This window comes from Ranitomeya imitator, chromosome 2 (assembly GCF_032444005.1).
Source record: "Ranitomeya imitator isolate aRanImi1 chromosome 2, aRanImi1.pri, whole genome shotgun sequence".
Taxonomy (NCBI): Eukaryota; Metazoa; Chordata; class Amphibia; order Anura; family Dendrobatidae; genus Ranitomeya; species Ranitomeya imitator.
In genome coordinates, this window is record NC_091283.1 from 631341945 (window position 1) to 631486123 (window position 144179).

The window sequence follows — 144179 nt, forward strand, 5'->3', positions numbered from 1 at the left end:
TCGACCGCTGCCTTTATTTCAACTGTCATCAGACTATGCGACTGAGGAGCAGAGAAGTCACGATAAGTGAAGTTTAATAATAGGACTGTTGTGTTGTTCCATAATTCAACTGTTGATTAACCGTTTACCTCTCTGCGAGGCGTTCAGTATTGTTATAAATGAAACCGCACTGTTGTTAACTCTTGCTCTGCATTCCCTGCTTCACTACATCCTTACACCTGCTTACCACAGCATCGCCACATTTCTGCCACCGCCATCATGAGGAAGGGACCCTGCTCCATGCAACGCACTCTGCTCTGCCTCACCGCCGAAACCGGACCCACAGCATCGCACCGCTGGGATACCCCAGGACTTCAACACTGCCCCACTTCTGCCTCTGCCGGCTTCCTGAGGAAGGGACCATGCCTCCTCTGACCCCGCTCTACCACCGCTGGCCCTCACGTAAGATACCTCAAATTTGGACGATAAAATACACTCCCATCTTATACAAATTTTTTTTGCTATTATCCACCCCAAAATTTGGGCTTTGTCTTATGGTCTGTTGCATCTTATTAAAGCAAAAGAGGGGAGAAGCCAGCGCTGCCTAAGGGTAAAACGCAATACATAATGTGCAAATGCACATATTAATTTCTAACTGTATTTTCAAAATGAGACATTTAGCAAACAATTGATCAATTCTTTGAGCCACCCCACCACTTCATGGCATTCTCATAATGGCGCAGTCCTACTCTACGTTTTTTATATTCGCTGTGCCATAAAGGCCTCCTAAATGAACTAAAAGCAAGACCACATTAAATGCAAGCTGTACCTGGAGCATTACTGAGTCACTCCCATGGCGCCAGAGGGGCAAGCGAGGATAAAGGTTGACCAGGTCCAGGCATAGACATTTCAGGTCCAACCTCCACACTGCCCATCCAGCACCACAGATAAAGAGTGAGACAGGCTGAGACACAGGTGCACAATTAAACAAAGCCTAGGGCAGGGCAGGGCTGCTGTGTGTGTGTACAGCAGCCTATCAGCCACAGAAACACAGAAAGAATGGCGCACGTAACCTGGCGCGGCGCACGGCAACCGTGGTGGTCAGCCACGTACCAATATCAAAGCAAAAGATGGGAGAAGCCAGCGCTGCCTAAGGTTAAGACGCAATACATAAAGTGCAAATGCACATATTAATTTCTAACTGTATTTTCAAAATGAGACATTTAGCAAACAATTGATCAATTCTTTGAGCCACCCCACCACTTCACGGCATTCTCATAATGGGGCAGTCCTACTCTACGTTTTTTATATTCGCTGTGCCATAAAGGCCTCCTAAATTAACTAAAAGCAAGACCACTAATCTTATTCAGTTTTTTTTTAACACAACTTTGCATTGGGACTTTTTTCTCCCGTCATGTCAGTCTCTTTATCCTTCTAACCTTATTTGCTAAATTACTGCCATTATCTGTAGTTCAACAAATACTTAATTAAATTTTGTTCTCATCCTTTTCCCACCCAACCTACAAAAATGTATGTGAAATATTAACTTAAACAAAAAACTAAATTTTGTGTGTTTTTATTAATATGGAAATGTTATGGAAAATTTGAGAACTTGACCAAAAGCAAAACATGGAGATGTGCTGACATCTGTACTAAATTTCTACCGAACGTCAGAACTAGAGGAGCACGTGAGAATGAACACCACAAAGATGACCAGATAAGTTGTAGTAAAATAAACCATCACATACACTTAGATAAATATATATAATTTATTTGTCAGAAAGTGTTTACAGAAGATGAAGTAATGATCGTTGAGAGGATTCTCTTTACACAGGTCAAAGGTCTATTTCAACATTCCCAATGAGCAAAGCCAACAGAAGCAAAAGGCTTAGACCACCTCTATCTCCTCCTGCATTCAACCTTTCGTCACCAATATTTTCTCCCTCTTCCTCTATCCTACCTTCCCACTGATTGATATTCTCACTTGGGCCGGCTTGACCTCTATAGAAAGAGGACGGTTTAGGTGGGAAGGATAATCCTGACAGATTTCCTGTTGGGATAGGGTTATGAGAGCTACAGAACCGTAGATCCCGCTCCTCAAGAGAGCGCAGGTCTCTTCCTCGAAAAGCTGGTGGGGATGAACAGGTCACTGGGGAGCTCGAGATTCCTGGGGAAGATCGAAACCAACCCCACAGTGATCGGCAGCTGCAGTCACAATGCCATGGGTTTCCATTCAAACGCAAAAACTGCAAAGAGGGTAGAGCGCGCAAACAATCTCCGGAGAGGGACGGCAGGCTGTTATTGAAGAGGAAGAGAATGGTTAGGCTGCTCAAGCCACTAAAAGCTGCAGGGGAGATAGTCACAAGACGGTTACTATGGAGCAACAGACGATCCAGGCTTGAGAGACCAAAAAAAGTACTGGCTGGGAGGGACTGCAACTGGTTTCCATACAAAAACAACTGGGTGAGGTTTGACAGGTCACGAAATAAGCCATCCTAAAGAGAGAGAAACAATGCGAGGATTAGTATCTGGAAAGTCTTTCGAAGCTATGGTGGAAATTAATAAGCTCAACTGAAAAATAGAAAAGGAATAACAGGTGGTGGAAGGAGTATTGTAGGAGTATATCACACTGGTAAAGTAAGCAGTTTATATATAGTGTATGACAGCATCAGTGCCATACTTAAAGATATATGCGAATGTTTAATTGACAGTCTGCAGTACATATAGGATCTGTCTCCTGCGTTCACGGACCAGCGAAGCAGCTGGCAGTGTGATTACTCAAATGCAAGCACTTAAAGGAACACTTGAGGAAAATCGAATTCATGGAGAATGACTAAAGGAGTGATGCTCTTTATACCTGTGTGATACTCCCTCTCAATGTTATGCCTGGTGCAGACCCTGCAGGGGTGGAGCATGACACAGATTCACAAAACATTGCCCCCGTAGGTCCTTCACTAGGTAAATTACAGTTTATCAGTTTTTCCTGGCGTGTTCCTTTAAAACATCCCTAAAATAAACATTTTTGGGCTTTATTGTACAGAATATTACTCTTTAATGGAAATCGATGCCACAACAGTTCACAATATTTAATACAATATTAGAACATATGTTAAAAGAGCACCTGTCATTTTAATTTTATAAATCAATAGGATGCATGAAAACAATCAATTTTGCAATAAATCTTATCAGAGAAACCTCGTGGACTCATCCTGCAATATCAATCCATGGGTAAAATTTGTATTTACTGAAGACAGATTATCACATTACCGATATAGGAGCTAGTAGTTGGTGCTTTTAAAATTGTATGGGGAGGAGAAGGGAGGAGCTAGTGTTAGGCAGATGTCATAGAACTTTATGAGCACCAACTGTCATCTCCTATCTCATTTTTAGCAATGTAATACTGGTAAAACAGTTTCAATAAAAAACGTTCCCAAAGCAGAACCAGTTCAATCCAGCAGCCTGCAAGGCCCATAGCAAATACCATCTCCATAATTGTGACTATATATCACTGTCCATACGGCTAAATTCACACGAGTGGATACAAAAATCATCTGATTTTCAACCAGAAAAACACGATTTTCATCCATATTGCCATCTGCATGTCCTTTTTTATCATCCGTATGGCATCTGTGTGACATCTGTTGTTATACATTAATAACTAAAAAATTATACAAAGCCAAATACAGTTTCCTTTGTTAATAATTACATTTTATCTGTTAAAAGTGGATGCCATACAAATGTCGTCCATACAGTATCAGTTTCTTTTTGCTTTCCCAGTGAAAAATATCCAAAAGTGGATCAGCAATTTCTTTTCACAGTCTGGGTATAAAATCGTTCATGTGAATGTAGCCATTCAACATTAGTCTGTGTGAGGTCTGTGTGCTGTCTATGTGCTGTGTGCTGACTGTGTGCGGTCTGCATGAGGTCTGTGTGCTGTCTGTCTGCTGACTGTGTGCTGTCCGTGTGCTGAATGTGTGAGGTCTGTGTGCTGTCTGTATGCGGTCTTTGTGCCGTCTGTGTGCAGTCTGTATGCTGTCTTTTTGAGGTCTATGTGCTGTCTTGTGTGCTGTCTGTGCGAGGTCTATGTGCTATCTGTGTGAGGTCTATGTGCTGACTGTGTGCCGTCTCTGTGAGGTCTGTGTGCTGTCTGTATGCTGACTGTGTGAGGTCTGTGTGCTGTCTCTGCTGTGTGCTGTCTCTGTGTGGTCTGTGTACTGACTGCTCAGGGCCGGCGTCAGTACCCGGGCAAGTGCCGGGGCCCTGGCGAGACAGGGGGCCCATTCAGGGCCGGCGTTAGGGGCAGGCAGCTGTCTAGGACCCCCGCTCCCCAAGGGGCCCTCAGCTAGCGGCACATCACGCAGCCACTATGGGGCCTCTGTGAGGCAGGGGAGGCCCGCCTGTCGCCAGCACCAACTCCCCCGCTACCGCATTAAACTATACCGGCGTCTGCCGGTAAAGTTCAAAGCAAATGATTGAGGAGAGACGCTCCCTCTCCCATCATTCCCCACTCTACCTCTGACACTGCCGCTGCGGGTGCGCGATGACGTCATCGCGCACTCGCTGTATGTCAGGCAGTGCAGCAGCAGCCGCCGAGACCAGAGCTGGGAGCAGCGCAGGCACATTGAAAGGTGAGGAGTTTTTATTTGTAACTATAACAGTGAGTACTGGACTATGGGGCCATTCTTGGGGGGAGGGCGGCTGTGCTGTATACTATATGTCTGTGCTATATACTACATGGCTGTGTTCTATACTACGTGGGCTGTGCTATATACTATATGGGCTGTTATATGCTACGTTGGCTGTGCTATATACTACATGGCTGTTCTATATACTACATGGGCCGTGTTATATGCTATGTGGCTGTGTGCTATATACTATATGGGCTGTTATATGCTACGTGGGCTGTGCTATATACTACATGGCTGTTCTATATACTACTTGGCCCGTGTTATATACTACGTGGGCCGTGTTATGTGCTACGTGGGCTGTTATATGCTACGTGGGCTGTGCTATATACTACATGGCTGTTCTATATACTATGTGGGCTGTGTTATATAATACTATATGGGCTGTTATATGCTCTGTGGCCTGTCCTTTATACTACGTGGCTGTGTTATATGCTACGTGGGCTGTTATATATTACATGGCTGTGTTATATGCTACGTGGCTGTGTTATATACTACGTGGGCTATGTTATATAATACATGGCTGTGTTATATGCGATCATGAATTGTGGTATATGTTAAAGGGGGGATCCACTGAGACTCTTTCGCCCGGGGCCCTCAAAAACCTGGAGCCGGCCCTGACTCTGCTGACTGTGTGAGGTCTGTGTGCTGACTGTGTGAGGTCTGTGTGCTGTCTGAGGTCTGTATGCTGTCTATGTGCTGACTGTGTGAGGTCTGTGTGCTGACTGTGTGAGGTATGTGTGAGGTCTGTGTGAGTTCTGTCTTTTGTACGGACAGCAGTCAGACTAAAAATACGTTCATGTGAACGTAACCTGTAAGTGACAAATAATATGCCTCACCTGATATTAGGCTTCATTTTTCACATACGTGTTCAATACATGATTTTTACAGATAGAACATGTTTCTAATTGGTCTATGAAGCTGATCGCATGTCCATGTTTTTGTGCGTACAGTGTGCAAAAAATCACAGTGACTTACAGTACAGTCCAAAAGTTTGGAAACACCTTCTCATTTAAGATTTTTCTGTATGTTCATGACTATGGAAATTGTACATTCACACTGAAGGCATCAAAACTATGAATTAACACATGTGCAATTATATACTTAACAAAAAAGTGTGAAACAACTAAAAATATGTCTTATATTCTAGGTTCTTCAAAGTAGCCACCTTTTGCTTTGATGACTGCCTCTTCTACACATTCCCAAAGTTGGCGCATACTGGTTGACTTTTTTTCGTTAGGAAGTTATAAAGGTTAAAAAGTTTAAAAGTTTTCTTTTTTTACAACAAATTTTTTCTAATTTTCACAACAAAATTTGCAAAACCATTTTTTAGGGACGACCTCACATTTGAAGTGACTTTAAGAGGCCTATATGACAGAAAATACCAAAAAGTGACACAATTCTAAAAACTGCACCCCTCACGGTACTGAAAACCACATTCAAGAAGTTTATTAACCCTTCAGGTGCTTCACATGAATTTTTGGAGTGTCGAAGGAAAAAATAATCATTTACTTTTCTTTCACAAAAAATTTCCTTTAGACCCTATTTCTTTTACTTTCGGACAACAGGAGAAAATGGACCATACAATTTGTTGTGCAATTTAATTATCCTGAGCATACTGATAAAGCTAGTAATTTTATATTTTACTCCAAAAAAAGGTAGGCAGTGTTTACAGAGGTATTAAAAGGTATTGTAAAGAAGAAAAGTCACGTATGTACAATACAATTACAAATAAAATGGGATTAAGGTTGAAAAACACTTACATTTCATTATGTCATATCATCTTATGGCTGACTGTGTGCTGTGGGGAAGGCCGAGCATATATCCAGATGCATCACCCCTGTGTAGCAGCTAGACCCCAGACAAAGACACGTGAAGACTGCTGCTTCACTCAGTTATTTCCTAGCCTAAAACCCAGGCACTCCCCCTGTGGTGACCTCACTTAGAGGCTGAAACCTCCCCTATACTTAGAGTTATGTTAAATATTTTTATGCCTAGCTCGCTGTATGAATCTCGTATACGGAAGATACAATGATCACGATGTGCCCCACATCAGGGGGATTCTTTTAAGTGTAAAAACGGTGTAATTACATGACCTGCTTACAGAGAAACCCACCCTTTGCACTCATTGGGTTTAGCTTTTAGCGATTTCAGGGAGTTATAGATCCCTCGATGGATATCCGGAATATATAATTCTTATATCTCTGGCCCTGGTCGGTGTCAATAGACATACCCTTAAAAGAACAATAGAATCTCATGCTTTCTGTACCAGTTCTATCCAGTACCAGTTGGGAGGGGGGAATGAGGCGTGTAGGGAGACCTGCTTGTAGCTCAAAGCCATAAAAATTCATCAGCGGAGTTGGCAGCTAGTCTTACATTACCACCATATAGCAGGGCGGAAGGGGAAAGAGTGGCTTAGAATTACACACACAGGCACAGAAAAGAAGGGGAGGGTCGAATCTGCAGTGGGTGTCTGTCCTCTGCTCTTGGATGTAACAGAGCTCAGTGTGCGTGATAATACACAATCAAATACCTCATGTTCCTGACACCCTGTATTTCCATTAACAGATGACCAACCTGAGTGGGGACTTGCTTTTTTTGTGGATAAGGTTGAAGCTTTTATTGGGAACATTTTACATACCATTTATGATCACATTATAAATGTGCCTCTCCACTTTTCCTCCAGACTTTGGGTCCGTGATCTCCAAATATAATGCTAAATTTTCTTTCATCTCTATATAATCTATGAGTTTCACTTTTTGTATTGAAGAACTGAAATAAATTAACTTTTTTGATGATATTCTAATTTAGTGAGAAGCACATGTGTGTGTGTGTGTGTGTGTGTGTGTATATATATATTGCAAGATTGCTCTCACAGAGTGTATTGGGGGACACTCGCTTGGCACGGGATTCAAGGACATGCGCACGTTTTTTTCAAACAAAACAGTCTATTCGGTTTATTAAGGTATCATAAACTACATCATGAGCAGTCCATTTACACACTGAACCAGGACATCACATCAAGTTTCAGAACCTTACTCTGTGGTAACTAAACACGCTGGTCCACCTTTGACCAGTTGCTGTGGGTTACCACACAGTTCATATTACAAGCACCAACAGTTTGTTTAGGTACCTGACGGGAGCTCCTGCTCCACCCGCTGACTCCTTGTTTGTCTGGTCTTTTGGGAAACTGCCTTACGGGGATCACCAACTTGCCTGGTCGGCACACATTAGTCAGTCCAGACCCACCGAAGGACTGTAGCTTCCCCACACAGTAGCTGTCACTGGCTCTGCAGATCCCTGTCCTCACCTAGTGCTGTTCAGGGATCCGGTCCTACTCCCAGGACCTCCCAACACCCAGGTTACTAAGGATCACACAGGTGGCCTGTCCAGGTACTATTCAGGATGTCCATCCCCGGCCGGGACCGTCCAATACCCGGTCTTCCAACACAGGCTCACACATGTCATTCAGAGCGACCATACACAGGCACATGTGTGTTGTGAATTCTGTTGTCGGGCTCCCTCCTGTGGTCATGAATGGTACTTCGGCTGGTTCTGTCCATGGACTTTCTCTGGTGGCTGTGGGTGTTTCTGAGTTTCCTCCCACAGGTGACGAGGTTAATTCGTTAGCTGGCTGCTCTATTTAACTCCACTTAGATCTTTGCTCCATGCCACCTGTCAATGTTCCAGTATTGGTCTAGTTCACTCCTGGATCGTTCTTGTGACCTGTCTTCCCAGCTGAAGCTAAGTGACTGCTTGTTTTTCTCTGGTTTGCTATTTTTCTGTCCAGCTTGCTATTTTGATTTTTGTCTTGCTTGCTGGAAGCTCTGGGACGCAGAGGGAGCGCCTCCGCACCGTGAGTCGGTGCGGAGGGTCTTTTTGCGCCCTCTGCGTGGTCTTTTTGTAGGTTTTTGTGCTGACCGCAAAGCTACCTTTCCTATCCTCAGTCTGTTTAGTAAGTCGGGCCTCACTTTGCTTAATCTATTTCATCTCTGTGTTTGTATTTTCATCTTTACTCACAGTCATTATATGTGGGGGGCTGCCTTTTCCTTTGGGGAATTTCTCTGAGGCAAGGTAGGCTTTATTTTTCTATCTTCAGGGCTAGCTAGTTCCTTAGGCTGTGCCGAGTTGCATAGGGAGCGTTAGGCGCAATCCACGGCTATTTCTAGTGTGGTTGATAGGATTAGGGATTGCGGTCAGCAGAGTTCCCACGTCCCAGAGCTCGTCCTATATTATCAGTAACTATCTGGTCATTCCGTGTGCTCTTAACCACCAGGTCCATTATTGTCCTGACCACTAGGTCATAACAGTACAGGTGGCCCAAAGTACTAATGCATCTCAATAGAGGGATAAGAGAAGTTCTGAGACCATTTTTTTTTCTTTGCAGTGTGTTCTGTCTCTCTTTTCCCCTTTACATCTGGGTGGTTCAGAACACAGGTATAGACATGGACATTCAAGGTCTGTCCTCTTTGATGGATAATCTCACTATAAGTGTACAAAACATTCAAGATTTTGTGGTTCAGAATCCGATGTCAGAGCCTAGGATTCCAATTCCTGATTTGTTTTTTGGTGATAGATCTAAGTTCTTGAATTTCAAAAATAATTGTAAATTGTTTCTTGCCTTGAAACCTCGCTCCTCAGGTGACCCTGTTCAACAAGTAAAGATCATTATTTCTTTGTTACGTGGTGACCCTCAAGACTGGGCATTTTCCCTTGCGCCAGGAGATCCGGCATTGTGTGATGTTGATGCGTTTTTCCTGGCGCTTGGATTGCTTTATGACGAACCTAATTCAGTGGATCAGGCAGAGAAAATCTTGCTGGCTCTGTGTCAGGGTCAGGATGAAGCGGAGATATATTGTCAGAAGTTTAGAAAGTGGTCTGTGCTCACTCAGTGGAATGAATGTGCCCTGGCAGCAATCTTCAGAAAGGGTCTCTCTGAAGCCCTTAAGGATGTCATGGTGGGATTTCCCATGCCTGCTGGTCTGAATGAGTCTATGTCTTTGGCCATTCAGATCGATCGACGCTTGCGTGAGCGTAAAGCTGTGCACCATTTGGCGGTACTATCTGAGCATGGGCCTGAGCCTATGCAATGTGATAGGACTTTGACCAGAGCTGAACGGCAAGAACACAGACGTCGGAATGGGCTATGTTTTTACTGTGGTGATTCCACTCATGCTATCTCCGATTGTCCTAGGCGCACTAAGCGGTTCGCTAGGTCTGACACCATTGGTATGGTACAGTCTAAATTTCTATTGTCCGTTACTCTGATTTGCTCTTTGTCATCCTATTCTGTTATGGCATTTGTGGATTCAGGCGCTGCCCTGAATTTGATGGACTTGGAGTATGCTAGGCGCTGTGGTTTTTTCTTGGAGCCCTTGCAGTATCCTATTCCATTGAGAGGAATTGATGCTACGCCTTTGGCCAAGAATAAGCCTCAGTACTGGACCCAATTGTCCATGTGCATGGCTCCTGCACATCAGGAGGATATCCGCTTTCTGGTGTTGCATAATCTGCATGATGTGGTCGTTTTGGGGTTGCCATGGCTACAGGTTCATAATCCAGTATTGGACTGGAAATCTATGTCTGTGTCCAGCTGGGGTTGCCAGGGGGTACATGGTGATGTTCCATTTTTGTCTATTTCGTCTTCCACTCCTTCTGAAGTTCCAGAGTTTTTGTCGGATTATCGGGATGTATTTGATGAGCCCAAAGCCAGTGCCCTACCTCCTCATAGGGATTGCGATTGTGCAATTAATTTGATTCCTGGTAGTAAGTTTCCTAAGGGCCGATTGTTCAATTTATCTGTGCCAGAACACGCCGCTATGCGGGGTTATATAAAGGAATCCTTGGAGAAAGGCCATATTCGGCCGTCGTCATCACCGTTAGGAGCAGGGTTCTTTTTTGTGGCCAAGAAGGATGGTTCTTTGAGACCTTGTATTGATTACCGCCTTCTCAATAAAATTACAGTCAAATTTCAGTATCCTTTGCCGTTGCTGTCTGATTTGTTTGCTTGTATTAAAGGGGCTAGTTGGTTCACCAAGATAGATCTTCGAGGGGCGTATAATCTTGTGCGTATTAAACAAGGCGATGAATGGAAAACAGCATTTAATACGCCCGAGGGCCATTTTGAGTACCTGGTTATGCCATTCGGGCTTTCCAATGCTCCATCAGTTTTTCAGTCCTTTATGCATGACATCTTCCGAGAGTACCTGGATAAATTCCTGATTGTGTATTTGGATGATATTTTGGTCTTTTCGGATGATTGGGAGTCTCATGTGAAGCAGGTCAGAATGGTGTTCCAGGTCCTTCGTGCAAATTCCTTGTTTGTGAAGGGGTCAAAGTGTCTCTTTGGAGTTCAGAAGGTTTCATTTTTGGGGTTAATTTTTTCCCCTTCTACTATCGAGATGGACCCTGTTAAAGTCCAAGCCATTTACGATTGGACCCAGCCTACATCTGTGAAGAGCCTGCAAAAGTTCCTGGGCTTTGCTAATTTTTATCGTCGCTTCATCGCTAATTTTTCTAGTGTTGCTAAACCGTTGACTGATTTGACCAAGAAGGGTGCTGATGTGGTCAATTGGTCTTCTGCAGCTGTAGAGGCTTTTCAGGAGTTGAAGCGTCGTTTTTCTTCTGCCCCTGTGTTGTGCCAGCCAGATGTTTCGCTCCCGTTTCAGGTTGAGGTTGATGCTTCTGAGATTGGAGCAGGGGCTGTTTTGTCGCAAAGAAGTTCTGATGGCTCGGTGATGAAGCCATGTGCTTTCTTTTCTAGAAAGTTTTTGCCTGCTGAGCGCAATTATGATGTTGGCAATCGAGAGTTGTTGGCCATGAAGTGGGCATTCGAGGAGTGGCGTCATTGGCTTGAAGGAGCCAAGCATCGCGTGGTGGTCTTGACAGATCACAAGAATTTGACTTATCTTGAGTCTGCCAAACGGTTGAATCCGAGACAGGCTCGATGGTCGTTATTTTTCTCCCGTTTTGATTTTGTGGTTTCGTACCTTCCGGGCTCTAAGAATGTGAAGGCTGATGCCCTGTCAAGGAGTTTTGTGCCTGACTCTCCGGGTGCTCCTGAGCCGGCGGGTATTCTCAAAGAGGGGGTAATTTTGTCTGCCATCTCCCCTGATTTGCGGCGGGTGCTGCAAAAATTTCAGGCTGATAGACCTGACCGTTGCCCAGCGGAGAAACTGTTTGTCCCTGATAGATGGACTAGTTGAGTTATCTCTGAGATTCATTGTTCAGTGTTGGCTGGGCATCCTGGAATCTTTGGTACCAGAGATTTGGTGGCTAGATCCTTTTGGTGGCCGTCTTTGTCACGGGATGTGCGTTCTTTTGTGCAGTCCTGTGGGACTTGTGCTCGGGCTAAGCCCTGCTGTTCTCGTGCCAGTGGGTTGCTTTTGCCCTTGCCGGTCCCGAAGAGGCCCTGGACGCATATTTCTATGGATTTTATTTCGGATCTCCCCGTCTCTCAAAAGATGTCGGTCATTTGGGTGGTTTGTGATCGCTTTTCTAAGATGGTCCATTTGGTACCTTTGTCTAAATTGCCTTCCTCCTCTGATTTGGTGCCATTATTTTTCCAGCATGTGGTTCGTTTACATGGTATCCCGGAGAACATCGTTTCTGACAGAGGTTCCCAGTTTGTTTCGAGGTTTTGGCGATCTTTTTGTGCTAGGATGGGCATTGATTTGTCTTTTTCCTCGGCTTTCCATCCTCAGACAAATGGCCAAACCGAACGAACTAATCAGACTTTGGAAACATATCTGAGATGCTTTGTTTCCGCTGATCAGGATGATTGGGTGTCCTTTTTGCCGTTGGCTGAGTTCGCCCTTAATAATCGGGCCAGCTCGGCTACTTTGGTTTCGCCGTTTTTCTGCAATTCTGGTTTCCATCCGCGTTTCTCTTCAGGGCAGGTTGAGTCTTCAGACTGTCCTGGTGTAGATACTGTGGTGGATAGGTTGCAGCAGATTTGGACTCATGTGGTGGACAATTTAACATTGTCCCAGGAGAAGGCTCAACGTTTCGCTAACCGCCGGCGCTGTGTGGGTCCCCGACTTCGTGTTGGGGATTTGGTTTGGTTGTCGTCTCGTTATGTTCCTATGAAGGTTTCCTCTCCTAAGTTTAAGCCTCGTTTCATTGGTCCGTATAAGATTTCTGAGGTTATCAATCCTGTGTCATTTTGTTTGGCCCTTCCTGCTTCTTTTGCCATCCATAATGTGTTCCATAGGTCGTTATTGCAGAGATACGTGGCGCCTGTGGTTCCATCCGTTGATCCTCGTGCCCCGGTGTTGGTTGAGGGGGAGTTGGAGTATGTGGTGGAGAAGATTTTGGATTCTCATATTTCGAGACGGAAACTCCAGTACCTGGTCAAGTGGAAGGGTTATGGTCAGGAAGATAATTCCTGGGTTTTTGCCTCTGATGTTCATGCTGCCGATCTGGTTCGTGCCTTTCATTTGGCTCATCCTGGTCGGCCTGGGGGCTCTGGTGAGGGTTCGGTGACCCCTCCTCAAGGGGGGGGGGGTACTGTTGTGAATTCTGTTGTCGGGCTCCCTCCTGTGGTCATGAATGGTACTTCGGATGGTTCTGTCCATGGACTTTCTCTGGTGGCTGTGGGTGTTTCTGAGTTTCCTCCCACAGGTGACGGGGTTAATTCGTTAGCTGGCTGCTCTATTTAACTCCACTTAGATCTTTGCTCCATGCCACCTGTCAATGTTCCAGTATTGGTCTAGTTCACTCCTGGATCGTTCTTGTGACCTGTCTTCCCAGCTGAAGCTAAGTGACTGCTTGTTTTTCTCTGGTTTGCTATTTTTCTGTCCAGCTTGCTATTTTGATTTTTGTCTTGCTTGCTGGAAGCTCTGGGACGCAGAGGGAGCGCCTCCGCACCGTGAGTCGGTGCGGAGGGTCTTTTTGCGCCCTTTGCGTGGTCTTTTTGTAGGTTTTTGTGCTGACCGCAAAGCTACCTTTCCTATCCTCAGTCTGTTTAGTAAGTCGGGCCTCACTTTGCTTAATCTATTTCATCTCTGTGTTTGTATTTTCATCTTTACTCACAGTCATTATATGTGGGGGGCTGCCTTTTCCTTTGGGGAATTTCTCTGAGACAAGGTAGGCTTTATTTTTCTATCTTCAGGGCTAGCTAGTTCCTTAGGCTGTGCCGAGTTGCATAGGGAGCGTTAGGCGCAATCCACGGCTATTTCTAGTGTGGTTGATAGGATTAGGGATTGCGGTCAGCAGAGTTCCCACGTCCCAGAGCTCGTCCTATATTATCAGTAACTATCTGGTCATTCCGTGTGCTCTTAACCACCAGGTCCATTATTGTCCTGACCACTAGGTCATAACACATGTGACCCACACCCTGGTCACATTATATACCTTGAACCACTCCCCTGGGTGGGAGTGTGGGTGTGTGGCTAGTTTGTCCCACCCATCTCACAAAACTAGCCCTGCCAAACCTCCCATGACTATTATACAACATGCATCATACTTGTGGGACTATAGGTCCCAGAACACCACATCACTTCAGGCTGGCAGCGCAGAGTCTTCTCCTCTGCGATACACATATCGTCCATTCATCACAATGCCGGACTTTGTCTTATGACCACAGCCATGCATGCAACTGCCATGCACTCTCATGGCCTCAATACACCTCTGTGTGCATACTGGGCAGACCATGCAGCGCCACCTACCTGTTACATGGGTCACTGCATCACATACCCCTCCCTCTGTTCAAACTTGTGGGGTTGAACATTTGTCTTAACCCAGGGGCCTCGAGACCGGGTACCCAAGTCACCTTGGCCTACTAGTCGAGAGGGCCCTCTCAGTCGGGTTTGGGCATCACGGTCAATCTGGCATCGCAATCCCCTTGCACCCATATGACCTGTCTGGACTGACACTTTGTCAACACGTCCGCTACCGGGTCTTCCCGCTAAGTCACTCAGCCCTGAGCTATCTGAGGAGACACTGCATCTTTCACCCAACGGGGTACTCCCACCCCTTTGTTTGTCCATATTTTGGGTGCAAAATGGCCGCCATTTTCCACCAAATGGGCGCAGCAGTCCTGTAATGCGCCGTCCTTCAACCCTTAACTGCTCCATTTCCTTCAGATATACCATGCGATATTCCAGCAGAGTCTGCATTTTGCTAAGACTCTCCACTGTTCCTACAATGAAGAAGGGAACTATACCCTTTTCCCGGGGTAACTGGTCTTCGTGAACACCAGGTATTCTCAACCTCACCACTCCAGATTTGTCCACCATCTCTTGCATGGCTTGACCGCTCCTTTCAATGACCTTCTTCACTATAAAGACGGGTACCTGTATTACCCCTTCCTGCAGACTCCAAGCTTTCCTCATAAGCTCCAGCCACCTAGCAGCATCTTCATTCCTCAATTGGGCCATCCACTTTGTGCGCACATATCTCAAGTGCATGTCACTCAGGGTGGCTACTCTCTTCGCTATGACCTCAGTTGTGGACAGTATCACTAAAGGTACCATCACACATAACGATATCGTTAATGATATCGTTGCTTTTTGTGACGTAGCAACGATATCGTTACCGAAATCGTTATGCGTGACAGCGACCAACGATCAGGCCCCTGCTGGGAGATCGTTGGTCGCTGGGGAATGATCAGAACTTTATTTTGGTCGCTGATCTCCCGCTGACATCGCTGAATCGGCGTGTGTAACCAGGGTAAATATCGGGTTACTAAGCGCAGGGCCACTGACTGTGAGCGGCGCACCAACCGGCCATAAAGCAGAGCGGTGACGTCACCGCTGTGCTCTGCTTTACGGCCGGCGCTCACAGTCAGTGCGGGAAGCTGAAGGCGAGGGACGTGACCAGACACCGGAATGTAAGTATGTAGTGCTTTTTTTTTTACATTTACAATGGTAACCAGGGTAAACATCGGGCAGCCCTGCGCTTAGTAACCCGATGTTTACCCTGGTTACCCGGGGACTTCGGCATCGTTGGTCGCTGGAGAGCTGTCTGTGTGACAGCTCTCCAGCGACCAAACAGGGATGCTGCAGCGATCGGCATCGTTGTCTATATCGCTGCAGCTTCGCTTAATGTGACGTGTTATGATCCGGTGACCTTGGAGCAGCATGAAAACTTTCACTGGAGTAGGTGGTAACTATACTGACCACAAATCCTGATCTTAACATTGCAACTAGAAGTAGCCGTGGGGTGTACCTAACAAGCCTTAGACACCTCGTCACAGCCGGAGGACTAAATACCCCTAAAGATGGAAATAGGAATACTATCTTGCCTCAGAGCAGAACCCCAAAGGATAGGCAGCCCCCCACAAATATTGGCTGTGAGTAGGAGAGGAAAGACACACACAGTCAGAAAACAGGATTTAGCACAAGAGGCCGCTCTAGCTAAAATAGGAAAGGATAGGATAGAGTTCTGTGCGGTCAGTATTAAAACCCTTCCAAAAATATCCACAGATTATAAAAAAATTCCTCCATCTAACTAAAAACGTGGAACGTATTATCTGCAACTCCAGAGACTACTAAACTCAGAGCAGGAATACAATCAAAAACAAGCACACAGCTTGTGTGCCATAGAAAAAGAAACAGACACTTATCTTTGCTGAATTGGCAGCTAAGCAGGAGAAGCCAGACAGAGATCAAATCCTTCCCAAGAAACATTGACAACTGGCAAGGACTAATGAGTCCTGCAAACCTAAATACTCCAGTCAGAACTGCAATCAGTAGATACACCTGTCCAGGACTGCAGCCCAGAGACAACTGCATTACCACCTACAACCACCTGAGGGAGCCCAAAAGCAGAATTCACAACAGTACCCCCCCCTTGAGGAGGGGTCACCGAACCCTCACCAGAGCCCCCAGGCCGATCAGGATGAGCCAGATGAATGGCACGAACCAAATCAGCGGCATAGACATCAGAGGCAAAAACCCAAGAATTATCCTCCTGGCCATAGCCCTTCCATTTGACAAGGTACTGAAGCTTCCGCCTCGAAAAACGGGAATCCAAAATCTTCTCAACAACATATTCCAACTCCCCATCAACCAACACAGGGGCCGGAGGATCAACAGAGGGAACAACGGGCTCCACATATTTTCGCAATAAAGATCTATGGAAGACATTATGGATAGCAAAAAAAGCCGGAAGCGCCAGTCGAAAAGACACCGGATTTTATAATCTCAGAAATCCTATAAGGACCAATAAATCGAGGCTTAAACTTAGGAAAAGAAACCTTTATAGGAACATGACGGGAAGACAACCAGACCAGATCCCCGACCCGAAGCCGGGAACCAACACACCGACGACGGTTAGCAAAACGTTGAGCCTCCTCCTGAGACAACACCAAATTGTCCACCATATGAGCCCAAATCTGCTGCAACCTGTCAACCACAGAATCCACACCAGGACAGTCAGAAGGCTCAACCTGCCCAGAAGAAAAACGAGGATGAAAACCAAAATTACAAAAGAAAGGCGAAACCAAAGTAGCCGAACTAGCCTGATTATTAAGGGCAAACTCGGCCAATGGCAAGAAAGCCACCCAATCATCCTGATCAGCAGACACAAAGCATCTCAAATAAGTCTCCAAAGTCTGATTAGTTCGCTCGGTCTGACCATTTGTCTGAGGATGAAACGCAGAAGAAAAAGACAAATCAATGCCCAGCCTAGCACAAAAGGCCCGCCAAAATCTAGAAACAAACTGGGAACCTCTGTCGGACACAATATTCTCCGGAATACCATGCAAACGGACCACATGCTGAAAAAACAACGGAACCAAATCCGAAGAGGAAGGCAATTTAGGCAAAGGCACCAAATGAACCATCTTAGAGAACCGGTCACAAACAACCCAGATAACCGACATCCTCTGGGAAACCGGAAGATCGGAAATAAAATCCATAGAAATATGCGTCCAGGGCCTCTCAGGGACCGGCAATGGCAAAAGCAACCCACTAGCATGGGAACAACAAGGCTTGGCCCGCGCACAAGTCCCACAGGACTGCACAAAAGAACGCACATCACGCGACAAAGAAGGCCACCAAAAGGACCTACCAACCAAGTCTCTAGTACCAAAAATGCCAGGATGACCAGCCAACACGGAACAGTGAACCTCAGAAATCACTCTACTAGTCCATCTGTCAGGAACAAACCGTTTCCCCACAGGACAGCGGTCAGGTTTGTCAGCCTGAAATTCCTGAAGAACCCGTCGTAAATCAGGGAAAATGGCAGAAAGGACCACCCCTTCTTTCAGAATACCGACCGGTTCTAAGACCTCAGGAGAATCAGGCGAAAAACTCCTAGAGAGGGCATCAGCCTTAATGTTCTTAGAACCCGGAAGGTACGAGACCACGAAATCAAAACGGTAAAAAAACAAGGACCATCAAGCCTGTCTAGGATTCAGCCGTTTGGCAGACTCGAGGTAAATCAAATTCTTATGATCGGTCAAGACCACAATACGGTGCTTAGCTCCCCCAAGCCAATGTCGCCACTCCTCAAACGCCCACTTCATAGCCAACAACTCCCGATTGCCGACATCGTAATTGCATTCAGCAGGCGAAAACTTACGGGAAAAGAAGGCACACGGTTTCATTAAGGAACCAACAGGATCCCTCTGAGACAAAACGGCCCCTGCCCCAATCTCAGAAGCGTCAACCTCAACCTGAAACGGAAGAGAAACATCCGGTTGGCGCAACACCGGAGCAGAAGTAAATCGACGTTTAAGCTCCTGAAAGGCAGAGACAGCCGCAGAGGACCAATTCGCCACATCAGCGCCTTTCTTCGTCAAATCAATCAAGGGTTTAAGCACGCTGGAAAAATTAGCAATGAAACGGTGATAAAAATGTGCAAAACCCAAAAATTTCTGAAGGCTCTTCACGGATGTGGGCTGAATCCAATCATGAATGGCCTGAACCTTAACCGGATCCATCTCTATAGTCGAGGGAGAAAAAATAAAGCCCAAAAAAGAAACCTTCTGCACCCCAAAGAGACACTTAGACCCTTTCACAAACAGGGCATTGTCATGAAGGATCTGAAATACCATCCTGACCTGTTCCACATGAGACTCCCAATCATCGAAAAAAATCAAAATATCGTCCAAATATACAATCAAGAACTTATCAATATAAGTCTGGAAAATATCATGCATGAAGGACTGAAAAACAGATGGAGCATTAGTGAGCCCGAATGGCATCACAAGGTATTCAAAATGGCCTTCGGGCGTGTTAAACGCAGTTTTCCATTCATCACCCTGCTTAATACGAACAAGATTATATGCCCCCCGAAGGTCAATCTTCGTAAACCAACTAGCTCCCTTAATCCTAGGAAACAAATCGGTAAGCAAAGGTAAAGGGTATTGAAACTTGACCGTGATTTTATTCAAGAGGCGATAATCAATACAGGGTCTCAAGGAACCATCTTTTTTAGCAACAAAAAAGAACCCCGGTCCCAATGATGAAGAAGATGGCCAAATATGCCCTTTCTCCAAAGACTCCTTAATATAGCTCCGCATGGCGGTATGTTCAGGCACAGAGAGGTTGAAAAGTCGACCCTTAGGAAACTTACAGCCTGGAATCAAGTCAATAGCACAATCGCAGTCCCTGCGCGGTGGAAGGAAACTGAACTTGGGCTCATCAAATACATCCTGAAAATCAGACAAAAACTCTGGAATTTCAGAAGAGGAAGAAGAGGAGATTGACATCAAAGGAACATCATTATGAACCCCCTGACAACCCCAACTAGTCACAGACATGGACTTCCAATCCAACACAGGATTACCTGCAACCACGGAAAACCCAGCACGATAATATCATGCAAATTATGCAACACCAGAAATCGACAATCTTCCTGATGGGCTGGCGCCATGCGCATGGTCACCTGTGTCCAAAACTGGGGCTTATTTTTAGCCAAGGGTGTAGCATCAATGCCCCTTAAAGGAATAAGGTTCTGCAAAGGCTGCAAGGGAAAACCACAACGCCTGGCAAACTCAAAGTCCATTAAGTTCAAGGCGGCGCCTGAATCCACAAACGCCATGACAGAAAATGATGACAGTGAGCAGATCAAGGACACAGATAACAGAAATTTATGTTGTACAGTACTGATGGTAAATGAGCTAGCGATCCTCTGTGTCCGCTTAGGGCAGACTGAAATGACATGAGAAGCGTCACCACAATAATAACACAACCTATTCTGACGTCTGAATCCTTGTCGTTCCGTTTTAGACAGAATCCTATCACACTGCATTTGCTCAGGAGTCTGCTCTGAGAACAACGCCACAGCGTGCACAGTTCTGCGCTCCTGCAAGCGCCGGTCAATCTGAATGGCCAGAGACATAGAATCACTCAGACCGGAAGGCATGGGAAACCCCACCATAACATCTTTAATGGATTCAGAAAGACCCTTTCTGAAAATTGCCGCCAAAGCATCATTATTCCATTTAGTAAACACCGACCATTTCCTGAATTTCTGACAATACAATTCTGCCGCCTCTTGACCCTGAGACAGGGCCAACAAGGTCTTCTCAGCTTGATCCACAGAATCAGGTTCATCATATAATAATCCTAAAGCCTGAAAAAAGGAGTCTACATTAAGCAAAGCCGGATTCCCAGATTCCAGGGAAAACGCCCAATCCTGCGCGTCGCCACGCAGCAGGGAGATGACGATTTTAACCTGCTGAATGGAATCACCAGAGGATCGAGGTCTCAGAGCAAAAAATAGTTTACAGTTGTTTTTAAAACGCAAAAATTTGGATCTGTCTCCAAAAAACAAATCAGGAGTAGGAATCTTTGGCTCTAAAACAGGAGTTTGAACAATATAATCAGAAATACCCTGTACCCTAGCAGCAAGCTGGTCTACACGAGAAACTAATTCCTGAACATCCATGCTTGCACAAGGCTCCTCAGCCACCCAGAGATAAAGAGGGAAGAGAAGATAAAGCAGACTGAAGAAAAAAAAATGGCTCAACACCTTTCTTCCCTTCTTCTGAGATGCATTTAATTCATTATTGGCCAGTTGTACTGTTATGATCCAGTGACCTTGGAGCAGCATGAAAACTTTCAATGGAGTAGGTGGTAACTATACTGACCACAAATCCTGATCTTAACACCGCAACTAGAAGTAGCCGTGGGGTGTACCTAACAAGCCCTAGACACCTCGTCACAGCCGGAGGACTAAATACCCCTAAAGATGGAAATAGGAATACTATCTTGCCTCAGAGCAGAACCCCAAAGGATAGGCAGCAGCCCACAAATATTGGCTGTGAGTAGGAGAGGAAAGACACACACAGTCAGAAAACAGGATTTAGCATGAGGCTGTTCTAGCTAAAATAGGAAAGGATAGGATAGAGTTCTGTGCGGTCAGTATTAAAACCCTTCCAAAAATATCCACAGCAGATTATACAAAAATTCCTCCATCTAACTAAAGACGTGGAACGTATATCTGCAACTCCAGAGACTACTAAACTCAGAGCAGGAATACAATCAAAAGCAAGCACACAGCTTGTGTGCCATAGAAAAAGAAACAGACACTTATCTTTGCTGAATTGGCAGCTAAGCAGGAGAAGCCAGACAGAGATCAAATCCTTCCCAAGAAACATTGACAACTGGAAAGGACTAATGAGTCCTGCAAACCTAAATACTCCAGTCAGAACTGTAATCAGTAGATACACCTGTCCAGGACTGCAGCCCAGAGACAACTGCATTACCACCTACAACCTCCGGAGGGAGCCTAAAAGCAGAATTCACAACAGTGACGGTACCTTAACTGACTTGTTTACGGGGTCCAGTTCACCTTACAGGCCCCCACAGCTCTCTTAAACCCTTCATGCATAGACTCCCTGGCACATGCCTCTCTCAGGTCTTCAGGTACATCTATCATGCAGTTGAACAAGGAAGTCTCCTTCTCTTCTGCTGTCAGACACTGATCTTGCTCCGCTTCCAGAGCTAACTTCTTCTGAATGTCACCAGCTTTCAAATGTTTGGCCAGTATAGACACCTGCTGCTCCATCTTCTCCCAGGCTGCTTTATTCATTGACTGGCTTTCTGCCAGGCCATCTCTGAGCCCCGCCACCTCTTTCTCTAAGGCCCCCACACGGCGCTCAGCAGCCTGTTTCCGTAGCTCCTCTTGCTTCAACCAGGTATCCACTTCAGGCCCCACTCCTTTGGTGGCCTCCTCCCCATCTTCACAAGGTGCAACTGGTACCACCTCTTTCCCTTTATGTCTCCGGCGACCAAAGGATTTGCCCTTCTTTTGGGGCTCTTCTTTACTGTGCTCCCCTACTTCCTCAGTGTCACAGTCACCCTGGTATTCTGTGTCATACCCCACAGTATGGCGACCCCCCCAAGTCACACTCTAACTGGGTGTCAGCTCCACTCTGTTTAACCACCACATCCTTATCTACCAGATCATTACCAGTCACATTGTCGCACACTTCAGGGGACATCAGGTCAGTAAGTTCGGCAAACGCACCTTTTCCTCTGGTCACCCTTATACCTGACCCATCAGTGTTGGGAGGTGTTTCTGCCAACGTCATGTCACTAAGTTGGGCCGGCTCACCATTTTCTTTGGTCATGCCCAGCTTAGGTCTGTCAACTCTAGGGGGCACATTCACAACATTACTACCTCCTATACACATAATTTCCACAAACACTTCACTCTTTTCCCACCAGTCCCACAATGCTTCCAAATCTTGTCCTATTACCATAGTACATGGCAAGTTCGGAACTACAGCCACCTCATGGTACGTGGAAACATCAGCTGCGACAATGTAGAGAGTGGCTACCTGAAGACCTTTAGTGTCCCCACCCATGCCACTTACGTTCGCCTTTGTCCCAGGTGATGCAGAACTTCCTGGAAGGGTCCTCAGCAAAGACGCTTCCCTCTCCGGGTCTAACAACCCCCGCACACGCTCTCCATCCAGCCAAAAAGGACACAGTCGTGACTCGTCACTGATCACCACCCCTTTTTTTGATTCCGCCCCCTTTTGGGCAAGTGCTCCATTTTTTTACACCACCCCTGTCCGGGTTACAGCCCCTTTTGGGATTCCACCCCTTTTTGGGCTACTACCCCTGTTCGGGTTGCCGCTCCTTTTTGGGACTCCACCCTCTTTTTGGCAACCTTCCCCGTTTGGGTCCCCGCCCACTTTAAGGGACACCCTCTTCCCTGGGGTACACCCCGTGGATTTCCCCATGGCACTCAGGCCCCAGTTCGCACAGTACACCACTTAGTCTCTGGGCTTGTACTGGCCCTTTAAGAGTCTGCACGACCTGAGAGGAAAAAAAATTGCTTTTTTAAATTTTTTTTCTCACTTCACCAGCTCCCGCTGGTATGGCCACAGCTCTCGCTGCAGTCACATACAACCGGCACCTCCGGCTGCCAACCACAAGCCACTGCCACTGCAGCTCCGCCTGTTGTGGAACATCTTGCTGCAACTGCAGCTATGCTCCACAAGGCTCTGCACGGCTCTACCGCAACTTCATGGACCCGCCGATCCACAGCAAGCCGCTTGTCACCTTCGTGGACCCGCCGATCCACAGCAAGATGCTTGTCAGCTTCGTAACCCCGCCGAGTAATAGCCAGATGCAATCTTCGTGGCCCCGCCGACCAACAGCAATTAACACTGAACGTGCCACCTGGAACGTTGCCCGCATCCTCCACCATATGTAAGATTGCACTTACTAACGGGTAGGGGATTACTCGCTTGTCACGGGATTCAAGGACACGGACACGTTTTTTTCAAACAAAACAGTCTATTCGGTTTATTAAGGTATCATAAACCACATCATGAGCAGTCCATTTACACACTGACCCAGGACATCACATCAAGTTTCAGAACCTTAGTCTGTGGTAACTAAACACGCTGGTCCACCTTTGACCAGTTGCCGTGGGTTACCACACAGTTCACATTACAAGCACCAACAGTTTGTTTAGGTACCTGATGGGAGCTCCTGCTCCACCCGCTGACTCCTTGTCAGTCCGGTCTTTTGGGAAACTGCCTTACAAGGATCACCAACTTGCCTGGTCGGCACACATTAGTCAGTCCAGACCCACCGAAGGACTGTAGCTTCCCCACACAGTAGCTGTCACTGGCTCTGCTGATCCCTGTCCTCACCTAGTGCTGTTCAGGGATCCGGTCCTACTCCCAGGACCTCCCAACACCCAGGTTACTCAGGATCACACAGGTGGCCTGTCCGGGTACTATTCAGGACGTCCATCCCTGGACAGGACCGTCCAATACCCAGGCCACCAGTAGCAAAGCCCCACCATGTGCTCTTCAGGAAACCTCCTCCCAGGTCTTCCAACACAGGCTCACACAGGTCACTCAGAGCGACCATACACAGGCACATGTGACCCACACCCTGGTCACATTATATACCTTGAACCACTCCCCTGGGTGGGAGTGTGGGTGTGTGGCTAGTTTGTCCCGCCCATCTCACATAACTAGCCCTGCCAAACCTCCCATGACTATTATACAACATGCATCATACTTGTGGGACTATAGGTCCCAGAACACCACATCACTTCAGGTTGGCAGCTCAGAGTCTTCTCCTCTGCGACACACATATCGTCCATTCATCACAATGCCGGACTCTGTCTTATGACTACAGCCATGCATGCAACTGCCATGCACTCTCATGGTCTCAATACACCTCTGTGTGCACACTGGGGAGACCATGCAGCGCCCCTACCTGTTACATGGGTAGAAAGTGCTTGAGAAAGTCTCAGTGTGAGCCAAAACGTCGCACAGAGATGTGGGTTTGAATAAACTACACGTTTCCACCTTGAAAAGGATTTGGAGTGCTGCCTTCTTTTTTCTATCTGGTATACAATTTGGGTGGATGAGTGGACCATTCTACCCAGGAGGCCAGGCACCCACCGGTGAGCATTGTGCTGTTCCAATTTTTTTTGTATATATATATATATATATATATATATATATATATATATATATATATATATATATATATATATATATATATATATATATATATATATATATACACATATATATACACAGTATGCAATTTATATTGCGGTTTCGTGCTGACTAAATGTACCTGGCTTCTCTCAATGCACTTCCATTGAGAGAAGTCGTGCACGTCGTGACAGCTTGCACACCACATGTTGTCACTATTTTGCAATCTACAGTCTCATAGAATGACTGCAGATTTTTGTGTTAAGCCTGCGCCCGACGTCATTACATTATATTAAATATACAGGTGCTTCTCACTAAATCAGAATATCATCAAAAAGTTAATTTATTTCAGTTCTTCAATACAAAAAGTTAAACTCATATATTACATAGAGTAATTACAAACAGAGTGATCTATTTAAAGTGTTTATTTATGTTAATGTTGATGATTATGGCTTACAGTAAATTAGAATACTTTATAACACCAGCTTGAAAAATGACTTTAAAATCCGAACTGTTGGCCTACAGAAATGTATGTTCAGTAAATGCACGCAATGCTTGGTCGGGGCTCCTTTTGCATGAATTACTGCATCAATGCGGCGTGGCATGGAGGCAATCAGCCTGTGGGAATGTTGAGGTGTTATGGAAGCCCAGGTTGCATTGATAGCAGCCTTCAGTTCGTCTGCATTGTTGGGTCTGGTTTCTCTCATCTTCCTCTTGACAAGAATCTATGGGGTTAAGGTCAGGCAAGTTTGCTGGCCAATCAAGCACACTGATACCAACCAGGTATTGGTACTTTTGGCAGTGTGGACAGGTGCCAAGTCCTGCTGGAGAATGAAATTTTAATCTTCAAAAAGCTTGTCAGCAGAGGGAAGCATGAAGTGCTCTAAAATTTTTTGGTAGATGGCTGTGCTGACTTTGGTTTTGATAAAACATAGTGAACCTACACCAGCAAATGACATGACTCCCCAAACCATCACTAACTGTAGAAACTTCACACTATACCGCAGGCAGCTTGGATTGTGTACCTCTCCTCTCTTCCTCCAGACTCTGCGACCTTGATTTCCAAATGAAATGCAAAATTTACTTTCATCTGAAAACAACACCCTGGACCACTGAGCAACAGTCTTTTTCTCCTTGGCCCAGGTAAGACGCTTCTGGTGTTGTCTAGTGGACATGAGTGGCTTGACACCAGAAATGCGACACTTGTAGCCCATGAACTGGATAGATGTGTGTGGTGGCTCTTGATGCAATGACTCCAGCAGCAGTCCACTACTTGTAAATCTCCCCCAAATTTTGAATGGCCTTTTCTTAACAATCTTTTCAAGGCTGCGGTTACCTCGGTTGCTTGTGTTGCTTTTTCTACTACACTTTTTCCTTCCAGAAAGACTGCCGACTTAACAGATGTCCAGAAGGCAGTCATTAAAAAAGAAGGAAAGATGCGCACTGTAGCTTGGGAGGTGCTGACTGAACGTGAAAATATTCCACTGACCGTAATCCAGAGGATAAACAGTCGCACTCAGAGTCTCATATAATTTGCAAAAAAAGGATTTATTTCAATCACCAGATAAAGAAAACTGCTTACCTTATGGAATAGTTTGCATTTCTCTACTGCGGTGAAGCAATTTTCTTTATCTGGTGATTGAAATAAATCCTGTTTTTGCAAATTATATGAGACTCTGAGTGCGACTGTTTATCCTCTGGATTACAGAAGGCAATCATTGACACACTCCACAAGGAGAATAAGCCACAAAAGGTCATTGGTAAAGAAGCTGGCTGTTCACAGAGTGCTGTATCCAAGCATATTAATGGAAAGTTGAGTGAAAGGAAAAAGTGTGGTAGGAAAAGGTGCACAAGCAACCGGGATAACCGCAGCCTTGAAAAGGATTGTTAAGAAAAGGCCATTCAAAAATTTGGGGGAGATTCACAAGGAGTGGACTGCTGCTGAAGTCATTGCTTCAAGAGATACCACACACAGATGTATCCAGGACATGGGCTACAAATGGTGCATTCCTTGTGTCAAGCCACTTATGACCAATAGACAACGCCAGAAACGTCTTACCTGGGCCAAGGAGAAAAAGAACTGGACTGTTGCTTAGTGGTCCAAGGTGTTTTCAGATGAAAGTACATTTTACATTTTCATTTGGAAATCAAGGTCCCAGAGTCTGGAGGAAGAGGTTCACAATCCAAGCTGCTTGAGGTCTAGTGTGAAGTTTCCATAGTCAGTGATGATTTGTGGAGCCATGTCATCTGCTGGTGTAGGTCCACTGTGTTTTATCAAGACCAAAGTCAGCGCAGCCACCTGCCAGGAAATTTTAGAGCACTTCATGCTTCCCTCTGTCGACAAGCTTTTTGGAGATGGAAATGTCATTCTCCAGCAGGACTTGGTACCTGTCCACATTGCCAATAGTACCAATACCTGGTTTAAAAACAACAGTATCACTGTGCTTGATTGGCCAGCAAACTAGTCTGATCTTAACCCCATAGAGAATCCATGGGGTATTGTCAAGAGGAAGATGAGGGACACCAGACCCAACAATGCAGACGAGCTGAAGGCTGCTATCAAAGCAACTTGGGCTTTTATAACACCAATACTTTTTGTATTGAAGAACTGAAATAAATTAAATGTTTGATGATATTCTAATTTTGTGAGAAGCACCTGTATATACACATAGTTGCATGTACGCCACTCAGCATATGAAGGCGATACAAAGGAAACATGAGTTCTTTTTGGAATCCTGGGGAAATTTTACTCAGGTGACCATTAATTATAATTCTTCACAGTAGAGGGGAGGTAACAGTTTACAGGCACACAACTATGACACAGATTGAAGCTGAAGTTGATCACAGGGATTTTATTCAAGCTTCCTTTCGTCACACAGAATTACTTCTTTTCATACAATGCTTCATCAACACATAAGAAAGCCTGTTCACAGATAACTTCTCTTCACACGCACTGTCTCAACCTAAGCAGAACTGTACATTGCTCATGCAGTGAAGGGGAGGGGGACGGGTGAGTCTGGTGCTGTTGCTCTCTTACTTGTATCTTGAGGTAATAAAGATGTTCCCGGCTGTCCTGACTGCTTCTATGATTACAGCAATCGTTTCTCAGGAAGAACTGGTCTATACAGCTTGTCTGATTTCAGTATTCCAGGAGACTCTCTAGCACACATCATACTCTTGGATGTCCCAGACACAGTACCAACTTTCCTAGTATCCCCTGGGGCTGAGTTGACCTCTCGCTGTCTGCTATAACCATTTTAACTCCTAAAGTTGCTGGATGATTCCAAATTAACAGTGCTGCTTCTATCTGTCACACACTATATATATATATATATATATATATATATATATATATATATATATACACAGTTGAGGCCAGAAATTTACATACACTATATAAAAAAGACTCATGCATGTTTTTCTCAATATCTCACATGAAATCAGAATAAACTTTTCCCATTTTAGGTCAATTAGGATTACCATAATTGTTAATATTTGCCAAGTGCCAAAATAATGAGAGAATGTTTTAAGGCATTTTTATTGCTTACTGCAAAGTCAACAGTTTACATACTTTTCAGGTTAAGGGCTATTGCCCTTAAACTGAATGACTTGGGTTAAATATTTGGGATATCCTTCCACAAGCTTCTCACAATAGTTGGTCAGAATTTGGGCCCATTCCTCCTGACAAAAGTAGTGTAACTGATCCAGGTTTGTAGGTCGCCTTGCTCGTACCTACCTTTTCAGATTTGCCCATAAATTTTCAATAGGATTGAGATCAGGGCTTTGTGATGGCCATTCCAAATCTTTGACTGTGTTATCCTTAAGCCACTTTGTTAGCATTTTGGCAGTATGCTTCGGGTCATTGTCCATTTGGAAGAACCAATTCTGCCCAACTTTTAACTTCCTGGCTGATGTCTTGAGATGCTGCTTCAGTATTGTCACATAATCTTGTTTTCTCATGATGCCATCTATTTTGTAAAGTGCACTAGTCCCTCCTGCAGCAAAGCAACTCCACAACATGATGCTGCCATCCCCGTGTTTCACAGTTGGGATGGTGATCTTAGGCTTCCAAGCTTCTCCCTTTTTCCTCCAAACATAACGATGGTCATTATGCCCAAAAAGTTCAATTTTAGACATGGCTCCAAAAATTAAGGTATTTGTTCCTGTGTACATTAGCAAAGATTAATCTGGTGTTCTTATGTTTCTTTTGGAGTAATAGCTTCTTCCTGGCAGAGTGGCCTTTCAACCCATGTTAATACAGTACTCGTTTCACTCTGGATATTGACACAATCTTAACAGCTTCTGCCATCATCTTTACAATGGCAGTCCAAAAAATGTGGTGCACTCTGAATTGAGGAGCGAATACCAGTATTCTACGTTCTTCCCAAATACATAAGTCCCTAACCAACCCCCCAGGCCGCCCTATAGTGGCACCCACGGACTCTATTTTATCTCCACTATCCATCTTCCTCAAGAAATACCTTACTCCATTGGTCAAAAACACCAGGCCTTTTATCTTGGACACCGGCCACTTTATTAGGGCAATTAAACAACTTTCCATTATCTCAACACAATGTCTGCTGACCACTTTGGATGTCAAAAGCCTCTACACCTCCATCAAACATGATTTGGGTGTGGAGGCAGTAAGTAATGTCCTACTGACTTCTAACCTTTGCTCCCGGTCACAACAATTCATTCTGGACCTTTTGTCATTAGTCCTAGAGAAAAATTATTACCTTTTTGGTGACCAATTTTATCTACAAACCTGTGGGATCGCCATGGGGTCCAATATGGCGCCGGCTTACGCCAATTTGTACATGGATTACTTTGAACAAAATCATATTTACGATAACCCCCTCTTCCAAACACACTCAAGATGCTGGCTCCGCTACATAGTCGACGTCTTCTGTCTATGGGACGGACCAGCTGAAACCTTTTCTCTTTTTGTTTCTCAAATTAATGGGGTAAGACCTGAGCTACAGTTTGTACACAACAGCGATACCCCAAAAATTCCGTTTCTTGACACCCTGGTGATCAAAAACGGGCTTGGTGGTCTGGATACGGACATTTTTGTGAAACCTACGGATTCCAATAATTTACTCCTCTATACAAGCTGGCACCCCAAATCCACCAGAAACAGCTTACCGCGATCACAGTTTCACAGGATTACTAACATAGTTTCAGACCCCAATCTCATTGAGACCCGGCTGGACGACATGTCCCAAAAGTTCAGGGAGAAGGAATATTCAGCCAGTATTCTTCAAAATGAAAAACAAACAATCCTGCAAAACCCTCCTCGTGCTAACCAACCCCCAAAAATGATAGGATCCCTTTTATACACACCCATCACCCCATTATGCCCATGGTTTACAGGGTAATCAATAAACATTGGCCCCTCCTGTCCGAGGCCTACCCACAGATAATTCCCTTCCAATCCCCTACCCTGATGTGCAAGCGTAGACCTAAGAATATCAGAGATTATTTGGTTAAGGCGGATGCGGGCAGCCTCACCAGACAACCCGAACAGCAATTTCTATTTTCGCAAAGAGCTGGCACATTTCCTTGCTTAGGATGTGCTTGCTGTGCCAATGTGATCAAATCTAGTGACATCATACACCCACATACGGGCAAGAGGTTTGGAATTAAGGGATTTTACACATGTAATTCCAACTTTGTAGTTTATCTGGTAAAATGCCCTTGTGGCCTCATATATGTAGGCGAGACCACACAGCATGTGAGAGACAGGATTTCGAGCCATAAGTCTACCATTAGACTAAAGAAAACATGGCTCCCACTTCCCTATCACTTTACCTTGGCCAATCATTCGGTATCACAACTACGATTTCAGGTGATCGAAAAAGTTAAGAAACCTAGACGTGGGGGAGATCATGTGAAACTCTTGAAAGAAAGAGAGACCTTCTGGATTTATATGCTTCAGACCCTATCGCCGAAGGGTCTCAATAGGGAACTTGACTTGTAATTTAATTAGGCATATACGACATAGGTTTTTGCATACATTATGGTCTACAGGTTCCTTGTATTCATGCTATAACAACTAACCCTTTTTCCTTTTTCCTTCCTCTTCACTACGCCTTAGACTTTATGACAAACACGCATAGGAGCAGGACGATTGCACTCTTTCCTCTCATTACTGCACCTTTAGGGTAAGTCCTCTTGGTTATCCAATGGTTTATTTTTTTCATCATTTTTTATTAATTTTATTTTTTATTTTTCACTTCTCAGTATTATCATTTTCTCTTCCATAATTTTATTTTCCTTTTTATCCTTTTTTTTTCATTTGTTTATTATTTAATTATTTTTTAAAATTTTTATTTTTTATTATTTTTTTATTATTATTTTTTTTTTTCATTGTTTTTCTTCACTTTCATTTTATGTATTTATTTCATATCCCCTTCCCATTATCTTGTGTAATTTTTTCAAGATCCAGACTCAACTGTCTTTTTGCCTCAATAAGTATAATTCTTCGTCAATTTTTTATTTTTGATATTCCAATTTGTTTTCACTTCCCACATATCTCCTTTATTTACGTTATTTTCATCATATTTCCCTCTCTCTCATTACCCTTTTGTTTTTATTTTGTTTTATTTTTCTTCACTATTTTTTATTTATTTATTTTTTATTTTATTTTATTATTTTTTTATTTTTCACTATTTACCTCTATTTTTTCTTATTTTTTTCATATTTTTCTCTGTGGATTTTCTTATTTAATTTTTTCCTTTTTGCCATGACCAATAACTTCATGATATTACTCAGAAGCTACCCTTCCTTGTCATTAATAGCGTCTGGGGGATTCTGCGTCCCATCTCCTCCTCCTTTTCCTTCCCCTACCATAATTCATTCCCAGGCTCCACTAGTATGCTATGGTGCTCCTCCTTACTACCATCAACCTAGTTTCGCACATGGAGACCGTACAGCTGGGTCCGACACAGGCGCGCTCGCTCTCCACACACACTGCGCAGGTGCACAGCTTCCCTCCCTAGACACGCAGTTGCAGCAGAGCGACACACACACTCCTACATGTCAACCTCCATTTACCGGCCACAGGGAACAAGCGCTTCACTGCGCATGCGCAGGCAATGACGGACATGCTCCGGCATGCTGGCCCCCATTCCTCAACTACGGGTAACTAGTGCTTCACTGCTCATGCCCAGAAGTTACATCAGACGCCACCAGCATAAAAACACTGGCAACATCCACTGCTGCACACTGCATCACCAATGAGATGGACATAGCGCTCCTGGACCCCTACAGATTCCGGTAACTACTTGGGCTTTTGCGGATCCCTAATCCTCCCTACTGTTATGACCTGGTGGTTAGGAGCACCCGGCACGACCTGATAGTTAAACTCACACAGGACAAGCTCTGGGATGTGGGAGCTCTGCTGACCGCAGACCCTAATCCTGTCACACACACTAGAAATAGCCGTGGAGCGTTCCTGACTTTCCCTAGACGCCTCTTCACAGCCTAAGAGCTAGCTAGCCCTAGAGAAAGAAAATAAAGCCTACCTTGCCTCAGAGAAATTCCCCAAAGGTAAAGGAAGCCCCCCACATATATTGACTGTGAGTTAAGATGAAGTCACAAACATAGAAATGAAACAGATTTCAGCAAAGGGAGGCCAGACTTACTAAACAGACAGAGGATAGGAAAGGTATCTTTGCGGTCAGCACAAAAAACTACAAAAGACCACGCAGAGTGTGCAAAAAGACCTCCGCACGACTAACGGTGCGGAGATGCCACTCTGCATCCCAGAGCTTCCAGCTAGCAAGACAAAATCATGATAACCAGCTGGACAAAGAAACAATGAACAAATAATAACTATCAGGAACTTAGCTTCTGCTGGAGAAGACAGGTCACCAGAAAGATCCAAGAGCGAACTGAACTAATGCAGGAACATTGACAGCTGGCATAGAGTAACGATCTGAGTGGAGTTAAATAGAGCAGCCAACCAAAGGACAAACCACGTCACCTGTGTAAGAAACCTCAGAAGCAGCAGCTCCACTCACAGCCACCAGAGGGAGTCCATGGACAGAACTCGCCGAAGTACCATTCACGACCACAGGAGGGAGTTCGACAACAGAATTCACAACAGTACCCCCCCCCTTGAGGAGGGGTCACCGAACCCTCACCAGAGCCCCCAGGCCAATCAGGATGAGCCAAATGAAAGGCACGAACTAGATCAGCAGCATGAACATCAGAGGCAAAAACCCAGGAATTATCTTCCTGACCATAACCCTTCCACTTGACCAGGTACTGGAGTTTCCGTCTCGAAACACGAGAATCCAAAATCTTCTCCACCACATACTCCAACTCCCCCTCGACCAACACCGGGGCAGGAGGATCAACGGAGGGAACCATAGGCGCCACGTATCTCCGCAACAACGACCTATGGAATACATTATGGATGGCAAAAGAAGCTGGAAGGTCCAAACGAAATGACACAGGATTAAGAACTTCAGAAATCTTCTATGGCCAAATGAAACGAGGCTTAAACTTAGAAGAGGAAACCTTCATAGAAACATGACGAGATGACAACCAAACCAAATCCCCAACAGGAAGTCGGGGACCAACACAGCGCCGGCGGTTAGCGAAACGTTGAGCCCTCTCGTGGGACAATGTCAAATTGTCCACCACATGAGTCCAAATCTGCTGTAACCTGTCCATGACCGTATCCACACCAGGACAGTCCGAAGGCTCAACCTGCCCTGAAGAGAAACGAGGATGGAAACCAGAATTACAGAAAAAAGGAGAAACTAAAGTAGCCGAGCTGGCCCGATTATTAAGGGCGAACTCAGCCAAAGGCAAGAAGGACACCCAATCATCCTGATCAGCAGAAACAAAGCATCTCAGATATGTTTCCAAAGTCTGATTAGTTTGTTCGGTTTGGCCATTAGTCTGAGGATGGAAAGCCGAAGAAAAAGACAAATCAATGCCCATCTTAGCACAAAAGGACCGCCAAAACCTCGAAACAAACTGGGAACCTCTGTCCGAGACGATGTTCTCTGGAATGCCATGCAAACGAACCACATGCTGGAAAAACAATGGCACCAAATCAGAGGAGGAAGGCAATTTAGACAAGGGTACCAAATGGACCATCTTAGAGAAGCGATCACAAACCACCCAAATGACCGACATCCTTTGAGAAACAGGAAGATCGGAAATAAAATCCATGGAAATATGCGTCCAGGGCCTTTTCGGGACCGGCAAGGGCAAAAGCAACCCACTGGCACGAGAACAGCAGGGCTTAGCCCGAGCACAAGTCCCACAGGACTGCACAAAAGAACGCACATCCCGTGACAAAGAAGGCCACCAAAAGGATCTAGCCACCAAATCTCTGGTACCAAAGATTCCAGGATGACCAGCCAACACCGAACAATGAACCTCAGAGATAACTCTACTAGTCCATCTATCAGGGACAAACAGTTTCTCCGTAGGACAACGGTCAGGTCTATCAGCCTGAAACTTCTGCAGCACCCGCCGCAAATCAGGGGAGATGGCAGAAAAAATTACCCCCTCTTTAAGAATACCCGCCGGCTCCGGAACACCCGGAGAGTCAGGCACAAAACTGCTTGACAGGGCATCAGCCTTCACATTCTTAGATCCCGGAAGGTATGAAACCACAAAGTCAAAACGGGAGAAAAAGAGCGACCATCGAGCCTGTCTAGGATTCAACCGTTTGGCAGACTCAAGATAAGTCAAATTCTTGTGATCCGTCAAGACCACCACGCGATGTTTAGCTCCTTCAAGCCAATGTCGCCACTCCTCGAATGCCCACTTCATGGCCAACAACTCTCGATTGCCAACATCATAATTGCGCTCAGCAGACGAGAATTTTCTAGAAAAGAAGGCACATGGTTTCATCACCAAGCCATCAGAACTTCTTTGCGACAAAACAGCCCCTGCTCCAATCTCAGAAGCATCAACCTCGACCTGAAACAGGAGCGAAACATCTGGCTGGCACAACACAGGGGCAGAAGAAAAACGACGCTTCAACTCCTGAAAAGCCTCTACAGCCGCAGAGGACCAATTGACCACATCAGCACCTTTCTTGGTCAAATCAGTCAACGGTTTAGCAATACTAGAAAAATTAGCGATGAAGCGACGGTAAAAATTAGCAAAGCCCAGGAACTTCTGCAGGCTCTTCACAGATGTCGGCTGAGTCCAATCATAAATGGCCTGAACTTTAACAGGGTCCATCTCGATAGTAGAAGGGGAAAAAATGAAACCCAAAAATGAAACCTTCTGAACTCCAAAGAGACACTTCGACCTCTTCACAAACAAGGAATTCGCACGAAGGACCTGGAACACCATTCTGACCTGCTTCACATGAGACTCCCAATCATCCGAAAAGACCAAAATGTCATCCAAATATACAATCATGAATCTATCCAGGTACTCTCGGAAGATGTCATGCATAAAGGACTGAAACACAGATGGAGCATTAGAAAGCCCGAATGGCATAACCAGGTACTCAAAATGGCCCTCGGGCATATTAAATGCTGTTTTCCATTCATCGCCCTGTTTAATTCGCACCAGATTATACGCCCCTCGAAGATCTATTTTGGTGAACCAACTAGCCCCTTAATTCGAGCAAACAAATCAGACAGCAGCGGCAAAGGATACTGAAATTTGACCGTGATCTTATTAAGAAGGCGGTAATCAATACAAGGTCTCAAAGAGCCATCCTTCTTGGCCACAAAAAAGAACCCTGCTCCCAATGGTGATGACGACGGGCGAATATGACCCTTCTCCAAGGATTCCTTTATATAACTCCGCATAGCGGCGTGCTCTGGCACAGATAAATTAAACAGACGGCCCTTAGGAAACTTACTATCAGGAATCAAATTAATAGCACAATCGCAATCCCTATGAGGAGGTAGGGCACCGGATTTGGGCTCTTCAAATACATCCCGGTAATCTGATAAAAACTCAGGGACTTCAGAAGGAGTGGAAGGCGAAATTGACAACAATGGAACATCACCATGTACCCCCTGACAACCCCAGCCGGACACAGACATAGATTTTCAATCCAACACTGGATTATGGACCTGTAGCCATGGCAACCCCAAAACGACCACATCATGCAGATTATGCAACACCAAAAAGCGAATATCCTCCTGATGTGCAGGAGCCATGCACATGGTCAATTGAGTCCAGTACTGAGGCTTATTCTTGGCCAAAGGCGTAGCATCAATTCCTCTCAATGGAATAGAATACTGCAAGGGCTCCAAGAAAAAACCACAGCGCCTGGCAAACTCCAAGTCCATCAAATTCAGGGCAGCGCCTGAATCCACAAATGCCATAACAGAATAGGACGACAGAGAGCAAATCAGAGTAAAGGACAAAAGAAATTTAGACTGTACCGTACCAATGGTGGCAGACCTAGCGAACCGCTTAGTGCGCTTAGGACAATCGGAGATAGCATGAGTGGAATCACCACAGTAAAAACACAGCCCATTCCGACGTCTGTGTTCTTGCCATTCAGCTCTGGTCAAAGTCCTATCGCACTGCATAGGCTCAGGCCTATGCTCAGATAATACCGCCAGATGGTGCGCAGCTTTGCGCTCACGCAAGCGCCGATCGATCTGAATGGCCAAGGACATAGACTCATTCAGACCAGCAGGCGTGGGAAATCCCACCATGACATCCTTAAGGGGTTCAGAAAGACCCTTTCTGAAAATTGCCGCCAGGGCACACTCATTCCACTGAGTAAGCACAGACCACTTTCTAAACTTCTGACAGTACACCTCCGCTTCATCCTGACCCTGACACAAAGCCAGCAAGATTTTCTCTACCTGATCCACTGAATTTGGTTCATCATAAAGCAATCCAAGCGCCAGAAAAAACGCATCAACATCACGCAATGCAGGATCTCCTGGCGCAAGGGAAAATGCCCAGTCTTAAGGGTCACCACGCAACAAAGAAATAACGATTTTAACTTGTTGAACGGGGTCACCAGAGGAGCGGGGTTTCAAAGCTAGAAACAGTTTACAATTATTTTTGAAATTCAGGAACTTAGATCTATTGCCAGAAAATAAATCAGGAATAGGAATTCTAGGCTCTACCATAGGATTCTGAACCACAAAATCTTGAATGTTTTGTACCCTTGCAGTGAGATGATCCACACAAGAGGACAGACCTTGAATGTCCATATCTACACCTGTGTCCTGAACCACCCAAAGGTTTAGGGGAAAAGAAAGACAAAACACAGTGCAAAGAAAAAAAATGGTCTCAGAACTTCTCTTATCCCTCTATTGAGATGCATTAATACTTTGGGCCAGCTGTACTGTTATGACCTGGTGGTTAGGAGCACACGGCACAACCTGATAGTTAAACTCACACAGGACAAGCTCTGGGATGTGGGAGCTCTGCTGACGGCAGACCCTAATCCTATCACACACACTAGAAATAGCCGTGGAGCGTTCCTGACTCTCCCTAGATGCCTCTTCACAGCCTAAGAGCTAGCTAGCCCTAGAGAAAGAAAATAAAGCCTACCTTGCCTCAGAGAAATTCCCCAAAGGTAAAGGAAGCCCCCCACATATATTGACTGTGAGTTAAGATGAAGTCACAAACATAGAAATGAAACAGATTTCAGCAAAAGGAGGCCAGACTTACTAAACAGACAGAGGATAGGAAAGGTATCTTTGCGGTCAGCACAAAAAACTACAAAAGACCACGCAGAGTGTGCAAAAAGACCTCCGCACCGACTAACGGTGCGGAGATGCCACTCTGCATCCCAGAGCTTCCAGCTAGCAAGACAAAATCATGATAACCAGCTGGACAAAGAAACAATGAACAAATAATAACTATCAGGAACTTAGCTTCTGCTGGAGAAGACAGGTCACCAGAAAGATCCAAGAGCGAACGGAACTAATGCAGGACCATTGACAGCTGGCATAGAGTAACGATCTGAGTGGAGTTAAATAGAGCAGCCAACCAAAGGACAAACCACGTCACCTGTGTAAGGAACCTCAGAAGCAGCAGCTCCACTCACAGCCACCAGAGGGAGTCCATGGACAGAACTCGCCGAAGTACCATTCACGACCACAGGAGGGAGTTCGACAACAGAATTCACAACACCCTACCACTTTATCTATATACTTAAAAATACTCTTTATCTTTCACAGCCCACTCCGGACTGCTTATCTGCTTGGCACACTCTACCTCTTACTAAAAGGTCAGTGCCTCAGGTCATAGAATGTGTTGTATATGCTCAAGATGCAGAGTACATCCATATCACTATCCTGTATGGGTCAGGGGATGACTATTACTCCCTGACTTTACCGCTGTCTTTTATTAATCAATACTGTGCATAGGTGTTTATGTTGATCCTGCTATCCATATTCTAGGCTGCTGTGGTCTCCTCCCCCATTCCATTTACCAGAACAGTAGTTAAAAGATAATGATAGTGGTAGGAATTCGGTTATTGGGTATAAACATATATAAATATTGCAATTGGGGCAAATCTGGCAGCCCTTCCCATGTTCTTCTTGCTTCTCCTGGTTCTTGAGGATCTATATTTCTAGGGACACCCTACAGGGTCCCTCTATTAAGGTGTTCTAGTAAGCACTACATTTTGTATATATTAGGTTGTAAAATAATACATGAATTGATTTCCGATAATAGGTTTTGATGTTAATATGTAAATACTTTGTCAATTGTGTCACATATAGATACGTGTACAGCACATCTATACTATGTACCTATGTTGTGTATTTTTCAGTGTGGTTTTGACAAAGACCAGCCTTGGTTGAAACGTTAACCCTAACTTAAAGTGTCCGTCATTTTTTCTTACGCTAATGAGCACTCGGTGATGACTGTACTAATAAAAAGTGTAATTTTTGCATAAAACCTTCAAGCTTCATGTGTGCAGCTGTTTTTCCATAAACATCATCTTTACAATGTCTTTTTCTTTTGTCCTTGAGTTGATATTCACATGTTGGACCAAAGCACACTCATCTCTGGGACACAGAAACCATCTCTTTCCTGAGCAGTATGATGGCTGGACATTCCCATCTTGTTTTTACTTGTGTATAATTGTACAGATGAACGAGGCACCTTCAGGTATCTTGAAATTGTACCCAAGGATGAGCCAGACTTGTGCAAGTCCACAATTAACTTCCTGATATCTTGGCTGATTTCTTGAGACTTCCCCATGATGCTACACAAAGAAGCTGTGTGTTTCAGGTATGCATTAAAATGCATCCACAGGTGTGTCTGTAATTAATTCAGATGTTACCAAAAAAGCTTGCAAACACATGACAGCATCATATGGGCAGTCCAGAATTGTAACTTTTGGTTTCAACTGTATGTATTCATCTTAATATATACTTACCTTGTAATGTCTTCACATCCTGTTCCGATCAGATGTGTCCGGATCCCAGAATTCCAAGTGGTGGAAGTTCACCGACAGCTATATTGGGACACCCAAGTGATGGGTGTCTCAATATGGAAACTGCTGGTTGTACCAGCCTCTTGCGCGGTACCACCAGCAGAACACCATCGCAACACACACACACTGTATACACCATACACACAAACAAACACACACTGTATATGCCGTATGCACGATACTCACACACACACTCTATATGCCATACGCACTACACACACACTCTATACACCGTACGCAGCCTCTTGTGCGGTACGACACACAACTATATACGTCATCCCCTGGCCTTACTCCTGCTGTACTACAGAACACCACTGACTGTCTGTCCTGTTGTGAATTCTGTGGTCAAGCTCCCTCCTGTGGTCATGAGTGGTACTTCGGCTGGTTCTGTCTATGAGCTTCCTCTGGTGGATGTGAGTGGGGCTGCGGTTTCTGAGTTTCCTTCCTCAGGTGACGAGGTTAAGTCGTTAGGTGCTGCTCTATGTAACTCCACCTAGTTCTTTGTTCCTGGCCTCCAGTCAATGTTCCAGTATTGGTCTTGCTTTCTCCTGGATCGTTCTTGTGGCCTGTCTGCCCTGCATAAGCTAAGTTTTGCTTGTGTTACTTTTGTTTCCTATATTTTCTGTCCAGCTTGCTATATTGGTTTTTCTTGCTTGCTGGAAGCTCTGAGACGCAGAGGGAGCACCTCCGTACCGTTAGTCGGTGCGGAGGGTCTTTTTGCCCCCTCTGCGTGGTTGTTTGTAGGTTTTTGTGTTGACCGCAAAGCTATCTTTCCTATCCTCGGTCTATTCAGTAAGTCGGGCCTCACTTTGCTAAAATCTATTTCATCTCTGTGTTTGTATTTTCATCTTAACTCACAGTCATTATATGTGGGGGGCTGCCTTTTCCTTTGGGGAATTTCTCTGAGGCAAGGTAGGCTTATTTTTCTGTCTTCAGGGCTAGCTAGTTTCTCAGGCTGTGCCGAGTTGCATAGGAAGCGTTAGGCGCAATCCACCGCTACCTCTAGTGTGGTATGATAGGATTAGGGATTGCGGTCAGCAGAGTTCCCACGTCTCAGAGCTCGTCCTATGTTAATAACTATCAGGTCACTTTGTGTGCTCTTAACCACTAGGTCCATTGTGGTTCTGAATCACCTGTTCATAACAGTACTGGAGGCCCAAAGTACTAATGCTTCTCAATAGAGGGAAAAGAGAAGTTCTGAGACCATTTTTTTTTCTCTGTACTGTGTTTTGTCTTTCTTTTCCCCTAGACATTTGGGTGGTTCAGGACACAGGTGTAGTGATGGACATTAAAGATCTGTCTTCTTGTGTGGATCATCTCACTGCAAGAGTACAAAATATTCAAGACTTTGTGGTTCAGAATTCTATGTTAGAGCCAAGAATTCCTATTCCTGATTTGTTTTCTGGAGATAGAGATAAGTTTCTGAGTTTCAAGAATAATTGTAAACTGTTTTTGGCTTTGAAACCCCACTCCTCTGGTGACCCAGTTCAACAAGTTAAGATCATTATTTCTTTATTACGTGGCGACCCTCAAGACTGGGCATTTTCCCTTGCGCCAGGAGATCCTGCATTATGTAATATTGATGCGTTTTTTCTGGCGCTCGGATTGCTGTATGATGAACCTAATTCAGTGGATCAGGCAGAGAAAAATTTGCTGGCTCTGTCTCAGGGTCAGGATGAGGTAGAGATATATTGTCAGAAGTTTAGGAAGTGGTCTGTGCTCACTCAATGGAATGAATGTGCGCTGGCAGCAATTTTCAGAAAAGGTCTCTCTGAAGCCCTTAAGGATGTCATGGTGGGATTTCCTATGCCTGCTGGTCTGAATGAGTCTATGTCTTTGGCCATTCAGATCGGTCGACGCTTGCGTGAGCGTAAAACTGTGCACCATTTGGCGGTATTATCTGAGCATGGAACTGAGCCTATGCAGTGCGATAGGACTTTGACCAGAGCTGAACGGCAAGAGCACAGACGTCAGAATGGGCTGTGTTTTTACTGTGGTGATTTCACTCATGCTATCTCCGATTGTCCTAAGCGCACTAAGCGGTTCGCTAGGTCTGCCACCATTGGTACAGTACAGTCGAAATTTCTTTTGTCCGTTACTTTGATCTGCTCTTTGTCATCCTATTCTGTCATGGCATTTGTGGATTCAGGCGCTGCCCTGAATTTGATGGACTTGGAGTATGCTAGGCGCTGTGGGTTTTTCTTGGAGCCCTTGCAGTATCCTATTCCATTGAGAGGAATTGATGCTACGCCTTTGGCCAAGAATAAGCCTCAGTACTGGACCCAGCTGACCATGTGCATGGCTCCTGCGCATCAGGAGGATATTCGCTTTTTGGTGTTGCATAATCTGCATGATGTGGTCGTGTTGGGGTTGCCATGGCTACAAGTCCATAACCCAGTATTGGATTGGAAATCCATGTCTGTGTCCAGCTGGGGTTGTCAGGGGGTACATGGTGATGTTCCATTTCTGTCTATTGCATCATCCACCCCTTCTGAGGTCCCAGAGTTCTTGTCAGATTACCGGGAAGTATTTGATGAGCCCAAGTCCAGTGCCCTACTTCCGCATAAGGATTGTGATTGTGCTATCGATTTGATTCCTGGTAGTAAGTTTCCTAAGGGTCGACTGTTTAATTTGTCTGTGCCTGAGCACGCCGCTATGCGGAGTTACGTAAAGGAATCCTTGGAGAAGGGTCATATTCGCCCGTCGTCGACGCCATTGGGAGCAGGGTTCTTTTTTGTGGCCAAGAAGGATGGTTCGCTGAGATCTTGTATTGATTACCGCCTTCTAAATAAAATCACGGTCAAATTTCAGTACCCCTTGCTGCTGCTGTCTGATTTGTTTGCTCGGATTAAGGGGGCTAGTTGGTTCACCAAGATAGATCTTCATGGTGCGTATAATCTTGTGCGTATTAAACAGGGCGATGAATGGAAAACAGCATTTAATACGCCCGAGGGCCATTTTGAGTACCTGGTTATGCCATTCGGGCTTTCTAATGCTCCATCAGTGTTTCAGTCCTTTATGCATGACATCTTCCGAGAGTACCTGGATAAATTCCTGATTGTATACTTGGATGATATTTTGGTCTTCTCGGATGATTGGGAGTCTCACGTGAAGCAGGTCAGAATGGTGTTCCAGGTTCTGCGTGCGAATTCTTTGTTTGTGAAGGGGTCAAAGTGTCTCTTTGGTGTTCAGAAGGTTTCATTTTTGGGGTTCATTTTTTCCCCTTCTACTATCAAGATGGACTTTGTGGTTTCGTACCTTCCGGGCTCTAAAAATGTGAAGGCGGATGCCCTGTCTAGGAGTTTTGTGGCCGATTCTCCGGGTTTGTCTGAGCCGGCGGGTATTCTCAAAGAGGGGGTAATTTTGTCTGCCATCTCCCCTGATTTGCGGCGGGTGCTGCAAAAATTTCAGGCTAATAGACCTGACCGTTGCCCAGCGGAGAAACTGTTTGTCCCTGATAAATGGACGAGTAGAGTTATCTCCGAGGTTCATTGTTCGGTGTTGGCTGGTCATCCTGGAATCTTTGGTACCAGAGATTTGGTGGCTAGATCCTTTTGGTGGCCGTCTCTGTCGCGGGATGTGCGTTCGTTTGTGCAGTCCTGTGGGATTTGTGCTCGGGCTAAGCCCTGCTGTTCTCGTGCCAGTGGGATGCTTTTGCCCTTGCCAGTCCCGAAGAGGCCCTGGACACATATCTCTATAGATTTTATTTCGGATCTCCCTGTCTCTCATAAAATGTCGGTCATTTGGGTTGTTTGTGATCGCTTCTCTAAGATGGTCCATTTGGTACCCTTGTCTAAATTGCCTTCCTCCTCTGATTTGGTGCCATTGTTCTTCCAGCATGTGGTCCGTTTACATGGCATTCCGGAGAACATCGTTTCTGACAGAGGTTCCCAGTTTGTTTCGAGGTTTTGGCGAGCCTTTTGTGTTAGGATGGGCATTGATTTGTCTTTTTCCTCGGCTTTCCATCCTCAGACAAATGGCCAGACTGAACGAACCAATCAGACCTTGGAAACATATCTGAGATGTTTTGTTTCTGCCGATCAGGATGATTGGGTGTCCTTTTTGCCTTTGGCTGAGTTCGCCCTTAATAATCGGGCCAGCTCGGCTACTTTGGTTTCGCCGTTTTTCTGCAATTCTGGTTTCCATCCTCGTTTCTCTTCAGGGCAGGTTGAGTCTTCTGACTGTCCTGGTGTGGATACTGTGGTGGATAGGTTGCAGCAGATTTGGACTCATGTGGTGGACAATTTGACATTGTCTCAGGAGAAGGCTCAACGTTTCGCTAACCGCAGGTGCTGTGTGGGTCCCCGACTTTGTGTTGGGGATTTGGTTTGGTTGTCATCTCGTTATATTCCTATGAAAGTTTCCTCTCCTAAGTTTAAGCCTCGTTTCATTGGTCCGTATAGGATTTCTGAGGTTCTTAATCCTGTGTCTTTTCGTTTGACCCTTCCAGCTTCTTTTTTCCATCCATAACGTATTCCATAGGTCATTGTTGCGGAGATACGTGGCACCTGTGGTTCCATCCGTTGATCCTCCTGCCCCGGTTTTGGTTGAGGGGGAGTTGGAGTATATAGTGGAAAAGATTTTGGATTCTCGTATTTCGAGACGGAAACTCCAGTACCTGGTTAAGTGGAAGGGTTATGGTCAGGAAGATAATTCCTGGGTCTTTGCCTCTGATGTTCATGCTGCCGATCTGGTTCATGCCTTTCATTTGGCTCATCCTGGTCGGCCTGGGGGCTCTGGTGAGGGTTCGGTGACCCCTCCTCAAGGGGGGGGGGTACTGTTGTGAATTCTGTGGTCAAGCTCCCTCTTGTGGTCATGAGTGGTACTTCGGCTGGTTCTGTCTATGAGCTTCCTCTGGTAGATGTGAGTGGGGCTGCGGTTTCTGAGTTTCCTTCCTCAGGTGACGAGGTTAAGTCATTAGGTGCTGCTCTATTTAACTCCACCTAGTTCTTTGTTCCTGGCCTCCAGTCAATGTTCCAGTATTGGTCTTGGTTTCTCCTGGATCGTTCTTGTGGCCTGTCTGCCCTGCATAAGCTAAGTTTTGCTTGTGTTACTTTTGTTTCCTATATTTTCTGTCCAGCTTGCTATATTGGTTTTTCTTGCTTGCTGGAAGCTCTGAGACGCAGAGGGAGCACCTCCGTACCGTTAGTCGGTGCGGAGGGTCTTTTTGCCCCCTCTGCGTGGTTGTTTGTAGGTTTTTGTGTTGACCGCAAAGCTATCTTTCCTATCCTCGGTCTATTCAGTAAGTCGGGCCTCACTTTTCCCACGTCTCACGGTTCCCACGTCTCAGAGCTCGTCCTATGTTAGTAACTATCAGGTCACTTTGTGTGCTCTTAACCACTAGGTCCATTGTGGTTCTGAATCACCTGTTCATAACGCTGTCCACAGTCTCTGACATCATGTCCGCTCTCTATCTGAAACTCAACCTCTCCAAAACTGAACTTCTTCTGCTCCCACCATCTACTAACCTTTCTAAACCTGACGTTTCCCTCTCCATGGGTGGCACCATAATAACACCCCGGCAGCAGGCGCACTGTCTGGGTGTTATGTTTGATTCCAATCTCTCCTTCACATCCCATATATAATCTTTTGCCCGCTCATACCACTTACACCTAAAGAACATCTCTAGAATCCGCCTTTTTCTCACTATAGAAACAACAAAAACCCTCACTGTCGCCCTGATCCACTCCCGCCTGGACTACTGCAACGCTCTATTAATTGGCCTCCCCCTCACTCGACTTTCCCCTCTCCAGTCTATCCTTAATGCAGCAGCCAGGGTCGTCTATCTAGCTAATCGTTATTCAAACGCGTCCGCTCTTCGCCAGTCATTACACTGGCTGCCCATTCATTACAGGATACAATTCAAAGTACTTGTTCTCACCCACAAAGCTCTTCACAGTGCGGCACCCCCTTACATCTCCTCTCTCATTTCTGTCTATCAGCCTAACTGACCTCTGTGCTCTGCAAATGACTTTCGACTAACCTCTGCACTAATCTGTACCTCCCACTCCCGACTACAAGACTTCTCCCGTGCTGCGCCAATCCTCTGGAATGCTCTACTACCCCAAGAAGTTAGGACCATCCACAATTTGCATAGTTTTAGGCGCTCCCTCAAAACACATTTGTTCAGAGCGGCCTATCATGTTCCCTAATCAGTTATTTTGTTTGTGTGTAGCCCATTCACTACTTCCATCTATCCCCCACTCCCTGAAGATGGCTGGACCATCATTGTAAATACATCATTGTAAATACACACCTGTACTTTGTATCTCCCCACCTCATTGTAGATTGTAAGCTCTCACGAGCAGGGTCATCTTATGGTGCCACCCATGGAGAGGGAAACGTCAGGTTTAGAAAGGTTAGTAGATGGTGGGAGCAGAAGAAGTTCAGTTTTGGAGAGGTTGAGTTTCAGATAGAGAGCGGACATGATGTCAGAGACTGTGGACAGCGTTATGAACAGGTGATTCAGAACCACAATGGACCTAGTGGTTAAGAGCACACAAAGTGACCTGATAGTTGTATTGTTAACATTGTTACTTATGACTGTTGTGTTTGAAGCTGTTAAACTGTAAAGCGCTGCAGAATATGTTGGCGCTATATAAATAAAGATTATTATTAAAGATTATTATTATTATTAACCAGCGGAAGACCATCTCGAACCTGCCGCTGCCGGGATCAGCTGAATGATTTACTGACCGCCATCATCTTTGTACAGTATGAGCGCATGCACAGTTTTAATGTGACTGCCGCTATCTGTCTGCACAAAGATGGCGGCGGTCTGATTTACTGCGTGAATTCCGTGCAGGCGCAGTGAATCATTCGACTGATCCCGGTGGCAGATGCGCGACGTGTCTACAAGCAGAGGAAGCTGGTCATTTTCCCATGAACGAAAGTTCATTTTAAAAATTGTCTGTGTCTGACCGTGTACGGAGTAGACCACATCTCCTGGGCAGGGGAGAAAGCAAAAGTCAATACTGACATTATAGCAGGGGATCATAGAGGATTCATTTTGTCGGGTAAAATATTTCACTGACTGTTTGTAAACAATATTTTACCTCACAAAATGTATCCTCTGCAATTTCCTACTGTAATGTCAGTATTGTCTTTTGCTTCCTCCCCTGGCCAGTAGCTGAGGTATGTTCTATATACGGTAAGACACAGACAATTTTTAAAATGAACTTTCGTTCGTGGGCAAACCCCTTTAAAAAGCTAATATCAACGCCAACATGGCTCCGCCTAAAAAGTATGCAATGTCAATGAAAGGAAAGCAGCAATGGTACAACGTCGAAGAAAACAGCGGGCAAATGAGTCTCTTGAAGAGCAACAGCATCACTGGGAAAAAACAATGTATATAAGTGTAGGTATCAAGCACATGAGTCCCCTGATGCAAAAGTCATTAGATTACCACAGGATGCCATTAGGCAACAACAGCGCCGCAAACAAAAATCTGCAGTCTTAACAGCAATACCATTGCTCACAAGGTGACCCATTAGAACAGCACACCACACCGCCGACTCTACAACTTCAAAGTGTATGAGGTTAACTAAGAAGGCATTTTCCCAATGCAAGCTACTTCAGGAACAATGTCCATTGGCCACAGCAAGAAGACTGTCACACGATGCAGAAGCACACAGTTTACAGGTCTGGCATTGTCCTGCATTAGGAGGAACCCAGGGCCAACCGCACCAGCATATGGTCTTACAAGGGGTCTGAGGATCTCATCTTGGTACCTAATGGCAGTCAGGCTACCTCTGGCAAGCACATGGAGGGCTGTGCGGCCCTCCAAAAAAATGCCACCCCACACCATTACTGACCCACTGCCAAACCGGTCATGCTGAAGGATGTTGCAGGCAGTAGATGTTAGGGCTAGCGGAACGCACCGAGTAAAATAGATGTTTATTATGAATGGTGCGTTCGCAGCCCGGGGTCCACCGTGCAGGAGGAACCTGCTGCTAGTGAATGGCGGCACTGTTTGACGGCATAGACTAGCTCTGTTACCTCACAGAGCAAACGCGAGAGGAAAGCACTGCGCCTTGTTAGCCTCACAGGAGCACAAGCTTACTGCCGAACTGATAGCAGTCAGTGGTTATGCACACACGCAATCTCCTCACCGGAGGTGCCGGTATTCTAGGGGCTTATTTCAGCCGGGTCCCTGAATACAAACATACATAACCACACTGGCACAAAGCACATATTAGAATTGATACTAGCGCATGGCCATGCGGCCATGCGAGCCTTAAATAGCTACAGCACGTTTAGGACCTTTCAAAGAAGGACCAATGGAGTTGTCGCAGTACCTAGGCATGTGACCCCAGATCTCCACTGAGAGATCTTGCCCCAGGCATGCTCAGAGTGCAAAGCAGGATTTAGTCCTAGCACCTACAAGGACCTTAGCTGCAGTATCTGATCATGTGACCCTCGATCTCCACTGAGAGATCTTACTCTGGGCATGCTCAGAACGTGAAAAGCAGGACTTCGACCCAGAAGCGTCTGCTCGCCGCTGCCCAGCACTGACTTCAATGGCAGAAGCAGGAAATGCAGCAGTAACTCTCAGCACAGAGTCAGACTGAGCGAGACGCTGGGATCGACGTCTCCGCTGAGCAGGCTCCGCTGCAGCAGGAGAAAAAAGGGAGACCGCAGCGGAGATTGTTGTGAATTCTGTGGCCAAGCTCCCTCCTGTGGTCGAGAGTGGTACTTCGGCTGGTTCTGTCTATGAGCTTCCTCTGGTGGATGAGAGTGGTACTGCGGCTTCTGAGTTTCCTTCCTCAGGTGATGAGGTTAAGTCGTTAGGTGCTGCTCTATTTAACTCCACCTGGTGCTTTGATCCTGGCCTCCAGTCAATGTTCTAGTATTGGTCTTGCTTCCTCCTGGATCGTTCCTGTGGCCTGTCTTCCTGCATAAGCTAAGTTTTGCTTGTGTTATTTTTGCTTGCTATTTTTTCTGTCCAGCTTGCTTTATTGGTTTTTCTTGCTTGCTGGAAGCTCTGAGACGCAGAGGGAGCACCTCCGTACCGTTAGTCGGTGCGAAGGGTCTTTTTGCCCCTCTGCGTGGTTGTTTGTAGGTTTTTGTGTTGACCGCAAAGCTATCTTTCCTATCCTTGGTCTATTCAGTAAGTCGGGCCTCACTTTGCTAAATCTATTTCATCCCTGTGTTTGTATTTTCATCTTACTCACAGTCATTATATGTGGGGGGCTGCATTTTCCCTTGCGCCAGGAGATCCTGCATTATGTAATATTGATGCGTTTTTTCTGGCGCTCGGATTGCTGTACGACGAACCTAATTCAGTGGATCAGGCAGAGAAAAATTTGCTGGCTCTGTGTCAGGGTCAGGATGAGATAGAGATTTATTGTCAGAAGTTTAGAAAGTGGTCCGTGCTCACTCAATGGAATGAATGTGCGCTGGCAGCTATTTTCAGAAAGGGTCTCTCTGAAGCCCTTAAGGATGTCATGGTGGGATTTCCTATGCCTGCTGGTCTGAATGAGTCTATGTCTTTGGCCATTCAGATCGGTCGACGCTTGCGCGAGCGTAAATCTGTGCACCATTTGGCGGTATTATCTGAGCATGAACCTGAGCCTATGCAGTGCGATAGGACTTTGACCAGAGCTGAAAGGCAAGAACACAGACGTCAGAATGGGCTGTGTTTCTACTGTGGTGATTCCACTCATGCTATCTCCGATTGTCCTAAGCGCACTAAGCGGTTCGCTAGGTCTGCCACCATTGGTACAGTACAGTCAAAATTTCTTTTGTCCGTTACTTTGATCTGCTCTTTGTCTTCCTATTCTGTCATGGCATTTGTGGATTCAGGTGCTGCCCTGAATTTGATGGACTTGGAGTTTGCTAGGCGCTGTGGGTTTGTCTTGGAGCCCTTGCAGTGTCCTATTCCATTGAGAGGAATTGATGCTACGCCTTTGGCCAAGAATAAGCCTCAGTATTGGACCCAGCTGACCATGTGCATGGCTCCTGCGCACCAGGAGGATATTCGCTTTCTGGTGTTGCATAATCTGCATGATGTGGTCGTGTTGGGGTTGCCATGGCTACAAGTCCATAACCCAGTATTAGATTGGAAATCCATGTCTGTGTCCAGCTGGGGTTGTCAGGGGGTACATGGTGATGTTCCATCTCTGTCTATCTCATCATCCACCCCTTCTAAGGTCCCAGAGTTCTTGTCTGATTACCGGGATGTATTCGATGAGCCCAAGTCCAATGCCCTACCTCCGCATAGGGATTGTGATTGTGCTATCGATTTGATTCCTGGTAGTAAGTTTCCTAAGGGTCGACTGTTTAATTTATCTGTACCTGAGCACGCCGCTATGCGGAGTTACGTGAAGGAGTCTTTGGAGAAGGGTCATATTTGCCCGTCATCATCGCCATTGGGAGCAGGGTTCTTTTTTTGTGGCCAAGAAGGATGGTTCGCTGAGACCTTGTATTGATTACCGCCTTCTAAATAAAATTACGGTCAAATTTCAGTACCCCTTGCCGCTGCTGTCTGATTTGTTTGCTCGGATTAAGGGGGCTAGTTGGTTCACCAAGATAGATCTTCGTGGTGCGTATAATCTTGTGCGTATTAAACGGGGCGATGAATGGAAAACAGCATTTAATACGCCCGAAGGCCATTTTGAGTACCTGGTTATGCCATTCGGACTTTCTAATGCTCCATCAGTGTTTCAGTCCTTTATGCATGACATCTTCCGAGAGTACCTGGATAAATTCCTGATTGTATACTTGGATGATATTTTGGTCTTCTCGGATGATTGGGAGTCTCATGTGAAGCAGGTCAGAATGGTGTTCCAGGTCCTGCGTGCTAATTCTTTGTTTGTGAAGGGGTCAAAGTGTCTCTTTGGTGTTCAGAAGATTTCATTTTTGGGGTTCATTTTTTCTCCTTCTACTATCGAGATGGACCCTGTTAAAGTTCAGGCCATTTATGATTGGACTCAGCCAACATCTCTGAAGAGTCTGCAGAAGTTCCTGGGCTTTGCTAATTTTTATCGTCGCTTCATCGCTAATTTTTCTAGCATTGCTAAACCGTTGACTGATTTGACCAAGAAGGGTGCTGATGTGGTCAATTGGTCTTCTGCTGCTGTGGAAGCTTTTCAGGAGTTGAAGCGTCGTTTTTCTTCTGCCCCTGTGTTGTGCCAACCAGATGTTTCGCTTCCGTTCCAGGTCGAGGTTGATGCTTCCGAAATTGGAGCAGGGGCTGTTTTGTCGCAGAGAAGTTCTGATTGCTCGGTGATGAAACCATGCGCCTTCTTTTCCAGGAAATTTTCGCCTGCTGAGCGAAATTATGATGTTGGCAATCGAGAGTTGCTAGCCATGAAGTGGGCATTCGAGGAGTGGCGTCATTGGCTTGAAGGAGCCAAGCATCGCGTGGTGGTCTTGACTGATCACAAAAACTTGACTTATCTCGAGTCTGCCAAACGGTTGAATCCTAGACAGGCTCGTTGGTCGCTGTTTTTCTCCCGTTTTGACTTTGTGGTTTCGTACCTTCCGGGCTCTAAAAATGTGAAGGCGGATGCCCTGTCTAGGAGTTTTGTGCCCGATTCTCCGGGTTTGTCTGAGCCGGCGGGTATTCTTAAAGAGGGGGTAATTTTGTCTGCCATCTCCCCTGATTTGCGGCGGGTGCTGCAAAAATTTCAGGCTAATAGACCTGACCGTTGCCCAGCGGAGAAACTGTTTGTCCCTGATAGGTGGACGAATACAGTTATCTCTGAGGTTCATTGTTCGGTGTTGGCTGGTCATCCTGGAATCTTTGGTACTAGAGATTTGGTGGCTAGATCCTTTTGGTGGCCGTCTCTGTCGCGGGATGTGCTTTCTTTTGTGCAGTCCTGTGGGATTTGTGCTCGGGCTAAGCCCTGCTGTTCTCGTGCCAGTGGGTTGCTTTTGCCCTTGCCGGTCCCGAAGAGGCCTTGGACACATATCTCTATGGATTTTATTTCGGATCTCCCCGTCTCTCAAAGAATGTCGGTCATTTGGGTGGTTTGTGATCGCTTCTCTAAGATGGTCCATTTGGTGCCCTTGCCTAAATTGCCTTCTTCCTCTGATTTGGTGCCGTTGTTTTTCCAGCATGTGGTTCGTTTACATGGCATTCCAGAGAACATCGTTTCTGACAGAGGTTCCCAGTTTGTTTCGAGGTTTTGGCGAGCCTTTTGTGCTAGGATGGGCATTGATTTGTCTTTTTCCTCGGCTTTCCATCCTCAGACAAATGGCCAGACTGAACGAACCAATCAGACCTTGGAAACATATCTGAGATGTTTTGTTTCTGCCGATCAGGATGATTGGGTGTCCTTTTTGCCTTTGGCTGAGTTCGCCCTTAATAATCGGGCCAGCTCGGCTACTTTGGTTTCGCCGTTTTTCTGCAATTCTGGGTTCCACCCTCGTTTCTCTTCAGGGCAGGTTGAGTCTTCGGACTGTCCTGGTGTGGATACTGTGGTGGATAGGTTGCAGCAGATTTGGACTCATGTAGTGGACAATCTGACTTTGTCCCAGGAGAAGGCTCAACGTTTCGCTAACCGCAGGCGCTGTGTGGGTCCCCGACTTCGTGTTGGGGATTTGGTTTGGTTGTTATCTCGTTATATTCCTATGAAGGTTTCCTCTCCTAAATTTAAGCCTCGTTTCATTGGTGCATATAGGATTTCTGAGGTTCTTAATCCTGTGTCTTTTCGTTTGACTCTTCCAGCTTCTTTTTCCATCCATAACGTGTTCCATAGGTCATTGTTACGGAGATACGTGGCACCTGTGGTTCCATCTATTGATCCTCCTGCTCCGGTTTTGGTTGAAGGGGAATTGGAGTATATAGTGGAGAAGATTTTGGATTCCCGTGTTTCGAGACGGAAACTCCAGTATCTGGTTAAGTGGAAAGGTTATGGTCAGGAAGATAATTTCTGGGTCTTTGCCTCTGATGTCCATGCTGCCGATCTGGTTCGTGCCTTTCATGTGGCTCATCCTGGTCGGCCTGGGGGCTCTGGTGAGGGTTCGGTGACCCCTCCTCAAGGGGGGGGTACTGTTGTGAATTCTGTGGCCAAGCTCCCTCCTGTGGTCGAGAGTGGTACTTCGGCTGGTTCTGTCTATGAGCTTCCTTTGGTGGATGAGAGTGGTACTGCAGCTTCTGAGTTTCCTTCCTCAGGTGATGAGGTTAAATCGTTAGGTGCTGCTCTATTTAACTCCACCTGGTGCTTTGATCCTGGCCTCCAGTCAATGTTCTAGTATTGGTCTTGCTTCCTCCTGGATCGTTCCTGTGGCCTGTCTTCCTGCATAAGCTAAGTTTTGCTTGTGTTATTTTTGCTTGCTATTTTTTCTGTCCAGCTTGCTTTATTGGTTTTTCTTGCTTGCTGGAAGCTCTGAGACGCAGAGGGAGCACCTCCGTACCGTTAGTCGGTGCGGAGGGTCTTTTTGCCCCTCTGCGTGGTTGTTTGTAGGTTTTTGTGTTGACCGCAAAGCTATCTTTCCTATCCTCGGTCTATTCAGTAAGTCGGGCCTCACTTTGCTAAATCTATTTCATCTCTGTGTTTGTATTTTCATCTTACTCACAGTCATTATATGTGGGGGGCTGCCTTTTCCTTTGGGGAATTTCTCTGAGGCAAGGTAGGCTTATTTTTCTATCTTCAGGGCTAGTTAGTTTCTCAGGCTGTGCCGAGTTGCATAGGGAGCGTTAGGCGCAATCCACGGCTACCTCTAGTGTGGTGTGTTAGGATTAGGGATTGCGGTCAGCATAGTTCCCACGCCTCAGAGCTTGTCCTTAGTTTTTGGTAATTGTCAGGTCACTTTGTGTGCTCTGAACTTCAATGTCCACTGTGGTTCTGAATTACCTGTTCATAACAGGAGATGGCCCGAGATTCCCCCTGTGCAGAGGCAGGAACTCGACCCCTAACATTAGCCCCCCTCCTAGGGCCCCCCCCCCTCCTTGGGCCTCGCTACGTTCGAAGGCAGCAATGAGCTGCGGAGCCCGAATGTGCTCAGCAGGCTCCCAGGACCTATCCTCAGGGCCATAACCCTTCCAGTCCTCCAAATAAATTTTTTTGCCACGTACTACCTTGCACCCCAAAATAGCGTTCACCTCAAAATCGTCTGTATACAAACCTGATGTCCCGGCAGATGACTCAGAAAACCGGGACATGTATACGGGCTTAAGGAGGGACACATGAAAGGTGTCGGTGATACCAAGGCGTGGAGGAAGGGCTAGACAGTAGACCACAGGATTAACCTGTTCGAGGACCTTGAAGGGACCCAAGTAGCGAGGTGCAAACTTAGTGGACTCTACACGCAGCCTGATGTTACGGGCGGAGAGCCACACTAAATCGCCAGGAGCAAAGGTCGGGGCAGGGCGCCGATGTGCATCGGCGGAGGACCTCATTCTCTCCTTGGAGGCCCAAATGGCATCCTGAGTGCGGTCCCAAATGTCCCGTGCCTCCACTGCCCAGTCTGCCACCCTGGAGTCAGCAGAGGACATGGGCATAGGCACAGGAACACGCGGATGCTGGCCGTAATTAAGGAGGAAAGGAGTCTGACCAGTGGAGTCGGCTACAGCGTTGTTAAGGGCGAACTCTGCCCATGGTTATAAAGATGCCCAGTCATCCTGCCTGGCAGAAACAAAATGTCGCAAATATGTGACCAGAGTCTGATTGGCCCTCTCTACCAACCCATTCGTCTTGGGATGATATGCGGAAGAGAGATTTAACTCAATGCTGAGAAGACGTCAAAGCTCTCTCCAGAACCGAGACGCAAACTGGGGACCCCGGTCACTGACAATTTTGTCTGGCATGCCATGTAGGCGGAAGATGTGTCTTATGAACAACGCAGCCAAGGCCCGTGCAGAAGGTAACTGTGGAAGCGGCACCAAATGCACCATTTTCAAGAAATGATCGGTAATAACCCAAATGATGGTACAGCCGCGAGACTTGGGCAAACCCACTACAAAGTCCATCCCGACCATCTCCCAGGGCCTGTCTGCCACAGGCAACGGATAGAGTAACCCAGCCGGCCATTGTCGAGGAGACTTATTTTTGGCGCATGAGACACACGCCAGAACGTAATCTCTGACATCTCGGAGCATATGCGGCCACCAGTATGTCCTCACCAGCAGCTCAGATGTCCTTTTTGCCCCAAAGTGTCCACCCACCCTGGAGGAATGAGCCCAAGAGAGAACCTCCAGTCGCAAATTTATGGGCACAAAAGTCTTGCCCGGAGGCACAGACTCAAGCGACACCGGAGCCACGGTTCTCAGGCTCTCAGAAGGGACAATAAGCCGAGGCTCTCCTTCCTCCTCCTCAGATGACACAACAGAGCGAGAAAGGGTGTCAGCACAAATGTTCTTCTCCCCAGCGAGATAATGGAGGGTGAAGTGGAATCGGCAGAAGAACAAGGACCATCTGGCCTGGTGAGAATTTAGCCGCTGGGCTGTTTGCAAATATAGCAAATTTTTGTGGTCTGTGAAAACTTGAAAGGGAAAACGAGCCCCCTCCATGAGATGTCTCCACTCTGAGAAAGCCAACTTCATCGCTAGCAACTCCCTGTCCCTGATGGAATAATTCCTCTCCGCTGGTGTGAAGGTCTTGGAGAAGAAGAAGCACGGATGCTTCCGACCTTGAGCATCCTTTTGGAAGAGGACAGCTCCTGCACCAACGGAAGAGGCATCCACCTCCATTATAAATGGCTTATCGACATCGGGACGATGTAGGATGGGAGCGCTAGCAAAATGGGACTTAATAGAAGAAAAAGGCCCTGGAGACCTCTTCAGACCACACTTTGGGATTTGCTCCCTTCTTTGTGAGGGCTACCAAAGGAGCTACCAAAGTTGAGAAGTGGGGAATGAACTGGTGGTAATTATTAATGAACCCCATAAAGCGCTGCACTGCTTTAAGCGAATGGGGTTCTTGCCAGTCCATCACAGCCTGTAGTTTGGCAGGATCCATAGCCAATCCCTGGGCGGAGATGATATAGCCCAGGAAAGGTAAAGACTCCTGCTCAAACACACTCTTCTCCAACTTTGCGTAAAGAGAGTTTGCCCGTAAGAGGTCGAAGACTCTGCCAACATCTCTCCGGTGGGAGTCAATATCTGGAGAGAAGATGAGAATATCATCCAGATAGACTACGACCGAGGTGGAAAGCATATCCCGGAAGATATCATTGACAAAGTCTTGGAAAACGGCTGGGGCATTACAGAGCCCAAAGGGCATCACCAGATACTCATAGTGCCCATCTCTGGTGTTAAACGCCGTCTTCCATTCGTCCCCCTCACGGATGCGAATCAGGTTATAAGCTCCCCGCAGGTCTAATTTGGTAAATACCTTAGCTCCCCGTAGCCTATCAAAAAGCTCAGAAATCAGGGGCAGCGGCTACTTATTCTTAACGGTGATGGCATTAAGACCCCTGTAATCTATGCAAGGACGTAATTCTCCGTTCTTCTTCTGCACGAAGAAGAACCCTGCCCCTGCTGGTGATACTGACTTCCTAATAAACCCTCTTGCCAAATTCTCCTGGATGTATTGGGACATAGCCTCCGTTTCCGGAAGAGAGAGGGGATAGACACGTCCCGGAGGAGGTTCTGCTCCAGGCAAGAGATCTATAGGACAGTCATAGGGATGGTGAGGCGGAAGGGTCTCCGCGGCCTTTTTGGAGAAGACGACTGCATAGGACCAATAGTATTTGGGGAGAGAAGAGAGATCTGCGGGTATCTCAGTGGTGGAATCCTGAACGCACTCTTTCACACATCTGCCCTTACAGGATTCACTCCAATCCAATATCCTCCCCGAGGTCCACTCAATATGTGGGGAGTGGAAACGAAGCCAGGGTATTCCCAGCAGAATCTCATCCATTCCCTTGGGAAGGACAAGAAGGGAAATAATCTCCTGGTGGGATGGGGACATGACTAACGTGAAAGGGACAGTTTGATGTGTGATTTGTAACGGAAGTGTCGACCCATTAACCACTCTAACAGTTACTGGTTTGGCAAGCATTACCAGAGGTACTGCGTGGCACAGAACAAAAGCAGAAGACATGAAATTTCCCTCTGCTCCTGAATCCACACAAAGCTCTACTGTATGAGTGGATGTGCCTAACAGGATTGTCCCTCTAAAGGACAATTTGGAGGAAAATGCCGCTGTGTCCAGTGAACCTCCTCCAATGGTCACTAGACGCGATCGTTTCCCGACCGCCGTGGACATTTATTAGCGTAATGTCACAGTTGCTGGCAATTTTTACACACCACAGGTACTCGAGCGGTCTGAGACCTAGGTCCCGCTCGAGAGACCTCCATGGCCTCATGGGAGTCGGACACCATAACAGGAGATTCTAGAGGTTTGGCAAAGGTGGGAGCCAGCCGAAACCTCTGCCTACACTGGGTCCGCTCCAACCTCCGTTCGTTAAAACGGAGATCGATGCGGGTAGATATAGTAATGAGCTCCTCCAGTGTGGCGGGAATCTCCCTGGTGGCCAAGGCGTCCTTTACATGATCTGCCAGTCCTTTCCAGAACACCGGAATAAGGACTTTATGCGGCCATTCCAGCTCAGAAGCTAGAGTCCGGAATTGGATGGCGAACTGGCTGACCATGGACGAATCCTGAGTAATTGCCAACTATTGGAGCGCAGCATCGTGGGTGACACGAGGTCCCAAAAAGACCTGCCTCAGAGCGTCCAGGAAGAGAGGAGCACTCTGAACCACACGATCATCACGTTCCCAAAGCGGCGTTGCCCACTCCAACGCCCTGCCCGACAAAAGAGATAAAATGAATCCCACTTTCGCCCGTTCCGTAGGAAAACGTGCAGCCAGCAGCTCAAGATGTATGGAGCACTGGCTCACGAATCCCCGACATAGCTTACTGTCACCAGTAAACTTGTCTGGAAGCGGGAGACGGGATAAAGTCGGAGCAGGGGTGGCAGTGGACAAACTGGCTGCAGCTACACTTGCAGCCTGAACAGCGACAGCAGTGACGTCCACAGCTGAGGTTGCACGCTCTAGAGCCGCCAACCTACCTTCCAGCTGCTGGATGTACCGCTGTAGACGCTGATCGTCCGCCATTTACTAGCCAGACCCTGGCGCTGGTATTATGTTAGGGCTAGCGGAACGCACCGAGTAACATAGATGTTTATTATGGGTGGTGCGTTCGCAGCCCGGGGTCCACCATACAGGAGGAACCTGCTGCTAGTGAATGGTGGCACTGTTTGGCGGTATAGACTAGCTCTGTTACCTCACAGAGCAACCGCGAGAGGAAAGCACTGCGCCCTGTTAGCCTCACATGAGCACAAGCTTACTGCCGAACTGATAGCAGTCAGTGGTTATGCACACACGCAATCTCCTCACCGGAGGTGCCAGTATTCTAGGGGCTTATTTCAGCCGGGTCCCTGAATCACGTTCACACAATCTCCTCGCCGGAGGTGCCAGCATTCTAGGGGCTTATTTCAGCCGGGTCCCTGAATACAAACATACATAACCACACTGGCGCAAAGCACATATTAGAATTGATACTAGCGCATGGCCGTGTGGCCATGCGAGCCTTAAATAGCTGCAGCACGTTTAGGACCTTCCAAAGAAGGACCAATGGAGTTGCCACAGTACCTGAGCATGTGACCCCAGATCTCCACTGAGAGATCTTGCCCCAGGCATACTCAGAGTGCAAAGCAGGATTTAGTCCTAGCACCTACAAGGACCTTAGCTGCAGTATCTGATCATGTGACCCTCGATCTCCACTGAGAGATCTTACTCTGGGCATGCTCAGAACGTGAAAAGCAGGACTTAGACCCAGAAGCGTCTGCTTGCCGCTGCCCAGCACTGACTTCAATGGCAGAAGCAGGAAATGCAGCAGTAACTCTCAGCACAGAGTCAGACTGAGCGAGACGCTGGGATTGACGTCTCCGCTGAGCAGGCTCCACTGCGGCAGGAGAAGACTGGGAGACTGCAGCAGAGATGGCCCGAGATTCCCCCTGTGCAGAGGCAGGAACTCGACCCCTAACAGTAGATCGCTCTCCACAGCGTCTCCAGACTCTGTCACGTCTGTCACATGTGCTCAGTGTGAGCCTACTTTCATCTGTGAAGGGCACAGGGCGCCAGTGGCGAATTTGCCAATTCTGGTGTTCTGTGACAAATGCCAAACCGCCTGCACAGTGTTGGGCTGTCAGCACAACCCCCATCTGTGGTTGGGCACTCAGACCACCCTCATGGAGTCGGTTTCTAACCGTTTGTACAGACACATGCACATTTGTGGCCTGCTGGACATCATTTTACAAGGCTCTGGCAGTGTTCCGCCTGTTCCTCTTTGCGATAAGGCTGAGGCAGCTGTCCTGCTGCTGGGTTGTGGCCCTTCTATGGCCCCCTCTAGTCTCCTGGTGTACTGGCCTGTCTCATGGTAGCGCCTCCAGCCTCTGGACACTACGCTGACAGACACAGCAAACCTTCTTGCCACAGCTCTAATTGATGTGCCATCCTGGATGAGATGCACTACCTGAGCCACTTGTGTGGGTTATAGAGTCTGTCTCTTGCAATCACGAGTGTGATAGCACAACCAACATTCAAAAGTGACCAAAACATCAGCCAGAAAGCATTGGTACTGAGATGTGGTCTGTGGTCCCGACCTGCAAAACCACTCCTTTATTGAGTGTGTCTTGATAATTGCCAATAATTTCTTGTCTATTCCATTTGCACAACAGCATGTGAATTTGATTGTCAAACAGTATTGCTTCCTAAGTGGACAGTTTGATTTCACAAAAGTTTGATTTACTTGGGAGTTATATTCTGTTGTTTAAGTGTTCCCTTTATTTTTTTGAGCAGTGAATATATACAGTATATACTGTATATGTACAATATGACACCATAGAGTATGAATAGGAGGTGATACATAGATGGATGGATCGATAGATAATGGATGGATAGGTAGATGAATAGATAATACATACAGGTAGGAAATAGATAGACAGATATGGCATAGAGACATAAACAGTTATATCGATAGTAGTTCAAGAAATGGATAAATAGATATTGTGAGGCAGTGACTCGTGTCACAGGTAGGAGTCACTGTGTGCTCTCCCCAGGTTGTGCATGGAAATGGATGAAGTCCATAGGTGTGCATTGCAGTCACGGATTTCCGGTCCGGGTTTTCCATGTGGCTGTTAAAAACCATGCAGTAAGGGGTATGGTGTCAGGTGTCATATGCAATGTCAGTGTCAGTCTGGTGTGTGCTGGTGTGCAGAGCAGAGGCCTGCAGAGCGCTGGCTGAGTGTGTGAAGAAGCACAGGCCAGCAAAGCCAGCAGCTATGGCAGCTGAATAGCCTGGCACCAGCAGCGTACACAGCAATGCAAGTCGTACATGGTAACTGGTCTCGGATGTGGACAGTCCTGTGCCTGGAGGTGAACTGGAGGTGGATGTCCTGTGCCCGAAAGAGGACTGGCATGTGTAACAATTGCAAACAAGTGGATATGGTGCCCGGCTGCTATCCGGAGGATATCCTGGGCTTTGTACAGCTGTGTGAGTAAAGAGATTGTGATACAGTGGTGCAGGACACCCATGGGAACTATATAGAGGAGGACTGGCATGTGTAGTGTCTGCAACATATGAAGCTGTGCTTGGAGACTGTAATATGGCACGCGGTCGCCCAGGGAAACTGGACAGAGGGAAGTCCGGCCTGTTTAGGGATGGCAATCTAAAGCCGTATGATGTGTAGTGCTATGAAACGGGCACTGAATGTGTAGTGCTATTAAACTGGCACTGAGACGAGATGCAACTGTGTGTATTGAACTTTGATATCGTGTACTATAAAGTGCTATTGCACCTTTATGTGTGAAGTAACACATTAAAGAGACTTTTGTGTTTGAACTTTGTGGGTCACTGCCTCTTCACTGCGCACAGTGCTACCGCAGTATTACAATATATATAGATAGATAAATAGTTGTAAGTAATAGACAGATAAATTGATGTATAGATAGATATCCCTGGCACTGTATGTGGGGGAAGATATATATCATGGAGACTGCTTTCTTCCGTGATCTAGAAAGAAACCCAAAAGTTTCTCTTCAGCATTCTATTTGCTGAAGGAATTAATCATGATAAGGGAAGGGTTTGTATGTGAGTAAATCAGAGTTGGGACGCCTACTCACCATATCTCCACCTCAAAGGTGTTGCTGGGATGTTAAATATACAGCCATTGTTTTTTTCCTCTGTTGTGGTTTTGGAGAGCTGAGGACTTTTAGTATTCCCTGCAGGTGAAGCCTGTGGGGGGGGGGACTCTATCTTTATTTTGGTTTCCTATTAGGCCAAAAAAGCCACATTTATTTTGATCAATTCTGCTATGGCTTATCATAAACCAAAAGGTGATTTACCGCACGAGACATTCCTTTGTTTACCTCATCAAGTAGCCGAGTGAGTCAACTCCTCACAATAGATAATCAACAGATAAATCTCCAGTCTTTGCTGAGAGTGAAGGTGGAGAAAGGAGCTTTCAGCTTCTTTTTCCACATTCAATTTCTCTGTCCCTGCTATCAGCTGATTGAACTGGTTAGTCCAATCAGCTGAATCCTGCTACTGCTGGCTTACACTGTGTCCCTGCACATGGAGGCTGAAGCAGGAGACAGGGGGAGGGTCTGTCAGGAACAAGGGGAGTGGTGTCTGGTGTGACATTATGTTCAGTCTCTGCCAGACAGGAAAACTCTAGACAGGGTTTGACCAGCTCCTCCAGAATCAGGAGAGAGCTGGTTACTTGACCAAGTGTGGTATCTAGGCAACAGTGCGGAATGCTGACAAAGGGTATATTACAAACTCTCCTGGCTTTTTCAGAGAATATGAATGATAACACCAAAACTTTGCCTCCACTCATGATTACTGGTTGCACGAAGCTATTTATTGTCAAACTACTGTGTTTTCTCTTTTTAAATCATAATGGCAACCCAAAACATCCAAATGACCCTGATCAAAAGTTCACATACCCTGGTGATTTTGGCCTGATAACATGCACAGAAGTTGACACAAAATGGGTTTGAATGCTTACTAAAGGTAACATCCTCACCTGTGACCTGTTTGCTTGTAATCTGTGTGTGCATAAAAGCTGAGTGAGTTTCTGGGATCCAGACAGACTCTTGCATCTTTCATCCAGCCACTGACGTTTCTGGATTATGAGTTATGGGGAAAGCAAAAGAATTGTCAACAGATCTACGGGAAAAGGTAATTGAACTGTATAAAACAAGAAAGGGATACAAAAAGATATCCAAGAAATTAATAATGCCAGTCAGCAGCATTCAAACTCTGATTAACAAATGGAAAATCAGGGGTTCTGTAAAAACAAAATCACAGTCAGGAAAATTGTTCAGGATGCAAAGAAAAACCCACAAATAACATCAGCTAAAATACAGGACTCTCTGAAAACTAGTGGTGTGGCTGTGTCAAAATGCACAATAAGGAGACACTTAAAGAAAAATGGGCTGCATGGTCGAGTCGCCAGAAGAAATCCAATACTGCGCAAATGCCACAAAGTATCTCACCTACAATATGCAAAACAGCACAGAGACAAGCCTCAAAACTTCTGGAACAAGGTAATTTGGAGTGATGAGACCAAAATTTAACTTTTTGGCCACAACCATAAACATTACATTTGGAGAGAGTTCAACAAGGCCTATGATGAAAGGAACGCCATTCCTACTGTAAAGCATGGAGTTGGATCGCTGATGTTTTGGGGATGTTTGAGCTACAAAGGCACAGGAAACTTGGTGAAAGATGAATGCCACACGTTATCAGCAAATACTGGAGGCAAATTTGCACTCATCAGCCCAGAAGCTGCGCAAAAGAGAAAACACAGTAGTTTGACAGTAAATGACTTCACCCAACCACTAACCATGAGTGGAGAAAAAGTTATGATGTTATGATTCATATTCACTGAAAAAGGCCAAGAAAGCAAAAATTCTGCTGGGGTATGTAAACTTTTGAGCACAACTGTGTATATTACGTCTAGGACATATGATATATAAAGAGATGTAAAAAATATATACAGTGGCATGTAAAGGTTTGGCCACCCATAGTCATAATTACTGTTATTGTGAACAGTTAAGCAAGTTGAAGATGAAATGATCTCTTAAAGGCATAAAGTTAAAGATGACACATTTCCTATATATTTTAGGCAAAAAATATATATATATTCACATTTTTTACATTTTAAAATCTACAAAAAGGAAAATGGGCCAATGCAAAAGGTTTCAAACCTTAATTAGCCTGTTAGGTTTATAGCTTGTTCACTATCATCGTTAGGAAAGGCCAGTTGATGCAAATTTCCCAGCTTTATAAAAAAAAAACTAGCCACCTCTAACCTTGTGCCCAAAACAGCAACTATGGGCTCTTCTAAGCAGCTGCCGAGCACTCTGAAAATGAATATAGTGGAGGCCCACAAAGCAGGAAAAGGCTATAAGAAGATAGCTAAGTGTTTTCAAGTTACCCTTTCCTAAATTTGAAATATAATTAAGAAATAGCAGTTAACAGGAACAGTGGAGGTCAAGATAAGCGAGATTTCAGTAAGAACTGCTCGTAGGATTGCTAGAGAGGCAAATCTGAACCCCACTTGACTGCAAAACATCTTCAGAAACATTTAGCAGGCTCTCGAGTTGTGGTACATTGTTCTACTGATCAGAGACACCTGCACAAATATGGTCTTCATGGAAGAGTCATCAGAAAAAAATCTCTCCTGTGTCCTCACCATAAAATTCACCGTCAGAAGTATGCAAAAGAACATCTAAACAAGCCTGATGTATTTTGGAAACAAGTCTTGTGGAACGATGATTAAGATAGAACTCTTTGGTTACAATGATCAAAGGTATATGTGGAGAAAAAGGCCACAGAATTTCAGGAAAAGAACATCTCTCCAACCATTAAGCATGGGTATACAGTGCCTACAAGTAGTATTCAACCCCCTGCAGATTTAGCAGGTTTAATAAGATGCAAATAAGTTAGAGCCTTCAAACTTCAAACAAGAGCAGGATTTATTAACAGATGCATAAATCTTACAAACCAAAAAGTTTTGTTGCTCAGTTAAATTTTTATAAATTTTAAACATAAAAGTGTGGGTCAATTATTATTTAACCCCTAGGTTTAATATTTTGTGGAATAACCTTTGTTTGCAATTACAGCTAATAATCGTTTTTTATAAGACCTGATCAGGCCGGCACAGGTCTCTGGAGTTATCTTGGCCCACTCCTCCATGCAGATCTTCTCCAAGTTATCTAGGTTCTTTGGGTGTCTCATGTGGACTTTAATCTTGAGCTCCTTCCACAAGTTTTCAATTGGGTTAAGGTCAGGAGACTGACTAGGCCACTGCAACACCTTGATTTTTTGCCTCCTGAACCAGGCCTTGGTTTTCTTGGCTGTGTGCTTTGGGTTGTTGTCTTGTTGGAAGATGAAATGACGACCCATCTTAAGATCCTTGATGGAGGAGCGGAGGTTCTTGGCCAAAATCTCCAGGTAGGCCGTGCTATCCATCTTCCCATGGATGCGGACCAGATGGCCAGGCCCCTTGGCTGAGAAACAGCCCCACAGCATGATGCTGCCACCACCATGCTTGACTGTAGGGATGGTATTCTTGGGGTCGTATGCAGTGCCATCCAGTCTCCAAACGTCACGTGTGTGGTTGGCACCAAAGATCTCGATCTTGGTCTCATCAGACCAGAGAACCTTGAACCAGTCAGTCTCAGAGTCCTCCAAGTGATCATGAGCAAACTGTAGATGAGCCTTGACATGACGTTTTGAAAGTAAAGGTACCTTACGGGCTCGTCTGGAACGGAGACTATTGCGGTGGAGTACGTTACTTATGGTATTGACTGAAACCAATGTCCCCACTGCCATGAGATCTTCCCGGAGCTCCTTCCTTGTTGTCCTTGGGTTAGCCTTGACTCTTCGGACAAGCCTGGCCTCAGCACGGGAGGAAACTTTCAAAGGCTGTCCAGGCCGTGGAAGGCTAACAGTAGTTCCATAAGCCTTCCACTTCCGGATGATGCTCCCAACAGTGGAGACAGGTAGGCCCAACTCCTTGGAAAGGGTTTTGTACCCCTTGCCAGCCTTGTGACCCTCCACGATCTTGTCTCTGATGGCCTTGGAATGCTCCTTTGTCTTTCCCATGTTGACCATGTATGAGTGCTGTTCACAAGGTTGGGGAGGGTCTTAAATAGTCAGAAAAGGCTGGAAAAAGAGATAATTAATCCAAACATGTGAAGCTCATTGTTCTTTGTGCCTGAACTACTTCTTATTACTTTAGGGGAACCAAACAGAATTCTGGTGGGTTGAGGAGTTGAATAATAAATGACCCTCTGATAAGACTTTTCACAATTTAAAAAAAAAATAAACAAAGAAATAACATTCTTTTTTGCTGCAGTGCATTTCACACTTCCAGGCTGATCTACAGTCCAAATGTCACAATGCCAAGTTAATTCCAAATGTGTAAACCTGCTAAATCTGCAGGGGGTTGAATACTACTTGTAGGCACTGTAGATCCATCATGCTTTGGAGTTGTGTTGCCGCCAATAGCATGTGGAACATTTCACGGTAGAGGAAAGAATGGATTCAATTAAATTTCAACAAATTCTTGATGCAAACATAACACAAACTGTAAAAATGCTAAAGTTGAAAAGAGCATGGCTTCTACAAATGGATAATGATCCTAAACACACGTCAAAATCCACACTAGACTACATCAAAAGGCGCAAAAGGTTTTACAGTGGCCCTCACAATCCTCTGATCTGAGCATCATTGAAAATCTGTGGCTAGACCTCAAAATAGCAGTGCATGCAAGAAATCCCAGGAATCCCACAGAAATGGAAGAATTTTCCAAGGCAGAATGTAAATCCCTCAAACAAGAATTGAAAGACTCTTGGCTGGCTACAAAAAAGCATTTACAAGCTGGGATGCTTTCAAAAGGGGGTACTACTAGGTACAAACCGTGCAGGGTGCCCAAACTTTTGCATCAACGCATTTTCCTTTTTGTAATTTTTAAAATGTAAAAGATGAAAATATACTGTATATATCTATATATGTATATATATATATGTATATATATATATAATATATACCGTATTTTCCGGCGTATAAGATGACTTTTTAACCCCTAAAAATTGTCCCAAAAGTCAGGGGTCGTCTTGTACGCCGGGTACGGCGTGTGCAGGGAGCGATCCTGGATGTTCCCAGGGTCTGAATGAGAGGAGACTCTCCTTCAGGCCCTGGGATCCATATTCATGTAAAAAATAAAAAATAAAAATAAAAAATATGGATATACTCACCCCTCCGACGGACCCTGACCGCTCACGTGACCGCGACATCATCGAAGGTCCTTCACGCACTGCATTCTTAGGAACGGAGGCAGACGATAGCAGCGCTGAGAGCCAGGGTCCATCAGAGGGGTGAGTATATCCATATTTTTTATTTTTATTCTTTATTTTTTACATGAATATGGATCCCAGGGCCTGAAGGAGAGTTTCCTCTCCTCCAGACCCTGGGAACCACACGCCGTTTAAGATGACTTGGCGTATATAAGATGACCCCCGTCTTATACAGAAGGTATATCCCAAATTCCATATTTTATATGGAAAAGTTGGGTGTCGTCTTATACGCCCAGTCGTCTTATACACCAGAAAATACCGTATATATATATATATTTATTTTTTTTATTTGTATTTATTTGTTTTTTTTTTATCCTAGAATACAAAGGCATTGTGTCATCTTTAACTTTAGGCCTTTTAGAGATCATTTCATCTTTAACTTGCTTAACTGTACACAATAATAGTAATTTTGACCAGGGGTGTTAAATGCCAGGGTACAGTATAAAAAACTATATATAGATTTGTATATATAATTTCACAATAGGTTTAGGGTATACTTCATGTAGCCACACTCAAATTGTTATGATCACATAAGGATATTTCTCGCTCTTTAAATCATTAAATATAAATCAGTGAAAGACTTTGTTTCTTACACGTACCTGAAACTGGAGCACTCTTTCCACTTAATTTATTTAATACATGTAACACTATCCTTTTCAGCACTGGAACTAAACTGTCTGGATTGGGCTGGAATACAGAAGGGTTCCTGCTTTGTTCTTTGTACCGTGTCTTTTCCACAGAGGACATTATTATATGCTAATTGCATCTATTATATACTATATGTCAACAGGTATCTTTTGCTTTGTATATCGGGTGGTGCATGCATATCGTAGTACAGGCATTAAAGGGGTCTTACTACAATAATAAATCCATTCTGAGTAAAAGATCATGGAAAAACAATAAAATGTTCAAATACAGTTAGATTTCAAAATTGCAATATTTTCCTATTACAGCCAGCTTATGATATATCTCATCCTCCAGTGGGGTTCTCCTGCTCTTGTTGAGTATATAAAGATGTTTGTTCTGTAGTAAATGATTAAGTATGAGCAAAGATCTGGGAGCAGAAATCCAGTGTGAGCAGCTCTCATAATACTCAGCAGAGAGCAAATTGAATAGAATGTATATGAGTGAGGGTCATGCACAGTGTGGGAAGACTAAGTGCAACATGAAGGGATGAGGGGAAGGAAGTCCAGACACTAGAGAAAGTTTGAGTGGAGACCCCTAGGCAGATCTGATAACACCCTACCTGCCCTACCGTCCTGAAATTGGTTTCTCACCAAACACCAAGCAGGAACCAAAACCCTGCATTTCCCTAGAGCTAGGCCTGGATTGAGAGGGGGAGGAGACGTTCACTGGTCAATCCCCACTGTAAACTAAAGACAAAAAGGTAGACAGACAAGGGAAATGAACTAACTTGAGCAGAGTCATAGAGGTAACACCAAACATCCTCAAACAGCTCCAGAGAAGAAGTTAGCCAACTGCTTTAGCTCCAAGCATTCACAAGTGAAATATATGAATATCACTAGCGACTCTCTGCAGCAGACTGGGGATTTATAAACCCCCAGGTCCAGGTGTGTCATCTAGAGCCGGAGGGAGGTTGCCGTTGGGTCCAAGAGTCAGAAGGTTCAAGGAGGCATCTGTACTGCGAAATGCAGAGACCTTCTGCAGCCAAATACAGAGGGACAGTCTGTTGCATCTGACACACCCATGACAGTACCTCCCTTCCACGAGTGGCCTCCGGACACTCAGGACCAGGTTTCTCAGGATAAGATGTGTAGAATGAATGAACCAGCCTGGGGGAATTAACCTCTGATGCTGAAACCCACATCCTCTCCTCTGAACCACAACACTTCCAAAGCACCAAGTACTGTAGAGACCGACGTTGGAGACAAGAATCTACAATCCTCGAAATCTGAAAATCCAGATTACCGTCAATCATTATTGAGGGTGACGGTAGGGGTGAGGACTCAAGAGGTTTCAGATATTTTTTGAGCAGAGACCTGTGAAAGACATTGTAGATCTTAAGGGCTTGATATAGCTCAAGACGAAACGCTGCTGGGTTAATGATGGCGGTTATTTTATAGGGACCAATAAATCTAGGTCCCAACTTCCAGGATGAACCTTCAACCTGATATTCCTGGTAGACAATCACACAAAATCATTCATATTCAGGTCCGGACCTGGCAAGTGCTCTCTGTCAGCAATACGTTTGTACCTGTCTTCCATAATCTTCAAATTACTCAGAATCCCCGCCACACTGAGGAAAGCGACAAAGCAAAACTTTCCTCTTCAGGAACTCCTGAAGCCCCCACTATGTAACTGCATGCACCAAAAAACGGTGATCTGATGGTAGACTCTTGACAATGACTATTTATAGCAAATTCTGCCAGCGGTTTATAGGATGCCCAATCCTACTGATTTTCGGAGACAAAACACCTGAGGTATATCTCCAAATTCTGATTAATGCGCTCAGTCTGTCCATTCGACTGGGGATTAAAAGGACAGCTGCACCCCCAGTCAAGAACAGAACGCCATCCAGAACTTAGAAACAAACTGGGTCCTCAATCTGACACCACATCGGAGGGATCCCAAAGAAGCTTCACAATCTCATTTATAAGCAGCTGAGCAAGAGTCTTGGCATTCGGAAGTGAAGGTAATGCGACAAATTTAACCATTTTACTGAACCTATCTACATCCACTAAAACCACAGTCTTGCCTGCAGATACCAGTTGATCAGTAATAAAATCCACGGATAAGTGTGTCCATGGTCTGCTAGGAATAGGTAGTGGAAGAAGAGTACCAGACAGACGGGTATGTGATACTTTAGAACGCGTGTAAGGAGGAAGACCGGGCTGCGGGTACCTACATCATGCCAGGTCTGGAACTGTTGAGGCTGCATCCAGAGTTGCAAGGGAGAAATAATGGGGGACTGAACAGGTCCCATGACCCGGGTAGAGGGGGCATGGCTAAGCTGGGCAGTGGGCAGGAAGTGTGGGAAAGTGCTCTCAGTTTCATGCCAGCTGTGAGAACAGAGAGAGGTGTGTGGGGTGCTCCGAAGTTACAGAGGCAGTGCAGAGACGTGCCCCAGCAGAGCTTAGGTGAACGCTCCAGTGAGTCAGCAGGGGTTCTGAGCACTACGCGCCTGGCCAAGCAGAGTGTAGTGCTTGTGCGGAATAGCGGGTGTCAGTAGCAGGACCCTGAGGTACGTACCCCATTGCTGATATATGCATACCTCCCAACTTTTGAAAATGGGAAAGAGGGACAAAGTTTGCGGCGCCAACGCACGCCGTGGCAAATTTTTTGGCCATGCCTCTGACCACACCCATTCATAACTAGTCACACCCATATCCACATACCAACCACACCCATTTAGCACTGCTGATCACACTGTTAAAACAAACAAAAAAATATGGCCACACAGTGCTCCATACTGTATAATGGCCACACATGATGCTCAATAATGTATAATGGCCCCACAATGCTCCATACTGTATAATGGCCCCACAATGCTCCATACTGTATAATGGCTCCACATGATGCTCCATACTGTATAATGACCACACATGATGCTCCATACTGTATAATGGCCCCACAATGCTCCATACTGTATAATGGCCCCACATGATGCTCCATACTGTATAATGACCACACATGATGCTCCATACTGTATAATGACTGCACATGATGTTCCATACTATATAATGATTGTATATGATGCTCCATACTGTATAATGACCGCACATGATGCTCCATACTGTATATTGGCTGCACTTGATGCTGCATACTGTATAATGGCCCCTCATGATGCTCCATACTGTATAATGGCCGCACATGATGCTCCATACTGTATAATGGCCACACATGATGCTCCATACTGTATAATGGCCACACATGATGCTCCATACTGTATAATGGCCACACATGATGCTCCATACTGTATAATGGCCACACATGATGCTCCATACTGTATAATGACCGCACATGATACTCCATACTGTATAATGGCCGCACATGATACTTCGTATCGTATAATGGCCGCACATAGCTAGTCCTACACACGCGGCTGCGCTCCGTACACTTTGCACACACGAATCTGCTCCGTACACACGGCTCCACTCCATACACCTCATACACACACGGCTCCACTCCGTACACCTCGTACACATTCAGCTCCGCTCCATACACCTCGTATACATTCAGCTCCGCTCCATACACCTCGTACACATTTAGCTCCGCTCCATACATCTCATACACACACGGCTCCACTCCATACACCTCATACACAGACATGGCTCTGCTACATCCACACTGTACACCTCCTGACCCCACACAAGGCAGCTTACTTACCTCATCCAGCAGCAGCATGGCAAGTTGGCAACCAGCACAGCCGAGTCCTGCAATCCACGGAGGTCTCGATCATGTGACCCCTGACTCCTCCCCTCCTGTGGCCTCATCACAGGTCCTGTGCGCACAGAGCAGCCAATATGTGGTGTAAGGCTCTGCGGGTGCAGGGATGACCGGCTGATACATTTCACACCTCCCAACCAGTGCAGGACAAGTGCATACGGAAGGGTAAGGGGCATGGCTTAACACAAGGGGGCGTGTCAGCTGCTTCTCCTGCTGTCTGCGGGAAGCAGAGCGTCCCGTGCGGGGAAAAGGCTCCAAACCGGGACAGTCCCGCAGAATGAGGGACTGTTGGGAGCTATGGATATATGCGCAGTAGCGCACGTGTGTAACAGAGACTACTGCAGCGCTCCCCACTTTGGCTGCACAGATTTATGGGCTCAGCGGGCAAAACTGGTGACCTCCCATTGCCACCAGAAGCTGGACCGTGATTTGTTGGGATCCTTCTGAGGACACCGTTGCCGGTACTTCAACTCCCATCAGACTGTATGTGGATGAGGATCAGAGAAGACTACGATAAGTGGCAATTAACTATCAGACTGTTGCGTTAACCATTTACTGCCCTTGATGACTGTTTAATAACTCACTGCGAGATCATTTTCATATTTTTGTTACAAAAATTGAATAATATTGCTATACAGCATTGTCCTGCAATCCCTGCTTTACTGCATTTCCGAACCTGCTTACACGCGTGCAGATACTACAAGTGGATACGTGTTCAACCGCATCCTGATGCAACCTCGGTCACCAAAAGTGATGAGAAATGAGGTCCGCAATTGCCTTACCACTTGGATGACCTGCAGAGACAGAGTTTTAATGTTCTTGTGACACAGATTGGATGGTGCAAATAGCCTTCTTGAAAGGCAGGAGGCAGGGGAGTCCCCCTGGGCCTCCGCCACCTCATGGTACAATGCCAAAATAACTACCCCCTTCTGCAAAACCGGGGCAGAGTTTTCATGGTCATCAGCACTAGGGAAGGTCTAGGACAAAGCATCAGCTTTGACATTTTTGACCCCTGGTCAGAAAGTGACAACAAAATTGAACATAGTAAAAAACGGAGACCATCTAGCTTGCGTAGGTTTGAGATGTTTAGCCGATTGAAGATATGAGAGGTTCCTATGGTCAGTGATAACAGTAATCGGATGGAAAGCCTCCTCCAACCAATGTCGCCATTCTTCAAATGCCAAATTAATCACCAAAAGCTCCCTATTACCCACGTCATAATTTCTCAGCTGAAATTTAGAAAAGAAAGCGCATGGACGCCATTTACCAGGGTACGGACCCTGAGACAACACAGCCCCAACCCCCACCCCCTATGCATCAACCTCCACAACAAAGGGTTGGGAAACATCGAGTTGACTGAGTATAGGGGCCGTGGCAAAACAGCTCTTTAGGTAGGAGAAAGCCTGAAGGGCGGCATCTGACCATTTGGAAAAAACAGACTCCCTCCTTGTCATGTCAGTAATAGGTTTCACAATTACTGAATAATTTTGGATACATTTCCAGTAAAAATTAGTAAAGCCCAGAAAACGTTGTAGAGCCTTCAGGTTCTCGGGACGATCCCAATCAGTGACAGCACGGACCTTCTCAGGATCCATCCGAAAACCCATAGATAACAACACATACCCCAAAAACTGCATCTCCTGGATGGCGAAAACACATTTTTCCAGTTTGGCATATAGTTTGTTATCCTTTAATATTTGCAACACCTGTTTAACATTCCCCCAACGTGTCTCAAAATCAGGTGAGTAAAACCAAAATATCGTCCAGATAGAAAACCACAAACCTGCCAACCAAATGATGGAAAATATTATTAATAAAATGTTGGAATACCGCAGTTTCATTGGTTAGACTGAAAGGCATGACCAGACTCTCGAAAGGACCCTCAGGGGTATTGAACGCTGTTTTCCATTCATGCCCTTCTCTGATTCTAACCAGGTTGTAGGCCCCCCTTAAATCCAACTTGGAGAACACCTTAACTCCCACAACCTGTCTGAACAGATCTGGAATCAGAGGACGAGGGTATGGATCTCAGATGATGATCAGATTTAATTCCCGGAAATCTAAACAGGGACGTAAACCACCATTTTTCTTCTTCACAAAGAAGAACCCTGTCGCCACGGGTGAAAATGAGGGTCGGATATGTCCCTTCTCCAGACTTTCCGCAATGAAATCCTTAAAAAGTTCTCATTGCAGTAATCTCCTCACTCAACAATCTCCCTGGCTTGCCAATCCACCAACGGATTATGTTTCACCAACAAGTGAAGACCCAATACAATTGGGGTGGGAAGACCGTCCAGGACATAGCAAGGGATTATCTCACAATGAATTGACCTTACCCTCAGTCTTACATTATGTACAACCTGAGTTAGAGCTTTCTGTGCAAGTGGTGTTTATTCGATGGCGAAGATGGGAATAAGCTTAACTAAAGTAAAGCATGCCAGCCCATGAGTTCTAGCAAACTCCACATCAATCATGCTGACTACTTTTTTTTTTTTTTACGAATCTCCAGGAAAATGTACGATGCAGAGGCACCCCCTAACTGTTTGGGTTCCTCCACCTCCCCCAGATCTTGTTCACCGCTAGGCTGCTCCCCTGGCAAAGAGGCAATGCCTCAAAAAAGAGGCTCTGGAGAGGGTGGTCTTACCCACCAATCCCAAATAGCTAATAACAGCAGCCTCCAAGGACTCCAAGTGGTTTCATACACTGCCAAAGCATTCTTCAACCTTTCTGTAAGAAATTGGCTTCTGAGAGCCAGGTCATTCCATTTAGTATCAGTTGCCCATCTATGGAATTCAGAGCAATACGTCTCCACTGACCGATTCTCTTGCTGAAGGCAACACAACCTGGACACAGCCAAGGCGACTCATTCAGGGTCATCATAGATAAGGGCTGGAGCCCAAAAAAATCCTTCCACATACTGGAGACAAACCGAATCCTGCGGCAAAGAGAAAGCCCAGGATTGAGGATCTCCTTATAGCAGACAGATCACAATACCAACTCATTGCTCCTCATTTCCGGAGGAGTGAGGGCAAAGTTTTAAATTAAGTTTGCAAACTTCCTTGAAAACAAAAAACTTGCCTCTACCTCTGGAAAAACTGTCCGGGAGGGCAACCTTGGGTTCCAGCTGGACCGGCTGCTGTTGCTGCTGAAGAACCTCATGGCAGAGGTAAGTCATCTCCAGAGACAGACAGGGTAGCTGCTCTGCTAGCCGTGCAACCGAATCCATAACCAAGGGAGAAAAAGAAAAAAAAATGTGCAGGGGAAAAAAACATACACCAATAAAGCCACGTGTCAGTTTTTTTCCTAAATATGCACAGACACTAGAGAAAGAGTGAGTAGAGACCCCTAAGCAGATCTGATAACACCCTACCTGCCCTACTATCCCTAAATTGGTTCCTCACCAATCGCCGAGCAGGAAACTAAGCCCTGTATCTCCCTAGAGCTAGGCCCTGGATTGGGAGGGGAGGGGATGATCACTGGTCAATCACCACTGTAAACTATAGACAAAAAGGTAGACAGACAAGGGGAATGAACTTAGCTTGAGCAGACTAAGAGTGGTAACACCAAACGTCCTCAAACAGCTCCAGAGAGGAAGGTACCTGACTGCTATCACTTCAAACCTTCACAAGGGAGAATGTGAATATCATCACAGACTGGGGATTTATAATACCCTAGGTCCAGGTGTGTCAACTAGAGCTGGAGGGAGGGTCCAAAAGTCAGAAGGATTAAGGACGTGTCTGTAATGCCAAATGCAGAGACCTTCTGGAACCAGATGCAGAGCGACAGTCTGTTGCATCTGACACACCTGTGACAGTGAGAGAGTGAGTGTTGTTTTATTCTGCTGTCTGTCTCTACTATCACCGAGAACCCACAGGAAAAGCTTCTTCTATGACAGACTGCTTACAAAATTGATTTATTATCATGATAAAACCCCTTTGTAGCATCACTGCTGGCATCCGTGCATGGGTCCCCATCCCCCACAATGCAGGGACACTGACTTGTCCTCAACAGTGAGTTCTCTGTCCTCTGCTGGCTGTGCATACTTCCTGGCTGCATGCTTAGGGCGGCCGTGTCTGCACTTCCTGATTGCTAAAGAAACAGTGCGCACATTCCTTATGTGTCCCCAGCCTATTGCTGAGAGGCACTGGGTATTTAAAGCCCCTCACCTGTTGGGAGGAGTCTGAGCAACATGCTACTGTATTTCAGTGTGTTTGCAACTGCTGAGTTGCCAGGTCCTTTCTTGTTCCTGTTGCCATGGGGGCTGAATACCCAGGCCTGAACCCTAATCTGTACCTGTATCTGATATTTCCTCTGTCAGGCACCCTGGGGGCTGAATACCCAAGCCCGAACCCTGAACCTGTGTCTGTCCTTGTCTGAATTAGGACCTATCCCTGTACCTGTTTGTATCCAAGTATGGATCTTTTCCTAAACCTGCTGGTTTTGTACTTGTACCTATCCCTAAAACCTGCAGTCTCTCAATCTGTTCCTATCATTAAAAACCCTGCAGTGTCTGATCCTGTTCCTATCCTGAAAACCCGCAGTGTCTGAACCTGTTCCTATCCCTATAACCTGCAGTGTCTGAACCTGTACCTATGCCTAAAACCTGCAGTGTTTGAACGAATCAGTATATCTAATCTGTTGTTGCTGTGCACCATTAGTGTTTAGCGAGTACACTTGCTACTTCATTGTAAGTACCCTGTGGGAACTTGTCCCAGTCTGTCTTGTCAGTACCTATCCTTGTATACATCATGTGTGGACCTAACCCTATCCACTCATTGTGGACATAGTCCTGTCTTGCCTGTTGGCGTGTTTGGTTCCTTGTATGTCCGCACTTGTGGTCCAGTACCCCCATTCCAGAGACCCAGTTCTCCCTGAAGCCACCCTTCTGTCCTGTCTGAACTTTGTCCTATACCTGCCTGCTTGTATAGGAGTCATGTCCTCCAGCACATTTATATCTCATTGAGGGCTCAGCTGCCGTGTGACCATAGTCAGTCCTGGTGTAGCACCAGGTCACCCCTCCCCGGGCGCTCCTTTGATTACAGCACCATCAGTTGCCGTGTATCAAGGGTCAGTCTTGGGGAGGCACTTAGTCACGCCCCTCCAGGGTCTCCTCGGTTTTTGGCACAATTTGACCACAATCCACACTCTCGCTAACCAGTCTGGGCGTGAGTGTTACACCCTTTATATTGTACAGTGTGCACAATTATTAGGTGTATTACGAGTTTTTTGACGATATCATCTTTTTTGTTTAGATTTTCCAACTCCAAGCAGTTTAAACATGAAGCAGATCAAGTGATCTGTATTTGTGTAATGAGGGAGGGTGAATTCTAAGGATAGATGTGCAGCATTATTAGTCAGCTTGTTTTCCTTAGGAAAAAAGGGACAAAAATAGATTGCATTGACTCTAAAAAGTCAGACATTGTTACAAGTCTTACAGAGGGATAGAGAGCTCTTAATATTGAGGTGTGATCCCACAACCATCAAAAGTTTTGTTGCAAATTGTCAACAGGGTCGCAAAAAAAGTGTTGAGAAAAAAAGCCTTACGTTAAGGCTGCCGTCACACTAGCAGTATTTGGTCAGTATTTTACATCAATATTTGTAAGACAAAACCAGGAGTGGGTGATAAATACAGAAGTGGTGCATATGTTTCTATTATACTTTTCCACTAATTGTTCCACTCCTGGTTTTGGCCTACAAATACTGATGTAAAATACTGACCAAATACTGCTAGTGTGACAGCAGCCTAACTGCTAAAGATTTGAGAAAAATCAACTGTAGAGCAAAGAAGACGCTATTATCCTCCAGTGCTGTCGTATTCCAGAACTATAACCTTCCTGGAGAACCCAGAAGTACAATATGTTCTGTGCTCAGAGACATGGGCAAGGTAGGGAGGCTGACACCTGACCACCACTGAACAAGACACGAAAGATGACACGTCAAACTGGGGTAAAAAAATATGCAAAGACAGATTTTTTAAAAGGTTTTATGGACTGATGAGATGAGAGTAACTCATGATGGAACTGATGGATGGGCCCATGGCTGAATTAATAATGGACATGTGACACCCCAGGTTCCTGGCCGTCACAGTGGCATTGCTTTCCCCATGGGGAGAGTGGTGTCATGCTTGGAGGCGAAGGAGGATAACTTTAACCAGGTAAATCTCACATGCAACACGTTCACACTCCAGCAAAGAAGGGGGAGCTCTGAACCCGGTTTAAGGGGAGCTGCCCTTATATATTCTGGCAGGAGGGGAAGTTAGAAGGGAGTTGGTCCAGAGAGACCAAGGGAGCTGAGAGTGCCTGACAGCAGACTGGAGCAGTCTGGGGATAGGAACGTGTTTCGAGCCGTGCAGCCGGAGGCGCTGCAGCTCAAGCATTTAAAGGATTAAGATAGATGAACAGATTGTGGAAGAGATTGCAGGAGGGAGAAGCGCAGGAGAATAGAGCCAGTGGAACAGAGCTGGGAAGTGGCTACCTCCCTGGCTAGTGCAGATTCCAGTAGCAGGAAGAACGTGGCCGTGCTGAACTATATAGTGGCATAGCAGAAATCGGCAGGACAGCTGGATTGTAGATCACCTGTCTGCATTGATACCCAGGAGACAGTGATATTTATAGGGCCCGGGTCATGATAGAGACCCTGTAAAACAGCCCAGTTCACCTGTCATATGGGTTGTGTCCTAACCTTTATGGGGGACAGAGAGGAACTGTGAGGACCTTATTTGAAGCCTTAGGCAGTAAGCAACCACATCACCACAGCACTTTTCGGAAGGCTTTGATCTCCACCTGGTGAGAGGAGCTGGAGTCGCCTCCAAGCCGGCCGGACTCTGCCTGTACCTGTTGTCTGGTGCCCTGGACTGTGGTTGCCTGAAGCTACAGTTAACCAGGTAAAGACATTGCAAACCTGTGTCCTCGTTCTTCATCACACCATTCACCATCTTCACCTATACACCGGGAGCCCTGGGGACCTACTTCACCTGTGGGAAGTTATACCATCTAGCTGCCATACCATCACCCCAGAGGACCCCTTTAAGCAGCGTCGGTCCCAACTTACCGAGAACCACAGGTAGCGTCACGAACATAAACTTTAATCAATATCCCTTTTACATGGGCGCCCAGGGCCACGGACCGGGTCGGCGCCGTGACATGTTCCCTTAAGTACTGGACCCAGTACTGAGTGCCCCACGGCCCTGGCGGGCGTTCCAGACACAGACCACCATTTCGATTCCCATACCAGCAAGGTGGAGGTGCATTAGTGCTATGGGCTGGTATTATGAAAGGTTAACTAATAGGACCTTTTCCGGTTGACAATGGACTTTAACTAAACTCCCAAACTCACTGCCATATTTTAGAAGACACTTTCTTCAAGCAGTGGTACAGAAAAAAGCTTGCATCTTTCAAGAAAACGTTGATTTTTTTATGTATGACCATGCTCCTCTCAGCATTGAAGTCTCAACTGCTTGGCTTCCAGTAAAGGCCTTTCCATCATCAGTGTTTCCTGAGTTTTTCTCAGATACCACAGAGATACATGAAGGTTTCTCAAGCTTTTCCTAGCAAACAGTTAATGAAAAACGGACAGTTCTCAGAAGCAGCTAGGATACCAAAGGCGTACAGTCTGCTTTTTTACTGACGTGTTGACTTGAAAGTTAAGTTTGATCCACAAGTCAGATCAAAATCAGACTTATCTCCATTTATTTTTTCATACACTCAATCCACAAAAAGAAAAAAAACGGACATGTGAACACTCCCATAGGCTAAGTCTGTGTGCTATTCATTTTTTCAAATGGATGTCTGGATGATAATTTATGTTAACATACCTTGGCATCTCTAAAACAAATGAGCATTTTATATTATGTATTAGAATATACAGATATAAAAAATAATAGGATTTAAACTGTTTCATAAGTAATCCAAAATTATTACAACACCACTTGTCCTGTAAAAACAAGACTTAATGGGACATTAACAACATGGGTTGTCCACTAATTGACTTTGCCTTTAAGCAATGCTGGACAAACCATATGATGTCATGTGTTTGGAAGCTTCTGATAGATTTGTTGACAACATCTGAGTTAAGTAGAGACACACCTGTGGATGTATTTTAATGCACACCGCTTCTTTGTGTAGCATCATGGGAATGTCTTAAGAAATCAGCCAAGATATCAGGAAGAGAATTGTGGACTTGCACAAGTCTGGCTCATCCTTGGGTACAACTTCAAGATACCTGAAGGTGCCTCTTTCATCTGTACAAACAATTATTCATAAATAGAAACAAGATGGGAATATCCAGCCATTATACCGCTCAGGAAGGAGATGGACTCTGTGTCCCAGAGATGTACATGCCTTGGTCTGACATGTGCATATCAACCCAAGGACAAAAGCAAAAGGCTTTGCAAAGATGATGGTGGAAGCTGGTATTGTATCAATATCCACAGTGAAACCAGTACTGTATCAACATGGGCTGAAACGCCACTCTGACAGGAAAAAGCCATTACTCCAAAAGAAACATAAAAAGGCCAGTTTAATGTTTGCAAATGCACACAGGAACAAAGATTGCCTTGCGCAGGCATGTACTACGGAGGACAGAGAATTAACTTCAATCCAATATTGCAGCCAGCATGCAGCCAGCGGGTAAGGAAAGGGTGAATCAAACACCCAAAAACCCCGCCTCCATGGCTGAAGATTGTTCCCTCCAAATTCAGGTGACAATGTCCCTTTAAGGGCAATGGTACCAAATACAATTGAAATGTATGTGAACTGTGGACTTTGCAGTAAGTAATAAAAATGCCTTAAAGGGAACCTGTCACCCCGAAAATCGCGGGTGAGGTAAGCCCACCGGCATCAGGGGCTTATCTGCAGCATTCTGTAATGCTGTAGATAAGCCCCCGATGTTACCTGAAAAAGGAGAAAAAGACGTTAGATTATACTCACCCAGGGGCGGTCCCGCTGCTGGTCAGGTCGGATGGGCGTCTCCGGTCCGCTGCGGCGCCTCCCATCTTCTTTCCATGACGTCCTCTTCTGATCTTCAGCCACGGCTCCAACGCAGGCGTACTTTGCTCTGCCCTGTTGAGGGCAGAGGATAGTACTGCAGTGCGCAGGCGCCGGAAAGGTCAGAGGCTCGGCGCCTGCGCACTGCAGTACTTTGTCTGCCCTCAACAGGGCAGAGCAAAGTACGCCTGCGCCGGAGTCGTGGCTGAAGACCAGCAGCGGGACCGCCCCTGGGTGAGTATAATCTAACGTCTTTTTCTCCTTTTTCAGGTAACATCGGGGGCTTATCTACAGCATTACAGAATGCTGCAGATAAGCCCCTGATGCCGGTGGGCTTACCTCACCTCACCTGTCGGGGTGACAGGTTCCCTTTAAAACATTCTCTCTCTCTCTCATTATCCTGGCATTTGGCAAATAATAATTATGGTAAACCTAATTGACCTAAAATGGGAAAGTAGAAAAAGTATATGCAGCAAACCTATTTCCCAATCAAAATATATAGAAATGTATGTAAAAATGTATATATATATATTCAATAAATTGTAATATAAATAAAATTAGTAAAGGAAAAAAGTAACTACTGCACAACAAAATGAATGGCAAACAATTTGAGACACTAGCAAAACAAAGAAAACAAAAATGGAAATCAAAGGAAAATATATACATATATCATATAAATAAAGAAATTAAGGCCAAAACATATAGATATATATATAAAAAATGCCTTTATTTATTTTTTGGCAAATGGCACTTCATAATGTGCTTGTACATGGAAAAATTCTTACATACAGTACATACAAAATTAAAATATATATACTGGACGGACCACAATAAAAATACATGTGAGACTTGGACCATGGTAAGCACAATACCCTCTTAAAGATATATCTACGTGTATAATTATGCAGCAATGTGCAAAAAAGTGTAAACATAAAAAAGATATGAGTCAATATAAACAATGTGCAATTGTAATGCTAAAAAAAATTAATAAATGTTAAGTGAATAAATGCAAAAAAAGAATATATGATCAAGCTGAGGGCTATCCAATTAAAGTAGAATAACGTAGATATATATATCTATATGCTACATATAAAATGCGCCACGGAGCAAGAAAAAAAAAAACAGTGATATGTACCTGGGCTGTACTTGGAGGTGGTGACGCATAAGGTATATATTACTGTTTTTTTCTAGATCTGGTTCTGTGGTGCATTTTATATGTAGGACATTGGCACATATTTATACTATTTTTACCCTAAATTGGATTTTACCCTCAATAGTATAAGGTACATATCACTGTTTTTTTTATCTTGCTCCGTGGCACATTTTATATGTAGCATGTAGATATATATATATCTACATTATTCTACTTCAATTGGATAGCCCTCAGCTTGATCATATATTCTTTTTTTGCATTTATTCACTTTACATTTATTATTTATTTTTTAGCATTACAATTGCACATTGTCTATATTGACTCATCTCCTTTGTATGTTTACACTTTTTTGCACTTTTGTACATTGCTTTTTTGCACATGGCTGTATACTTATACATGTAGATATATCTTTTAAGAGGGTATTGTGCTTACCATGGTCCAAGTCTCACATGTATTTTTATTGTGGTCCATCCAGTATATATATTTTAATTTTGTATGTATGTAAGAATTTTTCCAAGTACAGGCACATTATGAAGTGCCATTTGCCAAAAAATAAAGACATTTTTTATATATATCTATATGTTTTGGCCTTAATTTCTTTATTTATATGATATATGTATATAATTTCCTTTGATTTCCATTTTTTGCTTTTTGTTTTGCTAAAATGGGAAAGGTTTACTATGATTTCATGTCAGATATTGAGAAAAACATACACATGTGTCTTTTTATATAGTGTATGTTAACTTCTGGTTTCAACAGCATATTTATATTTATACATATATACACACTACTCAAAAAACTAAAGGGAACACTTAAAAAAGAGAATATAACTCCAAGCAAATCAAACTTCTGTGAAATCAAACTGTCCACTTAGGAAGCAACACATGCTTGTGTGTTGACAATCAATTTCACATGCTGTTGTGCAAATGGAATAGACAACAGATGGAAATTATTGGCAATTGTCAAGATACACTCAATAAAGAAGTGGTTCTGCAGGTGGAGACCACCTCAGTACCAATGCTTTCTGACTGATGTTTTGGTCACTTTTGAATGTTGGTTGTGCTTTCAAACTCGTGGTAGCATGAGACGGACTCTACAACCCACACAAGTGGCTCAGGTAGTGCAGCTCATCCTGGATGGCACATCAATGCGAGCTGTGGCAAGAAGGTTTGCTGTGTCTGTCAGCGTAGTGTCCAGAGGCTGGGGGCACTACTAGGAGACAGGTCAGTACACCAAGAGACGTGGAGGGGGCTGTAGGAGGGCAACAACTCAGCAGCAGGACCGCTACTTAAGCCTTTAAGCAAGGAGGAACAGGAGGAGAACTGCCAGAGACCTGCAAAATGATCTCCAGCAGGCCACTGTCACACCGCTCCTGCCACTTGCCTCGTCCTCTCATACTTACCTGTCCTCGGCGTCCCGGCGCGGCTCCTCCTCTGCAGCATCTCTCCTTCAGCGTCCGCTCCTGGCTCCTGCTGCTCGTCGAGTGCGCGTGCACACCAGGTTCAGCTCTGCGCGCACGCACTTCTGACCTTCTCCTGCACTTCCTGTTCTGGTCTCTCTACTATCCTGGAGGACCTTCACCCGGAGGTAATGCGCAGCATCCTTTCAAATACCGGCCTCTTCCTCTTCCCTGTGCCTATGATAGTTTGTGCTTCAGGTGTTCTAGTCTACCTACATCACTGTGCATTTCCTTGCCTTCTGACTCTAGGTCTTCTCCTCTTTTCTCCGCAGCCCCCGTCAGTTCCCGTGTCTCTGCCGCAATCCTGCCAGTCTCCATGTCACCACAGTATCCTGCCAGTATCTGTTTCGCCGCAATAACTCACCAGTCTTTGTGACTCTGCTGCAATCCTGCCAGTCTCTGTCTAAATCGCAGTATTCTGACAGTCTCTGTGTCTCTGCCATAATCCTGCTAGTCTCCGTCTCACCTCAGTATCCCGCTAGTCTCTGTGTCTCTGCCGTAATCCTGCCAGTCTCTGTCTCACCTCAGTATCCCGCCTGTCTCTGTGTCTTTCCCGCTACTCTGCCAGTCTATGTGTCTCCGCAGCACCTCGCCAGTTCCCGCATCTCTGCTGCAATCCTACTAGTCTCTGTGTCTCCATTTACCCTGCTGGCTCTTGTTTCTCCACTGTATTCCTTTCCCGTCCTGGTCCTCCAGCTTCCATGATGATAGTCCCTCACGGGCCTGCCCCTAACTCTCCCTTTATAGGGGACAGTCCATCTGGTTAGCTCGTCTGTGGGGAGTTCGTTGCCTACGGTCTAGAGGGTCCACTTTTGCTTCCACGTTCCGCATCAGAGTATCATAGGCCATGGACCCCACTGGTGTCTCCGCTACTCAGAAAGAGTTACTTTTTCTGCGGGAAAATCAGACCAGGATCATGTCTTTTTTAAAGAATATGGAATCTCGTCTGGCGTCCTTGCAATCCTCTGACCCTGGTAATGCCTCTCAGCTGGCCGCTCTTCAGCAGGAGCTTGGCCAACAACGGGACACTCAGTCTCACATTTTGAATTTTATGGCCTCTGTGGATACTCGGCTCCAGTCCCTCTAGGGAGTCGCCTCCGTTCCTCCCCAAGCATCTGCTCCACAGCCCTCTCCCCGTCTAGCCAGGCCTCCTTGGTATGATGAGGATCTTAAGTTGTGCCGCGGCTTTTTAAATCAACGCCAGTTACACTTTGAATTATCACCGCTTCTTTATCCCACCGATTGTGCTAAGGTAGCCTTTGTGGTTTCTCAATTAGAAGGAGAGGCTTTGCCATGGGTTAATCCTCTCTGGGAGAGAGACGATTCTTTGGTAACCCAACTCATTCCTTTCTTAGATACTTTTCATAAGGTATTTGATGAACCTGGTCGGTTGGTCTCTACCACTGAGTCCCTCTTCAACCTTCACCAGGGTACCCTTTCCGTAGCTCAGTATGCCATCCATTTTCGCACATTGTGCTCAGATTTAGGTTGGAACAATGAGGCTCTGGTTGGTGCATTTTGGCGTGGTTTGTCTTCTCGGATTAAAGACAAGCTGGCAGGACGGGACACTCCCACCTCTTTAGATGATCTTCTCTCCCTGGCGAAACGCATAGATTTGCGCTTCCAGGAGCGCTCTCACGAGGTTGTCAAAGAGAGGAGACCTCTTCATCTGTCCACTGCTACACGAGTTGCTTCTTCTCAAGCTACGTTGGTTGCCTCTACATCCTCTCCTGAACCCATGCAGGTTGATCGTCTCAAGTCTGCAGAGCAACGCCGCAAGGAGAGACTCGCTCACGGTCTCTGCTTTTATTGCAGTAGCTCCTCTTATCTCCTGTGTTCCTGTCCTCTGAAGCCGGAAAACGCCTCCACCTAGGACAGGTAAGAGAGGCCTCCCTAGTTGGCTCTGATTCCTCTCCACCTTTAACTTTGTCTGTAATTTTGCATTTAGGTTCCAGACGCTTTTCTCTGGATGCATACGTTGATTCTGGTGCGGCTGGAAATTTTGTTCAACTTGAACTTGTAAACAGACTTGGGATTCCTGTCAGGCCCTTGGAGACTCCTAGACAAATAGCTTCTGTCGATGGTCGGCCTTTGCGGCAGACCGTCAACCTGGTTACGGAGGAGGTTGAATTTCAGATTGGAGCTCTGCACCGTGAGAAATTGGCTTTTTTTGTCTTGCCTTCTCTGTCTCATCTGTTTCTTTTGGGGCTTCCCTGGCTAAATCACGAACCCATTCTGGACTGGCGTACTGGAGATGTTTTGCGTTGGGGACAGTCTTGTCTGAATAGGAGTCTGCTCTCCATCAAGCCTGCAAGTTCCCCTCGGTCTGCTCTGGTATCTGAAAACATTCCGTTGGCCTATTGCTCATTTTCGGATGTTTTTGACAAGAAGGAGTTGGGGGTTCTTCCACCACATCGTCCTTATGACTGCCCCATAGATCTAGTTCCAGGTTCTAGTCCTCCAAGAGGTCGTATTTACCCTCTGTCTCCTGCCAAGACCCAAGCCATGTCCGAGTATGTTCAAGAGAATCTGGCCAGAGATTTCATCCAAAAGTCTTCCTCTCCTGCAGGAGCAGGATTTTTCTTGGGTAAGAAGGATGGTTCTCTTCGTCCTTGCATAGATTACCAGGGTCTCAATAGTATCACGATTAAAAACAAGTATCCACTTCTTCTCATTCCAGAACTCTTTGATCGTCTGCGAGGAGCATGAATTTTCACCAAGTTGGATCTCAGGGGAGCTTATAACTTGATTCGGATCCGTTCTGGAGACGAGTGGAAGACTGCGTTTAACACCAGAGACGGCCACTACGAATATTTGGTAATGCCGTTCGGGTTGTGTGATGTACCTGCAGTCTTCCAGGAATTTGTGAATGATATCTTCCAGGACCTACTTTATTCCTGCGTTGTAGTGTACTTGGATGATATTCTTGTGTTTTCACCAGATCTTTCTTCCCATAGAAGACATGTTCGGCAAGTTCTTCTGCGTCTAAGAGAGAATCAACGATACGCAAAACTTTAAAAATGCGTCTTTGAACAGTCGTATTTACCTTTCTTGGGTTTCATCATTTCCGATGCTGGTCTACGTATGGATCCGGAAAAGGTTTCTGCTGTACTCAACTGGCCACGTCCACTCGGAGTTAAAGCCATCCAGCGATTCCTGGGATACGCAAATTACTATCGGCAGTTTGTTCCTCACTTTTCCTCTCTTTCAGCTCCAATCTCCTCTATGATTTGTAAAGGTGCTAACCCTCACCAATGGACTATTGAGGCCGAGGAGGCTTTCCGATCCCTCAAACAAGCCTTTGCCTCCGCTCCAGTACTTCAACGTCCTGAAGCCAACAAACCTTTCGGCCTTGACGTCGATGCTTCTGCTATCGGAGCCGATGCTGTGCTCTGTCAAAGATCCCCTTCTGGTCATCTCGTGCCTTGTGGCTTTTTCTCCAAGATCTTCTCTTCTTCAGAAAATAATTATTCCATTGGAGACAAGGAACTTCTTGCCATCAGATTGGCACTGGAGGAGTGGCGGTATCTCCTAGAGGGAGCCTTACATCATTTTGTAATCTACACTGATCACAAAAATTTGGCATATATTCATTCTGCGCATAGACTGAATCCCCGCCAGGCCATGTGGGCCTTGTTCTTCGCCCGCTGCGACTTTGAGCTTCGCTTCCAGCCAGGTCATAAAAACTCCAAGGCCGACACTCTGTCCAGGTCATTTCAGCCGGTGGATAATGAGGAGCCTACACACATCATCGATCCTGCCAGAGTCATCCCGGTTGCTCCAGTGTCTCTCTCCTCTTTGCCTCCGGGTAAAACCTTTGTTTCTGAGGGGAACAGGAGACGCGTCTTACTTTGGGGTCATGCCTCCAAACTAGCAGGACATGTTGGTGTCAAAAAGACCTTTTGTTTGATCTCTCGCTACTACTGGTGGTCAACTTTGTCTAAGGATGTCCGAAGTTTTGTCGTCTCTTGTCCTTCCTGTGCCAAGAATAAAATTCCTAGACATTTACCTTCTGGGCTTCTACATCCTCTGCCGGTACCTTCTTCTCCATGGCAACATTTATCTATGATTTCATTACTGACCTGCCGAGTTCTTCTGGTTGCACCGTAATTTTTGTGGTCATGGATCGCTTTTCTAAAATGGCTCATTTCATAGCTCTTCCTGGTCTTCCTTCTGCTCCAGAACTGGTGAAGATTTTTGTTCATCATATTTTTCGCGCTCATGGTCTCCCCCAACATATTGTTTCTGACCGAGGAGTCCAGTTCACCACCCGATTCTGGAGATCTCTCCGCAAGTCTATGAACATCTCGCTTGACTAGTCTTCTGCTTACCATCCACAGACCAACAGCCAAGTGGAGCGCACTAATCCGACTTTGGTGACCTACCTTCGTCATTTCTCCAATGCCCATCAGAATGATTGGTCTGATTTACTACCGTGGGTTGAATTTTCTTATAATAATCATTCCAGTGAAGCTTCTAACAAGTCTCCATTCTTTATCGTTTATGGTCAACATCCTGGCCTTCCTCTACCGTTTCCTCCTGTCTCTACTGTACCAGCGGCTGATCTTCTGTCTAATGAGTTCTCTAGGGTTTGGCAGGAGACCAAGTCCGCTCTCGAACTAGCTCAACTTAGGATGAAAAGACATGTGGATAAAAGGTGTCTAGATTCTCCTATATATCATCCAGGGGATAAGGTCTGGGTTTCTTCCAAATTTATTCGCCTTAAAATCCCTTCGCATAAGTTGGGTCCTCGCTATATTGGTCCTTTTGAGGTGTTGAATCACATTAATGATGCTTCTTATAAGCTTAAGTTACCCATCTCTCTTTGTATTCCCAATGCTTTTCATGTGTCTCTCCTTAAGCCTGTAGTTCTTAATCAGCTTAATGCTTCAACTCTTTCTTCTCCTTCGCCTATTTCCGCGGATGATGTCTTTGAGGTAAAAGACATTCTTGCTTAGCGGACTTAACTTAGGGGAAGAACTTTGTTTCTGGTTGACTGGAAGGGTTTTGGTCCTGAGGAGAGGTCCTGGGAGCTCTTAGAGAACATTCAGGCTCCCCGAATTTTGGCTGGGTTTCTGTCCAGCCTTAAAAAGAGGGGGCGTAAAGACGGGGGTACTGTCACGCCGCTCCTGCCACCGCTTGCCGTGTCCTTTCATACTTACCTGTCCTCGGCGTCCCGGCGCGGCTCCTCCTCTGCAGCGTCTCTCTTTCGGCGTCCCCTCCTGGCTCCTGCTGCTCGTCGAGTGCGCGCGCACGCCAGGTTCAGCTCTGCGCGTACTTTTGACCTTCTCCTGCACTTCCTGTTCTGGTCTCTCTACTATCCTGGAGGACCTTCACCCGTAGTTAATGTGCAGCGTCCTTTCAAATACCAGCCTCTTCTGTTGTGAATTCTGTTGTCGGGCTCCCTCCTGTGGTCATGAGTGGTACTTCGGCTGGTTCTATCTATGGAATTCCTCTGGTGGCTATGGGCGTTTCTGAGTTTCCTTCCACAGGTGACGAGGTTAATTCGTTAGCTGGCTGCTCTATTTAACTCCACTTAGATCTTTGCTCCATGCCACCTGTCAATGTTCCAGTATTGGTCTTGTTCACTCCTGGATCGTTCTTGTGACCTGTCTTCCCAGTAGAAGCTAAGTGCCTTGCTATTTTTCTGTCCAGCTTACTATTTTGTTGTTGTCTTGCTTGCTGGAAGCTCTGGGACGCAGAGGGAGCGCCTCCACACCGTGAGTCGGTGCGGAGGGTCTTTTTGCGCCCTCTGCGTGGTCTTTTTGTAGGTTTTTGTGCTGACCGCAAAGCTACCTTTCCTATCCTCGGTCTGTTCAGTAAGTCGGGCCTCACTTTGCTAAATCTATTTCATCTCTGTGTTTGTATTTTCATCTTTACTCACAGTCATTATATGTGGGGGGCTGCCTTTTCCTTTGGGGAATTTCTCTGAGGCAAGGTAGGCTTTATTTTTCTATCTTCAGGGCTAGCTAGTTTCTTAGGCTGTGCCGAGTTGCATAGGGAGCGTTAGGAGCAATCCACGGCTATTTCTAGTGTGTGTGATAGGATTAGGGATTGCGGTCAGCAGAGTTCCCACGTCCCAGAGCTCGTCCTTTATTATCAGTAACTACCAGGTCATTCCGTGTGCTCTTAACCACCAGGTCCATTATTGTCCTGACCACCAGGTCATAACACTCTTCCTCTTCCCTGAGCCTATGATCATTTGTGCTTCAGGTGTTCTAGGCTGCCTACATCTCTGTGCATTTCTTTGATTTCTGACTCTAGGTCTTCTCCTCTTTTCTCTGCAGTTCCCGTCAGTTCCCGTGTCTCTGCCGCAATCCTGCTAGTCTCCGTGTCACCACAGTATCCTGCCAGTATCTGTTTCGCCGCAATAACCCGCCAGTCTTTGTGCCTCTGCCGCAATCCTGCCAGTCTCTGTCTAAATCGCAGTATTCCGCCAGTCTCTGTGTCTCTGCCGTAATCCTGCCAGTCTCCATCTCACCTCAGTATCCCGCTAGTCTCTGTGTCTCTGCCGTAATCCTGCCAGTCTCCGTCTCACCTCAGTATCCCGCCTGTCTCTGTGTCTTTCCCGCTACTCTGCCAGTCTATGTGTCTCCGCGGCACCTCGCCAGTTCCCGCGTCTCTGCTGCAATCCTACTAGTCTCTGTGTCTCCGTTTACCCTGCTGGTTCTTTTTTCTCTATCGTATTCCTTTTTCGTCTTGGTCCTCCAGCTTCCGTGGCGATAGTCTCTCATGGGCCTGCCCCTAACTCTCCCTGTATAGGGGGCGGTCCATCTGGTTAGCTCGTCCGTGGGGGGTTAGTTGCCTACGGTCTAGATGGTCCACTTTTGCTTCCACGTTCCGCATCACAGCCACAAATGTGCATATGTTTGCACAAACGGTTAGAAACCGACTCCATGAGGATGGTCTGAGTGCCCGATGTCCACAGATGGGGTTTGTGCTCACAGCCCAACACCATGCAGGACGCTTGGCATTTGCCACAGAACACCAGGATTGGCAAATTCACCACTGTCGCCCTGTGCTCTTCACAGATGAAAGCAGGCTCACACTGAGCACATGTGACAGATGTGACACGCTGTGGAGAGCGATCTGTCTGCAACATCCTTCAGCATGTTTGGCAGTGGGTCAGTAATGGTGTGGGGTGGCATTTCTTTAGAGGGCCACACCGCCCTCCTTGTGCTCGCCAGAGGTAGCCTGACTGCCATTAGGTACCAAGATGAGATCCTCAGACCCCTTGTAAGACCATATGCTAGTGCGGTTGGCCCTGGGTTCCTCCTAATGCAGGACAATACCAGACCTCATGTGGCTAGAGTGTGTCAGCAGTTCCTGCAAGATGAAGGCATTGAAGCTATGGACTGTCCCGCCCGTTCCCCAGTCCTGAATCCGATTGAACACATCTGGGACATCATGTCTCGCACCATTCACCAACTTCATGTTGCACCACAGACTGTCCAGGAGTTGGTGGATGCTTTAGTCCAGGTCTGGGAGGAGATCCCTCAGGAGACCATCCGCCGCCTCATGAGGAGCATGACCAGGCATTGTAGGGAGGTCATACAGACACGTGGAGGCCACACACACTAATGAGCATGATTTCCTTGTCTTGAGGCATTTCCACTGAAGTTGGATCAGCCTGTAACTTCATTTTCCACTTTGATTTTGAGCATCATTCCAACTCCAGGCCTCCATGGGATATTAGTTGTGATTTACAATGATCATTTTTAGGTTTTATTGTCCTCAACACATTCCACTATGTAATGAATAAAGATTTACAACTGGAATATTTAATTCAGTCATATCTAGGATGTGGGATGTTAATGTTCCCATTATTTTTTTGAGCAGTGTATATATTTGTATTTTATTGTTTTTATTTTATACTGGAGAAAATAAAAAAAATGAAGAGTGTGGTGTGCAAATACTTAGGTTTTAGGAATACAGAGAGAAAATTATAAATATTTCCGGTTTTGACCTGAAGGGGATATTGCCCCTGAACCCATGGGCTCCAAACTTACCATGCTGTGTGTCGATTCTTTACACTGGTTTGGGCATAGAAATCCTCTGTTGACTTGTTTTACTTTTTGTTTTTACCCATTGCACACCTTGTCCCAATGAATCATACTCTCTTGTTCCATAGAACATTTTTGATTTACAATTCAGATGGCAGGATAAAATGAAATGTGTTGTTCGGATGATTCTCCATTTTCCTATGGCATCTAGAGTGTTTTGTTCATACCAAAATACCGTAGTTATTCTGCCAAACTCTCTCATTTGACATCCATGTACTCCAAAGTCTACTTAAGGCCAGACTGGCCATGAACAGTACATCAGAAGCAGTTTTATCTCCAAACTCCCCATTGCCCTCTCTTCAAGATCTTTAAAAAAAAACTCCTTTTCCCTCAGCCTATAGTCTTACGAATTTTTTTTGTGTGTTTTTTTCAAATTTTTTATTTTTCTCTATGCAAATTGCCTCTTCTGAGAAAAAGAGGACTTAAACTCTATAGTGCCACCTGTTGGAAGTAGCGATCCTACGAGTCACAATCAACCCTTTAACGAGTTGTGCAATATGACAGGATAAAAGCCAAATCAGTATCTCAATTCGCAGACACGGTGTTTCGGGCTGTTGGCCCTCGTCAGTGCGAAGCATGAGAACTGATTTGGCTAGGTGAGAGGCTCTGGACTGGGGTCTAAGGGGTAACGTTTCTCCTTATGGAGAGTGACATACCATCTCTGGCTTGTCAAGGTAAGGAGGCTTATTCGCCGTGCAATGCTCCTCTGGGAAATGAAATATTATAAAATATTATTTTTCTCTACATATTTATTGTTTATGAATTCCTGTCCGGATTTGTAAGATTCAATATCTACTGGACAATTTCCAATTGTCCAACGAAGTGTCTTTTTGATCCCTGCGACAATACTCAGATGAGGAATGATATAATAATGTATGGAGCATGGTTGTCTGATTATTTTTGATAACACAATAGTAAACTGTACACTTGACTAAAACTTAAAAAAATACCAACACACGAAGACTAGAACATAGGTACATGAGAAGTATGAATGTTAAATGGAATACATGCATATTGGCAGAGTAGCTTGTAGTCAGAACGGAATTATGTTTTTGCAAGAAGAATCATAGTGTGATCTCATCTGGTGGAAATGATGAGAAGTAGGTGGTATGGGGGAAGGGAGTTTTTTAGATGAACACAAGATTTTAGCCTGTTAAAAGAAGCTCAAATTCATAAGGTTTAGAGCTCAGGAGCAGTAGGATTGAGAATTTGCCATTAGGATTTATAGTCTAGGAGTTTTAGGGTTAAAAGGTTAGGAGCTCTATCGGCTGTGCTCTGCTTTACGGCCAGCCGGTGCTGACACAGTGCAGGGAAGCTGACAGGGGGGGGGGGGGGGAAACAGACACCGGAATGTAAGTATGTACTGTTTGTTTTTTTTTACTTTTACAACAGTAACCAGGGTAAACATCGGGTTACTAAGCGCGGCCCTGCGCTTAGTAACCCGATGTTTACCCTTGTTACTCGGGGACTTCGGCATCGTTGGTCGCTGGAGAGCTGTCTGACCTAATCAGCGACGCTGCAGCGATCGGCATCGTTGTCTATATCGCTGCAGCGTCGCTAAATGTGACGGTACCCTTAGATTTAAAAGTTTAGAAGCTGTAGGGTTTAGAGTTTATGTGTTCCAGATTATAGAGTTTAGGGGGTATAGAGTTTAAAGGCTCTTTTAAAGGCTCTAGAATTTAGAAGTTCTAGGGTTTAGATTTTATGTCCAATAAAATGGACATTTAAAATCTCAGTAGAATATAATCGAATGTGAATAAAGCTGTATTAACAATTGTATGACAACCTATAGTAAAATTTTAAAGGGAATCTGCCTGCAGAGTTGTGCAAAGTAACCTACAGACAGTGTCAGACACCGCTATACTGATTACAATGACACCCGGGTTGATGAAAATCGTCCTGTGATTGTTGTTTAATCTTTATTTTCAATTTTGAGTTAATGAGATGCTCGTGCTCCAAGGCGGCCTGTGCAGCATCAATAGTAAAAAAGATATAATGTTAAAAATAATTTAAAAAAAAATCGTGCTATTCTCACTTTCCGGCGTCTCCCGCAGCCTTCCCGATGCTCGTGATGCTCCCGGCAGCTCCCGTTCCCAGTGATGACAATAACCCGAGACCGCTAGGTCATCACAGGTCATTGTCTTGAAAGGCATCACTGGGAACGGGAGCTACCGGGAGCATCGCGAGAATCGGGAAGGCTGCTGGGGACGCCGGATGGTGAGAATATCACAATTTTTTATTTTTTTAATTATTTTTAACATGGGTTGTGTATGCATTTTCGCAGTGAACAAATGCGGCGAAGACACATACACAACGTGTGCACATAGCCTTAATTTCTGGCAACAACTGCCTCGACGGATCCGTCAAAAAATGGATCCACTGCTTCAGTTTTTTACAATCTGCACAGGAGCCGTCTTTTTAGCATTTTGACGGATTGTGACTCATTGTAAAAAATGGAAGTGTGAAAGAGGCCTAAGGAGTAAAGAAACAAACCAGAATATGTGTTGAACTTTATATTCCTTAAAGTATACCCCTTTTACTCTGACATATTTAATCCCCTTTGGCATTCCCAAGCAGCTTTATCAGGTATTTACCTGGAGTAGTAGTAGTGCAATGCATGAAATGTGAAACTTAGCCACATAATTTCCTTAAAAACATTCACAGCAAAACTTCCTGTGTACAAATAAGCTGTCCAGGCTCTCGTATTGCAAACAAAACTGTAAGAAAAATATGACTTTTTTGTATGTGTCCTGGGAGATCATTCATCTCCTCCCCACTTTGACTCTTGACCACTGCATTACTCGCAAAATGTATCGGAATAGTAAGCCTCTTTAGCAAAATCTTCATCTCTAAACCGCCAACCTGATAAAATGGTAGGAATCAGATTGATTCCTGTCCTTATTTCTACAAGTTGAGAAGTGGAGAGTAAGTAGAACCGTGACGCAAGAACATTTAAAGTGTTAATTTTTATATTATTGGTTACTCTTTAAAAGCTATATACAAGGTTTTTTTTTAAAGCATCTCAAATAAAAGAACATAATCCGAACAATCTCCAAGTGTTTCATACATGTATTTCCTCTTGAAAAGATAATATCTATGCAAAACAATAGATCTGAAAAAACAGATTACTTTTCTGTAGTTTCCTAATAGGTTGTCAGTTTACAGATTTTGAAAACTGGAGAATGTAGATTCTTAAGCCGTCATACAGATTAGATTAGACAGTCATCTCGGCCGGCTCTTCCATATTTAGGAACACTTGTTCCATTGTGTTTTCTATAAGGGAGCTTACTTATCTCTTGGAGAGCAAAAGGATTGGCAGTCCGAGTTCGGACATGCCGGATCCTTAACTTCCTTGACAATTAATTGTCCAACGCCCAATATACATTAGATTGTTGGCCAAACCTCTGGATATTGGCGTGTTTGGCTGTGAGTAGCCTAATGTATATGAAGGGCTTTAGGGTAGACTGAGAACATAAAATTAGTAGATAAACAGAACAGTAGATAAACATGCATCTCACCGGCAGGCCTGTCAGTCGGTTGTGTTGAAGGTAGAGGTAGCGCAGTGAGAAGAGGCCTCGGAACAGCTCAGAAGGTAGCCTGTGGATATTACACTGATACAGGTGCAGGGACAGCAAAGAGTTGAGACCACTGAAGGTGTCTGGCTGAAGAGGTGGTAAATTGGGATTCTTGCCTAGATCTAGCTCCTCTAGATGCTCCAAACCTTGGAAAGTCCCAGGACGTAACACAGAGATGCGATTTGAAAAAAGCCATAGAACAGATGTGAAGGGAGAAAATAACCCAGGGCCCAGAGCTGAGATCTGGTTGTTTTGCAGGAAAACTCTTCGTGCCTGACTGGGCAGAGGTGAGGGAACACGGGAAAGGTTATGGGATTGGCAGCTCGCTGTTGGGGGTGAGGGATAACACGTACACAGTGAGGGACAAGGGGAGAGGGAAAAAGGGTAAGAAAGTGAAAGGGGAAGGAGGAGGAGAAAACCAAGGAGGTACTGGAGGGAGCCTATGACAAAGGGCAAGGAAAAGCAGAGAAATGCAGATTGAGGGGAAAAGGGAGCAGGAGAAAAACAGAATAAATAAAGCATAAATTAGTTAACATTAATGTGTCTATAGCAAGCATTTGTACTGTACAACGGAGACTATTACTACAGCTTGGTAAATAGCAGAATACAGTAAATGTGCCAGGGCTGATTTTATTTTTGGATGTTGACAGGACTGTCAATAGCTGGCACCAGTGCAGAATTAGGTTTTGGCACCGCCACCCCTCATTGGGCTGTGGTTCCTTGAGTTTTCAAAATCAAATTATTTTAAAGGCTCACCTCCATTTATTCAAAACACGTGAATGACATTTTTATTATTATTATTATTATTATTATTATTATTATTATTATCATTTACTCAGAGACCAGATCCTCAGTAAGGTCTAATAAGCTGCTCTTAAATCATTAAATTAGAAATAGAGATTGCAAGAGATTGGCTCCAAAATCAGCCTCTTATTGGGCTGTACTCTGCTGGACAATATTCACATAAGTGAATTCTTACCATTGCCTTTTCCTATCAGGAGCACATTCACCAAGAGTCCTAAAGAAGTCGTAGTACATACCAAGCGATTGTTTTCTTTGCCAAGCCATCAAAAGTAGCATTGATGTAATGATAAAGAACATGCATGAAGAGCCACCAATATAAGAGAGAGACCCAGGTCTAAAACATATCAAACAATATCTTTGCCAGCTGACAAGTCATAAGTCAAATTAATTTGTTGATAGTTTAGTTGGCTAGTGGAAGGAGGGTGGCATTAAGATATATTAGTCTTAGGATACTACAAGGTTAATTTTTTTCAAAATAATGAGTTGAAAAATGTGGTAAAAAACATGATATGGACATCTTTCAGCCACATTTTAGCCTACTATGGAGCAGTCAAGTATATTGATTTGTGTCATTCAAATGTATAGCCATACTGGAGATCTGCAGTTATTGTCATCATTGCAATCTAATTGATTTCAAGAAGAGAGCCATAAGAATAAGAATAACTCATATGCATGGAAAACTATGAGTCAACTCAAATGGGCAGTCTTCTTACTTGACCCAGAATTCTGGCTATCACAATTGCCTCCATAGAGCACTGGATAGCCAAGATTGGAAAAGATTGTTAATTTTTGGGCTAGTAGCTTGTGACCACGTAGTCCTCACATGTAATGACTAAATAAGCTACTCAGATTTCATACATGTGTTGTCTAGTTGTCTTTTCGTTTCCTGGAATGTATTATTATGCTGTTGACGCACCAGCGGATTATCAACCCAACACTTATATTTAACACTGATTTCCCCAGTACTGAAGTTGTTGCTTGTGTATTTATTTATTTTTTTAAATAAGGAAACCACTGTAATAATTGGTGATGTCAGAAGGATTCCTTGGGCTTTACTGAGCTGTGGAGCATGCATGTCATCTGTGTCTTCACTCCATGCTCCGACATAGGGCTCATTGGTAACAATGATCTCCTAGACATTACCCTTATATCACTATTATCAGCAATCTATATATGAAGACTTTGGGGACCACCTTGATAATATGATCCAAGAGAGTGTAAAAAAATTATAAAAATAATTAAACAATGACAAAAGTAATTCAAATGCCCCCCCCAACTACATAAAATTCACCAATATTAAATAACCTAAGTAAGAAGAACCTATTTTGCATGAGCAAATAGTATATTGTAATGATAACAAAGATATGATATTCTAGACATATATAGTACATCAGATACCAATATGTGTATGTTCCACTTCAGGCTCATTAGACCTTCAGACCTGGATGATCATCTCCTGTGATGGGATATTTTATACACACTATTTCAATATTAAATAATACAATGTACACATATTTTGCATCAATATTCTATAATAAAATTCAAAAAATTTTTTTTCTTTCTGACCAATTTTTGAGGTTCAATTACAACAGTACATCACCACTATGTGTCCATCCAAAAATGAAATAAAGAAATAAATATTTGTCAGGATGGAATGTCCAAAGTCCCCAAAAATCATAGTGTTAAAAGGTTACCTTTATTTTTACTTTACGGAATCTGTTGTCGTCAAGGGGTTATTTATATAGATGAATGATATAACATTCAGAGAGTTTTGTGTTATGAGGATTTGATGATCATCTGGGTTATTTATTACAGTACGCACCTCCTTTCCCTAAGTATTAAGCTCATATAGGTTCACTACCATTCCATATACATATAAATATGGCTTTAAGAATGTTCACACACCCCTCACCTCACACATCTAATGATCCTTTACTTGTATGATGTTACATGTTGGAACATTCTTAAGATTGTTGTCTCTTTTAGAATTTTTGAAATTGTCCCCAATAATTTGGCAATTGGGTCATTGATTCTGTTATCTCCGAGGAAGTGACAACATTTCATGTCCCAACTTTGAACTCTCTTCTCGTTTTGTATTTTATACACTAAGGAAACTCAATCCAATGCTGTTAAATATTCAACAAGCAGCAGCTCTCCACAATGTTCTACTCATGTAACTCACCTGTTTACTTCTTCACACTGAGATAATTCATGGGAACTCATACTTTTTCTATACTCTATCTGCACCCCCATATCTATGAGAAGAACCACTGCAACTTCTCAGTTTAAATTGATGGGTCTAATCCTCATGCATGATCAAGTATTGTAGCCTAAATGTGTTAATCTAAATCTCGTTTCGCATCTTCTAAGCCCACTGGTCACCCACCAACAGTAAAGTTTGATCTTGAGATCACATTATTGACCATCTCTACTATGTAATGCTGTAGGAACGCCACTTAGTTACTAACTGTGTCACAATTCTATAAAGCTTCAGCTGTAAGTATCCCTTACCTCGCAGGGGGATCTTGCAGTCTCTTCGCATCCTTGTCTCTGGTTTGACTAGAGCATCCACAGAACTGAGGAGGATGTGACAAGGCAGGAGGGAGTGAGGGTGGAGGGAGCAGTGCTACACACAAAGCTGTGCACCAGTCGTGTAGAAGTATGTAGAGGAGAGAACAGTCAGAGACAACGCGGAGTTGGTTTCTTATTCGATTCCATATTCATGCAAAAACTAACAACATATTGAAAATATGCAATGGCTTATGTTTCTCTAGGATCAGATTGAGCTCAATTGATTGGGTCCTATGCAAAGCAAAACATGGGCCTAACTTTCTTATTTGGGAAAATGAAAAGGGTGAGTAGCTCAGAAACAAAATAGAAAAAAGTTATATATAGCAAATAAAATAAACAAAATAAATGAAAAACATTATCATAATAATAATATTTAAATTAGAACCATACATTTTACAAATAAGAATACTATGCAGTGTCTGAAAATAACACCCATGATTACTACCTTACAACTCTTAAACTGATCACCTCAGATAACAATCATGTTGAGAACATATGTTATCTACCCAGAGATTTCATTTAGATTCTTTAGGGTTTGTTGGTCGGAGGGTGTTAGCACCACGCCGGAGCCATGCTCTGACAGGCAGGGTTTCTGGGGTGTCCCTTCACTCACCCAGGCTCTGCATGCTTCCAGCAAACCTTCCAGCCGGGCCTGTAGCCATGTCCTTAGAGCACGCGCGCGCCTCTGCCCTCTTAAAGGACCAGTGCGTGCGCTTGCTATTTTCTCTCCAGCCAATGGCTGTGGAGAAGTATATATTGCTCCCTACCCACTGGGGAGGTGCCTGAGCAACCTTCCTGTTTTATGTCTATGTTGTGTAAGGTTGCATACCAGTCCCTGCTGCACTTTGGTGCAAATCCCGCCTGCAGCACTCTGATGTAGACCCTGCGTGCTGCGCTCTGATACAAACTCTGCCTGCTACACTCTGATACAAATTCTGCCTGCTATACTCTGGTGCAAACTCTGTCTGCTGCACTCTGATGTGAACTCTGCTGCACTCTGATACGAACTCTGCCTACTGCACTCAGATACAAACTCTGCCTGCTGCTCCATCCAGTCTGTTCTCTGGGTCAGTCTGCTTTGCATCAATTGGTCTACCCTGGAGTGGCACCTGGCGTTCATCGGGAGCCAAGTCTAACCTCACCATCAGAGGCTCTAGTAAACAGTCAGGTGTTCGCTTGGTCATGCCTCTCCAGACTCTTCGTGGTCCGTGGCCCAGTGGTTCCACAAACCACATCTGTGACAGTTTGCTCAGGCCATGGACCCTGCTGGATCCCAGATCCTGCCTGATCAGACCATGTACAAAGATCTCTGCCGACAGAAAGATGCGCAGGAGAAGCTGTCCGTGCAATTGCAGTCCCTGACTTGGAGGCCTTAAGCATCTCTCCAGAGTTCCCGCATATTGAAGCAGTGTCTTCTCTGGAGACTTCACAGACTGTCTGCTTAGTTCGAGATCCAGGCCCCCGACTCACAGCTCCACCATGCTTTGATGGCAATCCGAAGCTCTGCCATGGGTTCATCAGTCAGTGCCAGCTACATTTTGGACTGCTTCCTCACTACTTCCCGTTGGACCGAGTAAAGGTGGCATTCCTTATGTTGCACCTGGGAGAAGAGGCCCTGGCGTGTTTGAACCCATTATGGGAGAGAGAGGATCCGATTATCTTCAATTTGCCTGCATTCTTGGAGGCTTTTCGCAAAGTATTCAATGAACCTGGGGAACCACCTCCTCAGCTTCCGCTCTTCTCCATTTACATCAGTGCAATTCATTTGTGGGACAATATGCGGAACGCTTCTGCACTCTGGCGTCCGAACTCGGATAGAATAATGAAGCTTTGGTGGTGACATTCTGGGTGGGGCTTTCCAGAGACATTAAGGATGAGCTAGCCGGTCGAGACCTACTAACTACCCTCGATGACCTGATCTCCCTTGCCATCCGTATAGACCTTCGTTTCCGAGAATGTGCCTGTGAGGTGGCACGTGAAAGAGGATCGCGATGCCTAGTTCGGTCTTTTCAAAGGCTGCTTGTTCCTTTACCCTTTCCTGTTGAGGTTTCATCTGAACCCATGCAGTTCGACCGCTTTGTCCTTGACAGTCAGTGACAGAGGGATCGCCGCGCTAAAAGCCAGTGCCTGTATTGTGGAGACATGGGATACTCCAATCGAGCCTGTCTGGTGAAGCCAGACAAACTCCAGCATCTAGGGTCGGTAGGAGAGGCTTCCATAAACGGAAAACACACCTCTGTACCCCTGACACTTTGGGCGTGACAACCGGTGAATCTCAGTATATTGAGTCTGCGTACTTGGATTCTGGGGCATCAGGAAATTTTATCCTCCAGTCTGTAGTGGATCGGTTCCAAATCCCAGTTCATCTGCTCCAAAACCCTCTAGCAATAACATCCTTTGATGGGAGACCTCTTCAGGAGACGATTCGTCTGGCTACTGAGCCGCTTGAGGTCCATATTAGGATGCTTCATACTGAGAGCATAGTCTTATATCTTCTTTCCCACATGTCTCACGCCTTTCTCTTAAGCCTACCATGGATACGACAGCACGAACCTGTGTTGGACTGAAGAACTGGAGAGGTGCCCCTCTGGGGACATTCCTGTCATGAGAAATGTCTGGCTCCAGTACATCCGGTAAGGCCCCGTCATCTCCAGCATCGCTGCCCAGTTTGCCATCTACCTATTGGTCCCTTGCCAATGTATTTGACAAAAAGGAAGCAGAGACTTTGCTGCCCCACAGGCCGTATGATTGCCCTATTGACTTGATTCCTGGATCTACACCCCTTAGAGGCTGAATTTACCCTCTGTCCCTGGCTGAGATTCAAGCTATGCTGGACTACATTCAGGAGAATTTGGTCAGGGGGTTCATTCAGAAGTCCTCCTCCCCTTCCGGGGCCAGGTTTTTGCTCGCTATAAAGAAAGACCAATCACTCCGACCCTGTATAGATTATCGGGGTCTCAACCAGATCAAGGTGAAAAATAAATACCCTATCCCACTGATAGGTGCCCACAATCTAGTCTGTATTTGCCGGTGAGACAAATGGAAGATGGCTTTCAACACCAGGGATGGACATTATGAATACCGAGTGATGCCCTACGGTCTCAGTAATGCACCAGCAGTTTTTCAAGAGTTCATCAATGATATCTTTCAGGACCTGCTTTATTCCTGCTTTGTTGTGTATATGGATGTTATTTTGATATTTTCCCCGGATCTGGCCTTCCACAAACGAGCAGTTTGGCAAGTTCTTCAGCGTTTCAGGGAGAATCGACTCTACGCCAAGTATGAGGGGTGTTTTTGAACAGTACGTCCTTCCCTTTTTGGGTTATATTATCTCAGACACCAGACTCAGGATGGATCCTGAGAAAGTCTCTTCCATCCTTAAAAGGCTGCTGCACGTGGAGTCAAAGCTATACAGAGATTCCTTGGCTTTGTCCATATGTAGTCAGAAAAGTGGCAGCACTCACCATCCCTTTAAAAGCAATCCTTTCTGGAGTCGCATAAAACATCAGAGGCAGGAGGGAATGGTGTGGACAGAACATCAAGATCAAGACGACGGACATTTCACGCAGGTGTGAGCTTCTACAGGTCCCTGGATGGAAAGGAAGTGATGTGGCTCATATACAGGTAACAGCACAGAGCCGCCCTCACCTGTGATGTCATCCAAAATGAATGGAGACTATGATCCACCTACTGCACCTTTAGACTTTAGGACAACATATAAATATACAACATTTAAAATCTATGTGTATACACACTTTGAAATAAAGATGAACATTGTTAAATCTTAAAAAACAGACATATCAACTTTATCATTGAAACCTGCTGAACCTTGTGCCCATGTTCGCTGGATCCATTCAGTTTCCCTTCTAAGTAACAGTCTGTGATGGTCCCCTCCCTGAACTGATGATTTAACCCTTTCAATCCCTGCAAAACTTAAAATGGCAGAATTCCCATTATGTTGTTCTTTAACATGTTTAATTAACCTAAGAGCACCTTTCCCTGATTGTATTGAATTAAAATGTTCCCTGATATGAACAAACAAGAGTTGAATGGTGTTTTGTTAAGGTTCAAGGAAAATTGAATGAACAAAAATAAATTTACTTAATAAAAGATAATAAATAGTCACTCAAATAGCACGTAATCAATAAAGTCATACATTACATAGTATGGTAGAAGTCAATCAGCTTCGTGTCTCTGTGTCTCCCATCACTCTTCCAACTATGTGTCCCCTTTGCATGTGTCTTTTATATGTTAAACTACCCCATACAAACTAATGTAAAGGCTTTTGATCTATATCATGGTCTCCCAGTATGAAACCCCCTAAGGCCAAATAGATACAGTAAGAACAAGTATCTATCTAACATATAATTAATATACATAAGATACCCTTGTTAGGACTGGCGGAACGGACCAAATATAAATAAGAGGCGATATAAGATGCGTTCGCAGTCCTGGTCCACCGTGTAGAGAAGACACCTGCTGCTCGGTAATGATGGACTATATGGCGGTATTAAGAGAAGATACACACGGGTTAGCTTCACCCGGTATGAAGGAAGCAAACCCTGTTGCGTCACAGGGCCACGATACCGCACAGAGAGCGCAAGCAAGGAGTCACAGAACTCTGCCCCAAGACTCAGGGTAAGAGTCCCACGTCGCCTCTTGCGCTCGACACCGCTACAGTGGTGTAAGGAGTAATTAAACTTAAAATAGATTTAGCGCTGCACTGGCAAACACCACTAACCACCCTAACTAGGGACAGGTAAGCTCACTGGTTGCGCACGGTGCCGCACTGGCTATCGCTGCTGATTGACGCTATAGATTGTGCCTTGTGCTGGATGGCTCTAACTGGCGCTAGACTGCTCCAACATTCGCGAGCATTCATCAACACTAGGGATGGGTATGATTCGAAGCTTTCATCAGAACAGGCATACATTCACACACACACAATAACTGATTTATACTAGCGCATGGCTGTGCGGCCATGCAAACCTTTTATAGCTATAAATACCACTGATGCATATCACCAAAGAATATCAAACAGGGATATGCCCTAAGGATGGACATATGTAACAGGGAAAAACTCCACTAACGAATATATCCTACAACCAAAAGGAGTAAATACAACCCATCTACATGTAAGATACAAATAATAACAAATTTTATTATAAATATATAGCAATACAGATAAATAAACACAATAAAGACAAGGTACACGCAGAGCTAATGTACATAGGATCTGGGACACTGAAAGTTACACCATAGGTAGATAGATCTAACAGGGGTTCCTTTGTGCCCATCTGGGCTAGTTCAATAGCTGCACTTAATAGAAGGATTACTTAATTAAGCACTATGCACTTTTTTATGACATACTAGTCGTCCCTGATCTGTGTTCAGAGGTGATAGGCCCCTGTCAGATCTATCTACCTATGGTGTAACTTTCAGTGTCCCAGATCCTATGTACATTAGCTCTGCGTGTACCTTGTCTTTATTGTGTTTATTTATCTGTATTGCTATATATTTATAATAAAATTTGTTATTATTTGTATCTTATATGTAGATGGGTCGTATTTACTCCTTTTGGTTGTAGGATATAAACCTATTATAGCTGTAGCTCCCCAGGACCTTTCTAGTGATCCAATAGGAGCTGCTACAGAACCTGAGCATGTGACCCCCGACCTCCAATGAAAGGTCGACCCGTGGGCATGCTCAGTAGGGGAAAAGCAAGGCAAAGTCCCTGGAACGTCTGCTCGCCACTGATCAGTGCTGGCTACAAAGGCTGAGCTTGGAAAGGCAGCAGTAAGGCTACGTTCACATTAGCGTTGCCCGCCGGTGCGTCAGCGACGCAACGGTGACGCAACGCGCGACGCACCAAAAACGCGCGCAAAAACGCTGCGTTTTGCGACGCGTGCATCGTTTTTTGACGAAAATCGGACGCACAAAAAATGCAACTTGTTGCATTTTCGTGCGTCCGACGCTAGCGTAGAAAACGACGCACATGTCGAAAAACGCTAACAAAAAAACGCACGCGCCCCCTATGTTAAACATAGGGGCGCGTCGCCGCTGCGTCGCCGCTGCGTCGCCGACGCAACAGCGACGCACATTAGCGTAACGCTAATGTGAACGTAGCCTAACCAAGCGCACAGTATCAGCTTGAGCCAGACGCTGGGATTGATGTCTCTGCTGAGCAGGTTCCACTGCAGCTGGAGGAGAATGGGAGACCGCAGTGGGCATGGTTCGAGATTCCCCCTGTGCAGCAGCGGAAACTTGACACCTAACAACCCTCTCCTGAGAATGAGCTAATCAGGTAGCTCTCATCTTTGAAATGCCAACAATCCTTTGTTAGTAGATAAACAAATTACTGGTCATTTACATTCCTTTGTTAGATTGACCATCTTGCTAAAGGTACATTTAAGCTTCAATGACCTTCTGCAAACTTCATACAGTAAAGGTACCGTCACACTAAGCGACGCTGCAGCGATACCGACAACGATCCGGATCGCTGCAGCGTCGCTGTTTGGTCGCTGGAGAGCTGTCACACAGACAGCTCTCCAGCGACCAACGATGCCGGTAACCAGGGTAAACATCGGGTTACTAAGCGCAGGGCCTCGCTCAGTAACCCGATGTTTACCCTGGTTACCATTGTTAAAGTAAAAAAAACAACCACTACATACTTACCTACCGCTGTCTGTCCCCGGCGCTGTGCTTCTCTGCTCTGGCTGTGAGCGCCGGTCAGCCGGAAAGCAGAGCGGTGACGTCACCGCTCTGCTTTCCGGCCGCTGTGCTCACAGCCAGTACAGGAGGAGTGCAGAGAAGCAGAGCGCCGGGGACAGACAGCGGTAGGTAAGTATGTAGTGGTTGTTTTTTTTACTTTAATGATGGTAACCAGGGTAAACATCGGGTTACTAAGCGCGGCCCTGCGCTTAGTAACCCGATGTTTACCCTGGTTACCAGCGAAGACATCGCTGAATCGGCGTCACACACGCCGATTCAGCGATGTCAGCGGGAGATCCAGCGACGAAACAAAGTTCTGGACTTTCTTCCCCGACCAGCGACATCACAGCAGGGGCCTGATCGCTGCTGCCTGTCACACTGGACGATATCGCTAGCCAGGACGCTGCAACGTCACGGATCGCTAGCGATATCGTCTAGTGTGACGGTACCTTAAGGAAATACTGAATATTATATAATGAACTTATATGAAACCATATCAATATCTCAGTAATTAGTATTAATTAATTGGAGTGTTGAAATCATTTAAAAATATAACATACTACACAAAGGGCTGGTGATATATAGACATCACAGGAGAATCAGGGGGCATATATGCATCACAGGAGGCTCTAGGGCAATAAACGCATCCCAGGAGGGGCTTGGGCGTGACATCACAGGACAGGCTGGAGCATATAGAAATCACAGGAGGGGATTTGGACATATAGACATCACAGAAGGGACTGGGGGCATATAGACATCACAGTATGGGATGGGGCATATAGACATCACAGGATCGGATGGAGGCATATAGACATCACAAGGCTGGAGCATGGAGCACTCCAAGGTACCCCAGCATTTTCAGTGCATGGGCTGCAGCATTCTGTACTGAAAGCTGCATGTGTGTCCTTGCAGTCGCAGAAGCAATTAAACGGGCTGTGGCCATTAAAATGCAGCTGCTGGCCCGAGCACTGCGGTACCAGGGAATCTACCCAGGGCCGCAGAAAAGGACACCATGGCATGGGCCGTAGGTTCTCCACCTCTGGATTAATGGTTCAAATAAATGACCATAAAGCAAGAACAAGTAAGGCATAGCAGCGTGGAAAGACCCAAAGCTTAATGCCAATCCTTAGGCAGCTTCACACACACATACTGTCTGCTGGACACACACTACACCGTGTTCCAAATTATTATGCAAATTGGATTTCAGTGTCATAATTTTATTGTTTTGTTTTTCAAATAAATTCATGGATGGTATTGTGTCTCAGGGGTCAATGGATCACTGAAATCAATCTTAAACACATCTGATACTTAGTTTTCCAGGTGATTCTAATTAAAGGAAAACTACTTAAAAATGATGTTCCACATTATTAAGCAGGCCACAGTTTTCAAGTAACATGGGAAAAAAAGGATCTCTCTGCTGCCGAAAAGCATCAAATAGTGCAATGCCATCATCAAGAGATGAAAACATTAAGCGTGATCATCGTACTGTTATGAGATTTGTGGCTGAATATGAGCACAGACGAGTTCGTGCTGATAAAGGCATAATGAGGAAGGTTTCTGCCAGGGAAGTTCATTGGATTAATAAAGCAGCTGCTAAAAAGCCATTACAAACCAGCAAACATATATTTGAAGCTGCTGGTGCCTCTGGAGTCCTTTGAACCTCAAGGTGTAGGATCCTTCAAAGGCTTGCTTTGGTTCATAAACCTACTATTTGGCCACCCCTAAACAGTGTTCACAAGCAGAAATTGTTGCAGTGGGCCCAGACATACATGAAGACTAATTTTCAAACAGTCTTGTTTACTTATGAGTGTCGAGCAATCCTGGATGGTCCAGATGGATGGAGTAGTGAATGGTTGGTGGATGGCCACCATGTCCCAACAAGGCTGCGACATCAGCATGGAGGTGGAGGAGTCATGTTTTGGGCTGAAATCATGGGGAAACAGCTGGTAGGGCCCTTCAACGTTCCTGAAGGTGTGAAAATGACCTCTGCAAAGTATATAGAGTTTCTGACAGACAACTTTCTTCCATGGTATAAAAAGCAGAAATGTGCTTTCAGAAGCAAAATCATCTTCCTGCATGACAATGCACCATCTCATGCTGCAAAGAATACCTCTGAGTCATTGGCTGCTATGGGCATAAAAGGAGATAAACTCATGGTGTGGCCCATATCTTTCCCTGACCTCAACCCCATAGAGAACCTTTGGAATATCATCAAGCAAAAGATCTATGAGGGCGGGAGGCAGTTCACATCAAAACAGCGGCTCTGGGAGGCTATTCTGACTTCATGCAAAGAAATACAAGCAGAAACTCTCCAAAAACTCACAAGTTCAATGGATGCAAGAATTGTGAAAATGAGATCAAAGAAGGGTTCCTATGTTAACATTATCAGACTGGGAAGGTTCCTGGTTATTTGGCCCTTCTCAGCCTAAAAATACCAGCCCACAGTCACCTCAGAATTGGTGCATCACATTAGCTTGCTCGGTTCTTCACGATTGCCCCCCCCCCCCCCCCCGAGGTGGCAATCGTGGTAATATTTTTTTGGGTTGATGTCAGCTGTATAAAGACAGCTGGCATCAAGCTCAGGGGTTAGTGATGGAGAGGTGTCTATCGGACAACCCCATTACTAACCCAGTAAGTTAAAAGAAAATGAAAAAATTAAATATTTTATAAAAAACTTCCCGATTTCCTGGTTCAAGAATTTATTCATAAAAAAACACCATGCTGGTCCAATGCAGTCCAAGGACTACGATGTAGTCAATAAATGGCAGCCCGAAAGGCATAAAAAGAGAAAATTAAATAAATAAAAACAAGAGACAGTCCCTCATTCATGCTCTTGGCACCATCCCAGCAGGAGGAGATGCCCTCAGGTTAGTATGCTTATTGTCAGCCGATGAACTTTTTACATCATATAGGACCTGAGCATATGGCTACATATATGACTCTACTAATCATGTTGTTAGTTTAATCAACTTATGTGTGACATATATTCATTAAATTTTTGTAACTTTCTGTGACAAAGTCACTGGTAAACTACTGGGTGGGAGATACATAGTTACATAGTTACATAGTTATTAAGGTTGAAGGAAGACTTTAAGTCCATCTAGTTCATCCCGTAGCCTAACCTAACATGCCCTAACATGTTGATCCAGAGGAAGGCAAAAAAAAACCCATGTGGCAAAGAGTAAGCTCCACATTGGGGAAAAAATTCCTTCCCGACTCCACATACGGCAATCAGAATAGTTCCCTGGATCAACGCCCTATCGAGGAATCTAGTACATATACCCTGTAACACCTTGTGTTCAATCATATACTTTTCCAGAAAGGTATCCAGTCCCCTCTTAAATTTAAGTAATGAATCACTTATTACAACATCATACGGCAGAGAGTTCCATAGTCTCACTGCTCTTACAGTAAAGAATCCGCGTCTGTTATTATGCTGAAACCTTTTTTGCTCCAAACGCAGAGGATGCCCCCTTGTCCCTGTTTCAGGTCTATGATTAAAAAGGTCATCAGAAAGGTCTTTGTACTGTCCCCTCATATATTTATACATTAAAATAAGATCACCCCTTAGTCTTCGTTTTTCCAAACTAAAGAGCCCCAAGTGTAATAACCTATCTTGGTATTGCAGACCCCCCAGTCCTCTAATAACCTTGGTCGCTCTTCTCTGCACCCGCTCTAGTTCAGCTATGTCTTTCTTATACACTGGAGACCAGAACTGTGCACAGTATTCTAAGTGTGGTCGAACTAGTGACTTGTATAGAGGTAAAATTATGTTCTCCTCATGAGCATCTATGCCTCTTTTAATGCATCCCATTATTTTATTTGCCTTTGTAGCAGCTGCCTGACACTGGCCACTGAATATGAGTTTGTCATCCACCCATACACCCAGGTCTTTTTCATTGACAGTTTTTCCCAGAGTTTTAGAATTAAGCACATAATTATACATCTTATTACTTCTACCATACGTATCACTAAGGTTGTTATCTTTAGTTATATGAACTTAGGGAACTTGCTCCAGCACACTGAGTGCTTAGAGGGCTTAATTGGCTATTTTAATGGCTAGATTTTTAAGTGAACAGCTGAAGAGCAGATGGGAGGCCAGTCAGCATATCTCCTCCCCAGAATGGAGTTTAGAAGGTAAATAGTCAGCCTCCTGAATCATTCAGTGGTAGGTGTGCCTTGAGTTGTGAACTCCAGAGTTGTGTGTGTGGAGGTTGCAGATATGCTGGATTGAGTGTCTTTGGTAAAAGGATTAAAATAAAAATAACAAAGGGGATGCTTAAAGATGGCAGGGTAATCTATATGGTTAATTATATAACTGCAAAAAGTGAAATAAATAAGAAGTAATATCCCTGCAACCAAAAAAGCTGGACCAGAATAGTGATATATGGACAATCAGAATATACAAAAGAAAAAACAACCAAGAGCCGCAAAAGGAAACTGACCATGAAGTCCCGTGTATTATGATGAAAACATATAATTTATTTAAACAGGTACAATAACAGAAAAAGCATCAATGATAGTAAGGCAGCGTGTAGAAATGTGCATTGGGGAGGATGCCACCCAGGGGGCCAGGGATCCTTATTGCCTCAGTAAGTTACCTTTCACTTGTGATTCACTCGTGCATTGTTTTTATTGCCTTTGTGTGAATCTCCGCTCTGTGCTACATTCGTTTCAGGATTACATGGTTTACACATATTCACAACCAGTGCTGTGAAATTTATGATACACGTGTTTATGTTTACCATTAGTGATGAGCGAGTATACTCGTTGCTCGGATTTTCCCGAACACGCTCAGGTGGTCTCTGAGTATTTATGAGACTGCTCGGAGATTTAGTTTTCATCGCCGCAGCTGAATGATTTACAGCTACTAGACAGCTTGATTACATGTGGGGATTCCCTTGCAACCAGGCAACCCCCACATGTACTCAGCCTGGCTAGTAGCTGTAAATCATTCAGCTGCGGCGATGAAAACTAAATCTCCGAACACTAACAAATTCTCAGAGACCACCCAAACGTGCTCGGGAAAACCCGAGCAATGAGTATACTCGCTCATCACTATTTATCATGTATTCACATTAACAGCAGTCCAGTTCCTTTTTGCATTAGCACTTTAATTTATTTATTTGTATACTTTGTTTATTTATATTGGGCTATATTGGTTCTTACTCTTTTTACCACACAATTGGTTGTGTATATTAACTTGGCACTTTTTACCCAGTTCCACTGGTCTTTTATTCTTCTGGGTGTGCAGCCTTTGTTTGTATGTAATTTTACTTTATTACTATCATTGATGCTTTTTTGGTTATTGCACCTGTTTAATTAAATAAATTCTATGTTTTCATCATAATATATGGGAATTCATGGTCGGTTTCCTTTAGTGGCTCTTGGTTGTTTTTGATAAAAAGGACTAAGAAGCTAGACTCTAAGCCAGGTGGGCTAACCTGCCCTATTTTCTGGACTTGCTACTTTTTGTTTTACCTTATGAAGGACCATGGCCGCATTTGCGTTTTCTGGTGACGTGGTTTATGAGGGTTGCAATAAACCAGTTCATGTTTCTACCTCTATGTGCCGCCAAGTGAGCTGATCTACCACAATACGTTATTACAAACCTTTTGATCTGTGCATATTACGTCTCTTCCAGCTGCTTGTTGCCACCTTGTGTTCAATCATATAATTTTCAACATTATAATAAAAATTGATTTTTAATTTGATTTATAGCCTCTATCACTTGTGGTTATACTCTTTTTTGTGTATTGGTGATATATTGTTTAGAAGTATGGCCATGCCATTAGTATCACTTAATTATACAATTATACATTTGTCTTTATTATGTTTTTGACTTTTGGTATTATAGCTGTTTCTGTATTTTACAGGTTTAGCTGCTGCTGCTGGCATGGATTATCGATCCAGGGAAAGCTCCTGGATAGATCAGCGCAATAACGTTTTTTAATAATGAGTATACCTTGGTACAGTCGGATGGTCAGGGAAATACCAATAAACTTCAAAAATCTATTACTACATAAATGCACAAAATGGTGGTGAAATGGTGCCTTTCTGAAAAACTATCTTCAAAAACAGTTAACCCTTGAGGGTTAAGGATTCAAATATTTCCCCCATTCCCTATTGAAGATGAATCATTCATATTCAAAATAAGAGGAAATTTGTACTATAAGTTTGTTAAAATTTATTGAACTGCTAATTGGATATAATAAACAATTTTTAGAGAAACTTGAGAAAGAAATTGACTAGCAATTTGAAAATTTGAAGGATGAATCTACTGGTGAATTTCCAGCTTTAATACATCAATGGAAAAGAACTTTGATGACTGGGAAAAATAAATCCAAGATAATCAATCTACAAAATTATCTTGGGATGTTAGTGAATTTCAAAATAACCGTGTTTATAGGGGGAGGAGAAATAACACAAAAACTATTCTCCCCAGAAGGAGATCTGTATCTATGTCCTCCTTATCATCAAGAAATCATTCAGATATCACACATCTGGAAAGAAACATAAGTCCAAACAAGAATAATAGAAAATGCGAAAATAAACAAGTTAATCAACAAATAAACGGAAACAAGAGAATCATGATCAACCATCAAACACATGAAGGTAATAAATTTACCTGATTACAACTTTTCTGATTGCGATTTAGCAGTATTATCTAAAGGCCTTACATTCTCTGCATGGCCATTTTGACATGTTCACAGCAGTGAAAAACTTGAATATTTTTGCCAGATCCCTTATTTTAAATAGATGGTTCCACGATGAACTATCTCCCTCAGAAGAAGAACAAGAGGCGTTGCTTATCTTGGAAGAACTAGTGGTTGAACATGCATCTGATGATCTGAGTTAGCTCCCCAGTTGCATTCAACCTAAAACTAAAAAAATTCACCCCTTTATCAACATGTCCTGCTGTAGATGTATTTGTAAAATCAGTGACTAATGAACAGGAGCATATATCTAAGACCATCCATAATGATAATCTAATTTTTAATGAAAGATGCCATTTTTAACTGTCTCAAAAAATTGAAGGATGTACTTATTAGATCAGGTAGAATGTAAGTCCGCAGGGACAGGGTCCTCTCCCCTCTGTACCAGTCTGTCATCGTAAATTTATGTACTGTAAATGATATCTATAACCCTGTATGTAACCCCTTTTCTCATGTACAGCACCATGGAATTAATGGTGCCATATAAATAAATAATAAAGATAAAATAATTATGATGGTGGACAAATGCAGGAATATTGTGATCTGGTCACGTAAGATGTACACACCTCGTCAAAATTGTTGGTACCCCTCGTTTAATGACAGAAAAACCCACAATCGTCACAGAAATAACTTGCATCTGACAAAAGTAATAATAAATAAAAGATCTATGAAAATGAACAAATGAAAGTCATACATTGTTTTTCAACCATGCTTCCAAAGAATTAAAAAAAAAAATTAAATAAAATAGGCCTGGACAGAAATGATGGTACCCCTGAAAATAATGTGACAAAAGGGACATGTTAAATCACGGTGTGTCCACTAACTAGCATCATAGGTGTCTATAATCTTGGAATCAGTGAGTGGGCCTGTATATAGGGCTACAGATACCCACTGTGCTGTTTAGTGACATGCTGTGTGGAGCGCCCCCATGGGACCGTGGAGTACTCGATACCGGGTCCTGCGGTTCACAGAGAGATGTCACGGTGGCTGATCCAGTCCGTGGCCCTGGGATGTCCGTGTAAAAGGGAAAGGTCTTTAAAGGGGAAATGTTCGTGACGCCACCTGTGGTATTCGGTCAGGGTGACCGACGCTGCTTTAAGGGGTCCGCTGGGGCGATGTTATGGCAGCTAGATGGTATTCCTTCCCACAGGTGAAGTATGTCCCAGGGCTTCCCAGTATGTAGATGGTGGATGGTGAGAGGCGCAGAGAAGAACGAGGACACAAGGTTCCAGTCTCTTTACCTTTACTGAAGATTTCAGCATCCACACTCCAGGCCATCAGATCACAGGGCAGGCAGTCTGTCCGATTTGGAGGCAAGTCCAGAGTCCCCTTGTCCAGGTGGAAATCAGTAGCCTTCCCTTGCGCTGCAGTGTTGTAGTTCCTTACTGCCTAAGGCTTCACATAAAGTCCTCACAGATGTAATGTCTCTCTCTGTCCCCCATATAGGATAGGGCAAACCCGTATGACTGGTGGCTTGAGGCTGTTTATAGAGATTCTAGCACGCCCTGGCCTCCAAAGGTTGCCACCATGCCTCCTGGGTGTAAGGCGGACAGGTAACTTGCAATTAGCTGTCCTGCCGGTCTCTGAAGTAAAGCATAAAGGTCCTTACTCCCTCGGTGTGCCGGCTACCAGGATTCTGCGCCTCAGAAGGAGGCAGCCTGTGCAGGGCTGGTCCCCTTCTGGTCTCCTCTCCTTTGCTCTGACTTTCTTTATGCTCACTGCAATACAGTTCTGCCTTCTGAATGTCTCTTCCCAGGAGCTGCAGCATTTCAGGCTACATGGCTCCTCTGCTTCCTTTCCCTCTGTCTCTCTGACAGGAACTGAACCCTTTCCCTCCAGATCAGTGTGTTCTTATAGGCGAGTTCACCTTAAAACAGGCTTAGAGTTCCCCCTTCTGGTCTGGAGAGTGAACATGTTGCATGTATTGTGTTACCTGAATGCAGTTATTCTTCATTGCCTCCAAACGTAGCATTACTCTCCTTGAGAGGAAAGCAATATCACTGTGATGACCAGGACCCTGGGACGCCACATTGTGTATCAGATATATATAGATATACTAGATTGTGGCCCGATTCTAACGCATCGGGTATTCTAGAATATGCATGTCCTCGTAGTATATGGACAATGATGATTCCAGAATTCGCGGCAGACTGTGCCCGTCGCTGATTGGTCGAGGCAACCTTTATGACATCATCGTCGCCATGGCAACCATTATGACATCATCGTCGCTGTGCCCGTTGCTGATTGGTCGAGGCCGCCAGGCGTAGACGCGGGATGTCTACGTCCTTTATGACATCATCGTCGCTGTGCCCGTCGCTGATTGTTCGAGCCCTGGTGGCCTCGACCAATCGGAGACGTGGGATTTCCAGGACAGACAGACAGACAGACAGACAAACCCTTAGACAATTATATATATAGATAGAGATATAGTTTAACTATTGTATGGGAACTACTTAAAACAGTAGACAGTATATAATCTTATACTTGGCTGGTTCCCTCTTTTCACAACTCAGATCCAGTCCCAACTCCCCACCCCTCTCTGTTTTACCAGTTAAGTTAACCCCTTTACCCCCAAGGGTGGTTTGCACGTTAATGACCAGGCCAATTTTTACAATTCTGACCACTGTCCCTTTATGAGGTTATAACTCTGGAACGCTTCAACGGATCCCAGTGATTCTGACACTGTTTTCTCAGGACATATTGTACTTCATGATAGTGGTAAAATTTCTTTGATATTACCAGTGTTTTTTTGTGAAAAAAATGGAAATTTGTGAAAAATTTTGAAAATTTCGCAATTTTCCAACTTTGAATTTTTATGCAGTTAAATCACAGAGATATGTCACACAAAATACTTAATAAGTAACATTTCCCACATGTCTACTTTACATCAGCACAATTTTAGAACCACAAATTTTTTTTTTTGTTAGGGAGTTATAAGGGTTAAAAGTTGACAAGCAATTTCTCATTTTTACAACACCATTTTTTTTTAGGGACCACATCTCATTTGAAGTCATTTTGAGGGGTCTATATGATACAAAATACCCAAGTGTGACACCATTCTAACAATGCACCCCACAAGGTGCTCAAAACCACATTCAAGAAGTTTATTAACCATTCAGGTGTTTCACAGGAATTTTTGGAATGTTTAAATAAAAATGAACATTTAATTTTTTTCACAAACAATTTACTTCAGCTCAAATTTGTTTTATTTTACCAAGGGTAACAGGAGAAAATGGACCCAAAAAAGTTGTTGCACAATTTGTCCTGAGTACGCCGATACCCCATATGTGGGGGTAAACCACTGTTTGGATGCATGACAGAGCACGGAAGCGAAGGAGCGCCATTTGACTTTTCAATGCAAAATTGACAGGAATTGAGATGGGACGCCATTTTGCTTTTGGAGAGCCACTAATGTGCCTAAACATTGAAACCCCCCACAAGTGACATCATTTTGAAAAGTAGACCCCCTAGGGAACTTATCTAGAGGTGTGGTAAGCACTTTGACCCACCAAGTGCTTCACAGAAGTTTATAATGCAGAACCGTAAAAATAAAAAATCATATTTTTTCACAAAAATTATCATTTCGCCCCCAATTTTTTATTTTCCCAAGGGTAAGAGAAGAAACTGGACCCCAAAAGTTATTGTACAATTTGTCCTGAGTACGCTGATACCCCATATGTGGGGGTAAACCACTGTTTGGGCGCATGGGAGAGCTCGGAAGGGAAGGAGCGCCATTTGACTTTTCAATGCAAAATTGACAGGAATTGAGATGGGACGCCATGTTGCATTTGGAGAGCCACTAATGTGCCTAAACGTTGAAACTCCCCACAAGTGACACCATTTTGGAAAGTAGACCCCCTAAGGAACTCATCTAGATGTGTTGTGAGAGCTTTGAACCCCCAAGTGTTTCACTACAGTTTATAACGCAGAGCCGTGCAAATAAAAAATATTTTTTTTTCCACAAAAATTATTTTTTAGCCCCCAGTTTTGTATTTTTCCAAGGGTAACAAGAGAAATTGGACCCTAAATGTTGTTGTCCAATTTGTCCTGAGTACGCTGATACCCGATATGTGGGAGGGAACCACTGTTTGAGCGCATGGCAGAGCTCGAAAGGGAAGGAGCATCATTTGGAATGCAGACTTAGATGGATTGGTCTGCAGGCGTCACATTGCGTTTGCAGAGCCCCTAATGTAGCTAAACAGTAGAAACCCCCCACAAGTGACACCATATTGGAAACTAGACCCCCCAAGGAACTTATCTAGATGTGTTGTGAGAACTTTGAACCCCCAAGTGTTTCACTACAGTTTATAACGCAGAGCCATGAAAATAAAAATAAAAAATTTTCCCCCCAAAATTATTTTTTAGCCCACAGTTTTGTATTTTCCCAAGGGTAACAGGAGAAATTGGACCCCAAAAGTTGTTGTCCAATCTGTCCTAAGTACGCTGATACCCCATATGTGGGGGGAACCACCGTTTGGGCGAATGGGAAGGCTCGGAATGGAAGGAGCGCCATTTGGAATGCAAACTTAGATGGAATGGTCTGCAGGCGTCACATTGCGTTTGCAGAGCCCCTAATGTACCTAAACAGTAGAAACCCCCCACAAGTGACCCCATATTGGAAACTAGACCCCCAAAGGAACTTATCTAGATGTGTTGTGAGAGCTTTGAACCCCCAAGTGTTTCGCTACAGTTTATAACGCAGAGCCGTGAAAATAAAAAATCCTTTTTTTCCCACCAAAATTATTTATTAGCCCACAGTTTTGTATTTTCCCAAGGGTAGCAGGAGAAATTGGACCCCAAAAGTTGTTGTCCAATTTGTCCTGAGTCCCCATATGTTGGGGTAAACCCCTGTGTGGGCACATGGGAGAGCTCGGAAGGGAAGGAGCACTGTTTTACTTTTTCAATACAGAATTGGCTAGAATTGAGATCAGACGCCATGTCGCGCTTGGAGAGCCCCTGATGTGCCTAAACAGTGGAAACTCCCCAATTATAACTGAAATCATAATCCAAACACACCCCTAACCCCAACAGTAACCCTAACCCCACCTCTAACGCAGACACACGCCTAACCCTAATCCCAACCCTATTCCCAACCGTAAATGTAATCCAAACCCTAACCCTAACTTTAGCCCCAACCCTAACCCTAACTTTAGCCCCAACCCTAACTGTAGCCTTAAAGGGACTCTGTCACCTGAATTTGGAGGGAACAATTTTCAGGCATAGAGGTGGGGTTTTCGGGTGTTTGATTCACCCTATCCTTACCCGCTGGCTGCATGCTGGCTGCAATATTGGATTGAAGTTTATTCTCTGTCCTCTTAAGTAGTACATGCCTGCACAAGGCAATCTTGCAGCCAGCATGCAGCCAGCGGGTAAGGAAAGGGTGAATCAAACACCCGAAAACCCCACCTCTATGGCTGAAAATTGTTCGCTCCAAATTCAGGTGACAGAGTCCCTTTAACCCTAGCCCCAACCCTAACCCTAGCCCTAACCCTAACCCTAGCCCTAGCCCTAACCCTAGCCCTAACCCTAACCCTAGCCCTAACCCTAGCCCTAACCCTAGCCCTAACCCTAACCCCAGCCTTAACCTTAGCCCTAACCCTAACCATAGCCCTAGCCCTAACCCTAGCCCTAACCCTATCCCTAACCCTAATGGAAAAATGGAAATAAATACATTTTTGAAATTTTTTAATTTTTCCCTAACTAAGGGGGTGATGAAGGGGATTTGATTTACTTTTATAGCGGGTTATTTAGCGGATTTTTATGATTAGCAGCCGTCACACACTGAAAGACGCTTTTTATTGCAAAAAAAAATTGGGGGGCATTACCACATTTTGAGAGCTATAATTTTTCCATATTTGAGTCCACAGAGTCATCTGAGGTCTTGTTTTTTGCGGGATGAGTTGACGTTTTTATTGGTAACATTTTCGGGCACGTGACATTTTTTGATCGCTTTTTATTCCGATTTTTGTGCGGCAGAATGACCAAAAACCAGCTATTCATGAATTTCTTTTGGGGGAGGTGTTTATACCGTTCCGCATTTGGTAAAATTGATAAAGCAGTTTTATTCTTCGGGTCAGTACGATTACAGCGATACATCATTTATATCATTTTTTTTATGTTTTGGCATTTTTATACGATAAAAACTATTTTATGGAAAAAATAATTATTATTGCATCGCTTTATTCTGAAGACTATAACTTTTTATTTTTTTTATGCTTCCCTATACCGCCGGCACACTGCGATCATGTTTGATCGCAGTGTGCCCGGGGTTAATGAGATGGGGGCGGTCCGTGACCGCTCCTGGCACATAGTGCCGGATGTCCGCTGCGATAGGCAGCTGACACCCGGCCGCGATCGGCCGCGCTCCCCCCGTGAGCTCGGTCGATCGCTATGACGTACTATCCCGTCGAGGGTCAGATAGGCCCAGGTCACCTCGACGGGATAGTACGTCTAAGGTCAGAAAGGGGTTAAAATTCACATATTTTTTTTAGACCTATTTGTCCCTACCTAACTTTATCCCCAATATTAAGTTGGTAAATACACTCAAATAACCTTGTGGTACTCCACCTGAAACACTCTTCCAATTGGATGTGCAACCATTTATCACCACTATATGAGTACGATCACTGAGTCAGTTATGAATCTACCTAACGGTACCTTGTCAATTCCTTACTCTGTCATTTTTTCAATAAGGATAGTATGAGATACTTTATCAAATGCTTTGCTGAAGTCGAGATATGCTATACCTACCACATTTCCCTGATCAACCTAATCAGTGATTCCATCATAGAAGGAAATAAGATTAGTCTGGCATGACTTGTTTGCTACAAACCCATGCTGGTTCTGGTTAATTACTATAGTCTTATCAAAGTACTTACATACATGCTGTTTAATAATTTGTTCAAAGATATTTCCTGGTATAGAAGTAAGGCTCAAGCTCTTCTTTCCTTTTTTGAAGTTAGGGACAACATTTTCCCTTCTCCAATATTCTGGGGCTTCTCCAGTTCTCCAGGATTTGTCAAAGGCTAGTTCTGGCTAGTTGTTCTGCAATTTCCTCTGCTAACTCTTTCAGTACCATAGGATGTAATTCATCTGGACCAGAAGATTTAAATTCATTTAAATTAGCTTAGTGTGTATAGGGAGGAGAGCCAAGCCAGCGGTCTCTCCTGCGTGTCTGGGCTGGAACCGTCGGGGCTGTCACCAGTGTTTCAGGGAGAGAGATTGCTGACCGCAGCAGTTCAGGACACCTGACTGATGGGGGTGGGTCTGACATAAATAGCAGTTTGAGCGGGAAGACGGGGCACTTGAGGGGAATGAGCTTGTGAGTAGTGAGATGGTTGACTCCCTCTCCACGGACCCACGCCCGCTAAATGTGCCTATACCCCCAGCTAGCCAGACTGCCGACACATCCTACCCTGAGCCCAGAGAGACTTCCTCACCGGGTAGTGACCAGGATAGAGTATGTACCTTGGCTCCGCTCACCATTACGGAGGCACCGCTTAGTCCCATCCTGCCAAGGACCAGCCCGTGCCTGTGGCTGTGTCCGCTGGGCTATGTGCTTCTACTGCGGCCTTGCTGAATGAACTTTCTGCTTCTTCTGTGCCACCGACCATCACCTCTACTCCACCGTGTGCATGGATCAGGAGATCACATGCTGAAGAACCCAGAGGATTCGTCATCGCAAGGAGAAAGTGCATCGCTCATCTGCGGGATCGGATAGGAGACATCTGGCGCCGCCTGTGGTGCCGCCGAGGGATCTTCCAGCCACATTCCTCCAACGCACAGAGACTGATAAGTTGACCTGTTATATTTTATTGCATTTGACTTTCCCCCATCCTCCAATCACATCCCTTACCCCCCTGCTTGTACTATTACCGTTTCTACATATAAAGAACCTATTATCCCTTGCTCTGCCTCCTGTGTGTCACTGCATCCTACTTACCTGCTAGCATTCTACATGTGCCCTCACCATCTTTCTGTTTATAGATAGTGTAGATTCTTTTATTCCTTCGATAGCACTGTGAAGACAAATTAATGTTACAATTGCTTTCTTAGAGAACACAGATGCAAAATAGGAATTTAAAAGTTCAACATAATTTTTGACCACTTTAAATGAATTGCTAACCTTAAGTCACAGTTTACTGTAGACTACCCCCAAACAATACTTAAATTTTGTCACTTATTACAAATTTGGGAAAAACGCTAATTCTTCTGGCTAGACCGCATACATGCTCTTAAGATAACACTTCTCACAAACTACTTTACTTATTTAGTGTTCTACCAATCCCAATACCATTTCATCACCTTATAATTGCTCAATGCCAGATTAACTCTTTTATCTGGAAAGGAGGTCTTTCATAAGCAAATGGAGCTACAATGTACTGCCACCATTTGAAATGTGGCCTAGAGATTCCTAGTGTCACATTGCTACCGCAATAAAGAGTAACCAGAAGATCACAGCCTCTGGTTACTCAAACTCCTGCATTGATTAGAACTACTTCACCTTCCTATTAACAGTTAATAAGCTCTGTTGATCTCCTGGAGCTCTCCATCCTGAATTAACTCAACTATTTCGTGTTGGCCACTCCCCTGTGATATGTATACCTGCCAGTGGCACATGGGAGTTGCCAGTGAGTTTCTCCACTTCTTGGTTTGAAGTTGAATGAGAAAGTACAGTGTTTCATTGTTTAGACAAGGTGGTTAGAGAGTTTTCAGGATTTGGTTTCTCCCTCCTATTCCTCCTCTGATTCCTACTCTGCTGCTTTGTGTGTGTATTTGTATGATAGTAGTTTTCTTTTATCCCTGTCTGTTACCCCTGTCTGTTTGGTTTGTGTTTTCTAATATACTTTAGTCCCACACCTAAGTGTGGGGAGGGTGTTATGACCTGGTGGTTAGGACAATAATGGACCTGATGGTTAAGAGCACCCGGAAAGACCTGATAGCTACAAAAACACAGGACAAGCTCTGGGAAGTGGAAACTCTGCTGACCGCAATCCCTAATCCTATCACACACACTAGAAATAGCCGTGGATTGCTCCTAACGCTCCCTATGCAACTCGTCACAGCCTCAGAACTAGCTAGCCCTAAAGATAGGAAAATAAAGCCTACCTTGCCTCAGAGAAATTCCCCAAAGGAAAAGGCAACCCCCCACATATATTGACTGTGAGTTAAGATGAAATCACAAACACAGAGATGAAATAGATTTAGCAAAGAGAGGCCCGACTTACTGAACAGACAGAGGATAGGAAAGGTCACTTTGCGGTCAGCACAAAAACCTACAAAAAGCCACGCAGAAAGTGCAGGGAAAAAAACCTTCCGCACCAACTCACGGTGCGGAGGCGCCCCTCTGCGTCACAGAGCTTCCAGCAAGCAAGGCAATATTCACAATAGCAAGCTGGACAGAAAAAATAGCAAACAAGAAAATAGCAAAGAGAAACTTCTGCTGGAGTAAACAGGTAACCAGAACGATCCAGGAGCGAACTAGACCAATAGTACAACATTGACAGCTGGCATGGGACAAAGATCTAAGTGGAGTTAAATAGAGCAGCCCACTAGCTAATTAGCCTCATCACCTGTGGAAGGAAACTCAGAAACACCCACAGCCACCAGAGGAAGTCCATGGACAGAACCAGCCGAAGTACCATTCATGACCACAGGAGGGAGCTCGACAACAGAATTCACAACAGTACCCCCCCCTTGAGGAGGGGTCACCGAACCCTCACCAGAGCCCCCAGGCCAACCAGGATGAGCCAAATGAAAGGCACGAACCAGATCGGCCGCATGAACATCAGAGGCAAAAACCCAGGAATTATCCTCCTGACCATAACCCTTCCACTTGACCAGGTACTGGAGTTTCCGTCTCAAAATACTAGAATCCAAAATCTTCTCCACCACATACTCCAACTCCCCCTCAACCAACACCGGGGCAGGAGGATCAACGGATGGAACCACAGGCGCCACGTATCTCCGCAACAACGACCTATGGAACATATTATGGATGGTAAAAGAAGCTGGAAGGGCCAAACGAAATGACACAGGATTGATAACCTTAGAAATCTTATACGGACCAATGAAACGAGGCTTAAACTTAGGAGAGGAAACCTTCATAGGAACATAACGAGACGACAACCAAACCAAATCCCCAACACAAAGTCGGGGACCCACACAGCGCCGGCGGTTAGCGAAACGTTGAGCCTTCTCCTGGGACAATGTCAAATTGTCCACTACATGAGTCCAAATCTGCTGCAACCTATCCACCACAGTATCTACACCAGGACAGTGCGAAGACTCAACCTGCCCTGAAGAGAAACAAGGATGGAAACCAGAATTGCAGAAAAACGGCGAAACCAAAGTAGCCGAGCTTGCCCGATTATTAAGGCCGAACTCAGCCAACGGCAAAAAGGACAGCTGTTGTGAATTCTGTGGCTGAGTTCACTTCTGTGGTCACAAGTGGTATTGCAGTCTCTGGGCTTCCTCCCTCAGGTGTTTTGGTGAGCTCGTTGGCTGCCTTGCTATTTAGCTCCACCTGAGTCTGTCTTCCTTGCTCCTTGTCAATGTTCCAGTGTTGGATCTGAGCTACTGCATCTTTCCTTGGGCCTGCTGCTCTGCTAGATAAGTGCTTCTAGTTTGTTTTCTGTTTTTTCTGTCCAGCTTGCTATTAACTTTTGCTGGAAGCTCTGAGAAGCAAAGGGGTGCACCGCCGTGCTGTTAGTTCGGCACGGTGGGTCTTTTTGCCCCTTTGCGTGGTTTTCGTTTTAGGGTTTTTTGTAGACTGCATAGTTCTCTTTGCTATCCTCGCTCTGTCTAGAATATCGGGCCTCACTTTGCTGAATCTATTTCATTCCTACGTTTGTCTTTTCATCTTGCTAACAGTCATTATATGTGGGGGGCTGCCTATTCCTTTGGGGTATTTCTCTGAGGTAAGTCAGGCTTGTATTTCTATCTTCAGGCTAGTCAGCTCCTCAGGCAGTGCCGAGTTGCATAGGTAGTTATAGGCGCAATCCACTGCTGCTTATAGTTGTGTGAGGATAGATCAGGTACTGCAGTCTACAGAGATTCCACGTCTCAGAGCTCGTCCTATTGTTTTTGGTTATTGCCAGATCTCTGTATGTGCGCTGATTACTGCACGCTGTGTTGCCTGATTGCCAGCCATAACAGTACAAGGAGCCCCACCAATGATTCCCAATAGAGGGAAAAAAGAAATCCTGACATCATTTTTTTTTCTTAGCTCTGTCTTCAGTCTTTTTTTTCCCCTAGACATTAGAGTGCTTCAGGACACAGCTGTGGACATGGATATTCAGGCTCTGTGCTCCTCAATGGATAATCTCGTTGTAAATGTACAAAAGATTCAAGATACTATTGATCAGAAATCGATGCTAGAACCAAGAATTCCGATTCCTGATTTGTTTTTTGGTGACAGAACTAAGTTCCTGAGCTTCAGAAATAATTGTAAGCTATTTTTGGCCTTGAAACCTTATTCTTCTGGTAATCCTATTCAACAGGTTTTGATTATTATTTCTTTTTTGCGCGGCGACCCACAGGACTGGGCGTTTTCTCTTGCACCAGGAGATTCTGCATTGAGTAATGTTGATGCATTTTTCCAGGCGCTGGGATTGCTTTACGATGAGCCTAATTCAGTGGATCAGGCTGAGAAAAATCTGCTGGCTTTATGCCAGGGTCAGGATGATGTAGAAGTATATTGTCAGAAATTTAGAAAGTGGTCAGTACTCACTCTGTGGAATGAATCTGCACTAGCGGCTTTGTTCAGAAAGGGTCTCTCTGAAGCTCTTAAGGATGTAATGGTGGGATTTCCTATGCCTGCTGGTTTGAATGAGTCTATGTCCTTGGCCATTCAGATCGGTCGTCGCTTGCGCGAGCGTAAATCCGTGCACCATCTGGCGGTATTGTCTGAGAGTAAACCTGAGCCTATGCAGTGCGACAGGACTATGACTAAAGTAGAACGGCAAGAACACAGACGTCTGAACAGACTGTGTTTCTATTGTGGTGATTCTACTCATGCTATTTCTAATTGTCCTAAACGCACTAGGCGGTTCGATAGCTCTGCCGTTATTGGTACTGTACAGTCCAAATTCCTTTTGTCCATTACCTTAATGTGCTCTTTGTCATCGTATTCTGTCATGGCGTTTGTGGATTCAGGCGCTGCCCTGAATCTGATGGATTTGGATTATGCTAAACGTTGTGGATTTTTCTTGGAGCCTTTGCGGTGTCCTATTCCGTTGAGAGGAATTGATGCTACACCTTTGGCCAAGAATAAGCCTCAGTACTGGGCCCAGCTGACCATGTGCATGGCTCCTGCACATCAGGAAGTTATTCGCTTTCTGGTACTGCATAATTTGCATGATGTGGTCGTGTTGGGGTTGCCATGGCTACAAACCCATAATCCAGTATTGGATTGGAACTCTATGTCGGTAACCAGCTGGGGTTGTCAGGGAGTACATGGTGATGTTCCATTTTTGTCTATTTCGTCATCCATTCCTTCTGACATCCCAGAGTTCTTGTCGGACTTTCAGGATGTATTTGAAGAGTCCAAGTCTGATGCCCTACCTCCGCATAGGAATTGTGATTGTGCTATCGATTTGATTCCTGGTAGTAAATTCCCTAAGGGTCGTTTATTTAATTTGTCCGTACCTGAACACACCGCTATGCGCAGTTATGTGAAGGAGTCCCTGGAGAAGGGACATATTCGCCCATCGTCGTCACCATTGGGAGCAGGGTTCTTTTTTGTAGCCAAGAAGGATGGTTCGCTAAGACCGTGTATTGATTACCGCCTTCTTAATAAGATCACTGTTAAGTTTCAGTATCCCTTGCCATTGATTTCTGACTTGTTTGCTCGGATTAAGGGGCTAGTTGGTTCACCAAGATAGATCTTCGTGGTGCGTATAATCTGGTGAGAATCAGGCAGGGAGATGAATGGAAAACGGCATTTAATACGCCCGAGGGTCATTTTGAGTATCTGGTGATGCCGTTCGGACTTGCCAATGCTCCATCTGTTTTTCAGTCTTTTATGCATGACATTTTCCGTGAGTATCTGGATAAATTCTTGATTGTTTACTTGGATGACATTTTGATCTTCTCAGATGATTGGGAGTCTCATGTGAAGCAAGTCAGAATGGTTTTCCAGGTACTGCGTGCTAATTCCTTGTTCGTGAAGGGATCAAAGTGTCTCTTCGGTGTGCAGAAAGTTTCATTTTTGGGGTTCATCTTTTCCCCTTCTACTATCGAGATGGATCCGGTTAAGGTTCAGGCCATCCAGGATTGGACTCAGCCGACATCTCTAAAAAGTCTGCAGAAATTCCTGGGCTTTGCTAATTTTTATCGTCGCTTCATCTGTAATTTTTCTAGCATTGCCAGACCATTGACCGATTTGACCAAGAAGGGTGCTGATTTGGTTAATTGGTCTTCTGCTGCCGTGGAAGCTTTTCAGGAGTTGAAGCGTCGTTTTTGCTGTGCCCCTGTGTTGTGTCAACCTGATGTTTCTCTTCCGTTCCAGGTCGAGGTTGATGCTTCTGAGATTGGTGCAGGGGCGGTTTTGTCACAGAGAGGTTCTGGTTGCTCAGTGTTCAAACCATGTGCTTTCTTTTCCAGGAAATTTTCTGCTGCTGAGCGTAATTATGATGTGGGCAACCGAGAGTTGCTGGCCATGAAGTGGGCATTCGAGGAGTGGCGTCATTGGCTTGAGGGTGCTAAGCATCGCGTGGTGGTTTTGACTGATCATAAGAACCTTACTTATCTTGAGTCTGCCAAGCGCTTGAATCCTAGACAGGCCCGTTGGTCGTTATTTTTTGCTCGTTTTGATTTTGTGATTTCATACCTTCCGGGCTCTAAAAATGTGAAGGCGGATGCTCTGTCTAGGAGTTTTGTGCCCGACTCTCCGGGGTTATCTGAGCCGGCGAGTATCCTCAAGGAAGGAGTCATTGTGTCTGCCATCTCCCCTGATTTGCGGAGAGTGTTGCAGAAATTTCAGGCTAATAAACCTGATCGTTGTCCGGCCGAGAAACTGTTCGTCCCTGATAGGTGGACTAGTAAAGTTATCTCTGAACTTCATTGTTCGGTGCTGGCCGGTCATCCAGGAATCTTTGGTACCAGGGAGTTGGTTGCTAGATCCTTCTGGTGGCCATCTCTGTCACGGGATGTGCGTGCTTTTGTGCAGTCCTGTGGAATTTGTGCTAGGGCTAAGCCCTGCTGTTCACGTGCCAGTGGGTTGCTTTTGCCCTTGCCGGTCCCGAAGAGGCCTTGGACACATATTTCGATGGATTTCATTTCTGACCTTCCCGTTTCTCAAAAAATGTCGGTCATTTGGGTGGTCTGTGATCGCTTTTCTAAAATGGTCCATCTGGTGCCCTTGGTTAAATTGCCTTCCTCCTCTGATTTGGTGCCTTTGTTCTTCCAGCATGTGGTTCGTTTACATGGCATTCCTGAGAATATTGTTTCTGACAGAGGTTCCCAGTTTGTCTCGAGGTTCTGGCGAGCCTTTTGTGGTAGGATGGGCATTGACCTATCTTTCTCCTCGGCCTTCCATCCTCAGACTAATGGCCAGACCGAACGAACCAATCAGACCTTGGAAACATATCTGAGATGTTTTGTTTCCGCTGACCAGGATGATTGGGTGTCATTTTTGCCGTTGGCTGAGTTCGCCCTTAATAATCGGGCCAGCTCGGCTACCTTGGTCTCTCCATTTTTCTGCAATTCTGGGTTCCATCCTCGTTTCTCTTCAGGACAGGTTGAGTCTTCGGACTGTCCTGGTGTGGATTCTGTGGTGGACAGGTTGCAGCAGATCTGGACTCAGGTGGTGGACAATTTGACCTTGTCCCAGGAGAAGGCTCAGCTTTTCGCTAATCGCAGACGCCGTGTGGGACCCCGACTTCGTGTTGGGGATCTGGTTTGGTTATCTTCTCGTCATATTCCTATGAAGGTTTCCTCTCCTAAATTTAAACCTCGTTTTATTGGTCCGTATAGGATTTCTGAGATTCTCAATCCGGTGTCTTTTCGTCTGACCCTCCCAGACTCCTTTTCCATACATAATGTATTCCATAGGTCGTTGTTGAGAAGATACGTGGCACCTATGGTTCCATCTGTGGAGCCTCCTGCCCCTGTTTTGGTGGAGGGGGAATTGGAGTATATTGTGGAGAAGATTTTGGATTCTCGTGTCTCTAGACGGAAACTCCAGTATCTGGTCAAATGGAAGGGTTATGCTCAGGAAGATAATTCCTGGGTTTTTGCCTCTGATGTCCATGCCCCAGATCTTGTTCGTGCCTTTCATGTGGCTCATCCTGGTCGGCCTGGGGGTTCTGGTGAGGGTTCGGTGACCCCTCCTCAAGGGGGGGGTACTGTTGTGAATTCTGTGGCTGAGTTCACTTCTGTGGTCACAAGTGGTATTGCAGTCTCTGGGCTTCCTCCCTCAGGTGTTTTGGTGAGCTCGTTGGCTGCCTTGCTATTTAGCTCCACCTGAGTCTGTCTTCCTTGCTCCTTGTCAATGTTCCAGTGTTGGATCTGAGCTACTGCATCTTTCCTTGGGCCTGCTGCTCTGCTAGATAAGTGCTTCTAGTTTGTTTTCTGTTTTTTCTGTCCAGCTTGCTATTAACTTTTGCTGGAAGCTCTGAGAAGCAAAGGGGTGCACCGCCGTGCTGTTAGTTCGGCACGGTGGGTCTTTTTGCCCCTTTGCGTGGTTTTCGTTTTAGGGTTTTTTGTAGACTGCATAGTTCTCTTTGCTATCCTCGCTCTGTCTAGAATATCGGGCCTCACTTTGCTGAATCTATTTCATTCCTACGTTTGTCTTTTCATCTTGCTAACAGTCATTATATGTGGGGGGCTGCCTATTCCTTTGGGGTATTTCTCTGAGGTAAGTCAGGCTTGTATTTCTATCTTCAGGCTAGTCAGCTCCTCAGGCAGTGCCGAGTTGCATAGGTAGTTATAGGCGCAATCCACTGCTGCTTATAGTTGTGTGAGGATAGATCAGGTACTGCAGTCTACAGAGATTCCACGTCTCAGAGCTCGTCCTATTGTTTTTGGTTATTGCCAGATCTCTGTATGTGCGCTGATTACTGCACGCTGTGTTGCCTGATTGCCAGCCATAACAGACACCCAATCATCCTGATCCGCAGAAACAAAGCATCTCAGATATGTTTCCAAAGTCTGATTATTTTGTTCGGTTTGGCCATTTGTCTGAGGATGGAAAGCCGAGGAAAAAGACAAATCAATGCCCATCCTAGCACAAAAGGATCGCCAAAACCTCGAAACAAACTGGGAACCTCTGTCCGAAACGATGTTCTCCGGGATACCATGTAAATGAACCACATGCCGGAAAAACAATGGCACCAAATCAGAGGAGGAAGGCAATTTAGACAAGGGTACCAAATGGACCATCTTAGAAAAGCGATCACAAACCACCCAAATGACCGACATCTTTTGAGAGACGGGGAGATCCGAAATAAAATCCATAGAAATATGCGTCCAGGGCCTCTTCGGGACCGGCAAGGGCAAAAGCAACCCACTGGCACGAGAACAGCAGGGCTTAGCCCGAGCACAAGTCCCACAGGACTGCACAAAAGAACGCACATCCCGTGACAAAGACGGCCACCAAAAGGATCTAGCCACCAAATCTCTGGTACCAAAGATTCCAGGATGCCCAGCCAACACCGAACAATGAACTTCAGAGATAACTCTACTAGTCCATTTATCAGGGACAAACAGTTTCTCCGCTGGGCAACGGTCAGGTCTATCAGCCTGAAATTTTTGCAGCACCCGCCGCAAATCAGGGGAGATGGCAGACAAAATTACCCCCTCCTTGAGAATACCCGCCGGCTCAGGAACACCCGGAGAGTCAGGCACAAAACTCCTTGACAGGGCATCAGCCTTCACATTCTTAGAGCCCGGAAGGTACGAAACCACAATATCAAAACGGGAGAAAAATAACGACCATCGAGCCTGTCTCGGATTCAACCGTTTGGCAGACTCAAGATAAGTCAAATTCTTGTGATCTGTCAAGACCACCACGCGATGCTTGGCTCCTTCAAGCCAATGATGCCACTCCTCGAATGCCCACTTCATGGCCAACAACTCTCGATTACCAACATCATAATTGCGCTCAGCAGGCGAAAACTTTCTAGAAAAGAAAGCACATGGCTTCATCACCGAGCCATCAGAACTTCTTTGCGACAAAACAGCCCCTGCTCCAATCTCAGAAGAATCAACCTCAACCTGAAACGGGAGCGAAACATCTGGCTGGCACAACACAGGGGCAGAAGAAAAACGACGCTTAAATTCCTGAAAAGCTTCCACAGCCGCAGAAGACCAATTGACCACATCAGCACCCTTCTAGGTCAAATCAGTCAACGGTTTAGCAACACTAGAAAAATTAGCGATGAAGCGACGATAAAAATTAGCAAAGCCCAGGAACTTTTGCAGGCTCTTCACAGATGTCGGCTGAGTCCAATCGTAAATGGCCTTGACTTTAACAGGGTCCATCTCGATAGTAGAAGGAGAAAAAATGAACCCCAAAAATGAAACCTTCTGAACTCCAAAGAGACACTTTGACCCCTTCACAAACAAGGAATTCGCACGAAGGATCTGGAACACCATTCTGACCTGCTTCACATGAGACTCCCAATCATCCGAAAAGACCAAAATATCATCCAAATACACAATCAGGAATTTATCCAGGTACTCTCGGAAGATGTCATGCATAAAGGACTGAAATACTGATGGAGCATTGGAAAGCCCGAATGGCATAACCAGGTACTCAAAATGGCTTTGGGCGTATTAAATGCTGTTTTCCATTCATCGCCCCGTTTAATACGCACAAGATTATACGCCCCTCGAAGATCTATCTTGGTGAACCAACTAGCCCCTTTAATACGAGCAAACAAATCAGACAGCAACGGCAAAGGATACTGAAATTTGACTGTAATTTTATTAAGAAGGTGGTAATCAATACAAGGTCTCAAAGAACCATCCTTCTTGGCCACAAAAAAGAACCCTGCTCCTAACGGTGATGACGACGGGCGAATATGGCCTTTCTCCAAGGATTCCTTTATATAACTCCGCATAGCGGCGTGTTCTGGCACAGATAAAATGAACAATCGGCCCTTAGGAAACTTAATACCAGGAATCAAATTAATTGCACAATCGCAATCCCTATGAGGAGGTAGGGCACTGGCTTTGGGCTCATCAAATACATCCCGATAATCCGACAAAAACTCCGGAATTTCAGAAGGAGTGGAAGACGAAATAGACAAAAATGGAACATCACCATGTACCCCCTGGCAACCCCAGCTGGACACAGACATAGATTTCCAGTCCAATACTGGATTATGAACCTGTAGCCATGGTAACCCCAAAACGACCACATCATGCAGATTATGCAACACCAAAAAGCGGATATCCTCCTGATGTGCAGGAGCCATGCACATGGTCAATTGGGTCCAGTACTGAGGCTTATTCTTGGCCAAAGGCGTAGCATCAATTCCTCTCAATGGAAAAGGATACTGCAAGGGCTCCAAGAAAAAACCACAGCGCCTAGCATACTCCAAGTCCATCAAATTCAAGGGAGCGCCTGAATCCACAAATGCCATAACAGAATAGGATGACAAAGAGCAAATCAGAGTAACGGACAATAGAAATTTAGACTGTACAGTACCAATGGTGGCAGACCTAGCGAACCGCTTAGTGCTCTTAGGACAATCGGAGATAGCATGAGTGGAATCACCACAGTAAAAACACAGCCCATTCCGACGTCTGTGTTCTTGCCGTTCAGCTCTGGTCAAAGTCCTATCACATTGCATAGGCTCAGGCCCATGTTCAGATAGTACCGCCAAATGGTGCACAGCTTTACGCTCACACAAGCGTCGATCGATCTGAATGGCCAAAGACATAGACTCATTCAAACCAGCAGGCATGGGAAATCCCACCATGACATCCTTAAGGGCTTCAGAGAGACCCTTTCTGAAGATTGCTGCCAGGGCACTCTCATTCCACTGAGTGAGCACAGACCACTTTCTAAACTTCTGACAATACATCTCCGCTTCATCCTGACCCTGACACAGAGCCAGCAAGATTTTCTCTGCCTGATCCACTGAATTGGGTTCGTCATAAAGCAATCCCAGCGCCAGGAAAAACGCATCAACATCACGCAATGCCGGATCTCCTGGCGCAAGGGAAAATGCCCAATCTTGAGGGTTGCCACGCAACAAAGAAATAATGATCCTCACTTGTTGAACAGGATCACCTGAGGAGCGGGGTTTCAAGGCAAGAAACAATTTACAATTATTTTTGAAATTCAAGAACTTAGATCTATCACCAAAAAACAAATCAGGAATTGGAATCCTAGGCTCTGACATCGGATTCTGAACCACAAAATCTTGAATGTTTTGTACCCTTGTAGTGAGATTATCCATCCAAGAGGACAGACCTTGAATGTCCATGTCTACACCTGTGTCCTGAACCACCCAGAGGTAAAGGGGAAAAGAGAGACAAAACACGCTGCAAAGAAAAAAAAATGGTCTCAGAACTTCTCTTATCCCTCTATTGAGATGCATTAATACTTTTGGCCAGCTGTACTGTTATGACCTGGTGGTTAGGACAATAATGGACCTGATGGTTAAGAGCACCCAGAAAGACCTGATAGCTACAAAAACACAGGACAAGCTCTGGGAAGTGGAAACTCTGCTGACCGCAATCCCAAATCCTATCACACACACTAGAAATAGCCGTGGATTGCTCCTAGCGCTCCCTATGCAACTCGTCACAGCCTCAGAACTAGCTAGCCCTAAAGATAGGAAAATAAAGCCTACCTTGCCTCAGAGAAATTCCCCAAAGGAAAAGGCAGCCCCCCACATATATTGACTGTGAGTTAAGATGAAATCACAAACACAGAGATGAAATAGATTTAGCAAAGAGAGGCCCGACTTACTAAACAGACAGAGGATAGGAAAGGTCACTTTGCGGTCAGCACAAAAACCTACAAAAAGCCACGCAGAGAGTGCAGGGAAAAAAACCTTCCGCACCGACTCACGGTGCGGAGGCGCCCCTCTGCGTCCCAGAGCTTCCAGCAAGCAAGGCAATATTCACAATAGCAAGCTGGACAGAAAAAATAGCAAACAAGAAAATAGCAAAGAGGAACCTAGCTTCTGCTGGAGTAAACAGGTAACCAGAACGATCCAGGAGCGAACTAGACCAATAGTACAACATTGACAGCTGGCATGGGACAAAGATCTAAGTGGAGTTAAATAGAGCAGCCCACTAACGAATTAGCCTCGTCACCTGTGGAAGGAAACTCAGAAACACCCACAGCCACCAGAGGAAGTCCATGGACAGAACCAGCCGAAGTACCATTCATGACCACAGGAGGGAGCTCGACAACAGAATTCAAAACAGGAGGGAACAGATAAGAGTTGATAGGAGCATAGCAAAGTACAAGACCCCAGCGTCTCCACAAGTGCGGGGGACAGAGATAGTCTTGGGTGCCCCTAGCTCCTGGGATCAGTTTGGTGCCCATTGTCCCTTGCCATTTTGCGACACCTACATTAATTATTACCCGCAGCTCAATTGGCCCAATTAACTCTGTGCCATGCTTTCAATGAGTCTCCTCCATGGGTAACTTTAAAGATGGTCTCAGAATGCCATCCTCTGACTCTTGGCGCTCTACTTTAGCTTTTTCCTACTCAACACAAACACATCACGAACTCTATAAAGTCCCATCCACTTAAAATATGGGACGACTTGAAGTATTCCTCTGCCCATATTTCTCCTTTTCTCCCATTAACACCCCTATGGGGTAACAGTCAACACCTCCCAGGAGTCGAATCCCCTCTGGTGTTTTGTACTTGGATTTCTGCAGGTGTCAGTAGGCTTCATCACTTTTTTAAAGTAGATGGAGTTATTCCTTTCCCTACTTTTCAGAAAAAAATGTAATCTTCCATCCGAAAAGTATTCCGATACCTGCAGCTTAACTATTTTATCACCTCTCTGTTAAAGAACTCTTCTGCATCATACTCCATTTACATTTTTTGAACAGAGGTGCTGCTTAACTACCCATGCATCAGATGCTATCTCACTCCTCTATACCCATCTAAACCACATTACCCATAGATGTCCCCTTACCTTCACTTCTCGCTGGGAATCCGATATGGCACCACTTTGATGCAGATTGGACTCCGATTTGGTCCTCAACTACAGCCTACTTAATACTCTAATGTTGAAAACAAATGATAAACTAATGATGAGATGGTATTTAACTCCAGCCAGAATGGCCAATTTTGTTTCCAACTAATCCCCTCAGTGTTTCTGAGGCTGGAAAATGTGTAGGTATCTAGCATGTAAATCATAGTTGTCTGTTACAGCCCCATGCACTGCCCCGATGACAGGAATTAAGCAGTGAAAGGAAGAATATAACTTTACCTTCTTCCTGTAGTTTCGGCTCCTGGTGTACGGGCATCTTGTTCCTCCTTGCAGTGTCTCAGTATGGAGGAGTTTTTCCTGTGGGTCTACAGCAATGTGCGTGTAAGGTAGCCATATGCACCGAAAGTGAACCACTTTTTTACATATATTCATGCTGGACTGTATTTTTGCCCTTTATTGGATAGAAAGATTTCTATTTGAAGAATACATTTGTTGGGTATTTCAACTGATATGGGATTTTAGAGTGTGAGACCACTATGACACCGAATTGCACTTGCTGTGCTGTTTGCTGATTTTTTGAAAGGACAGAACTGGCTGGCTGCATTTATTATTCCCAAACCTCCATGCATGGAATACGTCCTCCAGCAGATGATCAAAATAATCACAGAAGTAAAAATATTTTTGTTTTGAGGAACCAGCTGACGTATTTCTGCATGTGATTATATTTATGACAAAAAGAACTCCATGTGACAAAAAGACTACAGATATCACGAGGAAAGAATAAAAAAGCAGAAAGTGAGGTAGAAAATCATATAGTAGTAGGAAGAGTGTTAAAGGATTTCACTCCCAAAGCCATTTACATATGCATGTAGCTCTTTCAAACAATCACACATCGTAGAGGAAATCAGTCAACGTGATTTCACACCCCAAATTAGTTATAAAGTATGGACATGTAGCTCTTTTAAAAGACAGGTCCTGCAATACCTTTACTTATCAGTCCGTTCCTGCATTACTGAAAAATCAGCATTTGAATTGATATGTAAATGAGGCAGAATAACTATTTTTAGATCTGAAGCCTCTGTCATTCCAGCTCTATTGACTTCACAGCTCCGCCTCCTACTGCCTGACTGACAGTCTCTGTGCTGTGTGACTTCAGGCAAAAGAGCCGTCAGTCAAGCAGGAGGAGGCGGAGCTGTGAGGGCAATAGAGCTGGAGTGACAGAGTCTTCAGATCTACAATTAGTTCTTCAGCATCATTTGTATGTCACGTCAACTGCTGATTTCTCAGTAATGGAGGAACAGACTGGCCATGAAAAAATATTTCTAGACTTGTCTTTAAAAGAGATACATTTACATGCTGGATAAATAGTTTTGGATGTGAAAAACTCCTGACAGATTTTTAAGATGTGTGAAACTATTATTTTCTTTTTTCATTAAGAACTCAAAATCTCCTGTTTCCCTGAAAATATCAATATTGTAACATGTTAAAAGTATCTTACTACAAGTGCCATTTGGGAGGAGCTGACGCCATAGAGATTTTACAGATTTTTTTGAAATTCATAATAAATCTATAAGCAGTGAGCTTCATTTATTGGCATCAACAATATTTATACCATTTAACTGAAAGTTTCCCTGAATTTGTAAAAGGGGGTGTCCTTACTAAAATGTTGTAACATTGCCTATGCTGCCTGCCAAGTGCTTCACCCACCTTTGGACTCATTTAGAGACTTAAGAGGGAATGGTTGAGCAGTTGCTAGGTAGTGTAAAAATTGGGTAGCTCCCTGTCCAATGTAATTCAATAGGACACCAAGTCAAGTGTCCGTGTGAATAAATACCGTAATTGCAGCATGCACTATTCTATTTCAATATTGGATGAGACTCTCCTTTACAAGTCTATGGGTGCATGAAAAAAAATTGGATCCCATGCAGAGGATGTCACATGAGAATAAAATACGCACACACTATTGGCACATGAATCAAAATACAGATTAAAACTGAGTTTTCTGGATTTCACATTCTCATCATACCCTGGCCTTAACCCCAAAAGGCATCAAGAAGCCCGCCCCATACCTGGAAGGTGATGGCTGTGTATTACAGCCAGGACCTGCCCCAACAATCGCGGGTGTAGTGTTGCTCTGGCCACATTTGTTCACCTGTTAATTGCCGCTGTCAATCTCTGACGACATTTTACACGCGCCGGTATGTGTGTGTGTTAGTCTTTCCGCCCATCGGCATTCCCGTGACGTTATTGTGGGTCACCGATGGGTTGCCATGACAGCCAGGGGTCGACTGATGACCCATGTGACTGTCATGACGGAGCTCCTTTGAAACCCTGCCTGTGATCAGGCTTCAAAGGAGACCATGATTTCTGCTATATGCAGTGATGCTGCAGCATCGCTGTATATAGAACAAGCGATCGGAAAATCATAGCTTCAAATCCTCTAAGGTGTCTAACAAGAACAGTGAAAAGTAAAAAAATACTTTAAAAAAATAATAGAAGAAATCACCCCCTTTTATCCTATTGAAAATAAAGATATTAAAAATAATTTTAAAATACACATATGTGGTATCGCCGTGTTCAGAAAAGTCCAGTCTATGAAAATGTAAAAACAATAAATCCAATTAGTTAACAAAGTAAACACAAAAATTAAAGAATGTCAAAATTATGTTTTTATGGTCATCTAAATTCCACTAAAAATACTGTAACAAGCGTTAAAAAAAAATCACACGTATCCCAAAATGGAATTATTAAAAATGTTGTCTCGCCACTGGACTCTGGAGCATTGGAAACATGTTCTCTGGAGTGACAAGTCATGGGCAACCTAATGGATAAGTCTAGGTTTGGCTAATGCCAGGAGAATGTTGCTGGCCCTGCTGCATTGTGTTAACTATAAAATTTAGGTGAGGACAGATAATGCTATGGGATAGATTTCAAAAGTTGGCCTAGTTCCATTAGTTCCAGTAAATGGAAATCTTAAAGGCGATGAAAACTTCCAGAAAAGAGGGCCCGAAACGTTGTAAAATACCTAACAATAGACTCAGCAGATACTCTCCCTCCCTGAGTCCAGTGCAGGTTTTATGCCGCTGCTCTGGTCTCAGTGTGCCTATATTAGTGACGTCTTGTCTGCGGCGCGCGTCTCTACTGTAGCTAATCACTGAGCTCACCAGCTGTACCGATGATGGTGGCACATGCCGCTGAGCTCAGTGCATGAGTAGCTGGGCTCAGTGTTTGAGCCGCTAAGCTCAGTGATTGCCTACAACGTTGATGCATACTGTTGACATGACATTAATGGTATAGCCAAAATACTGAGACCAGAGAGGCTCCGAACTCAGTGAGGATGAGTACCTGCTGAGTTATGTTTGGTATTTTACAGAGATTTGGCCCGCTTATCTTTTAATGCATCAGCGTTCAAATACACTTTGAACAGTTACAACTTTGTGGAAAAAGTCCTTTTCTGTTCCAAGATTCACGGGGCCCCAGTGTACAAACCAAGGTCCAAGGCATGGCGGAGCGAATTTGGATTGGAAGAACTTGACTGACCTTAGCAGGATACTAACTTAAGCCTCCTTGAACATCTTTGGAATGAATTAGAATTGGGAATGCGAGCCAGGGCCTATTGTTTAAAACTAGTGTCTCACCCCAAAAATGCACTTTTGAATAAATGGGCAACCATTACCAAAGACACTCCAAATCTTTGAAAAAGCCTTATATAAAGCTGGTAAGTGTGATGTGTAGGTATCTCATATAATGTATATATAACTATTAAATGTGAGTTTGAGTATATTGCGATTTAAAAAGTATAAGAATCATTTAGTTTAGTACTACATCTTGTATTAGACTAATTACTGTCTATAGAAAGGACAATTCCTGCCTGATTCTTTACTGGAAATTACACAGATGCCCAGATATTTATTCTACAATGGTAATTACAATAGTTAATTCCAGAAACCCTACATATTGTGTTATGCAGGTACAATGACTAAGGCTCTGTTCACACTGGAATCAAGGTGTTATAGGCGCTTCTGATGAGGTGGATTCTCTATGCTGTAGGTCAGGGTGAGCCAAACTGACTGATGGCGAAGGCACAGCAAGTAGGATTTGCCAGCTGGCACGTGGATCAGCGAGAACCAGAATAGCAAGGTATGCAGAACAGGAGGCAGACAAGTGCAGCAATCAAATTGTTAACAGTAGAGTTATATGCTATCAGCCAACTAATAGTCAAAAGCAGAAATGAATGCAATCAGTAAATTAATGTGTAATGAACACCAGGGGGGAGTATTGGAGAGAGGCAGCAATCTCACGTTGGAGCAGGCGGACAAGGCAGGGGGCAAGCCGCATGAGAGTAGGACCTGAGACATGTGACCTCCGGAGGAGAGCTGCACAAGAGTAGGACCTGAGACATGTGACCTCCGGGGGAGTGGCTGAAGGGGGAAATAACTCCCGTACGGGAGAGAAAATGAAAGCGGGAGTCGACCGCGCCGGGAGCAAAAATGCATCACATTTATCTGTGTGAATAGTGTCTTATGCAAGCCTTACCTGTGTGCATTTTTGCTACTAGGCAGCCAACCCATCTAATGTTTGGGCGAGTGGGTGGTTGCTCTCATCAGTAGCTTGCACCTGTGCTGCTTTAGCATTTATTATCGGGGATCTGCTGCACCCTGCGAGTGCATTTGTCATTTGACAAGGTTTTGGTGAGTCTGCTCTTCATGTTGTGTTTTTTTGAGTTTTTCTATGTTAGCTGTTTTTGATATTAGAGTAGGACTTGCAAGTTGATGAGGACTCTTGACGTTGGGTTGCAAGCTTTTCCATTTTGGCCAAAATTGTAACTAATACCTCATCTAATGTATTATATACATTATTTAATTTTGCATCTTTTTAGCACTTTTTATCATCTTTTTGCAGGGTGCGGCAGGGCCCCTGTTTCTTGTGTGTTGCATGTATATATATATAGTGCTGGACGGCCCACCTGCTAATACTATGGGCGTGATCAATAGGTTGTCCAAACATGGTGCATCACATTTATCTGTGTGAATAGTGTCTTATGCAAGCCTTACCTGTGTGCATTTTTGCTACTAGGCAGCCAACCCATCTAATGTTTGGGCGAGTGGGTGGTTGCTCTCAACAGTAGCTTGCACCTGTGCTGCTTTAGCATTTATTATCGGGGGCCTGCTGCACCCTGTGAGTGCATTTGTCATTTGACAAGGTTTTGGTGAGTCTGCTCTTCATGTTGTGTTTTTTTGAGTTTTTCTATGTTAGTCATTAGTGATTGGCTGGCCGCACAGTGTCTATATCAGACCTGGTGAAACCCTGCTCGTCCCAGTCAGCTCTGGAATCACCAGTGTTGGGAGAGGTGTTGCAGTAGTAGGCCGGGATCACACACAGCGAGATACGGCCGAGTCTCGCAGGTTAAAACCAAGCTCTGGCACCGGCACTCCAGAGCGGAGCGTGCGGCCGCATAGCAATACATGGAGCTGCACGCCCCGCTCCGGAGTGACGGTGTCAGAGCTTGGTTTTAACCTGCGAGACTCGGCCGTATCTCGCTGTGTGTGATCCCGGCTATAGGGACAGAATAGGTGGGGTATCAGTGTCGGTATACCATTGTTGAATCCACAAATCCAGCTAAACCAACAGTCCTTCTAAGGACGAATTATGGGGTATATAGATATCAGTGATAGGTAGGCAGACAGTGTATGTGGCATACTTTATTACATACAGTAAGAGGGTCTATTCCATTACTGTCTGCTGCTGCCTATTACACATATTGACCGTATATACATTGCCCAGGTATCAGTGGCCAGGAATAATTTTTTTTGCTTCTTAATCCTGATTATTCTATTTGAAAGCAATCCAGAGCACTCATATTTTCTTCTCCATTTGCTTGTTGGTACTGCATAGTACAGCATTAAAATACAGCTACCGTTTATACTCGAGTATAAGCCGAGATTTTCAGCCCACTTTTTTGGGCTGAAAGTCCCCCTCTCGGCTTATACTCGAGTCATATACCGGGAGGTCAGCAGGGGAGGGGGAGCGGGGGCTGTGTAGTTATACTTACCTGCTGCGGCGCGGTCCCTGCAGTCCCTGGCTTCCCCGGCGCTGCAGATTCTTCCTGTACTGAGTGGTCACATGGCACCGCTCATTACAGAAATGAATAGGCGGCTCCACCTCCCATAGGGGAGGAGCCGCATATTCATTGCTGTAAATGATCGGTAACTGTGACCGCTCAATTACAGGAAGAAGCTGCAGCGCCGGGGAAGCCAGGGACTGCAGGGACCGGGCCAGGAGCAGGTAAGGGGAGCGCAGCGCTGCGCTGTATTTACCTGCTCCTCGCTCCGGTGCGGCTCCATCTGCAGCGTCCTCTAGCAGTGACGCTCAGGTTAGAGGGCGCTGTGAAGTAGTCAGTGTGTGCCCTCTGCTGAGTGTCAGTGCTGGAGACGGAGCCGTACAAGGAGCAGGTAAATATTGAAAGCGCTGGTGTCCTGAGCAAGAGAGGTGAGTATGTGATTTTTTTTTATGGCAGCACCAGCAGCATTCTATATGGCACAGCATTATATAAGGAGCATCTATGGGGCCAAAAAGTACGGTGCAGAGCATTATATATGGCACAGCATTATGTAAGGAGCATCTATGGGGCCATAAAGAACGGTGCAGAGCATTATATATGGCACAGCATTATATAAGGAGCATCTATGGGGCCAAAAAGTACGGTGCAGAGCATTATATATGGCACAGCTTTATATGGCACATCTATGGGGCCATAAAGAACGGTGCAGAGCATTATATATGGCACAGCTTTATAAGGAGCATCTATGGGGAAATAATGAACGGTGCAGAGCAATATACCGTATATGGGGCACAGCTTTATAAGAAGCATCTATGGGGCCATAATCAACGGTGCAGAGCAATATATATGGGGCACAGCTTTATAAGGAGCATCTATGGGGCCATAATCAACGGTGCGGAGAAATATACCGTATATACTCGAGTATAAGCCGACCCGAGTATAAGCCGACCCCCCTAATTTTGCCACAAAAAACTGGGAAAACTTATTGACTCGAGTATAAGCCTAGGGTGGAAATGCAGCATTTACCGGTGAATTTCAAAAATAAAAATAGATCATTATTTCCCCATAGCTGTGCCATATAGTGCTCTGCACCGTTCATATTTCCCCATAGGTGTGAACCATATAGTGCTCTGCACCGTTCATTGTGCCCCCTAGCTATGCCATATACAGTGCTCTGCACCGTTCATTGTGCCCCCTAGCTGTGCCATATACGGTGCTCTGCACCGTTCATTGTGCCCCATAGATGTGCCATATACGGTGCTCTGCACCGTTCACTGTGCCCCATAGCTGTGCTGTGCCATATACGGTGCTCTGCACCGTTCACTGTGCCCCATAGCTGTGCCATATACGGTGCTCTGCACCGTTCACTGTGCCCCATAGCTGTGCTGTGCCATATACGGTGCTCTGCACCGTTCACTGTGCCCCATACATAGCTGTGCTGTGCCATATACGGTGCTCTGCACCGTTCACTGTGCCCCATACATAGCTGTGCTGTGCCATATACGGTGCTCTGCACCGTTCACTGTGCCCCATAGCTGTGCTGTGCCATATACGGTGCTCTGCACCGTTCACTGTGCCCCATAGCTGTGCTGTGCCATATACGGTGCTCTGCACCGTTCACTGTGCCCCATAGCTGTGCTGTGCCATATACAGTGCTCTGCACCGTTCACTGTGCCCCATAGCTGTGCTGTGCCATATACGGTGCTCTGCACCGTTCACTGTGCCCCATAGCTGTGCTGTGCCATATACAGTGCTCTGCACCGTTCACTGTGCCCCATAGCTGTGCTGTGCCATATACGGTGCTCTGCACCGTTCACTGTGCCCCATACATAGCTGTGCTGTGCCATATACGGTGCTCTGCACCGTTCACTGTGCCCCATAGCTGTGCTGTGCCATATACGGTGCTCTGCACCGTTCACTGTGCCCCATAGCTGTGCTGTGCCATATACGGTGCTCTGCACCGTTCACTGTGCCCCATAGCTGTGCTGTGCCATATACGGTGCTCTGCACCGTTCACTGTGCCCCATACATAGCTGTGCTGTGCCATATACGGTGCTCTGCACCGTTCACTGTGCCCCATAGCTGTGCTGTGCCATATACGGTGCTCTGCACCGTTCACTGTGCCCCATAGCTGTGCTGTGCCATATACGGTGCTCTGCACCGTTCACTGTGCCCCATAGCTGTGCTGTGCCATATACGGTGCTCTGCACCGTTCACTGTGCCCCATAGCTGTGCTGTGCCATATACGGTGCTCTGCACCGTTCACTGTGCCCCATAGCTGTGCTGTGCCATATACGGTGCTCTGCACCGTTCACTGTGCCTCATAGCTGTGCTGTGCCATATACGGTGCTCTGCACCGTTCACTGTGCCCCATACATAGCTGTGCTGTGCCATATACGGTGCTCTGCACCGTTCACTGTGCCCCATAGCTGTGCTGTGCCATATACGGTGCTCTGCACCGTTCACTGTGCCCCATAGCTGTGCTGTGCCATATACGGTGCTCTGCACCGTTCACTGTGCCCCATAGCTGTGCTGTGCCATATACGGTGCTCTGCACCGTTCACTGTGCCCCATAGCTGTGCTGTGCCATATACGGTGCTCTGCACCGTTCACTGTGCCCCATAGCTGTGCTGTGCCATATACGGTGCTCTGCACCGTTCACTGTGCCCCATAGCTGTGCTGTGCCATATACGGTGCTCTGCACCGTTCATTGTGCCCCATAGATGTTCCACATAAATTTGTGCCGCCGCTGCCGCAATAAAGAAAAAAAAACACATACTCACCTCCCTTGATTGCAGCTCCCGGCGTCTCGTTCCGGCGCCTCCATCTTCCCGGCGTCTCTGCTCTGACTGATCAGGCAGAGGGCGCCGCGCACACTGTATGCGTCATCGCGCCCTCTGCCTGAACAGTCAGAGAGCAGAGACGCCGGGAAGATGGAGGCACCGGCCGGGAAGATGGATCGGCGCCCGGCGGCTGGAACGAGGACAGGTGAATATAACATACTCACCTAGTCCTGGCGATCCTCGCGCTGTCCCCTCCTGTCTTCGGTGCCGCAGCTTCTTTCTCTATCAGCGGTCACCGGCACCGCTGATTAGAGAAATGAATAAGCGGCTCCGCCCCTATGGGAGGTGGAGCCGCTTATTCATTTCTGTAATGAGCGGTCCCACGTGACCGCTGAAGAGAGGAAGAAACTGCAGCGCCGAAGCCCGTGGGACGGCAGGGACAGCGCGAGGATCGCTGGGACTAGGTAAGTATACCTCAGCGCCCTCTCCCCCTCACCCGCCGACCCCACCGCTACCGTGACTCGAGTATAAGCCGAGGGGGGCACTTTCAGCCCAAAAATTTGGGCTGAAAATCTCGGCTTATACTCGAGTATATACGGTATATATATGGCACAGCTTTATAAGGAGCATCTATGAGGCCATAATGAACGGTGCAGAGCATTATATGTGGCACAGCTTTATATGGAGCATCTATGGGGCTATAATGAATGGTATAGAGCATTCTATATAGCACAGTTGTATATGGAGCATCTATGGGGCAATAATGAACGGTGTGGAGCATCTATTTTTATTTTTGAAATTTACGAGTAGCTGCTGCATTTTCCACCCTAGGCTTATACTCGAGTCAATAAGTTTTCCCAGTTTTTTGTGGCAAAATTAGGGGGGTCGGCTTATACTCGGGTCGGCTTATACTCGAGTATATACGGTATTTTAAACAGGGGTTTGGCCATCACAGTGATCACATCTGAGTGCGCATAAAATTCTGCCATTTTTGTGGTACTGTAAAACATTTTTAGAATGTCTTTTACAAGTTCTTGGCATCAGATGGTTTAAAAAAATCTTTACCTACAGGGCAGATATTTTACACTGTGTTTTGTCTGCCACACTGATCGCCTATCATTGTGCTCAAAATTGTGCCATTTCAGTCCTCCATTGAATATTTTTTGCTGTGTCTTAGCCTACTTATTGACACAATTTTGTTGTAAAAAAAAAATACAGGCCAGATAATTTAAAGTCTGGTATTTCCGACCTTCCTGTCACAATTACTAGGGGACCGCAGCAGCACACCACTATTGAACCCAGAGCAGTGTCAAAAGGTTGTTAGTTCGATAGCGAATAATGCTTCCAGTCACTTTGCTGCCACCACCACCACTACCCTGTCTTCCACATGGTCAAGTCTCAGTAGACGTGAGTCTGGACGGCATATTCCTCACCCTGATCCTCCTTCCTCCCACCATGCAGAGCGCCTGGAGACAACTGATCCCACACTTGGACACTCCAAAGAGCTGTTCACATTTCCATTTAGAGATTCGGACCTCTCTCCCGATGCACTTGAAGCAGGGCAAGAGCATGTAGCGATGCCCAAATATTTGAGCAGCCATGTTCACATGAAAGCGACGGTGGGAACATGTCACAAGAGGTGGACGATGATGAGACACAATAGCCAGAAAGTCAGGAGGAGGAACAGGGTGCAGAAGTGGAAGAGGAGGTGGTGGATGATATAGCAACTGACCCAAGCTGGTAGGAGGACATGCAGAGCAAGGACAGCAGCACACAGGGGGAGGGAGGTGTAGCACGCCAACAGGCAGGAAGAAGCAGTGTGGTGGCCACAGACAGAAGACCGACAACCATTCCCCGTAGCACCAACACGACGGAAGTTGCTAGTACAAGTGTTTGGTCTTCCCGAGTCTGGTTGTTTTTAAAAGACTCTGCCGATAACCCCAAACATGTCATTTGCACCACCTGCCATGCCCGCATCAGCAGGGGTACCAGCCTGACCACCACCAGCATGATCAGGCACATGGCAGCAAAGCACCCGACTTAGCGGGCCGGACCCCAGGGTCCAGGAACACTGTCTGCGGGTTACACCACTGCTTCTTCCGCTGTTGTGCATGGAAGCCAATCCCCTGTCCATGGTGCCTGTGAAGATGCCTCTTGACCTGCACCTGCCATTGCAAACACTCAACTAGCACCATCATCAAGCATGTCCACGTCCTTGTCCCAGTACAGCATTCAGTTGTCCATTCCACAGTCCTTGGAACGCCAGCGGAAATATGCTGCCAGCGCCCCACAGACCACCCAACTAAATTCACACATTTCTCATGCGCTTGTGCTCGAAATGTTGCCTTTTAGGTTCATGGAGATGGAACCTTTCTACAACCTGATAGCGGTGGCCATCCCAAGATACTTGGTCTCCGCCACCACTATTTCTCCCGGTGTGCCATCCCCGCATTACACAAGCACATATCCCACAACATTAGCCGTGCCCTCAACAATGCTGTTACTGGGAAAGTCCACCTAACTACGGACATGTGGAAAGTGCTTGTGGGCAGGTACGGAACATCTCGCTGATGGCACACTGGGTTAACATAGTGGAAGCCAGGACCCAGTCAAACCTTGGGAGGGAACATGTCCTCCCGACGCCGAAGATTGCAGGCCCTACGTCAATCAGTGTTACCCCACAGTCTACAGCTCCTGCACCTTCTCCTCCTCTTCAGCCTCCATCTCCAAAATGACCACATCAGTCACAAGCTGGAAGCACTGCAACACTGCCTCAGCCAAGCGGCAACAGGCTGTGCTGAAGCTAATATGCTTAGGTGACAAACCGCACAATGCTGAAGAGTTGTTGACTGCTCTGAAAGAGCAGGCAGATCTGTGGCTGACACTGCTGAACCTACAGCCAGGCATTGTCGTGTTTGACAATGGCTGGAACCTGGTGGTGGCTCTGAGATGAGGCGAGCTCATGCACGTACCATGCCTGGCCCATGTGCTTAACCTCATTGCTCAACAGTTTCTCAAAAGCTACCCAAAGCTTCCGGATCTGCTTGTGAAAGTACACTGCCTGCGTGCCCATTTTAGGAAGTCAGCTACAGCTTTCGCTGCCCTTGAGGTGCTTCAGCAGCGTTTGCAGCTTCCGGCTCACCGACTGGTGTGTGATGTCCCCACATGTTGGAACTCTACACTGCATATGTTGGAAAGGATTTGTGAGCAGAAGAGGGCAGTTGTTGACTACCAGCATCAACAAGGCCATCGGTTTTCAGTTCAGACTCCACATATAAGACCTCAGGAGTGGACATATTTGTCATACATATGCACCATCCTCCAAAACTTTGAGGAGTCCACCAAGATGATGAGCGGGGATGATGCCATAATTAGCTTCACCATCCCGCTTTTCTGTGTTGTGAAATGCTCTCTGCTCACAATCAAAGAGGATGCATTGCAGGCGGAGCACGATGAGATGGAGCAAGGAACCATACAGGGTGATTACACACAGCCCAGCATCATGTTATCCCAATGTGGATTGGTTGACAATGAGGAAGAGGAGGAAGAACAGGAGCTACTTTCATGCGCTGTAGAGGGTACAACAAGCATAACTGTCATACCATCTGTTCAGCATGGATGGCCTGAGGACAGGGAGGAGGAGGAGAGCATTGTCAGTCATCCTCTTGGTGAGGACACAGAAATCTTGCCTGTTAGCAGTCTGGCATGCATGGCTGACTTTATGTTGGACTGCCTTTCCCGTGACCCTTTTTTTCTCAAAATTTTGGGTGACAGTTATTACTGGTTCTAGCAAACAACTCGGCACTCAAAACTTTGAGTGCCGAGTTGTTTGCTACAATTTATGGTGTTGGAACCTACTCTGGCACCTCCGAACGGCTGTGCACGTGCTTACTCTTATAAAGTTATTACTGGTTGGTGACACTTCTAGATCTAGGAGAACTTTCAATCTCTTCTTCCGGAGGCAGACAGGTGTACTAAAATGGTGCAGTAACAGAAGGCCCTTGTTGTGGAACTATTAAAAAAATTTCCATCTGAAAACACTGGCGGCAGAGGAGTACAGGTGAGAGAGACATAACTCCAATCCAGCAGAGGCAGGGGAACTCTGGCAAAGTTCTGGGAGAGTTTTCTCAGACCCTCCCATCGCAGTGGCCCTGAGGTGCGGGGTACTGTCACAAGGAGTGCAAAGTTTTGGAAGATGCTGAGGGAGTACCTTGCTTACCGTAACATTGTCCTCCCTGATTCTACTGTGCCTTATAATTATTGGGTATCCAAGCTGGACACGTGGCATGAACTGGCTCTCTACGCCTTGGAGGTCCTGGCCTGCCCTGCCTATAGCGTTTTGTCAGAGCGGGGTTTTAGTGCCGCTGGTGGAATTAGCACTGATAAGCGAATCCGCCTGTCAACTGAAAATGCTGACAGGCTGACTCTTATAAAAATGAACAAGGGCTGGATTGGGCCAGACTTCTCTACACCACTGAATGATAACA

The 144179-nt window shown here is 45.2% G+C and overlaps 1 protein-coding gene across 1 annotated transcript; it reads right to left on the minus strand.

Moving 5' to 3' along the window:
• Positions 1 to 1734: 1734 nt before the first annotated feature.
• On the minus strand, positions 1735 to 96448 carry RTN4RL2 (reticulon 4 receptor like 2). The gene is made up of 3 exons (XM_069752604.1): positions 96227 to 96448; positions 92855 to 93351; positions 1735 to 2474 (listed from the first exon to the last, which is right to left on the minus strand). Exons 1-3 carry the CDS (start codon positions 96255 to 96257, stop codon positions 1815 to 1817), a joined length of 1188 nt encoding a protein of 395 aa, XP_069608705.1. The 5' UTR covers positions 96258 to 96448; the 3' UTR covers positions 1735 to 1814.
• Between the last annotated feature and the right edge of the window lie 47731 nt (positions 96449 to 144179).

Excerpts from the sequence above, each read along its gene's own strand:
- RTN4RL2 (XM_069752604.1), bottom strand. The coding sequence starts at position 96,257 with ATGCGAAGAGACTGCAAGATCCCCCTGCGAG. Across the intron at positions 93,352-96,226 it reads CTGCAAGATCCCCCTGCGAG|GCTCCCTCCAGTACCTCCTT; the intron begins GTAAGGGATACT and ends CCTTTGTCATAG. Across the intron at positions 2,475-92,854 it reads ACCGACTGACAGGCCTGCCG|GATGGCTTATTTCGTGACCT; the intron begins GTGAGATGCATG and ends CTCTCTCTTTAG.